Genomic DNA, 141,946 nt, shown 5'->3' with positions numbered 1-141,946 from the left:
AACGGCTCTAGGGTTTTAAGTTTGCGCTTTTACGTAGGAAGGATTGGATCTTTGCAGAGATGATCTATAAATGGATGATGATTTAGATTTGCATAGGGATGGGGATTTCGATCTGCACAGGAGATGAAGCTAGATTTGGATTGGATCTTCTAGAGACATCCATCTAGATTTCCTTCTTCCTCTTTTTATCTACACAGGATGAGGATCTGTACTACACAGGATGGTGTTGGCTTTTGAATGGTGTTCACTTCATACAAGAAACATGAATGTAAAGCTTATACTTGTAATGGGAAAGGAATGATATCTTGATCTTCATGGCATACTTGTCTTGTAGATCTTTGCACTTTAGTTTGAGCAGGCTGTAACATATATAAAGCAACAATACTATAATTCATTTGTCTTCTGGGTTATTTTTTTTTTTCATAAAAAACCAAAGCTATGCTCATTGCAATTACTTTGATCTGTGTGATCGAAATTAACCAACATGACACTTTGATAATTAAGAAATTCCATGAATTTGGGCTAATTTTCTTGGAAATATGCTATCAGCCCGGTCTATCTACACAAGTGCTCCATTCTCTTCTATGAGATTCATTTCATTGGACATCAAAAAAATTATAAGTTTGTTTTCCTAAAAAAAATTTAAGTTTGTCCATTGGACTTCTCTATCATATTTTCAGAGAATCCACCTTCAAACTATGTACCATGTCGGGGTCTAAGGCCTAAAAGATTTATAGTTTACTGGAAGGTTTCTGGTGTGTAATAGAGTCACAGCATGGCCACCACTGAGTTGCAATAGTGCTTTTCCATGGAAGGATTGCAAATACATAATCCATAAATCTAACCGTTGATTTTCAATGTACAGTCTTCAATCTCTTGCTATCATAGGTTTATAAGGTTAAAGTTATGAAATTTTACTTATCCCCTCTACTTCCTTGTGAACTTCTGCAGGTTGTCGTACCTCGAACATTTTCACTTGTTTGTTTTCGCCTTCTTTCTTCACCTGATGATCAAGATAATGGCAATAGACTGAACCATAACTTGTTGGAGGCCGTTAACTCGAGTGGAAAAATATTTATCTCACATACAGTAAGTCCAAACATTTAAAGCAATTGTAATCTTGTAATATTCTTCAATGAGATACTTTTTTTTGTATAGTTCTATTCATCTGTTTTGATCATGATTGATTTCTGCATGAAATTTGTGGGTGAATGGGTTAGGAAAGTTGATTTCGACTAATTTATACAGGTATTATCTGGGAAGTTCATTCTGCGTTTTGTGGTGGGAGCGCCTCTTACGGAGGAGAGGCATGTCAAGGCAGCATGGAAGGTATTGCAGGATCAAGCCACCATCCTCTTAGGGAGTCCTGGGTCCATAGAGTAATCTATTGTTTTGATCTCTTCTGTTGTGCTTATATTCCATGGCATATCTATAATTTCCTAGGGTATTAAATTGCAACACCATCCTTTTCATCTACTTTTTTAGCTAGCAGATGAACTTTTTTGATGCAAATATCTTTCTCACTAAGGAATACGTTTCTGTTTGAGAGAGGAGATGGATCAAACATTCTTTTGATCTTGATCCTTGTGGAGTGGAAAATAAATTAATCTTGAATTTACCATTTTATTCTTCCATGAAATACTCTATAGGAATTAAAATCTCATAATGAAATTGAGAAGCAACTGCAGATTATCCCCAATCAATTTGACATTGGGTTAGATTTAGGCTGTTAGTATAATAATATTGAGGAACTTCTAGATCATTGAAGCCTTATTTATTAGTTTGAGTAAAATGAGAAATCTCCCTCTTTTTAAAGAAAATTTGCATTTTAATTTAATCTATAGAACTTGCAGCAAGGTCAGTGGTTATTGTTGGTTAACTCGATTCTCTTAGCTCTTGTTGAACAATTGTGATATTTGATGGTGAAAATGAACATTAGAGAGAAATAGTAGTTCATGAAGAGTTCAGTCAAGAATATGCCTGTAAATAGGATGAGGTGAATCTGTAGTGAGTCTTACATCTAGAAACTCATCGAAAAACTTGACCCTTACCCGAAGTTGATGGAGCCCATCATGAGACTCCCAATGTCTTGTTCTTATGTAGGATGGACATCATACCTATAAATAGTAGTTCATGAAGAGTTCAGTCAAGAATATGCCTGTAAATAGGATGAGGTGAATCTGTAGTGAGTCTTGCATCTAGAAACTCATCGAAAAACTTGACCCTTACCCGAAGTTGATGGAGCCCATCATGAGACTCCCAATGTCTTGTTCTTATGCAGGATGGACATCATACCTATAAATAGTAGTTCATGAAGAGTTCAGTCAAGAATATGCCTGTAAGTAGGATGAGGTGAATCTTTAGTGAGTCTTACATCTAGAAACTCATCGAAAAACGTGAACCTTACCCGAAGTTGATGGAGCCCATCATGAGACTCCCAATGTCTTGTTCTTATGTAGGATGGACATCATACCTATAAAATGGGATCAAGAAAGGTAGCAACTGCAACTGATTCACAAAAACCAGGAGGATTTCCTGCTCCATTCCCTCCACTTCATCTTTGGTCGACAGAGGAGGATTTCAGTGCCCGATCATTCAGATCTTGCGCCACCTTCTCTTTTCTCTAGTTCAACCAAATAGAGTTTGTTTCCCAGTCAAAATGAGCTCACTAGGTGCCTCGGACACGGGCCAGAGGTTTAGGGTTTAGGTCATATTTTTAATCAGGGCTCGTCTGGGGGTAAGTGATCCGGAGGTGGAAGTTAAGAAGAAACCGCTAGTTCTGTTCCACCGAAGCAGCTTTAACTCAAAGTCAAGAGGGTCTACTAGCTCTTTGGATCGCATGCTACACTCGAAGGGGATAGGATCATCCGATCAAGGTGAAGCCAGCAGAGATGGGCCGAAAAGGTAATTGTCATTCTTATCTTTAGCATTTTTCTTTGTCAAAACTAAAATTGCTCCTTATTGTTAAAGTATAAAATATTAAAGACTGCCCCTCTCCGACTACTTTAGCTTTTGGGAAGGCGGTAAGTTTCCAACATGGTATCAGAGCCAAAGGTCTCGAGTTCAAACCTCCCCGATGTCAAAAAAAAATCCACATGCAATGGTCGGCCTAAGGTGAGACCACAAGTGTCACGTGTTTGCCAAGTGGGCTACACATGAGGGGGAGTGGTAAAAGTATAAGGCCACGTGTTTGAGATTGTGAAAACCAATTGTGTGCCCCCAGCCGATTATTGTACTCAAAAGATTAAAGACTGCCCTTCTCCAACAGCTTAAGCTTTTGGAGAAAGCGGTAAGTTTCCAACACTTATAAAACAATGAAACCAGAATTCTCTCTCATCCGATGATTCTAATTCCTTTGATTTTTGGTCTACAAATGGATGACTGAAACAGAAAAAATAAACATCTGGCAATGAATAGAAATCTAATCCAAGGGTTACATGTCCAATGCCCGACTATTTTGTCCCAGTTCTTCCATAAGAAGACTCATTAGATGAATTGAACAGGAGGTCCCAACCAATTTCCTCTATTTTATCACAATAGTTTTTTGTACTATTGTCATGCTTATTCACTCAAAGGAAAGGAAGCTCATCAAATTATTTGCTTACTTTGAATCTGGGAGATCATGTTTTACAATCTTACCTTCTGGGTTGGGCAGTTATCAATCATAGATTGGAGAGAGAGAGAGAGAGAGAGAGCAAATTTTTAAAAGATCAACACAGCCACAAGCATAACATGTAGTAGAAAATCTAAGCTCCCATGCGGATACAACTTAACTTAGCAGCATTTGGATGATTAAACTTGGACGTAACCGCTTTTTCTGATCACATACTCAACTCAACTCAACTAAGCATTTGTCCCAAACTAGTTGAGCTCGGCTCTGATCACATTTTCTACAAATAAAAATAGAAAAGGAGAAAATATCTTCTCTCAAACCAGGATCTTCACAATAGAGAAACACAATTCAAATTCAAAACCAAAAAAGATTTAACACCAGAGTTGAACTTTTTCATCTCTACAATTCAAATTTTCTGAACCCTGCACCAATACGGACCTTTTCCCGTTGCTCGATATCCAATGACTTCAAATCTAAGAAGATATAAAAACAACATTTTCAACATAAGCATTGTCGAAAGTGGTGTCCTTCCCAATTGTTTAGTGACACTGTGCTTCGCTGAAATCCCCTCTTTCCCTCCCTTTGGATCCTTGGAGAAGAGGCGTAAAGAAATGGAAAGTGAGGTACCGGGAGACACTATAGCTGTTGCCGAGTAAAAAAAACAAAACACAAAAAAGTGAGAGAAGATAGCTGTGGCAAAATGGAACGGCTCTAGCAGATGATTTTTCCATGGTTTAGGGTCTTATAGGAAAATAATCAGCCCTGGGTATGGATCCTTCATCCCCCTCAACCAAAGCATGCGTGAAGAGGGACTTTGTATTCTCACCATCTTCCCAATCTAATGCTTCAAACCATTTCTTTCTTTTCTCCTCTGAATGTTCGAATACTTGAGTGGAAAAGAGTCATGAAAAAGGAATAAAAATGCATGTATAAAACATGAAGACAGTACATAAACTACAATCATCATTTTTCAGTTCAGACTCCCAACTTCCCAAAAATTTTCTTGTTTTTGCCTTTTTAATTGTTTATTATTTTCAGGCCAGCAATTGGTTGTTTAGAATTTTTGCATAACGATCCACCCACAATGTAATTTGATGGACAGTCCAGATTGAATATCCAACTATCCTTGTGTCCAGTGGAAACAAGTCTGGCATGCAATTCACCTCACATGCTCTTTTCTAATAACATTATTCATGGAAGGTTAATTTGTTTCCATCACAAAGAAATTACAAGACACATTTGGCTATAGTTATCATTTTCTTGTTTCCATGACCTATTTAGATGGACGCCATTGTAAATGTGTAAAAAAAAAATCAACTACGGAAAAAGCAGGAAATTCTAAAAAAAAATCCTTTTTCAAACTTTTCCAGAAAATTCATGAAATTCAAACAGGGCCTAAATGTTTCGAGCCCCAGCCCGATAATCACACCAATCATTCAATCCTAAATTTTAGGAAAATGTATTTTTTATGGGGAAGCTGGGGTTAGGTATACTCCTGCCAGTATATTAAATAAATAAAGATTTAGCAGGAACAACACCTCTGCCCAATCCTTAAAACAATGTCTAAGGAAGAGGGTCAAACGATACCCTTGAAGACAAACTCACGACAAGCAAGAGAAAGGAAAATACACGATGGATTTGACTTTTGAGCAGTCGGTAGGGCTTGGGAGGCACTTGATCCCTAGGGCCGGCCCCCTTAGGTGAAGCCATGTTTATTGTGATCCAGGAGGTCTATCATCTTCTATTTAAATTTCCCTATTTTCTCTCTTCCTTAACTTCTGAACCTTTAGGGATTCTTTTGTTTTCTTGTGTTGGGGGCGCTCTTCTTCACCTTCTTCCTATTTCAACTCTTCTACGGAGGAGTACTTTTTTTGTACCTATACCTTTCGCTTTCCGCAGCTTTCTGGGGGTGTGCTTTGCATGGGTTTTTGAGACCTTAGCTTGTTTAGCTTTGCCTCCCATTCCCCATCCATCTATTTGAAAATGTATGTTTTGTTGTTCAAAGTAAAATGTTGCCAATGTGTAGTTTTTCGAGAAAAAGTACTTATTATTGGATGCTAGCACCATCGATTGGCATGATCGTTTTGCTATTGGAGATCCAAAGCAAGAGTTATCAAAGAGACTGTTCAGATCATTCAGAGGTGAGACCCACTATGCTACAGTGTGGTCGTGCTTCATTTTATTACAGTGAGTCGGGTCCTACTAAAGCCAAAGGAGCAGAATGGAAAAGATTATAAAAAATTAAAGAAATACTAACAAAAAAAATTAAAAGAGATGTGCACCTGTCTAAAGTTAATCAAGGGATAGGTCCACCATCGATCCAGGGCTCTTTGATTGCACGACTCCTTCTCCGCAAAAACACCTGTATTCTCGCCATCTTACCAATCTAATGCTTCAAACAGTTCATTTGCTCAAAATTTTTAAAAGCTAGGGCAGGAGGCGAGCTTCTTAAATTTTGGACATTTATCTATCCCAACCTCTTGCAAGGAAGTTAAAGATAATCTTGGATCACAAATGCTTCTGAATACCTTTAAATCATAAAGAAATAGGCTTTGTAATCTTGGGAGTGACAGCCAGATTATCCCCCTCTTCTACAATTCCTACAATTTTATCACATTTATTGATGCTAAGATACTCCAACTTATCCAGATGATGCCCCAAGTTAGAGGAGAAGAGAGTACCATTCAACTGATCACAGTAACTAATATCCAATGCTTTCAATTGTCGAAGGCTTAGGCTTCCATATTCCATGATTAGCTTATTCAGGTTCGGTAAATAAAAGAGACTTATCAGCTCAATATTGTGTCCAACCTCTCCATTGTCTATAATGCAATCCACTTCAGGACAGTCTATAATCTCAAGGTTTCTTAAGGTCATTGAATCACCTACTATTTGGGAAATTCCTCCAGCTGCCAGACCTTTACATCCTTGAATACCTAAGTCTTCTGCGTACTCTTGTATAATCTTACAGCAAGGAGGGAAATACTCACATCCATTGAAGAACACAATTTTTCTTTTTGATGGGTAAGCTGGGTGGGTCCCTATCACATATTCATCGCTTACCAGTTGAAAAGAAGAAGCTTCATGATCGGTGTTGCCAAACTCAAAAATGAATTTTCTCAAACTCGATAGCTGCCGCTGATGGAAAGAATCTTGAGCAAGACAATCAATGTCATTTACGCCGATATAAAGTGAGCGCATCTGCGTTAATGTTGCTACCTCCGCTAACGTACAACTAGTGCCTTCATTGACTTCTTCTAGCCCTCCTTCCTTTGCCCATTCTATAGGTGTCCCAGTCGTGATTAGCTCCTCTAGATTAGATAACCTACATATTGTTCCCCGTGGAATTGTTGTCACAAGACGCAAATTTGATAGATCCAATTTCTTAAGATTAACCAATTCTTCAATGCCTTGAGGTAGATCTCTAATGGCATAACAACTTTTGAGAACTAAATGCTGGAGTTGTTTTAGGTCTCCCAAGGGTGGTACCCCTATCAATCTGTCACAACTACTTAAAATCAATGCATGCAGATTAACCAATGAGGATAAAGACATTGGAAGCGATTCAATATCGGTTCCACTAAGATCAAGAACAGTAAGCCTTGGCATATGTTCAAAGAAGCTACTTGGAATGGTCCTTAAGAGAGAGTTGTTTTGGAGGAATAAGGACACCAAAGTAGGGCAGTTAGGCCTAATTGGAAGCCTCTCTATTTGGTTTCCCATCAATGAAACCCTCTCAACCCCTTCCCACATACTTTCATTGGGAGCCTCCTTTAGTCTCATCCCAGCTTTTACCAGAAATTTCGGGCGTTCATTTGATGATGATGACGTGATCCATATTGCCAAGTCACGGATTAAGTCGTGCATCTTTACATAGGGACGTAGCAGTTGATCTAGAATAACCAATCCAATCGTATCCTCCAAGAGACATGCGTCCTTTAATCTTTTAACGATATGGTGCCCTTTATTTGATGCATCCTCCAGGTTATCCACATTATTAACAAATCCTTCCATTGTCCAATATTCTACCAACTGAGTTACATCTATGGAATAATCTTCTGGAAATAGTGCACAATACAAGAAGCAGAGTTTGATGTTATCTTCTTCTAAGTGGTCATAACTGAGTTTCAAAGATCGAAAAACTTTAATTTCCATACCTTCGATATCTGGGACCATTGATTCCTTCAATGCCCTTCGTGCATCCAACCACACCTCTTTCTCCTCATTTCGTCGCATAGCTCTCCCAACCGTGATGATTGCAAGTGGCAAACCATCACACTCTTTCAAAACCTTCTCCGCCAGAGCTCGGATGTCCGGCGAAAGCACTACCTCCCCTGCTTTCTCATGGAACAAATTCCAAGCTTCCTCGCTCCCAAGGGTTTTGACTTTAAGTTGCACGTTGGCGTCCATGGCATTAGACACTCGAAGGAATCGAGTACTCAGCAAGATTTTGCATTTATTTTCTTTATTTGGCTTTGGAATTCGGACATCTTCTAAGTGAATTTCTTCCCAAAGATCATCCAACATCAACACGTACCTCGAGTTTTTCAATCTAGCAAAGATTTTCATGCTTCTCGACATTTTCTCATCATCATCACCAAAATATAAACCCTTGCTTCCAATGGCTATTTGGATCCTCTCTAGATTCAGATCCTTGGACACAGTTACCCAAATCACCACATCAAAGTCTTGGGTTCCGACGAGCTTATTGTTGATGCTTTTCATGAGAGTTGTTTTCCCAACTCCCCCCATGCCGTGCACGCATACCATTCTTATGTCCTCGTCGTGTAACGCCATAAGGTTTCTTCATATGTCTCCTGACCATGTGTTGATGTAGTGGGCATCTCCAACACCCTTGGTGGTGAAGGGCACACAGCAACCTCATCGAAATCGCCTCTGCCTTTGAGTTCGACAACAATGTTGATCATTCCAATGGCCTTCTTACCCAGTTCGTAGCGAGACTTGAAGTCGAAGCGCGACATCTTGTCGGACTCTGAGTTTATGGAATTGACGTCCACTTGGATGTTGGAAACCTCTGTGATCCAATTCATTACTTGATTCTTGGGTCTCAACAGTTGTCTTTCAGCTTTTCGTATCCGCGCTTTGATGTCAAGCCACTTGCTCTTTAATTCTTCCATTACTCTGTTGAGATTCTTAACATGGTCCTCGAAGTCCTTGACATAACGGACTTGTTGTGCAATAGTCTCACCAGCAACTTGAGCCACCCCCTCCATTACCACGGATGAATGGGCAGCTCCTCTTTGAACGTAGAAGAAGCAAATAAACAACCAAAACCAAAAAGTCAAGAGACTAGGATGGGGCCCTGATATTTCCCCCTCCCCCGGCTGGCTAACGTTAAACGTTAAGCTTTCACGTATATGTCGCGTTTCCCACCATTTGACCGGTCTCTCTCTCTCTCTCTCTCTCTCTCTCTCTCTCTCTCTCTCTCTCCACACACACAAATAAACCGTTGGTGGGCCCAACAGGAACCGTTGGTGGAATGGTGGGCCCATCTTTGAACAACGTAGGCCCCACCCATACCACACCATAGGATAATCCAAACCGTCCATTTGATGGGCCATAAACGCAAATAGGTTGCGTCCCAAAATATCATTTCCATAGGCTGATCCTAGCCCTCCGATCTAAATAGAAACTACATCTTATGCAACCTCTATAGATTGTAGGGTTGTGATCATCCTATGGAAATGATTTTTGGGGCACAACCTATTTACATTGTGGCCCATCAAATGAATGGTTTGGATCATCCTATGGAGTTGGTTGTAAAGTAACATTAAGGCCCGTCCACAACATAGGACGATCCAAGCCGTCCATGGTTTGGATCATCCTACGGTGTGGCTCGTACAGTAACATTAAGGCCCAATTTAGGCCCCACCCATATTTTTGAAAATGAAGTGTACCGTCCAAACCATAGGATGATCTGAGCCGTCCATTTGATGGGCCATAACATAAATGGGTTGTGCCCCCAAAATCATTTACATAGGAAGATCACAACCCTCCAATCTATAGAGGTTTTCATAACAAGCAATTTCTCTTTATATCTGAGGGCTAGGATCATCATATGGAAACTGTTTTTTGGGACACAACAACCTATTTGCGATGTGACCTATCAAATGGACCGCTTGGATCAGCGCCCTAGGAAGCTGGTATGGCGAATAAATTTGTTTGGGTCCGGACTTCCCTCTGAGGGAAGAGAACAAAAATCAGACAAGTCTGAAAACAAAAAGAGATTCCACGAAGCATTACTTGAGTAGAAAAGAAAATTGAATACACTCGGAATGCAGAGATAGTTTTGAATTGATCCACATATCAGGGGTGGGCCCAACCTAGAAATCCCATGATGTGACCCTAATGAATCCCGAAAGTGACATCTTACCAAACCGCAAGACTTTCCAAATCAATTTGATTGGTTTTTATTCTGAATCCTGACTTTAATGCTATCAATTTTTTTTCAATGAACTACTCAAAACCATAAACAACAATTCATTTTACCACTTTTAGTTTCAATGACTAATCTTCTCTCCCTCTCTTGAGAGTTTCCTCCCTCTTCCCTAGCCTTAAGCCTAATTGGATACAATGTAAGTAGGACCTATAACACTCCAAGGAACGGTCCGATTTGAAATGAACTGTGACCTACACTCAAAAAGTAAGATTTGAAATGAAATAACAATAATTTCTCATCTATGTAACATCCTTTGTTTCATTAGTTTACACAATGTATATCATACTGTGTTTGCTAAGATTTCAAATGAACAAGGATAAAGGAAAAAAAATTGACATTGATGGCTCATTCAACACCTTCAAACATAACCCAAAGTAAAAAATACTATATTGAGTGAAAATAAAATATTACTGATACATATCAATGAGGAGAGTAGCCTCGGATTAAAAAGCATCCCTCAATGCCCTGGATTTAGCTAGGCAATCAGCTAGATCATTGGCACTCCTGGAGAAGATTCAGATCTGTCATATTGTCTCTAATGAATTGAGCTAACTCATCATTAGATAATGGATTGCTAGACGTCATTGTGTGGACTCGTTTTTTTTTTACTCTAACACCCTTAAAGGTTTCCTAAAAAAAACTCTGGGCTCTGATACCAAGTTGATGCAGTACAATACCTAGAATAGGGAAGATCCTACACTCCTAATGGGATAAAGGTTTAGGAAATATTTAGGGCTAACATGGAATACTAGAAAACACTTAAAAGATTAATCTAGGGCTGAATTAACACGTAAGGAAACTGCTGTCCATATCATAGGTAAAAGAAAAGTAATTCTAGGGTTTAGGCTCTGATTTGATGGTAGGTCTAAGCTATGGATCTTAAAAAAGGGTTTTCGGGCTTGAAAATGGTGCAAATTTTCAATAAGGCTCAAAAGGGATTTAAAGCTTTGGTTCTTGGGTGTTTACACTAAGGTTTAATCATAAAAACAATCCTCAAAGTCTCGAAACGAGATCTTGAAGAACGAGAGAGATCTATGGATTTTGGGTTTTTGTATTTAGGGTCAAGAACAAAGAAAAAAAGAAAATTTGATTTACTAACCTTCTTTGTGCTGATTTGATTGAAGAAATAGAAGATAATAGAGGAGAGGAGATGACAGAAGATGGTTCCAGACCACCAAGAGGAGAAGAGAAGAAGAAGTCCAAGCCACAATAGCTCTCACAAAAGAAATTTTCAATTCAATTCAATATTCAAAAGTCAAAAGTCTATTTACATTGCTTTGATAAGATATATTTATAAGAAAAGAAACCCTAGAAGATAACCTAAAGCTAAGAACTAATCCCAACCATTCATCTAATATAAAGCAAATTTAAATAAAGATAAAAATTTACTAAAAATAGTAATCCCGGAATTGACCTATACCCCTTCCTAAAAACAGTCATAACTTGCTCAAAACACATCCAATTCATGTGATTTTGGGCCCATTAGATAGCTAATTGAAAAACCTTTCTAATAATACAAAAAAACACACCAAACGAGTGAGATTTGATGCCTAAAAAATAGGCTACAAATAAAATGACGAAAATAATAGTTAAAAAATAAAAACTTGTTCAACGCCAACGACTGGAACAATCTTTATGATTTTCATCCGCATCATGAAGCCTTTGTAAAATATTGCTTTGAGCGGGTGGAGGGGCAAGTAAATTAGAGCAACATTTTAAGACATAACTTCTTCGACAGAGAGAAAGGGCAGCTCGGTTTATGGAATTGTTGGACTCATGCTACATAAAGATGAATGGAAAGGACAAAAGAGTTTGGATCCGGTGTTTCTCAGGGGTATTTAGTGTAAATTCGATATACAACCACATCATTCCTTGCTGTCATTTATCTCATATAGCCACAGTATGGAGCACCCAAGCTCCTCCTAGAGTCAAGAGCATTTGGATTGGATGGATGGCTTTCCTTGATAAGATTCTTATGGTGAACCATCTGAGAAGCCATAGAAATTTAATAGCAGACCATTGCGGATTGTGCTCGGAGGCAGGAGGATCAGTAGATGACCCATTCATACATTGCAAGACAGTAAGGGAGATTTGGGGCCATATCTTATCGAGATTCGGCATTTTATAGGTTTTCTGACTGAAAGTGGAGAACCTCCTATAGTATCCGGTACCTTGAAAAGGGGAGAAAAGTCCCATGTTCGTGTATACCAAGGTGATCGCGCTGACTATATCCTGGGAGAAAATCCTTCCAAGCTTTAGATTCACATCACATTCTGATCTTTGGTGGCACTGGAGAGAGATCAGCATCACTAGGGAGCAGGTAGAGACATGAATTCCTAGGTGGGAGGCCCCAGACCCTAGGAAGTTACAGCTAGGGCTGCAACTCGGGTCGGGCGGGTCGGGTTTTGGAGAACCCAACCCTACTCGAGAAATATCTCGGGTCGGGTCGGGTAGGGTTTTTTTTCGGAAAACCCACGATTCCCAAACCCGGCCCTACCCATGATAAATCTCGGGTCGGTTCGGGTCGGGTCGGGTTTTTTCACGTTGACGCAAATTTTTAAGGAAAATTCTTGTTTGGCAAGGCAACTCAACTCATAGAAGCAGAAATTACACTCACATTACACTTGAATCAAACAATGATGTAATTACACTCACATCACACTTGAATCAAACAATGCTGTAATCAAACAATGTTGTAATTACAATCAAACAATGCTGAATCAAACACTTGAATCAACTCAACTCATAGAAGCAGAAATTACACTCACATACAGTAACAGTGGGTGCATGGGTTTTCACTTTTAACTTTGGGATAATTACATTTACACCCCCTCTAGTTTCTGACACATCCACTTCCACCCCTATAGTTTAAAACATGACAAATACACCCCTGTAGTTTCAATTTGTTTAAGGTTTGCCCCCTCAGCTGAAGGTTCGTCCATAGATTGAAGGGTTAGGATGATCCGATTGAGCTGATTTTTTGGGCACACCATATCTATGTCAGGACCCATCAAATGAATGCTTTGGATCATCCAAATAATGTGGGCCCCTACCCGAATCCAAACACTACCAAAAAATCATCCAAATAATGTGGGCCCACATTGTTTGGATGATCCAAAGCGTTCATTTGATGGGTCTTGACATAGATAGGGTGTGCCCAAAAAATCAGCTCCATCGGATCATCCTAACCCTTCAATCTATGGACGAACCTTCAGCTGAGGGGGCCCACCTTAAACAAATTGAAACTACAGGGGTGTATTTGTCATGTTTTAAACTATAGGGGTGGAAGTGGATGTGTCAGAAACTAGAGGGGGTGTAAATGTAATTATCCCTTTAACTTTTAACTAACAATAGAAAAAAATTTACATACTATAACTTATGTAACTCGGGTCGGGTCGGGTCGGGCCCCTTCAAACCCGGCTCGACCCGAGATTCATGCGGGCTTTTGAAAGCTGAACCCGGCTCGACCCGAAACCCATGAAACCTGAACCCGACCCAGGCTATTTTCGGGTCGGGTCGATGCGGGTCGGGTTTTACCCGGCTCGAGTTGCAGCCCTAGTTACAGCTAAACTTTGACGGATCTAGTTTTCAAAGGATCTAGTTTGGAAAATCCAGGACTGGTAGGTGTTGGAGGTTTATTAAGGGACGAACTGGAGTGACTTCTCAGGTCCAACAGGGTTCACCGACTCCAATGAAACAAAAGTGAGGGTGGTACTCCAGGGGCTCAGATTGAAAGAGAATAGTCGGATAGTCTAATCGTGGAAGGAGATTCTCTTAATGTCACAAGATGATTAGATGGCTCTCACTCTCATCTCTAGAGGTTCGCATAGATTATGGATCAAGTAGCAGATACGATACCTCCTTTCGTCATGTAAAGAGATCGGCAAATAGCAAGGCAGGTAGACTCGCTAGCGTGAGAGAACATAGAAAAGGCCTGAAAATTTTTTATTTTCTTTCTCCTCGATTGGATTCCCATATTGTAATTTGATCTCTTACTTTGCTCTTCTGTACCCTTACCACCTCGGTCGGCTTTTCTCCTATTCATAACATATTCATTTAACATTAAGAAAATGCCAACTACACCATATTTTCAAACACCTAAAGGAGAAAAGAAATTAATTCTCAACCAAACAATAGGGATCATGGGAGAACTTGTGGATTCAAACCGGAATGTCTAAAGCAGGAAAACAGCCTATTAATTAACAAAAATGATGTAACTTAAATAATTTGTGGAATCAGGCATTATCTTCAACATACTCAATGTGGCTGTTTCCAAATTCTATCATTGTGTGACCTAATTCTTCATGTATAAACTACCATACATCTCTAATCTTCAAAATATCCAAATACAGAACAGCTCAATTCTTCACAATATGATAAAAAAAAAAACCCCCCAAAAAAGCTCTATAATCAATTATATTATCTTCATCAATTCTGTATATCCCATACTTTCATACTCAAAAACACCCAAATGCAAAACTCGCCTTACATTTTTGACAAAACCCGTGTTTAGATAAAAGCATTATCTTGCCTCCCACATTAAACAATTTTTTTCAGAATTTCAAACAAAGACACAGAGCTATATTAACTTATACTTTCATGTAAAACTTAAATGAATAAAAAATATACATCCATTAAAACCCAAAATGTATGATTTTCACTACCTGCAGGTGGGCTTTGCTTATGGGGATTCTGAGAAACGGGAGAAGAGAATGTGTGAGAATGCATTGTCGCCATTGGAAGAGAGAGAGAGAGAGAGAGAGAGAGAGAGAGAGAGATTTGATGGGGGTATGGTGTGTGCTAAGGTCAGCCATTCGCCGATGCTACAAAAACTTTATAAAGGAAAGGGATCATAGAAACCAGTAATCTGGTTTGCATTGCTAGTCCGACTATGCGTACGGACACCGTTAGGATAAATTCTAACGGTCAAGATTAGGTCTTGTATGAAGATTGTGTGCATAATCTGGACCCTTGATCTGAGGAGAGGATCTACATAGTCTTGGTCCCATCATACTTAACGGACGAGATTTTATACTATGTGTGCGCATGAATTCCGTTATTTTTCAGAAAGTATGGCGGCGGGGCTCACTTCTTAGGATGATGCAAATTGCAAAACGTTCATTTTATGGAGCACAATGTAAAATTGTAAATAGGCAGTACCTTGTAAATCATCTTCCTGTAGAGACTGCACATTATAGAAGCCTCTGCAGATCGGAGGGTTAGGATCATCTCATGGAAATGATTTACCGGATGCATCCTATTTACGTTGTGGCCCATCAAATGAATGGTTTAGATCATCCTAACAGCTCAATCACCCCCATTCACTTTCCCATGAATAGCTGAGGTGAAAAAGAGGGTTTTACAGTTACACTCATCTCATCCATTCACGGGAAAGTGAATATGCTGATTTGGGGGATGCACTTAGTCGGTCTCGATCATGGTTTTATATTTTATAATCGTCCTATTCTCACCCACAAAATGTGGGTTAGAATTTGGATATTGATCTAGGCCCATCTATGCCAAGTCCAAACAAATAGACGGCTAGGATCGTTAAACAAGTGGGACCCAGTTGTACTGCTAGACAGAGCCATCCGTGCCAAGGCCTAACAAATAAATGGCTTCCATCATAAAAACAAGTGTGTTAGTTATGCAACAAGTGGTAGCAGAAGCGATTTGGTGTGTTCTTCAGCTCAGATAAAAATCTTGTGTTTTAGCAACAACAAGAATCTTAAATAGTGTAGGATCTGATCATACATTCAAGCGAATGATGCCGGAATCCTTGGATCAGCTGGTGAAAATAGCAATCTTGCAAGCTACAAGAAGTTGGAAGGAAGAAAAGGAACAATGATTAGGAAACTAATCTTCAGTTTCCCATTCCTAAGCAAGATATTGAAAGATACAAAAGGAGGAACAAAGTCCTCTTCCCTTCTCCCAAAAGGAATCTCTACAGTCTCAAATTCACATATCAAAAACCACTACAAAATGAAAGAAGAACATGTTTCATATAGGCAGCCTCTAATGCAACAAAAAATGCCTAAAACACCCATTAATATGATATTTAATGCCCAACCTACCACTCCTAACCTTAAAAAAAAATGAAGAAAACCTATGCTGAGGCTAATGAGCTGCAAGGGCTGATGTAGTGAATGCCAAAGAGGATGCTCCGGCATAAATCAGTCCTCATATAATAAAAGGCAAGACGAGTTAGTGCAATTGCTAAAACATGAAAGTGCATAGCCTTATATTAAGTACCTAATTTTCAAAAAGATAAAAAAAAAACAAAAATAAAGGCTACAATGTTTGCAATGTCATGTTTTGATAATGACACAAGCTCATCTTGTTCTTTATCTTTCAACCAGCTCTCGAAGGCTTAAAAATCCCAAAAATATCCAGCAGCCAATTAAAAGGAAAAAAACAAGGTGAATTTGTGTCAATATCAAAACATAGTAGTGCAAATATCAGTAGCCAAAACAAAATTCTGATATGACGCATTCCACTATAAAATAGCGTGGATCATAGACGGTAACCCGTCCTAATGTGGATTCAATCACCCTATAGGAATCGTCCAATACTGAAATTAGGATCCCTGACTTGAACATATATAATAAGTGGATCCTATCCTAATCCTGCTCTTGACAGTGAATTCGTGTCAATATCAAAAATATTGAAAATGATATGACAATGAACTCTTCCCAGATTATTTCCTACAACCAAGTTCAAAATACTTCACTTGAATTGGGTTGCCAAGTCAAACACAACATCAATTGTAGAATATTTAAAGGCATTGAAGATATGTATTTCAATGGTGGTTGGTTTTGAATCTAAGATATGTTTCTTTCATATTTGGATTGTGTTTTGGACTTTTCATTGACCTAATCTACCACTAAGCTCCATTATATATTATGAGCATCCCACCAGTAGTTGGCCAGTCACACCGACAATTTAAAAATAAAAAACAAGAAGGTAAAAGGAGAAAAAAAAAACGCAAAAGAAAAAGAAAAAAAAAAAAAAAAACTAGGAATCTGGACCAGATCATCGCATGTGCCAACTTGGGTTGGACCCACTCATTTACAAATTTTATACATAATGATTCAAGAATGGCATTCAAGTATATGAATATTTAGTGCTCGTTCCACAGAAGCGGCTCTACGTTGCTCCGAAAAAACTACATTTTTTAGTGCTCAAAGACGGGATTTGGGGAAGTATATGTCAAGGGTCGGATTTGAGCGTTGCCAAGAATGATTGTCCAATGTGTGAAACAACCGATTACTCTAAAAGCTTAAGCTGTTAGAGTTGGTGTTATTTAATAATTTATACTTCAATACTCCCCGTCATGTCTGGCCCTTCTTTTTTGGGTTGGCTGTACACACGGCACATGTGGCCCTTCTTTTGGGTTTGGTCGTACATGTGGAATTTTAATATCAGAGAGTTGTTGGGTTTTAAACCCAGGATGTGCTGTAAGGCAATAGCTTTGATACCATGTTAAACAACCGGTTACTCAAGCTTAAGCTGTTAGAGTTGATGTTATTTAATCATTGACACTTCAACACAATGTCACCCTAGCTAGTGCATCTGATATGGGAATTGATATATTCGACCCTTTTCTTACTTTGGCCACCGCCTTGTAGCGTAAAAGGGTAGTCATAAATATACTATATGGGTGGCTGGCCGAGGGAAGAAAAGGGGGCGATATATCACTTTCCATATGATATTCACCGCCGTGTGGAACCCACCACTTGCTCAAGAAAGAAAAACATGCTTGGTTGGCTTCAACTCATCTCAAGTGTAGTAGATGGTGGTGAGTACAAATGCAACAAATCTTCGGTGTATACACTGTACACTCAGATCAATCCACTTCTAATAGTATCATTGTCCATCCCACTAATCAAGACATGATTGTGACTAATCACGTGTTTTAGGTAAACTTTTTTACTAGAAAATTTTAAACAAATAGAAATGATGGAAAATGCGACATTGCATGTTCATCATCCTTATCCTAAACAACTATTTATTAATACTAAGTTTTATGTTAAGAAGTTTAGCACCATCGTCACACGCCCTAGGAATCTAAAACTTACAATGCAACTTAAATTATATTAAAAAAACAAGTGGACATTGAATGAACACTCTTTTACTTTAAAATTGATTGAAGATTCTTACCACGGAATCCAATAAAAACTAACATATTAATTTAATTGAAACCTTATCTTACAATTTAATTCTAAATTTGTTCCTATCTTAAGTTTTTTTTTTTTTTTGGTACAAATCCATCCAAATAATGTTGCACGGAAATCTTAGGTGCATCATGGAAAACAATATCAGGACATGCTTTTGCCAAGGTTGTCCCAAACAACCCTCTTAATTGTAACCTCTATACCAAGATAGAGGTATATATGTTGGTCATTTTACCACAGAATAGGACCATTCTTGTCATAAAATAATGATCCTTAATGTATCGTTGGGCGCCTCTCCTGATAGAGAGAGTTATATGGAGTTATATGAAGTTCCATGACAAGGGATCGATTCTTTTCATTTTCAACATGATAAGAAAAAAGAGTACACATTTTTTATATAAAATTCAAGTATACCATACAAAGTTGAAGAACTCTTCTCATTTTCAATGGAAGGGACAAAACGAGTTATGGTTCATACATTCTAACAGCTCACCAGCTCTGAAAAACATGTTGCTTTTGGTAGGAAAACACTAGAGAACCTTCCAAGGGTTCCATTATTGTTGAATCTTTATCAAGACAGAGAGATGTTTTCTTTTTTTTTTTAATGATGACGGGTTATTTACATTTCATTTGATGGTTAGGGGAGAATTGAAAGCTAAGTAGTTGTAATTCTAAATATCCCCCAGAGAAAAATAGAGATGTCTCTTACGTTATCCGTAATATGTGAAAGTATCGATGTAATTTCATAGTCATTCGATCTGAATGCTACATGAAGAATATAAGCCAGAAGACGGAACACAGAGATCTAGGATGCATAGGACTTATCTGTCTCATCCTATTGTAGATATGGGTGGTCCATCTCGGCCTCCTTAATTTGCTATATATTATTATTGCTATTTCAAAAAAAAAAAGGACTTATCTGTCTCTAGATTACAAAGAACATTCCTCCTACTTCTCTCGGTGTGGATAATTCATGAGAAATTACAACCATCTCGTGGTCATTGATTTAAGTCTATCTGAGCATTATATTTGTGAGTATCCAAAGAAATACCTCCTAATTTCCTTTCTTTGATGGCTAAGTTTATGCTTTAGCTAACCCAAATTGGGTTCAAGTTATATGAGATTATAGTCAGTTGTATTTATTTATTTTGGCAGATGGGGCAGAGATAGGAACTAATTTCCTTTCAATTTAGACCACAAATCGGGTATAACAACATTCAGCACCTCCAAAAGTAAAGTCTTTAGCCAATGTATTGATAACAACTCAAAAAGGGGTGAAAAACATCAAAACAAGACAAGGATAAAAATAAACACAAGCGAAGCCAAGTGTAGGACTTGCCTAGAGGTTCCATGATCACTCCATCAACACCAATTTCTTCTTCTTTCCCATCTTCTCATCCTCCTCTCTTTCCTTTTTCTCCTTCTTCCAATGGCACAAGAGCGTCATGCCTCTACAATATCTTGGTTCAGAGTTTCATCCACGCCATCCATGGAGGCGGTTTGATAGGCAGTTGATCAACGGCTGATATTGATGGAGGGGAGGTCTTGGGCAGAAGGAATTTGGTATCTTCCATGAGTCAATGGCCTCTCAATCTCTTTAGAGATAGTTAGAAAGAGGGGTACACAAGAAGAAGAAGCAAATGAAGAGGAGGATTAATGAAGAGGATTGGCTGAACAAATGGCTATTTATCATTTAAGGTTTCTAACTTTAAAGTTCCTATTGGAATAGAGAAATAGCCAAGGAGAAAAGACAGCCTTCATATTAAACTAGTAAAAATATTGTGCATTGCATGATCACTCGGCTACAATTGACGTTGGAAAGTGAGTTGGACACCTAAAAGACACGAGTCAATGATCTAGTGCTAAGCACCTGTAGAGAAATCTTGTTACAGGTGAGGTCGTGTCACCAATACATTAAGTAATGGAAATGTTCAAAATAAATAAGTGTTTTACTTTTGAAAATGGGTTTTCAAAGTATTTTGTAAAAAGCTTTTAATCCCGTGTTGGAAGCTTGGAAAGGTGGAAACGAATAAATAAAGTAGGGGTGCACCTTGGGCCAGGCTCAAGCCAATTTGGCGCGGGTTGGGTTGGGTGGCTTTATGGTTGGGAAAAGCCAACCTGATTTAATTTCGGACTTGAGGCCTTGGGCAACCCGATGTGACCCGAACCCAACATCCATCATTTAATTTACTTGATTTTCAAAATCTTAAGGTTATGTTTTTTTTTTTTTTTTTGGTATTTTCTTTGTTTTTGCTCTAGGTTTACCCGAACCAACCAGAGTCAACCCGACTTGATTTGGAAAAGGCGAGCTACATAGGTTTGGTTAGGATTGAGAGATTTAGAGGTGGGTTCGGTTAGGGTTGAACATCCTTGACCCAAGACTCGAGTTGGGTAATCTTCTGTTATTTTAGTGGATCTCTCTCGAATTTATCTCTATGGTTTTTTCCTTCACATTGAAGGATTTTCCACGTAAATTTGGTTTGTGGCTGCTCTTGTCATTATTCATGCTTTCTGATTCTGCATTCTACATCAGTGCTGACGTGGTGTGGTTTATTTTTCCCAGCATCTACTCAATCACGTTTGTTGGTTGCTTTAATTCTTTGATTCACACGGGAATTCCCCAACACTTTCCAACAATAAGATCATATAATGATGGGAAATGGGGCCCGCGTGATCAAAGAAAATTTGCTAGGTGAAGTAGGCCCACTTCACAACAATAAAGTTTGTCACTGGAAGCTTGTTTTCCTCCTTGCGTACGGTGAGGGGGACTTTCCACCTCCTAGTTTTCATCCGGAGCTGATCAATGATATATACACGACTTTAAAACATGAAGATAGTAGAAAGGGAATGGATATCTGCACATCTCCAATTTGATAATAACAACTCCCTTTATTTTTGCACATTTTGATCGGTTGCGTATGAATTTTTTTAGTGATTATAAATGCCTCTAGACAAATACGTACGTTGCCTCATCCAAATGTGTAAAAAATCATAGCATTGAGTTAGCAACTCCCGAAATATTTTCTGCAGGTACGATTGTAATTATTATATAGTAAAAATCAAGAGAGTGAGATTGGATTGCTCGACCAATGGACAGGATGGATCTGCAATTGAGATTAATTCCTTTGTTTACAAGCTTTATTTTACTTATTTTACGGATCAAATTCGAATCCGAATCCGAATTCGGATAGTGTATATTGTAATCGAATTCGGATATAGCCATATCCAATTCAAATTCGATCCGTTTACACCCCTACCCAATAGGTTCTAAGAATCCAAAACAAACAGGGCCTAAAAATGATGACTGATAAAGAATCTAGGGAATTGCTAGTTTGACGTGCTTTGTCTCCATTCACGAGGTGGCTGGTCTGACGTGCAACCGACCAGCCGCGAAAAGCCTTTTGCGATGGAGCTTAGCAAATCCCAAGAATCTAAATAGACATTGACCCAGACATTATAGAGAAAGATTGATTTCACAACAACAAAAAATCCTCTTCTCAAATAGTGAAACCAAAGTTTACACTAACCCAAGATCAATAACCCAAAGTAGAAGAAGAACAATGCCCAAAAGAGATGTGCTTCAATATATGAAAGAAGAGCACATCATACAAGACAAGAACACAATAAGAGAAGAAAGCTTCAATAGGAAATAGGCAAAATATGTGACAAGTTGGCCTTTGCTTCAAACACTAGCTTGCACACAAGAGGTCTTCGATGGATGTCTTGCTCGTGGAGAATCTCTATAAAAGCGAGTAAATGAGAATAGGCTTAGTCTAAGGAAAAGTAGAGAGGTAATGGCTTTGGTAAGTGGTACTGGGTATGAGAAAGTGGAATCTTTAATGCTTAGGGAATTGGTGGGTTTGGAGTTCCAAGTAGGGTTTGAATTTGAAATAGGAGGTAGTGGGAAAAGATGGAGCAAACATGTGTGACTCACACACGTGCAAGCTAGGAAAAATGACCAATATGCCCAGGGACACAAAAATACATATTTACCCTCACTGCATCTCTCAAATTAAAATAAAATAAACTAAGCTAAACAAAATGGGGTCCCAAAAAATACACTTTAAAATTTCCTTGTAAATTATTTATGGAGTGGATTCTTGTAGCAGAGATTATGCATGGACCCACAGGGGAAGGTTGACAGATAGGTATGGTGCTTTTCTAAAAGATAAAGACGTGGATCTAGATTTAGTGTAATTTTAGTGCAACAATGTGAAAGCTTTTGACAAAAATATAAGCGTAAAGAGAAGGAAAATAATTCTCATTAAGAAAGATTTATGAGTCGAAGGTTTTAAAGAAATCGTAAGTAGGCCATGGAAAGCGTGGCTCATGTTATCAAGTTGTGTCCCTTCACTAAAATACAAACAACTATGGAAGAACGATGCATCCACCACAGTACTATCTTAAAAACATAAAATAATTCAAATTGAGAGAGAGAGAGAGAGAGAGAGCAATTTTTGGGTCCTACAAAGGCGCATGGGTGGCATGTATATTAGATCAAGACCGTTGATCTTGTACAGCATCACAAGGCTAAGATAATCTTATTTGCAAATAAGGACATAAGTTTGGTGAGAGCCTCTCTGGATACCTCTAAAACATATTTGCATATAATAATCTTATATGCAAATGTTTTTTGAGGAAACTGACTTATGGTGAGCTAGCTTGCCCAATCACATGGGTCCCACATTTTGGGGAGTGATCCAAACCATTCATTTGCAAGGCCTTATCATAGATAGTCTGCCCCATCTATGTAAGGGACTTTCAAATGAATGCTTTGGATCATCCTAACAAGGTGGGCCTCCATGTGATTGGGCAAGCTAGCTCACCAACAGTTTCCTCATGTTTTTTAAACTTAAATATAATTAGGGAAATGATTTCAGAACAACTATGTTTTGATACATGAGCTCATGTATCTTGTCTTTTAGCATTTAATTATCAGGTAAGTGCTTTTTGAGGACAGTAAAAACCCATTTACAGCTCTTTAAATATAAAAGATAATGAACATGACCGTCTTGTATCAAAACATGTTTGTGTTGAAATCATTTCCCTATAATTATTTGCAAATAATGGCTGAAATAGTTTTTGTGAACACCCGAAATTTTGATACCCAAAATACCCCTACTTATAATTTCGTTCCCTTTTGAAAGGAGAGGGCGTTTTTGTCTTTTGGAAACCCATTAGGGTTAGAACTCTTAATAGAAAAACTATAAATACATTCTTTAGGGTTCTGCAGAACATATCTCCAACCCTAATCATTACTACAGCCATAGAAGAGAAAAGCGAATTGAAGGAGATGAAGATCGAGGCCAAGAAATCGGAGACGCGGATCAAGGTATGAAATTAAAACCCCGTTTATAATATGTAGATGTAATTAAAGAAAACTAAAACTAGAAACCGAAGGATTGGAAATAAGATTAAGATGCCGGAATGATATACGATAATCTAAGAGATGAATCTATAGGTTCCTAAGAGATTAAGAACGTGTTTAGAATCCTAAGAATTGAGTTTTGGGCTTATACTCTAAAAGCTTTGATTAATTTTTGGTAATTAAATATGAGGATTTTTAGCATGAAATTAGATTAGATGGATTACTTTCGTCGATATGAATCCAACGGATCCAGCCACACGCGAATCGGAGCTAAAACGAGGAAGATATAACCCATCGAAGTTTTAAAAAAATCGGGGACGAATCTGGAATTTTCGGAAAAACCTGGTCTGTGTAAGCGGGCATCCGAGGGAGGCATCTGAACGTGAAGCAAATCTGAACCCGAGAGTTGGTATTTCTAGAAAATTTCAGAGGCGTCCGAACGCAGGAATTTGTAAAAACTTTGGAAATTCATAACTAATTCGTTTCTTGTCCGTTTTTAACACTCATGCACTCTACGGACATGCCGGAAACGAGTTCTTTCTGTTAATAATAGTCTCAAGAAGTTTTGAAAACTTAAAAAAAAAACAATAATTCCAAAAATAGTCAAAATGAACCGTAGGACTGATATTAATAATGAAACGTATGGGGAATGTTCCTAATATTGATTGCAGGTAACCAAGGTGAACTTTGAAAAGGATTCGAACTACAATCGAGTTGAGTAATAAGGAACTATACTAATGGGTTATTCCAAACCCTTTTTGACAATATTCTTATTGTTCACATACTTTACTGTTTGAAAACCAATTTAGCTTATTGATTATTGCTCTCTATTGAACATTGAAATTCATGATACCTTATAGATTGAGACTGTACACCCATTATGAATCTTTTTGAACCACATGCTATTGAATACCTAACCCTTCTGAATATCGAATCGGTTTTCTTGAGATGCTAGTTTATTTTTGGACCCTTAGCCACTGGGGGAATGCATAATACCTTTGGCACTTAGATACCACTGGCCAGTGTAATTACTGTCATATAGTAGACAGATATCGAATCAATAAACATTGCACTATCGATGTCTCAAGAAACTCTGACCTATCGAATTTGACACCCATATCGAATATTGAAATTGAATGATGCCTTATTTCTGAAATTGATGCCCATCGAACTACTAATTATTGTTATCATTGAATGCATTATTGCCAATTGACTATTGTTGTCTTTGAAGCCATATCTGTTAGTGAAGTTTCTTATTATCTCACATGAGCGCATTTAGCTCACCCTTATTTAATAGTTTCAGATCATGCGGAGTGTTTCAAGCTTGAGGTTGGAGCGGAACGGTAGACTTCTGGATGTTCCAGTTATTTGCTTTATTTACATATTTAGTGAGTATTTGCTTTTAGTAAGCATTGGATAGACATAGATTTATTTTATTTCAGTATTTGGGTTGAGAGGAGACTGAATTTGATGTAATAGACTAGACATATGTTGGTTGGATAGTTTATGAATGATTAAGAATTATGGATTTTAATTTATTATGGATTGAGCATGGTTCTATTTTATCGTTAGCCTTGCATGCTTGTGAAGGCAACTTTACAGGTATGTGGCGATGTCGCACCTCTAAACCTTGTAATTGTAAATTAATATGTTTGTGAGTGGCTTAGAGCGTGACAGTTTTAGAGATGATATAGTTAATGGCTTCCAAAGAGGCCTTATGACACATTTGTCAATAGGATTAAATTACAATTGGGGGCATGTTTCGCTACCATGAATTTATTTTTTTCATGATAAATTAGTTTCTCAAATGGTGAGAGAGGGGCAGGAAGAGTTGAAGAAGAGAAACTCAAGAGGGCACGGATGAGTAGAAAGTGAGAAGTGACTAAAAAGCAAGGAAAAAATCAATCACATTTTGGGTGGAGTTTGTTTTTTGTTTCCTGGTTTTTCAGGCTTTTCTTACCCTCTCCTCACTCAATCCCTCTCGTGCCTATCCCTCTCCAACACTCCCTCACCATTGAGTAACCTAATATTCCAAGAAAAATAATTCACGGTAGCCACACATGCCCTTAGATTCTGTTTCTTTCAACGTGTAAAACAAATTTAACGCCACATAAAACAAATTTTATGCCCCCCATTCATAATACGAAAGAAACAGAGCCTTATTTGCAAATATGAAATAATTTTTGTGGCATCCAGTAGCTCCTTGATGCTGGCTTTACATTGGGCAAAATATCTGTTAATTCTTCAACACGCTATGCCATAGGGACATTGATATCCAAATAGGGTTTAGAAGAGCATTTGGTCCATCTCCTTGTTCACATGATTTAATTATTTCATGGTGGGTGTGTTTCTTCAGGATTTCTTCAAAGCGGCCATACCCATGTAAGAAGCTACTTGATTGCAGCACTCCATTGAAGATACTGTTTCAAATAGCTCTGAACCTTAAAAATAGGGACATGATTTTTTAGCCCCCCTGTGGGATTATGCGCCCCCCTTTTAACATGAATTGTGGGCCACTTTTAACTCTTTTTGACGTCAAATCACGTTACAAAAGAGGCGCATAATCCTACATGGGGGCGAAAAAATCATCTCCCTAAAAATAAGGTAAATATTTCAGGGTTTTATCACCCAGAGGATCATTGTTTTGAGCCCCATCCACATAAGCCAAGACCCATATTGCAAGACGATCTTGACCACCCAATTCTATCTCAAGTGAATCTCATCACCTCGATTGAAACTTTGATTATTGTAGTTCTTACACTAATCTCTACAGAAGCTCCAATAACTTAACAAACAATCCGACCATCCCTCTTGCCATTGAATAAAAATATGAAGGAACATACATATAATGCAAAGGTAATAGAGTGGGAGATGAGCTAGTCCATGAGAGCATAGAAACAGTAAATCTCCACAAAAGCATCCACAAAAGCCCTGCCTTCAGTTCAGTGAAGGCTGTGATGCCCTGTCAAAAGAAATGCAAAATAATAATAATAATAATAATAATAATAATAATAAAGATCCAATTAAATAACCTAGTATGAGGTGCACCTTTTTCTTCACTTTTATCGCTGTTTTTAATATGACATGCAACCGCAAGGTTGTGTGATACAGAGCACCATCTAACTGATTTGGACGTTCGAGCCCAAATTGTTTCAAAGATAACAAAAAATAATGGGCAGTAAAACCAAATCAAATGAATCATAATATACAGACCAAACCAACATCTCTGCTCCTCCAAAGGGTTGTTGAAGACTTAATGTGTACAGTCAAAAGCCCGATTCAACCGAATTGCGAACTAGATGTGATCCTTCATCTGGGTATGGATATAAGATTGGAGTTACAAATCCAAAAAGAGCAAAACAAATTCACTATGAAAAAGAAAAATAGAAATTAACCTTTGCCCATGTCCAAATTGATCAGCTTTTGGCATTCAATTTCTCTGAAAGGATCTTGTTTAGAAGTACTGGGTTTGCCTTACCTTTTGATTTTTTCATTACCTGAATGTACATAACAGCCACCTTTAATCATCATAAAAGTGTAACACATTGCAGAATAACTCGTCAAGGAATTAGAAAATGGCTTCTGATCATATAAATTTCGTACCTGGCCAGCAAAAAAACCTTGTAACTTAGTTTTGCCTCCGCGGTATTGTTGGAGCTGCTTTGGATTCTCTTCGAGCACTATGTTTACCATTTCTTCGATCACAAAGGGATCTAAAATCTGTTGCTTACCAATGATATGAAAATTCACTTTATCATCTAATTGCAGAAATATAATGTTCTATAAATATAATTAGGAATACAAAATTTATCAATTTTTTAGATTATAAAGAGCAACCGTATTCTTGTGGATAAGGAATTGATCCCTTATTCAAACGCATTTGAAGAACTTCCATTGAGATTGCCAAAGAGCGGGTGTTGATAAGGAATCTTTATGCATTGGAAATTCGAAGGGTTGCATATGCATGTGCATATATCCAGCGGCTTCTGATGACCACGGTATGTAATTTATTTATTTTTAAATGTGTAACTTTTGTTAATGTATATGCATAAAGCTTTTCAGTGCTTTGGGAAAATGTACAACACTAAGTGTAAATATGTTCATCTTTAATGAACACTATGTTGTATGTAGAATTATAGAGATCCAATATAACAGTTGTTGATGCTTACTTGATTCAAAATAAAAAATTGTCTGTAGAGATTCTTTCTATAATGTAAAATGACTTGCCTGAACCAAATCCTTTTCTTCTATCAATGCTTTAACAGTTCCTCCTTTTGATATAAGCTCGAAAAGTATCTGCAGATGTTAAGAGAAAAGGCTTAAAAATGACCATAAAGCCAAAACTTTATCCTCTGCAGTCAGACTTAAATTTACACTTCCTGCTTAAGAATTTCTGATTTCCTTTGGCATGATGCAATGGAGCAACAATTTTTAAAATTTTGGTGTCATAATTGGAACCTAGTAAATAATTTTCGCAGAGAACCTAGTCCCAAATTTCCTGGAATCACAAAACTTTACAGTAACTGTAAAACTTGGCTGAGGCAATAATCAACACAACAAGGTCAGTCGTCTAGTCAGTGATTTCATGGTAAAATTGGCACTTCGGCTTTAAGACCCTTAATTACCATAAGGAGTTATCTTGTTATCCTCTTCTCCTGTGTCTAAATTTTTTTATCTTCTTCCCTTGGTCTATTGTAAAATTTATTAACACATAAAGGTAATTAATAATTTTCTGAAGTCAGTTTATAAAAACATTCATCATGTTTTAGGATTTCCCATCAACTTATCTACACAGCCAGCTTCCAAAATAAGACAGGACAATTTCTGGCCCCTGGGTTGATTGTAAGTAGTGTTTAAAACTTGAACTCAAACAAGAACTCAACAAAAAAAAGAGGAGTCAACTCAGTGGAGTTAGTGATTGACACAGTCAGCTTTTCTTTAACTCGTGTAATTTAAAGGAGTTTTTGATTGACTTGGTAGGGAAAAACTCGGACTTGGATGAGAGCTAAGAAGGAAAACCCCACTCAACTTGGGCAATTCGACGATTGACTCGGGGATTTCAAAACAGTAATTGTAAGTTTTTGGACATTGTTGATGGATTTACTGCAATTATAAATACCACTAGAATTAGTGAAAATATAAAAAGAAAAAAATATTGCCACAATAAAATTGCATTAGAAAACAACCAAGTGGTAAAGATTAAGCCCAGTAAATCTGTAAAACAAAAAAAAAAACAAATGTAAAGATAAATCTTTGGCATTGATAAAAGGGTAAATTTTACATGAGAAAGAATAACTTAAGGAACATGAGTTTGATATTTTTATTTTTAAAGAACAAAAGTTTGACATAAATGAGAAAATACAAAAATAATGATGCTGCTGAAATCCAAACAAAATGTAACTTGTAAGTAGAAGTTCCATCAGCAAAGAATTTACCTCTTTACCAATCTTTCCACTAATCGTTCCATTTTTTATGGAAATTATTAGTGCAGCCAGTTCTTGAGGCGTAAGTTTAATCTCATTTATTGTTATTTTTTCATTTTTTAAATAGGCGGCAATATCACCCATAATCCAATTGGCTGCTAGCTTCACATCAGCGCCCTCTTCAACAGCCACATCAAAAAAAATTGCAACCTGATACATTTAATCGAGGTTAAAAACCAGCCATAATATTAAAAAAAGATTGGAGCTATTTTAAAGAAATAGCACTTACACTTATGTCGTTGGTAAGAAAGAGAACATCTTGCATGCTGAGGCCCATTTTCTCATAGCGTCTCCGCTTTCCTTCTGGAAGTTCTGGTAGGGAAGAACGGATAATGTCAACATATTCATTTGTGAAGACCACTTTAGGAAGGTCTGGTTCTGGAAAATATCGATAATCGGCAAGCCCTTCCTTTTTCCTCATAGTAACCGTTTTCTAGAGCAAACAAGCAGGTAAATTTTAAAAGTGATGAATATGGCAAGAACTAATGACCACGGAAACACAACCGAAAAAGTTATAAAGATAAAACCATGGTTTTAAATTTCCACCGACACCGACATGAAATGACCGAAATGTTTCTGTTTCCATCCCCACCGAAATGACTGAAATGCATAAACCAAAATTGTAAGTGTGATAGTTGTATACTATATTAGTATGTATCATAAAATTATATTTATACAAAGTGAATGCAAAATGTGGTGTGTGCATTATTTATAAATATTTATATGAATTACAAGTGAAATTTGTCAGGTACTAAATTGTTTGACATGCGTGACAGTGCATGCCATTCGGTGTTTGATGTTTTTAAACCATTATGGATGGTTGTCTTGCTTATATGATGATTCTAAGTGTGTATTTGTGTTTATTCTAGCCTTTCCTGAAGTTTCAACTTTTTTTCATCTTTAAATTCTATCATTTGCATATGTTTTCATACGTTTCCTTGATTTTATAGGATTTCCATCGAAATTTCCAAACGAAACAGAAACATTTCCATTTCCGTGGGTCCGAAATCGAAACCAAAACCGAAATTTAAAACCTTAGATAAAACATGCAGTCTATACCTGGGCACCTTCCTCCCAAAGCCGAGTTTCCTGAACAATTTGATCAACTTGGCCTTGACTATGGAGTAGAACCTGCCTTGAGATCTCAAAATCAATTGCCCTGTGCATTGCAGAAAATGAATTCATGTTCTTTATCTCAACCTGCCAGTAAGAAGGAGAAGAAATGAGCAAGTAAATAGGTTTCTCATAAATAATTATCTACTTCAATGAAGTTCAATAAATCCAAGTAGAGGAAACAGTGGAAAATGGCCATTTTTATTATGGAAAAAGAGTAGAAGGGTTTCACGAGACACCGTTTAATTTTTATCCTCCTTATGACGTTTTTTTCGGCATATGTTTGTTGAGCTTAACTGATTCAGTCTTATTCAGCAATTAACAACTCGGATCTTTACATACACCACATTTTTACAGGTAAAAACTCCCAAGTAGTAAATGGGTAGAAAAGGGGCATCTCGTCTAAAAGATTAAAACGGAAAAAGAGCACAGAAAAAAAAAAGTTATTGACTTCATGGATTTGAAGATGCAATATCATCATAAGTCAGATATCAGGTACTATGTTCCTCCATGCTTTTCCAAAGAGAAAAATAAGGGTACCTTTTTCTCTCAACATCTTACACAACCCTAATTGTTCTTACAACAACCCACCCATGCCACCTAAAATGTACGGTCTTAAATTTCCACCGAAAAGCGACGGGAAACAACCGAATGTTTCCATTTCCATCCCCACCAAAAAGCATACCAAAATCGAAATGCATATCGAAACCAAAATTGTAAGTGTATTAGCAGTATAATATGCTAGTATGTGTTACTTAATAATATTTATAAGAATTGCATGTGAATTGTGGTACATGTATTATGGATAAATAATTATATGAATTACATGTGAAACGTGGTATGTACTGAATTATCAGAAAAGCATGACGGCACATGTCACTAGGTGTTAGCTATTGTTAATTATGGGTAGTTTTTTGCTTATGTGATGTTTTTTGGATGTGCATTTGTGCTTATTCTAGCAGTTCCTGGAGTTTCATCTGAAGTATACATTATTTGTATATGTTTCCATGGGTTTCCACGATTATACAGGATTTCCACCAAAATTTCCATCCAAATGAAATGTTTCCATTTTCCATCCCAAGCGAAATGCATATCGAAATTGAAACCTGAAACCTTGTTAAAAGTTCATAAAATCAAAATATAATCCCCAAGATACTACAATTCAACATTAGATACACTTTGATTTGAAAACATACTTTACCAAGTACTTGTTTCGCAAAAGCATTCCAGTTAAGTAATCAAAATTAAGTTACCTTTGTCCCAAACTCTGACTGCCCCACTGGTCGAACTGAAACATTCACATCACAACGAAGTGAGCCCTCTTGCATGTTACCATTGCTCACTCCCAAATATCGAACCAACCTCTGTATCTCGGCTGCATATTCAGCAGCCTCAAGACCACTTCTCATATCGGGCTCAGAAACAATCTCAAGCAATGGAACCCCTGCTCGATTCAAGTCCACCTGCAAAAGTATACGCAAGTCAACAAGGACACGAAACATCAATGCTAGTTCCGAAAAAAATAACCATATTACAAAAAAAAGAAGAAAAATAACAAAAAAGTAACACTTAAAAAAACAAGTCTTAAACAAATCAGTGAAAGCAACAAAACCAAACATCCTCAACCAGAACGAGCCACTTTAAACCCATCATACAACATAAAGAAAAAAGAAGAAGAAAAAGATAGGAAAGGGAATGACCATACATCATGTGTCCTAATAACAAGTATTCTCGGCAAGGGAAAATCACGGGATATATTAATTTTTTTTATTTTTTCGGGTTTATCTCGGGAAAAACAATAAAAATAAAACTATATATATATATATATATATATATATATATATATATATATATAATTTAAGAAAAAAATATATAATTAAAATATCATAAAAATATTGGGATAATATCGTGATATTATCGCGATAATTATGATAAAAATGAAAATATATCTATTTTTTTAAAATGTCTGGATTATTTCGAGATTTTGTCGTTTTATCAAAATGTAGTGATAAAAATGCTATATTTTCAAAATATTGGAGATATTTATGACAGAGGTTTAAGTTACCACACTTAAATAATAAATTAGAAAAAGAGGCATATACATGAGCAATAAATAAAAGGGCAATAGGAATTACCTGGGAGTAACTCCCAGTTTCCGAGTGAAGCAACTTCCCTGCATCTTCTTCCATGTGAACCCTAGTTATCCCAAACCTCCTATGTCCACCACCAAACTCTGTTGGAAGATCGAAATCAATAAAACCAGCGGTTGCTATAGGGATATCAAATTGTGATATTTGGTAACCCTTCGGGAGGTCGGGATAAAAGTACTGCTTCCTATCAAATTTGGAGTTCATAGACAAGGTGCAATTGAGTGCAAGACCCAACTTCACAGCAAATTCAATCACTTTTGAGTTCAGAACAGGTAGTGCACCAGGGAGTCCCATACAGATAGGACAAATAGTTGTGTTGGGTTGCGACCCATAGAGGTAATGGCAGCCGCAAAAGGCCTTGGTGAGGGTGGATAGCTGGACATGTGTTTCTATACCAATGACTGTTTCGTATTCATCAAAGCTTTTTTCATGTCTTTTGGTTGGGTTTTGTAGGGTTGCTCCATGTGCTTTGATAGATGTTTGTGGTTTCTTGTCGGTTGCTAAGGATTTTGTAAATGGGGGTTTCATGGTGCAGAAAAAACCACATCTTTTGGTAAAAAGAGCAGATGGGTAGAGGAAAAGAGTGCTGGTTTTTATCCCTTTAAAGCATATGGAAGCCATGGTTGGTCCTATGTGGATGATGGATCATGAAAGAGCTTTGTCTACACAGGTTCAACAACTGTAACAGCAGATAAAAAATGATAAAATAAAAATCCACAAAATAAAAATATAAAGCTGAATTAAATCATAAACATGGAACTGTTCAGTAAGTAGAGAGCTCAACCATAAAAGCATTGAAGCACTACAAAAATAAATCATACAGAAATTTAAAATACAAAGGAAAAAGGCAAAAATAATGGTGTGTATTCAACTGAACTCTTCATCCACCATATACCCACTTCAACCAACCTGCTCTTATTCTATGGTTAACATTCTCTTCAATCTCTCCTTCCTTATGTAGAATTGAACCAAGATAGCGAAAGATATCCCTCTTAGGTACCTCATGTCCAGTCATATTTACTACACCCTCGTCTCGCCTCCTTACATTGCTAAAGTTGCATTCCATATATTCTGTCTTAGTCCTACTAAGTCTTAAAACCTTTGGATTCCAAAGTAGTTCTCCATAACTCTAACTTAGCATTTACTCCTGCTTTGGTTTCGTTGATTAATACTATGTCATCTGCAAATAACATACACCACGGCCCCTCATCCTAGATACCCTCCATAAGCTCATCCATAACCAGCGTAAAAAGATGAGGGCTTAGAGCTGATCCTTGGTGCAGTCCTATTGTAATTGGAAACTCACTAGACGTGCCATCCGTGGTTCTGACACTAGCTACTGCTCCATCGTACATATCCTTAATCACATCAACATATTTAGTAGGCACTTTTTTCCTTTCAAGGACCCACCACAGAACACTCCCGGGAACCCTATCATACGCTTTCTCCAAATCAATGAAAACCATATGAAAGTCCTTTTCATTTTCTCTAAATCTCTCCATTAACCGCCCAATCAAGAAGATAGCTTCCATAATCGATTGTCCAGGCATGAAGCCAAACTGATTTTCTGACACCTTAGTCTCTTGTCTTAGTCTATGCTCAATTACCCTCTCCCAAAGCTTCATGGTGTGACTCATTAGCTTAATTCCCCGGTAATTGGTGCAACTCTGAATGTCCCCTTTATTCTTATAAATAGGTACTAATGTACTCTTCCTCCACTCATCAAGCATCTAAATTTCATAGAAGAGTGGCAAAGTTTACAGACGGCTGCCAACCTGACGCCAACCCTCCTCCTTTATCCTGGCTTGTCCTTTATCCTAGCTTGGGATAGGCTGTGAATAACACAGGCGGAGTGTGGAAATAAGCAACCAAATTAACCAAATTTACCTATGGGAAATGATTTCTGCGCTCTAGTGTTTTGATAAACATGCACTCCACTTGTTTGTCGTGGAGTATTTAAAGGGATGTCAGAGGATATTACGGTTCTCAAAAAGCTCTTAAAACCCTTTAAATACTACACGACAAACAAGTGAGCGCATGTTTATCAAAACATTGGAGCGCTGAAATCATTTCCCTAACCTATATGTAAAATTTGAGCTTGGAAATAACTCAGAAGAGTCACTTCTTAACGTTGTTAAAGCAGAATGCTAAAGAAAATTAATAGGCAACAATATTAACCTATATATTTTTCAATTGATATGGAAAAATTGTTCCAATTCAGTAATCAGATAATTCTTTCTTCATAAAATGTAGGATTTATTATTATTTAATTTTTTGGAGAGAGGGGGGGTGTAAGCTGGGATTGAACCTCCGACTTCCAAGCTGAAGAACAAAGACTTGACCGTTGAGCTAGAGGCTCAATCCTTGGAATGTAGGATTTCGTCTAAAAATATTAAGTAGGAGTGTAGGACCTAATGAGTCTCAGAGAGACACCATGATATAACTTGTTCAAGCTTAGAATTTGAACAAAAAAATTAAGATCAGCATATATGAATCATCCACACCAGCGTCTATTATGTTTTCATAAACTTCGCACATATCTTGTCAGGCTAGTTAGCTTATGAGCATGAAATTCAGTTCATGGAAACTTAATTGTTTAGGAATTACAATATTCTTTAACTGTACTCAGGCACCTGCTAAGAATTTGTTCCCATGTTCAACTGTTTATAAATCCATATTGAGTCTACGATTTGATGTTTTCTACAGCAAATTGCTTGGCCATTGTTAAAATCTTATGTCCTGTTCTCAATACAGATATTCAGTTCTACTGAAATGGTGCTTCTCATCAATGGACTTTTAACATTGTGTATATGTAAGCAGCACATATACACGATGTTATGTGCTGCTCACCCAATGACAGAAAATCAATAGAAAGATTGTTGCATATAAAAGAATGGAATGTTATCAATAAATTAAAAAAATCAACAGAAAACCACCATAACATTAATGCAATACCAAACTTAAAATTAAAAATCCATTTAAATGATTCTAATCTTCTAAACCAAAGCCTTAAAACAACAAACCTATCACCCTCCTTAAAATTGCTGAAAAAAGCCCTCTTTTCATCGATAAAAGCATTGCAGCTCACCCACATCTAGTCATCTTGAAACGGAAATTTTGGTTTTGTGCTATGATTTTTCTTCTTTTTTTCAGGCATTTTTGGGAGGAGGGGTCGTTTTGGGTTTTTCTGGTTCTCAAGGAAGCTGTGATTTTCAATGGTTTTGCGCAGGGCTGGTGGGTTTTTGGTGACGAATGTCTTCTTTAGAGGAAAAGGTAGGGCTTTCAGCAGTTTTGGTAAGACAGGCGATTTTCGTTCGTGCAGTATTTAGGCAAAAGGTGGGATCTTTCAGTGGTATTTAATCGCGACTCGTGACTGCTTGTTTTAGAATTTAATTTTCAGGAAAAAAATTGTTTTTTTTTCCAGGGGAGATTTTGGGTGTGTGTTGCTTTTGTATGTAAAGCTTAAACTTTCAGCAGTAGTAAGTTGGATGGTAGTTTTCAGGTAATTGTGAGAGTTTTCAACAGTTCTAGATAAGATTGTGGATTTAAGATATTATACTAAGCAAGGGCGGTAATTTTTTTTTCAGCAGTAATAAGGAGAATTATTGGTTTGGAAATGTGATTCTTAGGCAAAGGTACGGTTTTTATAAGGTTTTGATGTGAGATGGTGGTTCTGGAATGTGATTTTGCAGACGAAGATGAAGTCACTGAGCTGTTTAGGAATTGGTGGCTGCCTCGTTTTAGCTCTTGTTGCAGAGCTGTAATACTTACTGTGGTAGTGGGGCGGATAGGGAAAATATTGGGGAAAAAATATCAGCGTATTAAAAAAAAAACCACTGAGAGAGAGCGCTTACCTGAGAGGAGAGGACAGGGGAGGATTTGGAAGAGGGGAGAGGGTAAGACAGAGTCGATGGGATATAGCCACGTAGGAATAAGGGAGAGGGAGGATTTGGGTTTGTAAGTGGGGTTTAGTCGTACGGGATTTTAATGTGCGGACTTTAATATGCGAACTTTGACAAAATGTCCCTGACTCTTTCGGGACTTGAACTTGAATGTGCGGACACTTAGGACTCTGGAGACTTCAACATGGACTGTTATGCATTTATAATAGAACTGACCGATTAGATTTCCACTATTCAAAAAGACAACTGATATTGGACAACTCGGCAACCATTGAAACTGAGAGTAAAGTCAAACTTGTCATAGAAATTTTGGAAACAAGTTGGCAGCAAATTTTAGAGATTTTTCAAGAGGCCTTATGTGCTATTCTCTGAAATTTATCAAGTAACCAAAACACAAACAGGCCTAGGGAGTTATGGCAGTATGTTAAGAGCGAAAAACACATATCCCAATCTAATTCCACCATAGCTATGGTTTTGACAATTATTCAAACATATTGCGTTCTCGGATTTAAATTTTAGCCTCTGCAATTGAAATCTAAATCCTTAGGACTCAATTCCCCAAACTAGTCAAGCTGAACCAAGTATTTAAATAGCCAACTGGATAGTATAACTTGGATTAGCCTTCTACTTAAAATCCTTAGGGCTCAATTCACAAGACTTTGAGCGAACATCTAAGATGTACTCCATTTCCATTAATGAAAAGGCCTGAAACACCAACTTGAACTAAAGCAGTCGTTTCTATGCACAGAACACCTAATTTAGGTCCTTCAATTGCTAGAAATGGTGAGAAAAATGACTTCGAGAGTACTAAGCAGATGGGAATCCAATTCAACCAGAGCATAGAAGTGGACTTTGCATAGGATTCTTTAAAGAAAAAGACAAGATGAATGAGAAAAGGCAATTTTGGAAGAGCATTGCTCAGAAAACCCTACCCCATCGTGGAAAACCGGAAAACAGGAGAAGGATGGGCTGGAACGGAGGTTTTGGGTTTCAGAGAGAGAGAGAGGAAAGGGGTTTGGTTGGGGTTTTATATACAAATACAGAAAAGGGGGTTTCGAGTTTAGAGGTAAGGGAAGAGAAAGGGATGGTGCTGGGTTTCAGAGAAGGAAAGAGAAAGGGATGGTGCTGGGTTTCAGAGAAGGAAAGAGAAAGGGTTTGGGGTTTCAGAAATGAAAGTTCGTCTTCTCTAGTGAGGCCATGAACGAAACCAATCTGATTGGTCTTTGATGAATGAAAAGGTAAAAATGAGAGATGGAGAAGGAAAAATGACAAGGATGGGGATGGAAAAAAATGAATGAGAGAGAGAGAGAGAGCAGCATACCTCATAATCCCTTTCTATGGTTCTTTTTCCGTGATACACGATGAGAAGGCATGGACTTCAAGTTTCACCTCGGTAGGCTGAACATTGAATGAGGTTTTTTTTCTTATAAGCGGGGTACTTCAAGTTCGCGCGCCCGGGGAAAGGTCGTGACATCACAAAATTTCTACTAAAGGTGCATTTCATAGTTCCCCAAAAAAAGCGCCTACGACTAACGGCGGATTTCAAGAATCCGCCAAATACCCCCTAAATCCGCCCCCAATAACCCCCCCTAAATAATCTGTTTTGAAACAGATTTCCAAATTTAAATCCCTCTTAGCATTTAGGGCCCGGTTGGATGCTGAGAAGATTTTGATTTGGAATTCTCACATTCACAGGGCGCTGATATCCTCTCCCCCCCCCCCAGGCTATTCCCTTACCCCCTTGACGGCTGGGTAACGTTAAACGTTAGGATTTAACGTACATGTCACTCCCCCCCGCCATTTGACCTCTCTCTCTCTCTCTCTCTCTCTCTCTCTCCACACACACACAAAGGGAACAGTTGGTGGGCCCAACAGAAACCGTTGGTGGAATGGTGGGCCCATCTTTGAACAACGTAGGCCCCGCCCATACCACACCATAGGATAATCCAAACCGACCATTTGATGGGCCATAAACGTAAATAGGTTGCGTCCCAAAATATCATTTCTATAGGTTGATCCTAGCCCTCCGATCTAAATAGAAACTACATCTTATGCAACCCCTATGATTGTAGGGTTGTGATCATCCTATGGAAATGATTTTTAGGGCACAACCTATTTACATTATGGCCCATCAAATGAATGGTTTGGATCATTCTATGGAGTTGGTCGTAAAGTAACAATAAGGCCCGTCCACAACATAGGACGATCCAAGCCGTCCATGGTTTGGATAATTCCATGGAGTTGGTCATACAGTAACATTAAGGCCCAATCGTAGGCCCCACCGATATTTTTTCAAATTGAAGCGTACCGTCCACAACATAGGATGATCCAAGCCGTCCATGGTTTGGATCATCCTACGGTGTGGTTCGTACAGTAACATTAAGGCCCAATTTAGGCCCCACCCATATTTTTGAAAATGGAGTGTACCGTCCAGACCATAAGGTGATCCAAGCCGTCCATTTGATGGGCCATAACATAAATGGGTTGTGCCCCCAGAAGGGTTGCCCCATCAAATGGATGGTTTGGATCATCCTGTGGTCGTACAGCAACATTAAGGCCCGTCCACAACATAGGATGATCCAAGCCGTCCATGGTTTGGATAATCCTATGGAGTTGGTCGTACACTAACATTAAGGCCTGATCGTAGGCCCCACCGATATTTTTCAAATTGAAGCGTACCGTCCACAACATAGGACGATCCAAGCCGTCCATGGTTTGGATCATCCTATGGTGTGGTTCGTACCAATTTAGGCCCCACCCATATTTTTTAAAATGAAGTGTACCGTCCAGACCATAGGATGATCCGAGCCGTCCATTTGATGGGCCACAATGTAAATAGGTTGTGCCCAAAAAATCATTTCTGTAGGATGATCACAACCCTACAATCTATAGAGGTTGCATAAGATGTAGTTTCTATTTAGATCGGAGGGCTAGGATCAGCCTATGAAAATAATATTTTGGGACGCACCCTATTTATGTTTATGGCCCATCAAATGGACGGTTTGGATTATCCTATGGTGTGGTATGGGCGGGTCCTACGTTGTTCAACGATGGGCCCACCATTCCACCAACGGTTTCAGTTGGGCCCACCAAATGTTCCTATTGTGTGTGTGTGGAGAGAGAGAGAGAGAGAGAGAGAGAGGTCAAGTGATGGGAAAACGTTAGCCAGCCGCGGGGGGGGGGGGGGGGATATCAGCGCCCCATTTGTAGCCGTTTTTGTGTTGACATTTGGATCCCCATCAAATCCTTGAATTTCCAATTCAGCTACTGACAGTAAAAAAAAATCAGATTTCTAAATAAGCCGTGGAAATAAGAAATTGGAAATCCACATATATGACAGTTTCCTTCACCCTCTTGGATCCTCAACCTCTCCCCTGCAGCACGAATTACCCCTTCCCTCTCAGTCTCCTTCAACATGAGCTGGTAGATGTATTTATTTTGTACTCAAAACTCAATTTCAAATCTAAATACAAAATTTGAGGTATCCAAACGGGCCCTTTAGGGTGCGTTTGGATTATCGGAATAAGGAATCGGTATCGATATCACATTCCAATCCTATTCCAATTCCTCCTGTAAACGGTATGAAAAATCCGATTCAAGTGTTTGGTTAAGCATTGGAATTTATGAGGGAATCACATCAACTTCATCTTCTTCCTCCAACTAGATTCTAATCGACTCCGCTTTGGCGATCTACGGTAACCCTCTGTCTGAGATCATTGCAGATCTTGATTAAAATTTAAAAATACACGAGTCACAAAAAACAAACAAGAAACAATCTCCATAAAATCAAGAAACAAGTAATACTCTTCATGCACTTTGAGATCTTCATACCTAGAAATAACAATACCCAAAATCATAATCCAATGCAAGAAATAAAAATCAATATGCATACCCAGAAATCAAATCCATCAGTTCCTGGAAAGAATAATGGCATCTTCCAAACCCAAACATCTCTCTCTCTCTCTCTCTCTCTCTCTCTAAGCAAGCAGGACAGATCATGGGGGAGTAATTGAGCAGAGCATATAGTTGGCCTGTAGTGGGAAGGATTGTGGGTGGAAGGGATTTCCGAGGGTGTTGGCACCCAATTTAGATTTATGGGCATATTCAACAATTGGGGCAGTGAAAATAGTGTTGACACCCACTTTTAGTATACATTCTTTACCTTGAGCAATCGGTCATTAGGGGGGCTTACCCTTTTTAACACTAGTCCTTTTCTTAAACAGCTTAGACCTAATTTATAAATTTTAGTTTCGAAATTCCCAAGACAGCACTTCAAATATTATAAAAACCACCGGGAGAGAGACAAAGAGAAGTGGATTTTTCTTTCAATGAAAGAGAAAGACCAAGCCATGCTCTTTAACTATCCTCCCCTTTGAAAAATCTGCATTTTTTTGCCACTCGCATCCGAGCAAGTCACGGTTGCCAAACGCAATTCTGCCATTATCATTCCCCATTGGAGCGAAAAGGTCGAGAATTCAACTCTGCGAACGTGGGAGAAAACAACCTCTTTCATTAGCTTCCTGAAATCAGATTTCGAAGATGGGGCTTTAATTCACTTAAGTAAACATGAACCTAAAATGAGTGGGGAGAAAGAAAGAAAAAGAAAAATTGGTGACAGATAAATTGACAAAATGTCCAAGTTTAAAACTGTAAATATAAAAAAGGACATAACATCATAGCTCTGGTAGGGTTGTTCAAAGATGGAAGAGCCAGAGACCAAATTACAAGCCAGTAAGTTTAAATTTCCCACCTGTCTAAAGCAAAGTTTCTAAACAGTCTATAAAAAAAAAAGGGAGGGCATAAACAAAATCAATCAAAAAGCAACCGTGTTACAGTCATCCATCCCCTATTATATCTGCTCCAACAACAACAAAAAATACAGTTGATTCATTGACTCGATTGAACTGAAGTGGCAAAGGAATGGGCATACTATGAAACTTTACATGTCGATCCAACCATTGAAAATTTACGGATGGACGGTCACTGATTACACGTCTACATAACTTAAAAACACATATATCTTCCCAATGACCATCATCCCCAAAATTGAGTAGCCATTAAAGAATTTCAATTACATATGAAATCTATTTAGACACAAATCCATACATCTCTCTCTCTCCGCTTCTTGGGCCATTTGCTGACTAAAACTGGCATCTCCCAAATCCTGAACCAGTAGAAAAAACACACAACCATCATCAAATAAGAAGCAAAACAGAAGAGAACAAAAGGGATGGAATAAGAGATTATAAATACCCCATTTCATACGCAGTTGCGACAAAATGCAGCATTTGCATATTCGCATGGCAGTCCTGTAGAAAAAAAAGGTAACAGCCAACCCCGGTGGCTCTTTATAAATCTTTTTTTTATCTCTGAAGGTGGCTCTTTGTAAAATTAAGCCACTATTGTAGTCTATATCGATATATCTATTATATGAATTCCCAGATTTGTTCTAAGCAAATTAAGGAAACAAGAGAAAGAACCCCATATCAAAGATAGGTCTATGGCCCCAAAATAAAGGCATGTATTTCGGCCCAACTAGAGACTGTGTAAAGAATGCCAGTCAGGCCTTTCCATTCAGAAGAGTTCCCTTCTATGAATTCCCTTTGTTTCTTCACCAAACCGGAGAACAGTGGAACAAAAGAGACACCAAATTGACTACCAACTCTCCTTAGGGTTGAACTTGATCCAACAACGATCCCTACATCCGCTTCAAGAAGGCAAAGCAAGTCACCAACAGAGTCTCCAATGTAAACAGATAAGTAGTGGTCAGTGTCGCTATAGCTCTTCAAAGTGTCCTTGAACGCTTGAACCTTGTCCATGGGAGATTCCACCTTCTTAACAATTTCCCCCGTGGAAACAGAATCTTCATAAATGAACTCATTTGAATGTACATTCAAAACATTTAGGCCACCTGGTCACCACAAAAAGTACATTGATCTTCATTATCTCTGCCAGCACGACAGCACAGTTGCAAAGAAAATGAAGTTTTTTATATATTCCTTATTTCTTTTTTTATTGGAATGGTTATATATTCCTTATTTCTTTACATAAATAACAATTATTACAAAGCAATAACATATCTAAAAAGCTGTTCAATGTGTGTTGATTATTGTAATAATTGTTACATAAATGTTATTTATTTACATAAATAACATTTTTACTAGTAAAGCTTTATTTACTTATTAGATATGCAAGACGGTCCCCAATGTGGCAGAATGGGACTAATAATCTCCACAATTTTAGTGGCGAATAAAAGATACCTGACGAAAAAGCTGATCTAATGAGATCCCCACACCAACAGTATGAAAGTATGTGAACATCTCCATTTGGCCTGTCCTTCTCCTTTACAATCTTTTGGAAGAACCCTGTACAACCATCTTGGAGTATTAGACGTTCTCCAGCGCGTTTTATGTCCTCTAAATTCAAGCCCTTCAGTACTCCTGACTCACTGACTCGAGAATTAGCTTGTTTTTCAAAGCTAGAAAGCTGTTCAAGAGCTTTGCAAAGACCTTCGTAGTTAAATGTTTTCCCTGAAAAGAGAAAGTAGGAAGAGTAATCAGAAATGCCCCCTTCTATGCTAGTGTCTACTGATTTCCCCCTTCTATGCTATTTTTTCTAACGATTTCCCTCCTGTAATTTGTCTTATCTATTGAGTGAAAGACCAAACCATAAATATAGTTAGTATGGTTTCTATGAAAATGTCTCTTAGGGCACATTTGGCTACCATGAATTTGTTTTCATGATAAATCGGTTTCTCCAAGCGGAGATGATGGTGAAGTCACTAAAAATCAGGAAACCAAATCCAGGAAACTAGTGTCTCTAGCGATTAGATGTGGCTAAAAATTGGTAAAGGTCGATCCGATTTTGAGCGGAGTTTTTTGTTTCCTGATTTTTAGTGATTTTACCCTCATCTCCACTTGGAGAAACTGATTTATCATGAAAACAAATTCATGGTAGCCAAATGTGCCCTCATTCGACATTCGGAGTTACCTTCTTCAGCAGGCATAATGCTTTCTATACACTGTTCATACTCCTCAGTATATAGCCTGGAAAGGGCATCCCAAGAGTTTCTCAAATCGGCTGATGACCTTCTAGCATTTAGATTTTCAGGTCCATTCTGATCAGATTTGGGTGCAGTTAGTATTGCAATCTCGGCTAGGATGGCAGAGGAATCAACAACAGTGCATGTCAAATCAAAATCAGAAAATATAATAAGACGTTGCCCTGCTACATCATGCACTCTTGACAAAGGGAGTACAGTTTGTTGGACAATCGGTTGAGTGGAAAAAAAAACAATTTCTAGTTTCATAGCTTGATGATAAAGCCTTTCTATGACTTCAAGCTCCTCTCCCGTCAGAGAGATACTAAGTTTGTCGAGCAAGTCCTCTACTTGGAGAGTTGATGCCTGTGAAAAAGGATAAAAATAAAATAGGAGTTCCATTTCAGTGAACATAGCCTTTTAAGCCAATAGAAGGAAACTATTGTGAGCAAGCATAGCGATTTATATATGAAATAGACCTCAAAACTTTCGGACGAATAAGTGTCAATCCACTTCTTGTAGGGGTGGCTGCTTTGAACAGAATCCAATAACGCTTGAAGTTCCTTACCCAAAAAGGCATAGAGCCTCATGCAAGGGGTCATGGCACCTATTGTGTATGCAGCAATTTTTGTCTTCTCAAAAGGAGTGGCAATTTTACCGGGCCCTTTTCCTCCTTCAACCTTCCCTGTGGCAGTTGCAAGGAGGAAATCAGTGTACTTAACTGTTGCGAAGTTGGGAGTGCTCTCTTTTGCGACATCAACACCCCATTCCTGCACAATTTGACATCCTTCAAAGAACTTTACTTGCACAAATAATCTCCTCAAATGATGCAAAATGTGTACATACGCAACCAAAGTTAACTCTTTCAAAGAAATATACTTGCTGGTTTTCTAGACCTTGAATTCCCTTCTCTTGTTTTAGTAGCATTTTATTGTTAAAAAAATGATCTACTCAGCAAAAAATCCTTTGTCTACAAAAGCTCATCAAGTTTAGTTTTTTTATTGATCTTTTTGGGTTTCGCAAAGATCTGAGTTGTAACTAAAAAATCTAATATGATCTCCTAATTCAATAACCAAGTTACCTAAATACATATGACAATTGTACCATCACACACAATTCGTAAGAATGTACAAATCAATCACCTTAATAATGCATCAAATGATTGACACTACTCAACTCAACTCAACTCAACAAAGCCTTTGTCCCAAACTAGTTGGGGTCGGCTAAATGAATCCTTTAGAAAAATTTCATGAAGGAAGGAATCTACCCGGCTCTAGTTGGGTTCTTCTACGTGGATCATTTTCTTACATTCTATCCTATCCAAGGTCATGTTCTCTGTTATGTTCCTAGCTATCAAGTCTTTCCTCACTGTTTCTACCCAAGTTGTTTTCGGTCTGCCCCTATCTCTTTTTACTCCATCAGTTTCGCATACCAAAAAAAAAAAAAAAATCAAAGAAGAAAAACAATAATACAAAACTTCAAAGTTCCAATTGAGACAGTTGGCCGACACAATGAGCATTTTTCTCTGAAGCCATAGTCCAAAGGAGTTAAATAAGAATATGGAACCCATCATTAGTGTTAAGGTATCTTTTTATTTTATTTATAGGCTTTTAATTGAGTCAATTAAGTCACTTTATGTCATTAGGGGCAAATATGTCTTTTCAAGTCATTGAGTTTTGAAATAAGATAAGGATCACTTATTTCCGATGAAATGCTTAAGTGGGGAGAGAGTTAAGCCATAGAATTTGAGGGTATTTCAGGATGTAAATCCTAAGGGGCTAAACAAGTTTTGATATTATGAATGAAAAAAAAAAAGATTTCCTTGGAAATTTCGTGGACAACTTCTCTTCGATGGGTTTGGGTGTGATGCTCTAATCCAATCTAAGGTGTGATGCCCTAGTATCCAAGATGTGATGCCATGGAACATCTATCTTTCTTTTTCTTCTTCTATCTTGAGAGTTGAGACTTGATGTAATATCTACTTCTCTCTACTTATTGCCGAATACTTGAAATTCCATAAGTACTGTGTTTTTAAGATTCAAAGTTCCAGTGGGGCATTGTCTTGCTTCAAAACAGGATAAGGAATCAAGGGTCAAACCTGAAGTTGGATCCCATGACCGAATTGACTAATCTCAACCAACGAAAGTTGTAAACTTTTCTGTACAAATCTTAAAGTTCTCATGGATGCTAAGGTTTTACTATTATCATTAAGATGATCGATTGGAGTGGATCTAATCTTTAATCTGACAGCTGGATTGAGTTGATCTCAATCATTATATTTATAGTTTAGGTTGATCTCAAGATCCAACAGTCGGATTGAATTGATTTCAACTAGAATGGATAAGAATAATCCTAATTGAAAATTTTGAGCAGTAATGGATTAGATCTAATCCATTTCTAGAAACTTCACCAAACCCTAATTCAGCCATACTTTGGTGGATTTTTATACAAGTTAAAGATTGATTTTGGTTTTCACGATAAGTTTTGCATCATATTTGGTATCAAATCAACAAAAATAGCATTGGATATTAATTCCACAAAAACTCGAGAACATCACCATAAAAACAGAGACTTCATTCCAATAATTTTGATCTTATTCACAGTCTTCAAACCATAAAATACTATCAAAATGGGCATTCAAATTTCCAACTACAACTCATTCTCAAATTCACACCAGTCCACTAACAATACGTACCCAAGAAAAAAGTGGAGGGGCTTAGAGTAGCCAAATCCCAACCAACCGCTTAATCCCACCATAAGGAAACCTTGAAGTGGACTATGGATTTTCTGAGTACAAATAAGGAAGCACCAAGCTTGGTAATATATTACATGCTATGGATAGACCTTTAATAATAACATTTGAGAAAATTTCCTAAAACTTGACCATATTAATCTAATCACCCTTCTAAAAATAGCAATTACGGTTAGGGGTACTCTGGCCATTTCATCTGTAACTTCTTAAAAGATGCCCCAACTATAAACTTCCTATGCCACTGGATCAATGGAACCTTTTCCTTTCAAGATCCCTCAACCAGTCACAACTTCCCTGTTTTCTTTTGGTAGGTGTTTGCAACTTCAGAAGTTTTAGCAGTTCACTCATTATTTCTACCTGAAGCTCCAATCATCTAATCTTGAAATTAGAAAGTATCATTATTTCTACCTGAAGCTCCAATCATCCAATCTTGAAACTAGAAAGTATCTATGCCATTGGACTTATGGAACTCTACGTTCCAAAACTTTCCAGACTTCCAAATACTCCTCTTTCAGTAGGTGCTTGCAACATCAGAGACACTTGAAAGATTAATTGGAAACGAGAGACACAACAGAACTGACTCAAATTTGACAATGCTCAAATCAGATAAAAGCTAGAAATTTTAGAACAATAAGCAAACAGCAAACAGCATCACCTAGCCAAAGATAATGAATGTATTTACACTAGAAAATAGATGGTCAACAAAAAAAGTAAAACTTAATTATAACCAACTGAAATAACGGCACCTCAACCAGCCAGTGAGAAGTGAAACCATGAAACCATCCCTATACGAGGGATTAAGCTCCGCTTTCCAACAGACTAAGCAATCCAATAAGATAGTTCATCAGGATTCACAAAACTGACAACATCTAATAACTGCCTCTCACATGCATAGGTCTTACAAATATAATCTAGCTGCACCATTTCAAATATATATATATGAGGAAAAGGATTGTACGCTCGACCGTACCTAAAGTTAGGTACGGTAGAGTGCCAAATCACATGGGTCCCACATTTTTGGTGGGCATCTAAACTATTCATTTGCAAGGCCCCATCATAGGTAGGGTGCATACCAAAAATCAGCTCCATAGGATGATCCTAACCCATCCATTTGTGGAGGCCAAAATGGACAGACAGTGTTTGTCCACAAATCTGCCCATTTTGGCCTCCAGTTTTGGAGGGGTTAGGATGATTCAATGCTGCTGATTTTTGGTATGCACCTTATCTATGATGGGGCCTTGCAAATGAATGGTTTAGATGCCCACCAAAAATGGGGGACCCATGTGATTTGGCACGCTACCGTACCTAACTTTAGGTACGGTCGAGCGTACAATCTTATTCCTCTATATATATATATATATATATATATATATATATACACACACACATATGAGGAAACTGTTGGTGAGCTTAAGCTCACCAAACTTATGGTGAGCTAGCTTGCCCAATCACATGGGGGCCCACTTTGTTAGGATGATCCAAATCATTCATTTGAAAGTCCCTTACATAGATGGGGGGTGTACCAAAAATCAGCTCCATAGGATCATCCTAACCCCTCCATTTGTGGAGGACAAAAATGGACAGACACAAATCTGCGCCATTTTTGTCCTCCACAAATGGAGGGGTTAGGATGATCCTATGGAGCTGATTTTTGGTACACCCCCTATCTATGATAAGGCCTTGCAAATGAATGGTTTGGATCACTCCCCAAAATGTGGGACCCATGTGATTGAGCAAGCTAGCTCACCATAAGTTTGGTGAGCTTAAGCTCACCAACAGTTTCCTCCATATGTGTATATATATATATATATATATAATCTAGCTGAATATAACTGGCTTTCTTTTTCTTTTTCAAAAATATTGTACTTTAGAACTTTTTCTAAACAAACAAAAAAAAATGGAACTTTCCCTTTTTTGAAAATATTGTGTTATTAGTTAATACTGACTTAAAATGAGATAACATAGTGAATAGTAAAAAAGAAAATTATTAGTTGAATTTGATCTTGTGAAATTTGATAGTGACTCTTCTAGTTTTTGTGTGACGTGTGATACTTGACAAAAAAAAAGGCTACACATTTTGTACAGTAAAATGATAAGACGAACCAAACTCTCCAAAAATGATTGCCCGGTCTACATCAGTCTATCCCAACAAATTTTGTTCATGTGCAAGTAGCAAAAACAAACCAAGACTACCAAAAGCAATGTAGATATAGCAAGTATCCTTGCCATGCAAGCAGCAGAAAGGGTTCCGTCATTTTAGTTTTCCCTATATCAAACTGCCCCAGGAGTATCACATGTTATTTCCCATGACATGCTAGTCTCCTCTATTAATCATTCTTATTTTCGCAGTATTTCTTCCAATTCTCACTCCGAGCCGATATCCTTTATGGGTTTCCACTCAGCTCACATTTTTAGCCAACTTTCATCCAGAAATATCTCATAGCATCAAATTAGTATATCATGACAAAAAGAGCTTTTAGAAAGCTTCATGTGACCATTGAATTTTTCACTCAACCCGTATGGGGTTCATCTTTTAATCTATATAGCGGAATACATCATCTTTGAAACCTAACCTCAACGTTTTGGATCCACAAAATGTTTTCTGGTTATCTAATGCTGTTTATAAACAGAATGAGACTTCAAACCTGAGATTCAACATGTTTCATAAATGGATGATTTCAGCCTTCCATAAATGTTCAAGTGTCCAACGATAAAATAATCATTCCGGGTCAAATTAGTTTCAAAACAATTTGCAACAGAAGCTGACTGAATAGAAGGATCAACTCTCCGTCTTTTTTTTTCGATGACATAGGTCCAATTTTTACTTGTCTGTAGTGTTGGTATTCCAACTTTTACCAATATCGACTTGTGCAAAGTAAAATGCTAAGAAGAAATTAGATGTTGGGCTCTCTCCCTAAGCAGCCTAATTTTGGGCCCGTGTGCAACAGTCTTGATCGAATCCGTGGATTGAACAACCAGCCTCAAGGATCAATTCTCCATCTTATGGATCAATACTTAAGATTTGATGGTGTTACAATTGTCTTTCCATATTTAGATTATTTCTATATTGTAGTAGGTTTCCCTATTTTCTTTTTCCTATTCGGCTGATTTCTACTTCCTATTTTACTCTCCTTGATTTCTATAAGATCCCATACGGTTATTCAGCAGTCAATAATCACACTTAGTGCTTTTAGCACATTGGATGCCGAATTTCCTCGAATTAACTCACTGGTTTCACCATTTTTCTCCTACTCTATTCTTCTTCTTTATTTTCTGTTTTGATAGAACTGTGCTCTATAAGATGGATTAGGCATCTCAAGAAAGCCAATGCCTTCAAAACCAAAAATAAGAAACAGAAAAAGGAAACTCAAAAAGCTTACTTCAACGATCGAATCATGCAATCTAAGCTCCTCCAGAACGGCCTTCCTCAAATCATAGATCGCAGCCTTCGCATCATCATCGTCCGCACATTCTTCTGCCATCTCATAACTAATGATCCACAAATAACCCAAAAAAAAACATAATTCAACAAAACTAAACCACCAAATTGAAGAAGGAAACAGAAACCCTAACCCTAGGAAATCAAAATTAAATAACTCACGCCTGAGCGAAAGCTTTAAGAAAGTGGACGTCCTGAGCGATGTAATGCCGGAAAGTCTCCAATTCCAAATTCCCCGACGCCAAACAAACGACGAAAGGAGAGTATTTAGCGAACACCGATTCTTTCTGGAATTTGATCCAGAATCGGCGAGCCACGCCTTCTTCGCCGGACAGGGCAGACATGCCGGAACAAGATGTGGCAGCTCCGGCGGAGAGATTTGGACCGGAGACCTTTCTCTCCGGCGTTTTAGCCGTCGATGAGAACGGCCGGAATCCGGCACGGAATGACGGGAAAATCGGTGGAGAAGGGAATGAAGGTTTTGGAGAATAGGGACGGATTATAGAGAGAGGGATTGGGTGCAAGAATTTGAGGATCGAGGAGATTTTAGGATTAGGGTTAGGGTTTCGGAGGAGGAAAGAGACGATCTGCATCAATGGAGAGAAGGGGGTTTTCTCTTCTGTTCTTTATTATTTTTTTCTTGATTTTTGCAGAGAGAGAGAGAGAGAGAGAGAGAGAGAGAGAGAGCACTGTTCTCGTGAGTGATTTGAAAGCGCGCGTAGGAAGACAGAGCCATGTCAGGGTTCTTGTGCAACCTAACAGTCTTCATGAAACCCTACATTGATCTCTGTTTTCTTATGACAATAGTACCCTCTGGGTTTAAATAAAATGACAGGTATACGCCTGTCTTATCACACGTGGCAAAATTACAATGACTGTTTCAGAAAAACCTCAGACGAGCGTGTTTTCGAAACATTTCCTATCTTTTATGAGATCGGCAAAAAGTTTAAATGGGGGGCCTTTTCTTATGGGCCCAAAACACTTTTGGGTGCACGATTAGGAAAGTTACGCCAGGTTTGGATTGCAAGAAAAACATTTCAGATGGAAAAAAAAAAATTTGTGGATTTTTTTTTCCCTTCCATGATGTAAATGGAAAATGATACAAGGTTGGTTCAATCATTACCATCTTCTTCCCTGTTTGAATTGCAGGAATTTTGTGGAAAAGTTTGAAAAGGAAAAATATTTCAAAAAATTCGACCTTTTTGTGGGATTTGCTAGGGACCATCACAGAAGGCATTTCCTGGACTGGCTGTTGCAGCCATGCTGGCTCAGATTTTGTCTTATTCATGTAATTTACCTGGAATGGCCGCTCTCATGCAGCAGCTGGTCAGAGTGCGATGGTCCCTAGCAAAATCCCATTTATTAAAAAAAAAAAATTTTAATGAACCGACCCTGTTCAATTTTTACTCAGAGGTCATTCAATCTATGATAATATCCTTTTAAATTAACAATAATCATATCTTTTTCCCTCTGCCTACTTTTATCAACACACGAACACTGTCTGGATTGCAAGAAAAATATTTCCCACGTTTGGATTGAAATTCTGTCATCGGAAATATTTTTCTTGCAGTCCAAACGGGTTTGTGTGTTATAAAAAGAGGAAAGTGTTTCTAGTCGGCCGACTAGAGATCATTCTCTAGTCCGCCGACCAAAAACACATGGGTCCCACTTTATTTGGGTGATGCAAAGCATTCATTTGATGGGACATAGAGAGGCTATAAACCGTCACAAATTTGTCCATTTTTTAACTCCACAAATTGAAGGGTTAAGAAGATCCTATGAAGCTGATTTTTTGTGGACAGTCTATCTATGATGAGGCCTATCAAATGAATGCTTTAGATCACCACAAAAAATGTGGGACCCATGTGTTTTTGGTCGGCGAATAGACCTGGCAAACGGGTGGGTCGGGCCGGGTCAACCCGCGGGTGATGCGGGTGCGGGTCCACGGGTCGGGTGAGAAAATGACCCGCATTTTGGCGGGTCAAAATTTACGTGACCCGCGCGGCCCGCGGGTGGGCCGGGTCAACCCGCGGTCACCCGCAAATATGCCGCAAAGGGATTGTAATAATTATTTTGATTTGACAGCGTCTATTTTTCCCGTAATCGTCATAACCTCATATGTGATTTGGTATTTTTTTGTAATTTTAAAATTTTATAACCCTTTCTAGGTAATTTTTCATTCAAAACTTTATAATTTAGCTAATTTACTTTTTGTGGTGTAATGATTACTTTCTTACATTTTCTAGGAACATTTTAGCAACATTTGGATGCGCGCATTTTGCATACACAAAGGCCACTTGCCAAGAAATTGCCAAAGGAGAAGCTTGATAGCAAATTCTAATAAAATAAAAACCACATTTAAATGTTATCAGGGCACTCTCACTTTGTGTATGGCCCACACCATAGGATGATCCAAACCGTCCATTAGTTGGGCCATAGCCTAAATAGGTTATGCTCCAAAAATCATTTTCATAGGATGATCCTATCCCTCCAATCTGAATGTTAGAGGGTTGATCCTAACCCTCTATAGATCGGAGGGTTAGAATCAACCGATGGAAATAATTTTGGGGCATAACCTATTTAGGGTATGGCCCATCTAATGGACGGTTTGGAACTTTGGATAATCCTACGGTGCAGGACATACCGTACTTTTTATAAAGTGAGGAGTTACTCATAAAAAACAAACAGCAGTGATGATAACATTCTCAAAAAGATTAAAAAATACTGTAAAAATGCGGGTGCCTGCGGGTTGACCTGACCCGACCCGTGTTTTTGCGGGTTGGGTCACCCGCGGGTTGGTTTTTGACGGGTCACGAAAACTTAGACCCGTGCCCGCAAATTTGCGGGTGGGCCGGGTCGACCCACGGGCACGGGTCACTTTTGCCAGGTCTATCGGCGAACTAGTGAATGATGACTAGAAACACTTTCACGTATTCAGAAAATTTTTTCCTCTCTAAACTTTTTTCACAAAATTCTTGCCATCCAAACCTACAAGGCACTTCTAGACTGTTTCATCTGTCTAGAACCCGCCCGCGCCCAATTTAAGCCTGTTCTCTTTCAGACCACTCTGTCCATGGAAGCCCACTCTCGTAAAATCCTAACCCACCTGTTATCTTTTCCCATTTTGTTCTTAAATTCCTAAAACCATATTCGTCTATCCATCATGTATCGCGTTGCAACAAGCCTTACTTCCAAAGCCAGGTAAGAAGTGTTAACTTACCAACTTCTCCAATAGCTCAAGCTGTTGGAGAAAGGCAGTATTTAATCTTTTATACTTTAACACTCCCCCTCACGTGTGGCCCCACTTTCTAGGGTTGGCCTACACGTGGCACATGTGGCCCCACTTTTGGGTTTAGCCATTGCATGTGGATTTTGCTATCAAGGAGGTTTGAACCCAGGCATTTGCTCTGATACCATGTTAACTTACCAACTTCTCCAATAGCTCAAGCTGTTGGAGAAAGGCAGTATTTAATCTTTTATACTTTAACAAGAAGAACAAAAAAAAAAATGACAAAATGATGTTTCATCCTTTCTAGTTTTCTTATGTTTTAATCTCCTTTCAATTTTCTTTTCTGGGTTCTCTCTCATTCATTGGTTTTTTTTCTATTTTGTAGGATTACTAGAAACAGCAGTCAGCAGGTAAGACTTGGGTTTTATTTTTCTTGGTATCTTTGATTCTTTGTAATTCATTATTTTGAGTGTTTTGGTGAACTGGGTTGTTAATTTAGTTTGTGCTTTTAATGTTATGTGCTACTTTTCTGTATAGATTGGTAGTCAGTTGAGTTGGAGCAGATACTATGCGGCGAAAGACATCAAATTCGGGGTTGAAGCTCGCACTTTGATGCTTAAGGGTGTTGAAGAGCTTGCTGATGCCGTGAAAGTCACTATGGGACCTAAGGTTATAATTGTTTTCCACTTTGTAATTGCAATTATTGTGTTGTTAATTATTTATTTATACTGATGATGTAGCCCCTTCAAATGTATTGATAGTGCTGCAGCATGCTTTAATTGTTTTACAAAGTGTTTTTTTTTTTTTTTTTTAAATTTTGAAGTCCCCAAATGTATGATTGAGAGACATGTTTGGGTTTAGCAAGCAAGCACGCACATGCACGCACACACACACACATATGTATATGTATATGTATATAAATTAGTGATCAGGTACACGTATCAAAAAGAAGTCTGCCCTTATGATTTCCATTTGATTAGACAGATGATCTTGGATTCAAGACTAATTCACATAAGAAGGTTTAGTCAAGAATGTGGATTCAAAACAAGATAAATGATTTACTCGATACTGTTATGAGTAAGCATATGTTCATAGATAAACTTATTTCAAAATTCAATTATACACCTGCTGTCTGATATGCTCATTGTATCGCATTCATCAATTTAATCTAGTTTTTTCGGTCTCCAAATATGCAGCGAGAAAGGAAGACCAATAGGATTCAATGGATAGAATATTGGAATAAGAGTTTGTTTAGGATTTTAGGTTTAGGAGAGGGGATATAACAACAAATATGAGTTAAATAAATACCATATTATACAAATTATGATGGTAATCAGTAATTTTATAAGTAAGTACATGGATGGCCGTATCACTATTTCTAGATTTTTAGGGATTGCCTTCTCAGACACCTTGTATCCCTGTTGAAATTTTGGGGGTTTGACATGTCCAACACTCGCGACACTTGTGTCCGTGTCCACAAAACATATGCTTAAACCTTGCTGGGAATTTTGCAGGAGGCCTATATATATGCTATCTACCAGTTAATTCATTTACAATATTTAAAAAACTTTTAATTCATTCACATTTTTCTTGGTTAATTTAAATGTCTAGAATGGAATTTCAAGTTTTGTACTATTTAGTGGTAACAATTATTTTGTTTTCTTCAAGAGGAGTGTAGGAATTTAAACCGGGTGTAACTCACCCCTAAAAGCTAGCCATTAGAAGGAGGGTGCCCATTCCCTTATAACCCATCCACATCCTCCACATGTTTTTACCGATTGGGGATAATTTCTTTTGCATGGAACCCCAGCAATATCCCCCTCCACGCGGAAGCAACATGGACAATCGCGCCCCTCCACGTGGCAGCAACGTGGGAACCACGAGATACTACACCGGGGTTTCTGAGATCTTCCCCGAGGGACTTTTCCGCCCTCGGAGGCAAATCGGGGTTACCACGCCTTGAGCTTTGATACCATTTGTAGGAATTTAAACCAGGTAGAACTCACCCCTAAAAGCTAGCCGTTAGAGGGAGGGTTCCCATTCCCTTATAAGTTATAACCCATCCACATTCACATGTTTTTACCGTTGTGGCCTATGGGATAATAGCTTTTGTGTGGAACCCCAACAAGGAGGACATTTGTTTTTCTTTATCTTCTATTTAGGGTCATATAATTGCATTCTGTTCTGTTTCATCCTCAATTTGTCCTTTGGTTTTGTTTTGTTTATTGCAAATGAACGTTGGGTGGGGGTTGTTGATTTTTCTTTCGTATGTATATTTTTCACCTTTCTTTTTTTAATTGTCTAGACGTTATTTTTTAAATACAAATACGTGTTGGCGTGTCAATGTGAATTCAGATTTTTTTCATTTTCTTTTGATTTGTTTATTGTTGAGGTCTCAAATTGTTGAATGTTTGGGTTTTGAAGGGTCGTAATGTGGTATTAGAGCAAAGCTTTGGTGCACCCAAAGTGACAAAAGATGGTGTGACTGTTGCGAGAAGTATTGAGTTCAAAGACAGAGTTAAGAATGTGGGGGCGAGTCTTGTAAAGCAGGTTGCTAATGAAACCAATGATGTTGCCGGGGATGGTAAGTTTTTATTGCTTCATATAAGGGTTTTGTCGTAGTTGTTTTTCCTCTTCGAGGCAATCTTATGTGTATACATATTAGTGTTTAAAATTGCATAGGTATGAGCCTATGAGGTGAGTTGTTACCCTCAAAGTTCTTTTGAGGTGTAAGCCTAAAAAAGCTTTTTTTTTTAAGTAAATAAAATTAGTAGTATAAGATTAGCAAGCAAACAATACAAGAGAAGTGTTGGCAGGATGCCGCAGGAGGACATCGTGGGCGGGACGGCCTCTACCTGTGCAGTCTTCTCACATGTAGGGTGTCCAAGAAGAGGCCATCCTCCTCCTCTGGTGTCCTCAAACTGTGGTTATAATTCCAGCATAGGTCTTAATTCAACTACGAATAAAAACAATATAAATATCTTTTAAGACATTGTTTTTTCGTTTAGGAAAATGACCAAGTATGACATGTACTCACTTCCACGTGTACTACAATAAGAAGTTTGGCCTATTTCCCTTTATCCGACCCCATTGAATAATTATAGACCTTCGATCAAGCATGATGAAAAAGACGTCTTAAGGATTCTATTAAGCCATTGATTTTTGCATGTTCCAATCTTGAAAATAAGATCTCCGTTAAGCATTTGACGTAGACCCCACTAGGTTGGCCTATTAGATTACCTATCCCGATCACCAACGCACATGCCATTTGTGCATTGGATTGTGGCTGTTTTTTGTTCATCAAGACGAGATTGTCTAATTAGTAGATCTCAAAAATAAAATAAAAGATAATGCAATTGTAAACCTATGTTACAATTCATTAATAATAGGGAAAAATACAGATACACCCCCTCAACTATGGCCAAATTCCACTTCTAACCCCGTGGTTTCGAAGTTACCATAGACACCCCCTAAACTATCCGTGGGCTTTTTTAACGTGACGGAGTGGACGGAGAGGATGAAATGACTATAATGCCCCCGTCTTCCCCAACTAAAAATTAGAGTTTCCATACCTGAAAACTGAAAATTAAGGTTTGATTCAAACCCTTGTTTATTTATCAGCACAAACCCTCGATGTAGGGGTTTTATTTGTCTTCATTCACATCATTGTCATGTTTTGCACAGAAACCCTAATATTTTAGATCTTTTTTTGTTTTTATCAGTGTTTTTTTCTTGAAATGTGGGGTTTGATGTAGCCATGGAGTGGGGTTTCATTGTTTGTGGTGGAGGCGACGGCGGCGGGAAATGACGTAACCCTAATCCCTCTGCAAATGGCTTAAAACCAGTGGCGAGGGTATTTATGTCCTCAAAATATTAACCATGGTTAGTTTTATTCATTCCGTCAGGTTAAACTAATGGACCGTCAACGGAGGGGGTCTACTTAAAAATGTCAGAAAGTTGAGGGGGTGTCTTTGGCACCTTCGATACCACGGGGTTAGAAGTGGAATTTGGCCATAGTTGAGGGGGTGTATCTGTATTTTTCCCTTAATAATATGTTAATAACAAGTGCCACAAAAAAAATGTGTCAAACTCTCAAGAAGTCAATGAATGGCTCAGTCCCATGAGTTTGCAAATAGCAAACCACATACAACTTATAAGATTGGCTCATCCCATCCCACGAATCAAAACTTATAATTCAAAGAAATATATCTAATAAAACCTTCACTTTCTCAAGAATCTAGGTCTTCAAGCACCACAAAAAGTTGTGTCAAACTTTCAAGAATTCGATGAATGGATTAATTCCGTGAGTTTGCAAATAGCCAACTAAATACAACTTAGAAGTTTGGCTCATTCCATCCCACAAATAAAAAATTAGGATTCAAAGAAATTTGTCTAATAAAACTGTCGTATCCTCGAGAATCTAGGCCTTCATAATCACCTCGTCATCGTTGTCCTCTTCACTCATGTATGGATGCCCTAATCATCTTCACCCTCTTCATCATGTTTCTTATCTATGAGAGTAACATTTGGTGCAACCTCCACCTTTGCCTCTAACCTACATAATATGCACATATTAAAACTTAAACTAGAGTCCGAGGGAAATGTTTGCAAAATTAGTAACTTAACATTTATAAATATGTAATTTTACATACTTAGCAGATTATTACTCTTTCTCTTTAGGCTGAGAATTAGAATTTAAAATAAACTTTCTATTGATTGTCAATAATAGTGAAGGTAGCAGTGGTACACCAGCTTGATCTAGAGGAAAACCTACATGCAATAGCATCAGAGACCCACTCTTTAGCATCACACCAATTGAGGTCAGAATGGAGAAGAGATTTTTTTTTTCTTTTGCGTCAATCTGTCCATTATCAGAATCAATGTAGCCCACCATGATTGGATCTATGTTTTGCCTTCTCCTTATACCTGCCTCAACTTTGTAAAAGAATGCCACTTATTCAAGATTCTTCTTAATCATATTTTTTCTTTGGAAAATGATATGGAGACACACTTGTGTCAAGGTTGTCCCAAACAGCCCTCCTAATATATACATGTGTACCTAATTATGGGCATGCCTGTCATTTTATCGAAGAGATTGTATTCTTTCCAAAAAAAAAGCTATTAATGTATTGTTGGGTAATTTGGGTAATTGGGAGGGCTGTTAGGAAGCTCCTTGTCATGCATGCGTCTTCATAGTAGCTCTCGTTTTCTTTTGTTAGATTCATTTAATTTTTGCACAAGGATGATAGTATTGGGTGGGTGAAAAACAATAGTATCAAGTGCTAATATAAAATAAGTTGTCAATACGGGGCATCTACACAAGTTTTTTTATTTCTGGGTCAACTACCCTTACGTGCACGTCATTTTACGCATCACTGATTAAAAACTACACGAATCAATGAAAAGATAACTACGCCAATCATTGACTTTCCTAAGTTGGCTCATTTTTTCCTTGGCCAAGTTCTCATCCGAGTCTGAGTTTTTAATTACCGGAACACATTCAATTTTGGCTGCTTTTGTGGAGTCATTCTATGTTTAGAAACTTGTGTCAAACATTGATTCGCCCAAATTGTCTTGGATTGATTATCCCCTATTAAGTCAACAAAAGGCTTGTATAATTCACCTGGGTTACTTGCCCTAGTTGATCCTGTTTTGCTTTAGACCAAGCATGGTTTTAAATTTCCATCGAAACTGGCACGAAACGACCGAAATGTTTCAATTTCCTTCCCCACTGGAACGATACCATAATCAAAACGCATATTAAAATCAAAATCGTAAGTGCATTAGTGGTATACTATAGTTGTATATCTTACATAGCACATTTTCGTGATTTTACAGGCTTTCCACTGAAAGTTCAAACCGTAACCAAAACGTTTCCATTTCCGTGGAGGCTGAAACCAAAATTTAAAACCTTGGGACTAAGTCCTTTACGAGTAGAAGTGTTGCACCTTCATCGTGAAACTATGTCTAGCCCGACCTGGATGTGATGAAAATGGCTGATTTTAGGGGTGATGATTTGTCTACAGGTACCACTTGCGCCACAATCCTCACTCGTGCAATATTTGCTGAAGGGTGCAAGTCAGTGGCAGCTGGAATGAATGCAATGGATCTCAGGCGTGGAATCACAATGGCCGTTGATTATGTCGTTACCTACTTGAAGAACAGAGCACACATGATTAGCACGTCAGAGGAGATAGCACAGGTTAATGTTCTCTTTTAATAAGATAATAGTTTGTCTTATGTGAAGCTACGTCTTTTTGCTATGTATTTCTTGCTTAATTGTGTGAAGAGGCATTTATGCTGTGGGCTGTGGACTTGTTGTTGGTGTTCATATCAGTGAATAAATTCTGATTTTTTTCCAGTAGTTTAGCTAAGTTTTCAACTGGTAATATGGTCTTGATTCTTGGGTTGCCAGACCCAATAAGAACCCCTATCATATGGGCCCTTTCTTAAGGGCCCAAAACACTTTTGGGTGCACGATTAAGAAAGCTATGCCCTGTTTGGGTTGAAAGAATAACATTTCCGATGAAAAAAAATTTCTTGAGAACTTTTATTTCTTTCCACGATGTAGATGGAAATGATATGGTTATAGTTAATTTGGATGGAATCAATCCAAAAAAAACAAACATAGGGCCTTGATTCTTAATTCTCTGAACTGCAACATTTATTTGTTTCAAAAAGGTTGCTACTATATCAGCAAATGGAGAAAGAGAGATTGGTGAGTTAATAGCAAAAGCTATGGAGAAAGTTGGCAAAGAGGGGGTCATCACTATCGCTGTAAGTTAAACAATTGGTATTTCAACTTATAGTAGTGTGTGGAAAATGTAGATTCATCTGGAGTTTGGATTTTTTTTTTTTTTTTGCATATTACTTTTCTTTGCCTGGTACCTACTTGTGTTGGCATGGCTTTTCCCCTTATGCTAATGTGAATAAAATGTTTTGTATTACCAGTAACTTGGACAGATTTGACTGGCATTTCTTTTTATTGGTTGGCCAAAAGAGGCAAAACTGGCTGATTTGGTTTTTTGTAACTTTGTCGGGGCAACATTATCCTAGACTGTTCAGTGCCGTGTCTTTAGACGTTTTATCTACTCTCTCCTAAATAAGGGATACCTTTGGTTTCAGGCCTTCGATCATGTAATTTGAGTTTTCTATTGCCCCCAAAGAATCCATTTTCATTCTGGATTGTTTGTCTCCATGCAAATATTAGAATTGCTGATACATGATCACTCTTGTAGAAAACTTTATTTTCATTCTGGATTGTTTTTCTCCATGCAAATATTAGAATTGTTGACACTTGACACATGATCACTCCTGTAGAAAACTTTGTGAAACTTCTTGTTTTCAGCAAATGATTTTTATTTAGTTATTAATTTGAGTTATCTAGTTATTAATTAGTCATAGTGATGTGTTCATCTGATATTGCTTGCTAAATTTTTGCAGGATGGGAAGACTCTGTACAATGAATTGGAAGTTGTCGAGGGAATGAAACTGGATAGGGGCTATATATCCCCCTATTTCATCACTAATCATAAGAACCAGAAATGTGTAAGCATTTTGGTTTCTCTGGATGAGTTTTTCGCCAAGGGTACAAATTCAAGTCTACCTTTGTTCTTATGGGATAGGAGGAAACATATTTTTTAGAGCTTGTTTTGGGGGCTGTATTTTCTGGATTTTTTTTCCATACAAACTTGACAGGTTTTTCATTATGGCGCCTTTATGCTGCCGCGACATTATAACATTATTGATTTTCCGTGTTGACAGGAGCTTGATGACCCTTTAATTTTAACATATGAGAAGAAGATCTCAAGCATAAATGCAGTTGTGAAACTATTAGAATTGGCACTAAAGGTATCTGTTCTTTAGGAGTTATGTTCAAATTTACCCAACCAAGCATAGTTTTAAATTTCGGCCGAAATAAAATTTTGGATTTTGGCCAGGACCGAAATTTAATACCGAGGCCGAAATTTTAAGATTTTCACCGAAATTTCAATCCTTGCAACCAAGTGGCCTAACAGCTTCTGTTAGATCAACTGTAATTTATTGCATATTTGCAGACACAAAGACCTTTATTGATCATTGCTGAAGATATAGAAAGTGATGCATTGGCAACTCTCATTCTGAATAAGCTTCGTGCTGGAATTAAGGTCACATCTGCTTTCCATGTGCTTTAGAAGAATTAGTTTCTTGGTAAAATAATATTTCTATCTGTTTGCAATTGTGTTCTTTTAACGCCTAGTGATCTAATTGGGGTGAATGGTGTATTGATAGGTCTGTGCTATTAAAGCACCCGGTTTTGGAGAAAATAGGAAGGCCTATTTGCAGGACCTGGCTATTCTCACGGGAGGACAGGTGGATTCATTCTTCTAATTTTATATTTTCTAAATATCTGAACTCCGGTCAATTTCTTGTTTATTAATTAAATATTACTTATTTCTTCCATTGGTCATAGGTCATAACTGAAGATCTCGGTATGAACCTTGAAAAGGTGGAGCCAGATATGCTAGGCTCATGTAAAAAGGTGAGTTATCTCCGGTGTGTTTTTCTTTTAAACTCTGGTTATTTTTATGAATGTTTCTGAATGATTATTAAATTGCATCTTATCTGAAGTTTAATTATCTTCAAAACTTAAATGATCAAAATCGATGTCTTATTTCCCAAATTGAAATATAATGGGGAGAATCGTCCCATTTTTTCTTGTTCTCTTTATTTGTTGCACTTATTTTACTTCGAGTTGTCTTTCACTCTTGCTTACCTGCTTAGTTTCTAGTCACAGAGCCTTGATAAAGATGTCTCAGCAACCTGTGGATTTAGTGACCTCTCTTTGTTTTGGTTATCAAGGCTTTTTTCCAACATTAAAGGCGCTCAATCAAGAGTCAGAATGACCTTTTATATTTCAATTAGTAGCAACAGCATTGGTCTTTATATGTGGCTAACTATGTGACTTATAAAATTGTAGGCAATTACCTCTAAAGATGACACAGTCATTCTTGACGGGGCTGGGGATAAGAAGGCTATTGAGGAGAGGCGTGAGCAGGTTTGTGTTCTTCATGTGTCTGGTCACCTTTGCTTGGTAGTCAATGAACAAATCATCTCTACCAAGTTTTGTGTAACTGTACAATTTGGAGTTATTTCTATTGTTGTTTGAATTGGATGATTGCATTGAGGCTAATGTGTTTATTGTCTGACAGCTGAGGTCGTTAATTGAAGCGAGCACTTCAGATTATGATAAGGAGAAGCTGAGAGAAAGGTTGGCAAAGCTTTCTGGTGGTGTTGCTGTTCTAAAGGTTGACTTTCCCTTCATTAAATTTTCATACTTGTGCATCCTTAGTAACTTGATTAGAGAAATGCCCTATGATTTTCTAAGTTTATTGATACAAGAAAAAGGTGTCCTATGTGCAAACATTATTTGCACTAATAATACGTGCTTTTATTACTAATTTTTTATGATGTAAAAATAGGGCTAGAGCTTAAAAATGCAAGGTTTTAGTAGTTGTAAAGAAACCGACATCCGTAAGGTATAGAATAGATATTGAGAAATTTACATGTATACTAAGGTATTTAATGGTAAAGGAATTTCACATTTACAAGGCTTTACATAACCTTTGGGCCATCCAAGTTTTCCCATTATATAAGTACATATTTGCAGCCTTTTCGTTTAAACTTGTGCCTCGGTAATCTGACTTATTCCGAATGTTGAAACAAAATGCATTTATGCTCTCGTTAGTTGATATAACTTTATTTGCACCATCCCCAAAGGTTACAGTTTAAATAAGTGAATTTTTTGAAGATATTTATTGCTAGATGTATTCATTTTTGCAGATTGGAGGAGCTAGTGAAACCGAGGTTGCAGAAAAAAAGGATAGGGTGACTGATGCTCTCAATGCAACCAAGGCCGCTGTTGAAGAGGGCATTGTACCAGGTACCCTCATTGTCCTTGGTCTTTTGTAGTATGAGGTCATTGTTGTTGCCTAAAGACTTCAAAGTCAACAAGGTGACTTTCTTTACAGGTGGTGGTGTTGCTCTTCTTTATGCATCAAAGGAGCTGTCAAAGCTGGATACTGCTAACTTTGATCAGAAGGTTGGAGTCCAAATCATTCAGAATGCTCTCAAGGTTCAAACTTTACTGCGCACTCATTTATCTAGATTTTAGGGAATTTTCTAGTAGTTGTATTTAATTTGATTTTGAAATTAAAGAGGATCTTGTGTATCGAACTTCAGACACCAGTGTACACAATTGCTTCCAATGCGGGAGTTGAAGGGGCTGTAGTTGTTGGCAAACTATTGGAGCAGGATGACCCTGATCTTGGATATGATGCAGCCAAAGGTGGACTTTCCTGTGACAATTCTTTCTTTTAATTGTTTATTTTTTAGAGTTTCTTGTAAGTTTTTGTGCATGGGTTTGTAACCTCTATTTTCTTTTGGACCTATTGATAATCAGGTGAATACGTGGACATGAATAAGGCAGGGATCATTGACCCGGTGAAAGTAATTAGAACTGCTTTGGTGGATGCTGCAAGGTAATCAATTCTATTTTACGCATTTATTTCAATATCAAACTAGATGTTTGCAACATGCATTGGTTGGGTTTGGGATGAAAGGGACATTCTTGCGGAAGAACACTATAGTAGTGCTGTAATAAACCCAATATTTAATAACTCGGACTTGGGCGAGAACTTGGGCAAGGTAAAAACAAGTCATCTTGGGTGAGTCAGTGGTTGATGCTGTCAATTTTTCATTTACTCAAGTGAGTCAGAACAGTTTTGTTGTTTGACTCGGCAAGCCAAAATTATTTCTCAGACGAGCTTTGCAAAAGGTAAAACCAAAGTTTTAAATGTCGGTTTTGGTGGAAATTTCGGGCAAAATCATGTAAAATTTAAAATGTCGGCTATTTCGGTGGAAATTTCGGTCATTTCAGTAGAAATTTTGTAAATAAGGGTGAAAACGGGAAATCTTGTAACATTTTGATTCAATGTACGTGACACCGGTCAAAATCCGAAACCATGGGTAAAACCTAGTCGACTCGGGCAACTTGGGCATGTTGATGAATGGTTTGAAGAGTTTTTAAACTGTGATTTAAACAATGGAGAAGAGGGTCATTAAACCCTCACCATGAATTGTTATGTTACTACTCGTTCCCTCATTGAGCTTCTGATGTTTATGAAACTCGGATGTAGGCATGTAGCAAACCCCTTGTACTTTAATATTCTCTTTGATAGATTTCTGTGTGATCTTTCCAAATCTGATCTTTTATGGGTAGCAGTAAACTAGTAACCACACCTCCATCAGGCTTTTAACATTTAGCCTCCATTTCATTTTGTTGCAGTGTCTCTTCATTGATGACTACAACTGAGGCTGTTGTTGTTGAACTCCCAAAAGATGAGAAGGAAGTTCCATCAATGGGTGGTGGCATGGGCGGCATGGATTATTAGAATCCTCACAGCAGAAATGGCAGTGATTCAAACTCGGTGATGTATATATAATCAATTGAACAGAAAATAAAAGTTTAGAATTTTGAGAGGTTGGTTCCTCTCCAGTGTATCAGTTTTCCTAATGGGTGTAAATATGTGTTCTGAGTTTTTTTGTTTTTTGTTTTTAGGAGGCCAACCGTTGATGTAAATATAGTGAGGTGGGTAGAAAATTTTGTTTTTGCCCTCAGCAGACTACGACTGTAACAATCCTTATGAATTTTACTCTTTGGGTAAGAAAATCTGACGTGGGTGTCAATTTTTCAATAAAATTTTCACCATGTTTGCTTTGGAGGGGATATGAGAAATGGTATATGAAATTATCAATTTACTTCTCTTTGTTGTTGTTGGATCTTGTAGCCATCAGCCTTGTATCGTATATCTGAGATGGTGATGATCATCATGTGATAAACCCCATACACGTATTCAAGTATACATGCGTTGATTAATAAATTATATTATGTCTAGTATTTTGTAATAAAAACTGATTTCTATCTGGGTGTCTTTACCAATCTCATGGCATGTGCATATTGAAAACATTGAGAGAGGATGGGCTTGTCACATTAGTTGGTGAACCAGAACCAACTTGGTGTGGGTGGCTCATAAAGTGGTCCACAATATACCACCTAGTGCGAGTTTAGTTGTCTTAGGTTGGTGTGAATGATTGGTGGTGGTGGCCACAATGAGGATGCAAAGCCTGCGGGTCTGACGATGAGAATTTTCTCCATTGGCCCTTGATTGATTAGGAATGGATCTAATATACAGGTTATGACTGGAAGTGAAATAGTCTCCCGGTTGAGGAGATGGAAAAACTTTTCAAGAGAAGCTGTTGGCAAATAAAGCAACTGTCACCACATGTGATAGAAATATCTTGGGAATAAGAAAAGTCATCCAGTCACATATGTGCTAAAAAGGAAGGGTTGATGAGTCCGCCCTCTCTGATAGAGAGGAAGAGTGTCAATTGGGAGACCATCACCCTAACTCTCTCCTATGGTCATGAGTTCCCTTCTGCTCATCTATCGGATTGGACTTGCCATCCACCATCCATATTCAGTCGCAATCATTTTCTTGGCTCTAGAAATTCAACTCCAATAAATCAGTTGTGGGCTACAAGAGACGTATGTAATCTAGACAGTGGATCTTGTAGATTATCTTGAATTGGTGGCCTTGGGAAGAGGGGGTGATTATATTATATTCCTCCAAACAAGGCTACTGATTTTGGCACTGTCACGTTTTAATAATTGAACAAACTCAGCTTGACTTTCCTTTTTTAATTGGTTTCTAATTTCTAAGAGTTTTTTCTGAATTGTAGAACCTTTGGCAGCTGTTTAAATAATAAAAGGACAAGATGAGTTAGTGCAACTATCAAAACATAGTGGTGCCATTATCAAACTTGATGCATGCAAGTCATCAAGTCTGATGAAATAGAGATCTTAGAATCTTAGATCATCTAATAAGTGGAGTATGGGCCCAAAAGTGGCTTTTTAAGAAAGAGCCCATAAAAACAGTGGTCCGTATGGGCCAAAAAGAGTCCCATAAAAACTGTAGCGCGTGGATGGTGACGATCAATTCTAGAGCCCCAAACGGAGACGAAAGCGCAATTAAGGCCGTTGATCTTGCAGGCCATCATGAAGCGACCCCACGTGACCTTGACCCTTTTCTTCAGTCAGCAGTGGGGGCCGCGGAGTAGCTAATTAGGTACTCCCGCTTGAGTGACGGAAATGCCCCCTGCATCATCTAGTTATCTCAGGACAAAACCGTCATTTTCTATCCGTTTCGCGCCCAACTAAAACGACTCCGAATCTTTCTGTTTCTCTTCAACTGCAATCTACGAATTGGGTACAGAAGAAAGAGCTTTCTTTTTACGATTTAGGGTTTTTTTTTTGTTCATTCGATGATCCCCGGATCGTAAATTAGTGGAGATGATGAAGAAGAATTCAGGAGTTTTTTCTATTAAAGATCATTCTCAGATCCGGCGATCGTCACAGAGAGGCTTCGAACAAGTTCGGAGCTCAAAAAACTTGATGAATTCTAGGGTTTTTCGAGATTCCCCAGGTTATCTCTTTAAATTTTTCCCTTTTTTCCCCTCATTTCCTGCTGATTTAGAAGCATATGTTTGTTAGGTTTGGAATTAAGAACCTGGAATATTTTTTCTATTAGATTTCGGTGCGATAGTGTGATGCATGATCTTTTGCTTGTAATCTTCATGTACTTTAGATTGGTGTAACTTTGATATCTTTCTGGCTTTTTAGAATGTACCTTTTGATACATGTATTTTTTTTTTCTTGGACGATCCTAGGTGTATTGCAATAACCAAGAAATTCATGTGTCTAGTTTGGTATGCTAGTGCTTTTAAGTTAATTGCTAGTTGATAGGTTGTGAATTTGGGCTTGGGAAAGGTAACCATTTGTCTGAGAAATTGATGTTGCAACTTACTGATAGGATAGCTTTTAACTCAGCTAGTTAAGGACTTAAGGGTGCGAGTTTTGTTTTGTGGAACGTGGTCCTGAAATTTACTTGAGTATAGATATGGAGAGGTTGAGAATGACCCCGAACTAGGCACGGGGCCAGAGTTTTTTTTTTTTTGTTTCTTCAATGCTCTACTATTTCTACTGATAAGTTTTCTGGGCATACTTGTGTTGTGGATTGTTTCTTCAATGCTCTGCTATTTCAGTTGATAAACTTTCCACACAATTGCTATTGTATTATCCATCAGCACGAAATGCCAAATGCCCTTTTCACTTTGTTAATTACTGGTGTTCTATACGGCCTATAGCGAATTTGATAGAGAAACCACATGGAAAGTATAGACAGTTGTCAGAGGTAAATTAGGCTTCCTCTAGGCTGCGTTTATCAATGCTTAATTTCTGCTATTCAGAGCGGGCTAAATGGGCAGAAGGGAATCATGCGGAGCGAGTCCGAGGGCCACAGTTTGACGGAGACAGGCGGATGGGCCGGGCTTGGGGAACACCATTGTTTAAAAAATTTCAATTTTTTCGGTCTCCACAATGGAAAAAGTGCAGGAGATGTTAAAGAGCACAGCCTTAGTGATCCTTGGTATGCCGTCGAAGACTTTAATGCAGCCCAGATGGGAGGATGGTTAAAGCGATATTACTGGTTTTAACATTGAGAATTATTCTTACACATTCAAGCAATATTTCAATAAGTCAGAAATCTAATGTGGTACATATGGAATTATACATCTTACTGGCATCCATTGCATGTCTTAACCTTTTCAAGAATGTTGACGCCTCATCTCTTCTTGTCCTTTCTGTAGCGTGACTTTTTTGCTCATTATCTAGATAGCTTAAATTTTTTTGCAATTATGGCTGCATGTGTGAAGATGTAAATCATTTGTCTATTGTGTTTTGGTAGATTAATAATCAAGCTACTGCATCTGCAACATCATGGTCGCAGATAATAAAAACTGAATTAGTTATTTTTTGCAGCTAATTATATGTATGCAGTCTGAGATTGTTTTTTTTCTTCATAGGTATTAGCAGAATAAAAAGAGTAAGGTTTGCAGACCTTGATACCATTCATGCAATTAGTCGAAAACCAGATGTGTCTTCAATTCCGGCTGAAAGCAATCTTGCTCAAACCTGTAGGTTTCCTACTTCTCTCTGTATCTGGTTGTTGTTAGGTGTCCATGAGCCACAATGCATGTGTTATTGCCATCTTTTTTACTGTCCCATTTTCCGTTTCTTTTCATAAATTGGGACATCTACTTGAACTTCTTGTTTTTCTTGTAATTAATGGGTGAAAGAATGTGATACATATGATTGTCCTCTTTGAATTGTAAATCTCTATAAAAAATTTGTTTGTAGTTGATGAACCAAAAACTTCTGAGTTCAAATATTATAAGAAATTGCGGGGAGATACTAGCGCCACTTTTCATTCTTCTCTGCCACTTAAACAAGCCAACAATTCAAAGAAGTTTGGAGCAAGCAACTCTCCGGGAGGTAGGCTGTCACTCTGGAGGTAGCCTCTTGGTATTCATCTTATAAGATCACCAAACTTTCATGCAATTATGTTCTTTGAATTATTCAATGCTTTCATTTCTGATGCATCCAACCAATGGTTTTGTAATTTGTCACCTAAAAGATTAATTTTATTCAACTGTGTTACTTCTTGACCATAATCTGCAAAATATGCAGAACTGAATGACATGATCAGATGCGAGCCCTTTCCTCCCATTGAAAAGAGTACACCTATTGACATGAAATCACCTCTTTTACCAGTTGGATCCTCAAGGAACTCAGGTGTAACAATCAATTTATTTTCCATAAGTAATTTCAACACTTTCATGCATGTATTTACTACATATTTTAAGCATGCAACTTTGTTACTTCTTGACCATAATCTGCAAAATATGCAGAACGGAATGGCATGATCAGATGCGAGCCCTTTCCTCCCATTGAAAAGAGTACACCTATTGACATGAAATCACCTCTTTTACCAGTTGGATCCTCAAGGAACTCAGGTGTAACAATCAATTTAGTTTCCATAAGTAATTTCAACACTTTCATGCATGTATTTTCACCATATTTTAAAGCTTAGAACATGCAAAGAGAAATTCCTAAGAAATTGTTGCCAATTTTCAGAGCTGCAATACGAGCACGGAGACATCTTTTCCAGAAAGCGAATCAAACTACTTCAGTTAGCTGCAGGAGTCTTGTCTCTTGAAATTGATGAATTATATTCGAAGGGGTTAGACACATTTTCATCGATAAGATCTTTTACTTTCTCTTGGATTTTTGTTCTTATGAAACCTGACAAGAAATTTGTTCAGTTCTGACTTGGTTTCAGAATTACTTCAACGGCTGGGCATAGAACGCAATGCAAACAATGTAAGCTCTTCACATTTTATTAAAATATATTTAAACTTTAGGTGCCCACCACTTAATCTGGCATTTTAGAAGTTCCTAAAATTTTAGGGCAGTGATAAATTGACCCCCTATGTGTCTTTCTCTGTCCTCTGGGTTAGAGAGAGAAAGACACATAGGTGGTCGATTTATCACTCCCCAAATTTTAACCTGACCTGTTCTTATTTTTAAATTGATTGTATGGTTAAATTCCCCATTGTAGCTTCCTTGAATTGCTGATATTTGAAAGAATGGATCTTGTGGCAGAGTTTAGCATTTTCAAGGTCAATGGGGGTGAAATTAAACATCAATTCTCAGTTACATTCTTCTCCTGACTTGGATTTTCACTCCGAGGAATTGCTTCAAACTCAAAGAAGTAACCTTATGGCATCTAGTGGCAGACATCACGTAGAAGAAAGTTTTCCAGAGCTCTGGTGTAAGGAGGCAGACAAGCCAAACCTCTCATCATTATTGTGCAGTGAGGATCTGCTCTCTCTTTCAACCTGGCATGCTCATGAAAAAGGTCTTGAGTACGAAGACAGGCAATTTGATTATGTTCGAGACTGTGGAAGAACTACTTTTGATATCAATTCGGGCACAGAGTTCTCATTTAATAAATATGGGTATTTTACATTGGGAAACACACTGGCCAAATTGGATTGCTTAGCCCACAAAAACTTGCCTTCTTGTTGGCACTCCCCAGAGCACTCACTTATCCCACATAACAATTCAGAGCTGGGTGATATCTACCATCCAAATGCAATTGAACTTGCAAGAGAGCAATGCAATCTTCAATTACTAGGTTGGAATGATAACATGGAGAATGCGCATGAGTTGCCTATTGCAAATGATAGTACGGTAAATCCTGCAATTGCGGGACCAATTTCCTTGGAAGATGATTATTGGAGGAATTTTAACAGAAGGGTTGGTGCAATCGCTTTGTGCTCTCCAGTTGGAAGATATATCCTTGACAAAGGGCATTATCCATCTGAGAAATCTGATAATTTTCCGCCAATCTTGTCTTGTACTCAAAACTACCTTTCCCTTACCAAAGATACTGTATTAAGCAACAATTATGATGTGAACAATCTCTTCCCCTCACTGCCTTGCAGTAGTTTCATAAGTGGAGTCTTTCAGGAGAAACTCCATCCAAGTTTTGACCCTATCTTACTATCTAGTGGGTTCGATTTCCAATTCAGAAGGAAGAGCTTGTCATCACCTGATTTCTATAGCAAGCAAGATTCACCAACTCATCTCAATCTCCAATTTCATGAAAACAAGATAAGAGACATCACCAGTTTCGGGCGTAGTGGACTCATGTTTGACGGTTGCACAGAAAAATCAAGCAATACCGAACTCCAAAGTCAGTTTGACGCCGGAATACTTAACACACACAATATTTCTCCCTTCGGCTTCAATTTTTCTTCGAATAAGGATAGCGTTTGGCCATTGCTGCTTGATCGATCTAACTGGTGTGAGTTTGAAGGTGAAATATCTTCCGACCAAAGTGATAAGGATAGCGTTTGGCCATTGCTGCTTGATCGATCTAACTGGTGTGAGTTTGAAGGTGAAATATCTTCCGACCAAAGTGAGAACAAATACAACTGATGGTTCCAATGTTTCAGTTGAAGGATTTTTCAAGATGGGTTATAGTAATGAAGAAAACTTCTCATTGATGTTGAGATCATGTTTAGGTTGACAGTAGAGTCAGGTACATCTAATCATCTTTCAGTTGTTTGTTTTTGTAAGCAACAAGATTCCTAATGATACTTGTATTACAGAAGCTTTAGAAGCTTTGAGCTACTAACTGTAGTTTAAAACGTTGGTACATGTGTATCGCATGGGTAACCCATCAAAATGCTTTGTACTATACCAATTAGCTTAGGAAGCAGACTGTACATAGAATCTTTCTCCAGGAAATTTTGAAATACTAATACGAGGTAATATGCTATTTTACTGTAGCACGCGCATCTTATATATTGACAGATACCTACATGCTGCCCAGCTTATTAAAATTTTGTTGTGATTCTCCTTCACATAGTGATGTAGGGAATGGTTTGTTGAAAGTTGAGATGGCTGCGTCACTCAAGCATTGCTAGCAAAATGGGATTTCGTTAAAGATGATATTCCATGCTGTTACACATGCGCAAAAGACAAAGGAAGTGAGCTCGTATCCCCACGAAAAAAGAAAAAAAAAACTCAGTGAAAATTTCCTAATCGATAGGCCATTTTCACCCCTTCTATATTTTCGGCATGGGATCCTGTTTTAGTAGTGTTCTCCTTTTTTTGGTAAGTATGCTGGGGATCGAACCTGCGACCTCATGGTTGAGATACAAAAGCCCCAACCCTTGAGCTACAGGCCCAACCCCAGGAATTGCTTTCCTATCAGAGAAGAAATGAAAATTTTGAAATTTCATTGTGGAAAATAATATATCAAATGTTCAATATCAGGGATCCATTGATATGGATTAACAAAACAGCATGTTGGCATGGCCACGTGATAAAATGTGTAAAATGTTCCTTTGTTCACTTTGGTACTCCAGACATGTTCAAATGTTAAAGCAGTAGTACCAATACATGAGAAGGATGAAGAAAAGCTCAATGACATGAACCATGATGAAACTGGATGCCACCCTTGGCTTCAGCAGGGCTTACATGGAGAAGATAAGGAATCTTAAGGTCGTTCTGAGATGATACAAAGCGGTGACGGGATAGAGAATTAACTTCCCTAAGTCTTCCATCATGGGGGTAAGAACCAATTATGAGGTGGTAGACGGTTTTATGCCCGGAAGTTGGTGTTCAGAGTTGGCTGGCGGACAAGGGCCTTGGTATCAGGAACCTTGGACTGATGACCAAAGCCCTTCTTGGTAAATGGATCTGGAGATTTGAGGAGGAAGACTCACTTTCGGAATGAGGTGATTGTGGAGAAGTATGGCATCAGATGGGGCAGCTGGGTTCCCAATGACTCTTATCTTGTCACTGTTGTCACGGTCTGGAGAGATATCATGTGTGGCTTCAAATCAATTTAGAGTTGTTACAGATTTCGCGTAAGCGACTCTAACCGCGGTTGACAAGATCTCACCTTTCGTTGGACCCATGTTGTTGGTTGTTTCACCTCCATTGCAACGAAGTGCCAAGAAATTAGTTTATCATGGAATTTTTTTCCATGGACAATGAGTTTTCCAACTTTTGGCCAATTCATTGTCCTCGGAAATTTTTTCCAATGTTGAAATTTTCTACTTCCTAAGAAAATTGCAATCCTTCTCTACTAGACCCTGGATTTTTTTTCCTATGGAATATATTTTCATTAGATCCTCACAGACCCTACACAATTTCGGATGTTAGGAAAATTGCAATCCTTCTTTACTAGACCCTGGGTTTTCCTAACACTATGAAGATTAATAATTTTAGATCATTTTTTTGTTATCGATTAGCAAATCTACTTGCTACTGAGAAACCATTCAACCATCAAATGAAATAAATTCATTTTTAACCATCATGGCCTCAGTAGTAAAACTGTACAAGCTCAAGCTCTGTCGTATTCTTGAGTAGAGCTTGCTGAGGCCATGATGTACAACCATCATGTACAAGCTCAAGTCTGATCCTCATGATCCAGAGATTCAATGTAGAGGATGCTACTTGAGTACTATGTTTCGAAACCCCGTTGAACTTCTTTTGTACTAGAATGGCAATCTTGATTATCATTAGCTTAAATCAAAATGTTAGACAACCATCATTAACCCAATTGCTTGCATTTAAGGAAAAAGCAAAGTGATACATAAAAAAAGCATATATTGCCGTCTGCTTAAATTGTACTCGTTAAAGTCATAACCATCATCAATCTCAAAATGTCATACAGCATCCAAGACAAACAAATTGCTTGAGAAAAGCACTTCAGGACAGCACTAGGTGTGTTGTAGGTGAAAATTAGTCATGATTCAGAGAGAGGCTTTATTCAGATCATCGAAGTATGGGTGCTCCATGGCTTTCTTTGCAGAGATCCGTTTCAAAGGGTTATACAGCAACATCTTCTGCAAAAAATTAATCATTCACATGCCAGTAAGTATGACATTATGCTAATGTACTTCAATTGAAAATAAAGAATAATGGTAACCCAAGGATTTTTTTAATTAAGGGGCATAAGAACAGTGAGAATCAAGAGTTTATAAAGGGGTGTATGTTCTTAAAGTATTATAGCTACTATTTGTTTACCAAAGAGAAAGAACATGAACAGTACAAACCCAACTCATTATTAGAAGTACATATATTGGTGAAAATTAGCCAGCAAGTATAGCTGCTATAACACATGCAAAGAGACAATCAACATTACAAGGAAGGGGTGTTAATGATTTATAGTAATGACGTTATTTGCTTATAGTAGTGTATTTCACATTTTCTTGTAATCTGTATCCTTCTAGATGGCAGTAAGTATAACAGCTATGTCAGTGTATAACATTAACCACAAGCAATGGATGCTAATAATTTATCTTAGTCCATCCTAGTTTTAACTTTTAACAGCTAAACTAGATTCTTCTAAGAATTCCATTTATTCATCTATTGTTGTATGTAGTTTCTCCATTTATGTTCTTGATCTTTTACAATGTTTAGACGAAGATATGCATATTTCGATCATTATATATCAAGCGGACCCAACTCACCGAAAGCAGATCCAGCCCATCGGCATCGAGCCCAGGGACCATTGATGACAAATTCTGTGGGCTCCATTGTGGGTACTCATGCCAGTTTCTTAATTCGCTCACTCCTGGCCACACTTCTTCATTTGGAGTACCCAATAACCTGCATGATTAGCCAGAGTAGATGAATAGCAAGAACAAAAGATAAAAGTAAAATTGAGTATGCAGATTGCAGAATTTAACTGAACCTAAAGATATGGAGGAGCTGTTGCAATTCAGAGTCCCCTTGGAAGAGTGCTCGAGTTGTAACCAGTTCGGCTGGTATTTAGCAGAAATAATAAGGTAAAATTAGAATAGAAGTCTCTCCAGTTAAATTCTTGGTATTTTTAATTGAAGGGGAAGGGGGGGTGGGTTTCATACCAAATATGCAGCCGACAGACCACACATCCACTGGCGTTGAGTAATGGGTAGCTCCCAGAAGCACTTCAGGAGCTCTATACCACAGTGTCAGGATCTGGAATAATGATTATACAGTATACTTCATAAGCCAAACCAAAATATGGTGTTTAACGGGTTGAGTGACACTTTTTATTGTTAGTTGGGATGATTGGATGAGTTTTTGTAACAAACATTAATATGTACCTCATGAGTATACTTCTTGAGTGGAATAGTAAATGCCCGACTTAGTCCGAGATCTGCTATTTTAAGCATCATTGTCTTTCGATCCATTAGAAGGTTGTGAGGTTTCAGATCCCTGTGTAGATGAAAGCGGAGGTAGATGAAGATTATGTGAAACCCATTTAAAACAAATGAAGATTATGTGAAAGCGTATGACAATCATTTAAATATAATTCTGTAAAGCTTAACTACCTGTGCAATACTCCATGACCATGGCAGAATGCAACACCCTTGCATAGTTGATACATCAAACCCTGAATAAAGAAACACCAACTTCTATGAATCTCAATTTAACTGATAATTAAAAATTACCAATTAATTCAGGAAAAGAAAACAAGTAGAGTGTATTAGATGCTGAAGAAAAAAGGTAATCGGGTTATAAATTTAAGGCCGATCAACCCTCACTAGGTAATCTTCTTCCACCGTACGTTCAGACATGAGTTGTTAAATCAAGATATGAAAATCCATGGTTGGCTTGAATATTTTTGTCACGATTTGATACTTTCGAAAGCATGGATATAGAAGAAATTCCACGTAACTAAATGCCTACCTTGACAGTTTTAGCAGGAATCATCTGACCAGTTGCGCGAACGTTTCTGATATACTTCTTAAGATCAGTATCCATATATTCAAAAACCAGATATAAGACTGTCTTCCCTTCTTTATTCTGACCTTGTTTGAGATCCAACAGTCTGCATAAGATCGTGCAAGAAAATGCATATGAAAACACAGTAAAAGGACCCTTACAAATGCAACATTCCTGTTCATGGATGTGATTTTAAATCTACCTAAAACCTCATCAAACCCACTGAACAACGAAGCAAATTGGAGCAAGCAAAACCTAATCCAATATAGTCAAAACAAAATGCAGTCCAAGACAAAGGCACTACACTTCTAATAAATTCTCTTGAAAAGATGTCATAATCAGAACCAAAACCAAGAAATTCCCCAGATACCTTCATAGGAAAGAGAATACCCAACCCATTAAGAAAAACATGAAATCAAACAGAAAGAAACCCTACCCATATAAACAAACCTTAAAATTAGAAATGAAACCCTAAAATCCCACCAAAGCCTAGAAATTCCCCAAATATCTTCATAGGAAAGAGAACATCCAGCCCATTAAGAAAGATATGAAATCAAAAAAAGAAAGGAAAAGAACCCAACCCATATAAATAAACCCTAAAAATATAAATGAAACCCCGAAATCCTCGCTTAGAACGCATAGCATTTTGTTAAAGAAAGATCAAGAAACCATTGAAACAGACATCAAATCACACACAAAAAAATATAACAGCACAAATAAAACACCCTAAAATTAAAAATGAAAACAAATACCCGTCACAGAAAAATGGGGAAGAGTAAAAGAAGATAAAAAACTAGAAAGATAAAGGGAAAGAAGTCGAAGAGCAAAAAGAAAAGTGGAATAAAAATACCTGACAATGTGAGGATCAATGGAGAGCATTCTCAGGAGAGAGACCTCTCGAAGGGTAGTTGGGGGAACTCCTTCATCGTCCTCGTGAAGACGTGTCTTCTTGAGAGCAACGATTTTCCCTGTAGCTTTTTCCTTTGCTCTGTAAACCTTCCCATATGTTCCTTCACCCACCTTCTCTAACTTTTCGTATGCATCCATGGATTTGTTTTCTGGTTTTGTGTTCTCTCTCTCTCTCTCTCTCTCTCTCTCTCTCTCTCTCTCTCTCTCTCTCTCCGTAAAAAGAATATCGATCCGAACGAAGGACAAGGAGGAGCGTTTTATAGCGGTTTCTGCTTTCTTTTCTCGTCGCCAACGTTCTTATTTTTGAAATTCAAAATCTACAGATTGTTACAGGAGTGTGACGCCTCCTTTAAAGGAACTTTACAAGTGGGGCGCATAATCAAACAGGGGGTGAAAAAATAATCTCCCTTTGGAAATTATATATATGGTTGACGGCTGGGCATGCGTGTGCCGCCTATCGGCCTATGAATTGAAATCCTGTCTCCATTTTATATATTGAGCGAGAAACTATGCATTTGAGTTGGGTTAGGGTCGAGCCTTGGCAACCCAACCCGATTTCGGGTAAGATGGGTTGGGTTAGAGTTGAGAGATTTAGAGGTGGGTTGGGTAAGGGTTGACCATCCTCAACCCGAGGCTCGGGTTAGGGTTGAGGGAATACTAACTCGGATTGGGTTAGGCTTGGCCTCAACCCGATCCAACCTAACCCGAGTTGCACGCCAACCCCCCCTCTGTCCCTTTCTAAGATAAATATTCAGAAATCAGTTCCTTATATGTATATTCAGCAAGAAATTATATGGTTGACAGCCACGCATGCATGTGCAGCCAACAAATACAATGGGGCCACGTTGCGTTCATTTGTTGGGCCCTGATGTAGACACCCTCTGATTTGTGGAGTTTTAAAATTGACGGCACAGTATAGAAACCTCCACATATCAGAGGGTTAGGATCATCCCATGGAGAAGATTTTTCAAGGTACACCCAATCTACATTAGGTCCAAACAAATGAATGGTTTGGATCACCCAAACAACGTGGGCCCCACAGTGCATGTGCATGCACATGCACGGCCAACCATCATATATAAATAGCGAGGAAGAATCCCAATGGACGGTTCAGAAAATAGGGAGCCCACAGTAGAAAAATCTCCACAAATTTGAGGGTTATACTGTACTAGGCCTATTCATCTATCAGATCAGATGCATGGTTTGGATCACCAAACGACTCTACCTCCCGTATGTTTTTGCCACATGGAGACCATATCTCAAATGATTTTCCAAACAACCCAAAGCCCATCTTCCTATTTCTTTTTCCTAGAACTTCTGTAGAACTGAGAGCCCATCTTCGTAAAGCTGAGAGCCCATCTTCGTAAAGATTGGATTGTAGGAAAAACTTTGCTCGTAGTACAAAATTTCCTTTCCTAGGAAATTTTTTTCATCTCCACGATATGTATGAAAATAATATAGTTATGGCTTATTTAGGGGATATCATTATAAATTGAAGGTCCCTCTAAGTAAATTTTGAACTGCTTTGGCTAAAATTACATACAATCAAACAATGAAAAAGTAAGAAACTTTAGAAAAAGTTTTATTTTCCTAACTTTTTCAGAAAATACCTGCAACCCAAACAAGGCCTAAGGGAGATAGCATTATCCACAGCAAATGGATATGATGTCCACGTGGCACAATCCTAATGGCCAAAATCCTACCTTTTCTTCAATGTGTGTAGATAATTTACCTAGGAAAACTAGTTTGTTTGAGGTCTAAGTTTTTAACTATTTTCTCATTCATTTCATCTCTACAATCACTTGTTGTACTACACATATCTAAGACAGGAGATATGGCCACCTCTAACATGGCTTCTATAACCTCTAACTGTGTTCTCACCTCTAACATTCCCACCACCACCTCTCACGCCTCCATATTCTTCTTCTCCAATAATAACTCCACTTCTAGCTAGAAGGTTTGTTATACGTGCACTAGAAGCCCGATCGGACCCAAGAGAGGTGCAAAGGTAAATGACACTCCATCTTCATCATTTTCATTATCCTAATGTACGTTTGAATTGCCGGAATCAGGCACTGGAATCAGCATCCTATTCCGATTCCTCTCTAATTCAACGTTTGATTCAAAATGTGAAAAAATTAACGAAATAAGGCGAGGGGGGTGGAATTGAAGAGGTAAAATGACGGGGGTATTCTAATTTCACCAAGGTGGGATGCACTTTTTAAATTTTAAAAAAATTAATTTTTTACATTCCATATAGGGGGGAATCTAAATAGGATGCCGATTCCGATTCCGATTCCGATTCTTGATACCGGCAATGTAAATGTTGCTCTACAAGGCATTCATCTGGACCACCATTACTAACTGGTTTTTATTTGTAAATAAGATTATATTAGTTCAAAATATCAATGGAACATTAGCCTCTTTAGATGCCTCTAAAACTTATTTGCATCCAATTTGAATGGAAATGGTTTTGAAGTTATATAGTAAATGACCCCAAAGAGACCTTAATTAATCTCCCCTTTACAGATAAGATTAGATTAAAATAATTTTATTTGCAATAAGGGCTCTTTTGGATGACATTAATTATATTATGTCTTCAACAATTATGACCATTGTCTGAAAATGATCATATTTATCTTCTAAACCATTTGCATATAAATAATTCTTAGAAATCTTTAAAATGGCCCATCATCATCTTCGCCATCTCGCGTTTTTTCTTTTTTTCTTTATAATTATCATGTAGGAATTACATGGTTCTCGACTTATTTTAGAAGAAAAATTACCACAATTTTTCCGCGGGTTTAATTTTACTACTAATTTTGCTATGTTTCATCCATATATGTTTTCAGGTGAAAATCTTGAGGAGAGAATCTTACTGGTTCAATGGTGTCGGGTCCGTTGTAGCCGTCGATCAGGTTTGCACGCCTTCTTACAATCTTCATTGTAGAAAAAAAGTAGAACTTTAGTAATTCCTTGGTATACAATTAGAAGCTTTTTAAAAAAAAACGTATAAACTTTATCAGGGCTTTTCATTTATTTTTATAATTTTTATTTGTATATTCAAGTTTATTTGTAAATTTTCATTAGTAGAAAGATAATCTGCAATTAGATGTACTCAAGATGTTAGTGTATAACTCTAAACTCTTTTACCCATATTGTTTTCTTTTCTATTTTGTTTCATTTACAGGATCCAGCTACTCGCTATTCAGTCGTGGTTCGGTTTAACAAAGTGAATTATGCCAATGTTTCTACAAACAACTACTCATTAGATGAGATTCTGGAGCTGAAATGAGTCTCAAACTCTCAACAACTGTGCCATTAGAAGACAAAAATGTATTTTGTAGTTGCTATTGTCTTTCCAATTTGTAATATACTTGGCTTCTATGTAATCTCTTTCAATTCATCAACCAGTATTTTATTCTTGAGCATCATATGGACTTACCCAACCTTTCTCTAATGGTTAAAACGTTGAGTAACATGTGATTAGGTAAGTAGAAATTGGGCTTTTCCACTATTTAATGTGCCTCCTTTTTTTTTTTACCATCAACACTCCTTTAATCTGTTGACCTGTGATTAAGCTCATAGTCACTGGAATCTTCCTAGTTGGATAGAAAGCTTACTTTTCCAAAAGCTTGCTTCCCAATAAGCTCATTTCGGAAGCTAAGTTCTTGTTTTCCAAATTTAGAAAGTGTCCTTACGTTTCCTCCATACTATAACCCTACTCTTTCTACACTTCTTTTTTGCTTCCAACTAGGCTAATTAAATATTTCATATTGATTTTCAATGACGCTTCCATTCTTTGTTACTTTCTTTAGAGCTTTTCGCTTTGTTACTTTCTTTGGAGCTTTCGCTTCTTGCATTTTCTCTTTCTCACATTCGCTTCCCACTCTGACAACAATATTAGATCCGCACACAGGAACATGTGAAATGTAGACCTGCTGACCTTGCAGAACTAGAAATCAACCGGCAAAGATAGCATTTTTTTTCCATAGTACTCCAAACCAATAACAGAGGAGTTTGTTTCAGTCATCAAATGAGGGTTTTCATCAAAGCACACCCATCTCACGTCAAAAGAAAATTTTGTCACAAACACTGCCTATATCAACAAATATATACAACAGTAACAAGTTCTTTATACCATTTTTCACAACAAAATATTTACACAAACCATTCAGGATGCCATATACACAGCCAAATTCAGATCCATCAAAGGCATTATGGCGCAATTATCTACACTGAAAACTAGTCAAGCAGTATATATGGTCATGACATACTTACCATACCGGAAATATCGGCCCTGTGCCACCCTCTTTCTCAGGATCAGGGATGCTTGAGTAACAGTACAGATGGTTTTCCAGCTCCCAACTCCAATCCTTATTCCTTGAGATGGTCATTCGAGGCCACCGATTTATCCTCACATAGTGCTCTCTGATTCTTCCATTGTCTATGAAGCTGGTAACGATCGAATAAGCGCATTCATGGCCACCCCAGACTTTGTCCTCGGGGTCCGCAGTTTGGGAGCCATCAGGATGAAAGTAGCGGCGCATGGGTGGACCCGTGTCCTTCCAAGAAGGATCCAGATCCCGCCAATATGCTGGAGCTGTCTGTAAGACAGATTGATGCATTCAAAAAGACTAATTTGGAATTGGTGAGCGAGAGCCAACTTATTTTGTAAAACCCAGTTGAAATAACAAACTTTCCAGAGTAAAAATAACAAAGGAATTCAAGAAGTCTATACAGGACAGCAAGTTTTACCAATATATGGAGACTGTTAATGGGAAATCCAACAAAAAGAAATTTATACAACTACACAAAGTTATTTCAAACTTCTCCCAGTTGCATCACCATACACGCCCTGACCCCACTACTTGATGGGGTCCCATCACGGATGGCCCATGGTATAAAATTCAACCTCCCCACCCTTACCCCAGTTTGAACAAAGCTCGATACATAGAGGAGTGAATAGAGCAAACCTTTTTAAAGCGAAATTCCCACATGTGATCGCAGAGGTCCTCCTTCATGATCCGGGTCTGAGAACAAGATACGTTTCGATACATTAAAAAATTTCTCTCCATGCAAGCTCAAACAAAAATAAGTTATCAGAACATGTTTCATAGTATCGATTTGAGAAATGACATTGGAAACAGTGCCAGCACTAGTACCTATCTTGTTCAAGTGCAATTTTATCATCCAAATATCAAAGGTAACTCTCACATTTGACAAAAAACTATAACTTTAATCAAACTTCCTCAGGAGACCCCCCTGTCAGTAACATAACAAGAGGGTCAATGAGGCAGTGCAATACCAGTAACTTAGGCATAGGTGGACATGCAGTTGTTCAATCAAACTACATGTGGCTCAATCAAAGCACTGGCGAAAGCCACGCGAGTTGACAGTTTTTTTTTTTTTTGAAAGGTAACAATTGATGGAGAAAAGAAGAGGTATTCATTTCAAGTGCCCAAAATGGATATTCTGATGACTCCTACTTCCCATCCAAGTGATGTAGCTGATTGGTACTAGAAGTGATTTTAGTTCTTGTAGGAATACTACTACACTAGACTTTTCAAGCGATGCAAATCCATCCATATAACAGTGACATAAATGTTGTGCTCCTAATTTTGTGGATTTTTATAGAATAATTTGGGGAAACTACCCATTCTCTCCTATTGATTACTCAATACAACTCTTAAGGCAACATCTAAGACATCAGATATAACTCTTATCTATGGATGCTACGAAATCTGGATTCTACAAAGGTAGGCCTAGTTTTCACTATACCAAATGTTTTTATTTAAAAAAAAATGTTTCTACACAATACACGAGAGGGATGAGGCATCACAAAGAGTATATACAGAAGAAACTCCCAAAATACTTACCCACTGCCCCACTAAGACTCCAACCTCACTTCTTCTGATAAATTTGAGTTAACAATCTCCACCTCTTCCTTGTCCGCAGCTTTAGCCAATCTGCTTGTTCATTTGCTGATCTCACTATATGTTGAAAATCTGGAGATATTTTAAGTATAGGTATCTAATTTCCGATATAATGGCTGATAATTTACAAGGACCTATCGCTTTGGTTTTTGCCCAGGCTACGACGTTTGCTGAATCGCTTTCAATGATTAAAGGACCCTTCACATAATTTCCAAACCATCTCAACCCCAGAAAAGTACTCTTGCCTCCGCTTCATTGGAGTCATAAACTCCTACTGGACCTGAGAAAGATAGAAGTGTGTGGCCGTCTGAATCATGAAATAATCCGCCAATACCCGTATGTCCAGGATTACCTATTGAACTTCCATCAAAATTCAGATAACCCATGGAGCCGAATTTAGGCAAGAGGTCTTGGACTTTCTCCTTATCTTCTCGTCAATTCTCCTCATGGTTGGCAAGGATCTGAACATCTTGCATCCCCTCGCAAGATTCTACACCATTTCATTATAGAAAATCAAGAAAACATCAAGATGACATCATGGGAGATTCAGATTTGCTACCATTTGTTCTTCTCTGCCGTGACATCGGAAATCCTCAATGATTTGGCCTAATTTTCTTCTTTAATTACATCTCTATAAGTGACATCTTCTCAGCTTTATTAATATTTCAGATTTGCTCAAAATTTTTTGCAAGTACTGATTGGATTTTACAAGAGTTTTAAGGGATTATCATTATCGGCTGATATCATTGTAAATGTGTGAAATTGAGAATCGGATCTGAGTGTTCTATAATCAAACTCCAGATCTGATCTTATAAACGTGAGATCCGAATTCACTTAGCTCACAGATCATTTGCTGCTAATATATGTTGCTGTCTTTCATTAAGGTCGTTGGTAACTGGTTCTTAAATTTAGCTGAATCTGAAATGGTGAGAACCTGTTTTATTTAAACCCGTCATTCAGATCTGTGTTCATTTCTGATCTGAAATAATTCAGAACTGGAACGCCTTCTACCTGAGAACCGAGAGCTGCAGTTTGAAGTTTTGTTAGTTTCAAGAGTCTTTTGTTGTTGAAATTTATGGAAGAGAGAGCTAGTGACCGAATGGATGCAGATTTCTGATGAAGATTTGTATAAGTTCTTTGGCTGTTGGATCTGCTTTGAAAGATCGGATCCAGACTTGTCCAGATTTGAACTTGTAGAGTGAAGAATTCCAATCTGCAAGGAATCTGAATTGAAAATACATCTAAGAGTGATCGTCCATCTTAAGTTTTTCCTGAAATTGAGCTCAGCTGAAACAAGTGAATTCGTGCCATAAATATAGCAGAATTCTGTTTAGTGAATGTGTGCAATTCTACTTTTCCATTGCTGCTTTCAGATCTACTTGATGCATCTGTTGTTTAATTTTGTTGATACACTCAATTATATCTGATATTCCTGTGAATAATCATAAAGAACAACTCAACTATTGTGTTGAATATTGCATGCTGAATGACAACAAGGGCTGAGCATGAATTGAATTCGATTGGGGATGTAGAATTGTGCTTGCTATTATGAATTTACATTTGGATCTGAAATGATACAGCTTGGATATGCTATAATTCTTAGTGGAATATCACCCTACTGTCAGTGAAGTCTCAAACCTGAGATAGAATTTTCCCAATCAACGGCATCAAATTGGTATCAGAGCAGGCTTGTAAAGTTTCTATTGGGTTGCCTTACCTGGGCCAGCATCAACTTTACAGATCTTTGTAGAACAGTTTGTGGGGCCTTATAAAGAAAATTGGATTGTTATTGCTGCCATACTTTGTTATTGACTGTTGGGGTTTAATTCTTTGTGGTTATTGAAGTTTCTTTGAAGGTTAACTTCCCATGGCTCCTAAAGGTGGTGAGGCAGATTGTATGACATCCATGCCAGAAAATACCTCAGAGACTGTTGATTGTGCAAGATTGATGGAAATCCTAGTGCAAAGTGCAAAGAGACAGGAAGAGTTGATGGTCAAAATCCAGAATTTAAATAATAAGGTAGATAGATTGAATTTTCAGCCACAAAGCCCTCGCCCTAGAACGGAACCAGACTTCCAAGAAGGGGAGTCAAGTGAGTCGGATGAGGAGTGGCTGCCAAGAAGATCAGCCCGAAGGTACAATTTCAAGACATGTGATGATCAAGATTGGAATCCAGCATCTAAATAGATATCCAGGAGTTCCACAGATGTTGAACTCTTGGATTGGTTAAATGTGGTTGAATAAGTGTTTGACCACAAGGATGTGTCTCGAGACAAACAAGTGCAGCTGTTCCTGGTACTACTACATATCCTAATCGGCCCAAAGACAAAATTCAGCACCTAGAACACTGGTTTCAATATATAACAATAGTGCAACCTTTCAGGCACGTGGGTCCCTGAAACGGACTAAGAAGCAGATAAACTTGAGGGATCCTTCTTTGAAGGAAATTTATCAAGGGAAGAGAACAATTTGAGTACAAAGACCAACAGTGTAAATAAAATGAAAGATCCATCGGGTGAAATTTCATTTTTAAAAATAAGGACAATCCATCCAATATGTTAGCAGAATAGACAAGACAAATTATGTTTTGGGTATAAAAAAGAATGCAATAAATGCAAAAGAATTGAAGTACCCATAAGATCTGATGCAATGATGCAGTGGCCCAACATTCACTAATTTGATTGACTTCCCTGATTTAGTCTTATGGAGCTGCAGATTCTTTCCATTTCTTATGATCCACGAGGTTTTTATAATCTACAAGCATAATTCCTTTTCTTCATTGGAAGTTTCTGATTCACCAGCTGTAGATACTGCTGATTTAGCAGAACTGATTTTGCTAAGCAAAGTTCCACATGCTCAAATATTACAATCATTGATTTAATAACATATCAACCGCATTAAGTATTACAGAATAAACTACCATCATTTTATTCTATCAAGAAATGGATCCAGAATAAACTACCATCATTTTATTCTATCAAGAAATGGATCTTTATGCAAAACATGGAATTATTTACTCCAGAAGGATTTATACAATCTTGGAAGGAAATCATGCAAGAGTCATCATAAGCCAGGTACAGTTCAACATTTACTTACACGTTTGCCATCCATTACGGAAAAGGAATATGCTGCCAACTTTGAGAGTCCCCGCACCATAGACAATCGAGGAATGTGTGCTTTGCCCACCAACAATTCCTCCAACTGCGGAAGAACGCAATGTTCAATTCTGTAGTTTAACAATGTTACCAGAGCACCTACTTATGGAGCTAAAAAAGAACAGGAAGAAATGCAACATTGCATGGTTCAAATACCTACTTCGAAATTAATATTTCACCGAGAATATACAAAACCAATATGAAGAGACATCCAAACAAAGTCCCGCAAAAGAATCTGCATTCATTCTCAACATTATCAATGTAGCAGCAGCATCTTTGGAACAGGATCACGCTATTCTCACAGTCAACATTAACCCATTAGCCCAATATCTTGATTTTAACCTAAACTATCTGATGGTTGATGAAACTAGTCAGAACTATCAGTTGTCAAATTTTAATCATCCAATATCGGTTGTATTTAAATGACAATGTTGAGAACTCCAAAGTCCAAACCACTTCTCAAGAGTCACGATCAAACAGCATTCATAGCATATATTAAAAGTATTATTATAGTTTAATTCAACTGAAGCTTCATTGGTTGTAATAGCTTCCAAAACAAAGCTGAGTTGCTAAACCAAAAGCTGAACGGTGGCACAACTTGAGCACTAAATGAAAGGGAGTACCATGCTCATACTCACTAGTCAAACAAGTTGCAGAGAAAATGGATAGCATGGTTGTATAGAACTGTATGCTAGTAAACAATCACAAATATTTGCCTCAGGAATTTCACGGGGACTGTATATCTCGGGAGATTTTAAATTCTGGATTTATATTGAGAAAAAACTGGAAAAATAGAATAATTAAAAAATATAAAAATATATAAGTTAAGAAAAATATAAAATAAAAATATCGTAAAATTATCGCTATGTTTTCATCATAAATAATAAAAATGAAAATATCGTGACATTTTTTAAATCTCGGGATTATTTCGGGATTTCGACGTTTTATCAAAATGTAGCAATAAAATCATGATATTTTGAAAAAGTCAGAAATGTCTGACTATGCTAGTAACATATTAACGAATAGGGGTTATAGATATGGAAGTTATGCCAGGCAAGCAGGAAAAATCTGCAAGTACAGACCAACAAGAAATATTTATGGCATACGGTGAGAGGTCTAATTTATCAAGATGAGGCATGACCATAAGATAGATGAGTCTCATGGTTTCAAAGAAGTGGACCACAGTTACAATTTACAAGCTATGATGCCTGGATACCTGTATAGGTTCGTTCCGACATGCTGCGATATCGATTCTCATACTCATATACTTAATTGCTATTTTTGTTAATCAAAATAACTACGATGTTTGAAACATATGACACTCTTTTCAAATTGCCAAATCATATTGAAATGTGCTCTTGAGTTGGGTGTCTTGAATTCAACCCAGTTGGGGTCCGAAATATTGTGTGCGAGCCGGATGCAGCCTGTTTACAGTTTGGCCCAGCCCGTTTTTAAGTGATTTTGGCCCGATAAGAGTAAGTTTTGGCCGGCCTTATATAAAAAGGTTTTAGGGATTATTTTCGTGTCTCATCTTTGAAGAGGGTTGAGAGCTCCAAAAGGGGGAAAAGAGTGTACTGGGGTTTCATGTGGGATTGGTGAGAGATATTGATCTTCTCTTGTTATCTCTTGATCTTATAGTGGATTTTCTCGTTGCCTCTGCCGTGGATGCAGGCTTTGCCGAACCACGTAAATCTGTGTCTTTGTGCGATTGCTTGTGTTTGTTCTTTCATTATGCTTTGCCATTGAAATCGTTGATCGCTATTTTAGAGGGGGTTTTCACAACATGTGCCTATAGGAGGCATAACTATATTTTGCAATTTTTTAATTTTTATTAATATAAAAGTATTTACTCGGGGAGTCGAGCTAATTCTCCCTATTCCCTCAAAACTTATTTCTCTTCTGTTCTCTTCTCCTCTTCATTTCTACATTTTTTTTTTTTTTTTTTTTGAATGGTAAGGCATTTTATTAAATGAGAGAAGTTAATAGCCATGCGACCGAGGTGGTCAGTACAAGAAGAAAATAGCTAGAAAAAGAAGGTGAGAAAAGGATGCCCTCAAGGGGGAAGAAAATCGAAAAACTCAAGACTCTCCCTGGCTACATCATCCCTTGCTAACCAATCGGCCCAAAAGTTAGCCGATCTTCTGACGTGGAGAAAAGTGATAATCCTGAATCTCTTCCATCCAATGAGAAAATCTCCACGGGTGGAGTCTCCCTCCACTTTCGTAAAATCGAGGTGGCTGCTATCAATTAACCTTTCCCCATGAGCACCACTCTAACCTCCACCCCATTTGAGTATGTGACCCATATAGGACCCCCGAGAAAGCCCGTCTCATTGCTCCACCCTCATATCTGAGGAGGCCTCCTACTCCTCCAAGCCCAAGGTTTCCCAAGATGGACTCATCAAAATTAAGTTTTAACTGATCCGAGCCATGAGGCTCCCATTCCAGCAAGGGGACCGAGGCCTGCTCGCTGCTAGCACATATTTCCTAAGAATTTATTCTTGGATACAGGTATGATTCATCCTAGTTTTCATATATGTCCACATTCTCGGTTGACGTGTCTCCTACTAACCTTGATTTTCTCATTGTTGTTTGCAAAGGTAAGTGTACTTGTACGCAACATCTTATATCTAATTTTGTTTGATATATGTCCATATCTCCTAATTACCGCTTTTTTTCTATCTTCTTTGTCTTCTGTATCTGTGCCTTCCAGTGTTGCATATGTTTTACCTCGTTTTAAATGGATGGATGCTGTGTACAAGGAGATGAGAACTCTAGAAAAAAAATGACACTTGGGAATTAGTGGACTTTCTTAGAGGATAGAAAATAGTGGGATGTAAATGGGTGTATACCGTAAAATGTAAGCAGAATGGATCGATCGACATGTTCAATGCTCGACTTGTGTCCAAAGGATATACACTGACTCATGGCATTGATTACCAGGAGACTTGCCCTGGTTGCCAAAATGAATTCCATCCGAGTAATATTTTCTGTTGCAGCAAACCTGGATTGATTTGTTCATCAACTAGACATCACAAATGCCTTTCTTCATTGGGATCTAGATGAAGAGGTCTATATTCAGTCTCCGCCAAAATTTCAATTTCCAGGTGCACAAGAAAAGGTATACAGGTTAAAGAAAGCACTTTATGGTCTCAAACAATCCCAACGGGCATGATTTGAGATGTTTAGTAGCATGGTAAAAAAGGCTAGATCCACCAAAGTTAAACTACAGCAACCCTGGACCAGGTGAGTCCCATGTTAGAATAAGAACCATCTAAGTGCCACCAATCCATTGCTTACAATTACACTCTCCGATGCAGATTGGGCAAGTGATCCAACCACTCGAATATCGACTACTGGATATTGCAAAATTTTCAGACAGCATTTAGTGTCGTGGAGTACTTGAAAACACCGTTTAAGAACTCCCTAGGTCAATCATAACTTGCCCGAGTCGACTGCATTTTATCTTGGTTGAATCCTCGCCCAAGTTTTGCCCTACCAAGTCAATCAAAACTCCTCTGACTCACTCAAGTTAATAAAATTTTGACCTTGTCAATCATTGACTCGCCCAATCTGCATTTACAACTTCTTCTTGTATAGCTTACCCATGACAATTAAGTTTTCAGCAAAGCTATCTTTTATCACTAGGATGTTCCTATGGTTATTGGCATGATGGCGACCTGGATTACTTAGGATTTAAACTTGACAAATCAGTGAATTTGAGTTAAAAAAAACCGTTGAACTGTTTCCCAATCAAAGCCACCAAGATAACCAATAAGGTCATAGTTCGTATGAAGGAAGATCTTTTCAGAAGCATTAGAGGCAACAATAGTACTAGAGAAGTAAGTTCCCATACTCAATCAATAATCACCACTAGGCTTCAAAGTAACAAAAGGGAAGGGACAACTGAATACATGATGTGATCCTCAGTCGAACCAGAACCTGTTGACTAGTATGGAAATAGGTGAGTTCATTTTGAGTGCGATTAAAATCAATTAGAGTAATGAATGTAGGTGTTCCTATGGTATACACTTTTGAAAATTCAATGGTACTGGCAAATTTCCTTGATGTGCACATAGAAAGGGAAAATCCATCTGAAGCCATTCGATATAATAGATTTGTATTGATGTTTCCCTCTTAGTAACCAAGATAAAGGCATTGCCCTTTTCAAGGGAGCATTATCAATCAAGTGATGTAGTTGGAAGGATAATCAATACAATAAACTCAACATTTGAACCAATACAATATAATTCTTACTGAAGCAATGAGTCCCCCAACTTCCACAAAAATATATTTAACTATTAAGAGACTATCAAGGAAAAAAATGGAGTAAAAGAGTGGCCATAGAGAAAGGTAATATAGACATATGGATCCCAATCAAACGAAATGAAATTAGCAAATAGCTACATAACCAAAAACTACATAATAGCAGGGTACAATTTCAGTGCCATCGTACGAAGGAATATAGGGAAAGGAATCTTAAACCAAAAGATAGAGGAGAAAGCCCACACTAAGAACAAAGAACTGAGACCAATAAATTAGCATGAAAAAGAACTTTCATAGAAAGCAAAGACAAATGACAAAACAATGGTACTTAAAACTAATATCACAAAATACACAAGGTCACTTAGTAAGAGATCAATCAGAACAATTGAAAGAGAACAGAAAAAAAGCATATGGGAATCAACCCAAACTCCAAAAATATGCAGAAAAGTAAACCTCCGTGTAATAAAAAATACAAGATTTTAAAAGGCCAAGAAAACAATAAAAAAATTTCATGGATCAGCAATTAAAGGCATAACAAGCGAATAAAAATGAAAACCTGAATGAGTATGAAACCAAACCAACGAAAATGCACGAAAATTCAACACCAGAACACCAAAACAAACGAAATATTAAGAAGGACCATAATCCAAAACCCAAAGATCACAAAACATTAAAAAACGGATAACTGAATAAATACAAACCGAGCAATACAAATACGAAACCCAAACTTTGTTATCAACCCAAATTCAGAACATACACAAAAAATAATATTCCTTTCCCAGGAAAATAAATAATAAAATAACATAAAACAAAAAGGAGCACCAATCCAGACCTACAAAAAAAAATCAAATATACTAGTCAATTACAAAGCAAGCAATACAAAAAAAAAGAAGCCAAATGGGTACAAAACAAAACTCAGAAAATGCACGAAATTTCAATTCCAAAACTACCAAAACAAAATAATAGAACAATAAAAGAGCATATGCACAAACCCTAGACCCAAACGAAAGAAAACGAACAAATAAAAGAGTAGTCCAATTCAAAGCTAGCAATACAATTAGCAGAACCAAATGGGTACCAAGCCAGATTCATAAAAATGCACGATAAAACTCAATTGTAAATCCACCGCTACAAAATAACAAAAGAAAAACTGCATAAAACCAAAGCCCAAGAACCCAACATTTTCTTCGAGAAAGAAGTACCACAGTACAAAGACAGGAATATCAACAGAAAACCAATTGATTATCAAACATACATGAAAATTTCAATCAGAACATTGCAGCTATATTTTTTCATTTCAAAAAAAAAATAAAAAATTCAATCAGAATTCCAACAAAAAAAGCACCACAATCATAACAAGAAAACGAACAAAAGAAGCAATAAAACCAAGTGGGCATCAGAGCGGTCGATCCTGCATCATAGTGCATCATAGCCTTCTACAATGACAATTTGTGGAGGACTTTATCAAAATTAGCATAGCGATCGAAGAAATGCGCAAAAGACGAGGAAAATTAAATCTCGAAAATTTTGTTATTTACAGAAGAGCAATAACAATTTGTGGAAGGCTTGAACAAAATCCGCATAGGGATCAAAGAAATGGGCAGAGACGAAGGAAAGTTAAATCTTAAAAATTTTGACACTCGGTAGAAAAAAATACAAAAATTAATGGTGACAAAGATGGTTTATTTATTTGAACACACTACCGAAGGGCATATTGATTTTGTTCAGTCATTCGATCATTCTGTCATTTCGATGTGGCTGCTGAAATATAAATGATTAAATAACACCAACCGCTTAAGCTTTTGGAGTAATAGGTTGTTTCACATGGAATCAGAGCTATTGTCTCACGATAGGTCCCGGGTTCAAACCCCAACAACTCCTTAATATTAAAAATTCATGTGTAGGCCAACCCAAAAAAGAGAGACCACACTCTTGTAAGAGCATAAATGATTAAATAAAACCAACTCAGACATGAAAAATCGTATTTCTTTCCAAGTAGCTGTTGGAATAAAATTGATGTAAGTGGTTGAACATAAATGAGAAGAATATAAGAAATGAAAAATCCAACACCAGCAATTCAAAAAAAAAAAAAAAAAAATTTACCTTGGTGCTCCAGAGCCTATCACTAGAAGCGACCTCGTGCCATCCACGAGAGACTAGAAGTGACTGTGCCACGCTGCGTGCCCCTAGGTGGCTCAAAATCATCATAAAAATGTCTGAACCAAACACTACAAGAGGATCCCTCACTTGAGAATCCTCTCCACCTTCTCTTTCACTTTCTCTTTCTCTTTCTTCCCCTTTCAATTTCTTTCTCTTTCTCTCCTTTTTCCTCATCATACCAAACACACTTCCTCCTTTGTCTTTGATTCCTGATTCCGGTGACAAAAAGAGAGAGCTCCGGACCATTTCCGACTCAATTCACCGGTTTTTCATAGCCCGGAATGTGAACATGGTTGAGGTTCCTGTTTTTTAATATATATATATGGTTTCTTTTCAAGACTGAGTGAATGTGACTGATTTACAGTTGGGTCTCAATAAGGAAAGTATTACAGTTATGCCACTTTGTCTTTTGTGGATTTGGTAATTACACAGTTCGATCCGGGAATAACTCTGCCAGAATCGTTAACTGAAATGAACAGGGGCATTTTTTTGTTAATGATATTCCCACTACCATGTTTTGATAATGAGACGAATTCACCTGGTCATTTATTATTTAACCAGCTGTCAAGAGCTTCTATAATTCAGCAAGTGACTTCTTCTCATCATCAAAACTTTGCAGTGCAGATATCATTGACCTTTTATTGTTATGAAATATTTATTAGAGGAATGCTAAAGTCAGGGGCGCATTTGTAAAAATAAGATGAAAGGGCGACCCTACTGGTTGCACATCACCAAAGTGCATTTAGTGTTCTTTGACTTTGTGCCATTAAAAAAATGTTATTTGATTTTGTGCAATTATAAATGCACTCTGGCGACGTGCAACTATATAGTTAACAAAATGTGATTCGGCAATAAAACGGGACGGCAAAAAATCAGAAAAAAAAAAAAATAGTAAAAAATGGGAACACAAAAACATTTATTTAAAATTTTGTAATTTACAAAATATAGTAGGGGTAAAGTTGGAAAGTTGGCCAAAAAAATCTTGTTTAATAGGTTTAAAACGCATTTCAAACATGTTTAAAATGTTTTCCTAAAAAAAATGGAGTGTTTTACTGTAAAAGTTTAAATGGAGTTTTAAACGGCAAACCATTAAAACGAGTTTTAAACATCATTATTTTGAAGAAAAAAAAAGTCTTTTTTGCTAACTATGCGTGCCGCCAATGGGGGGCGTCGTTCCATCTGTTTTTGTAAGGGCGCTCTTGAGTTTAGCATTCTTCTATTTATTAATATATTACAACAGCGTAGGCATATTGAAATGATATTTTCACCCCCACTCTAGCGTTTCCACGATCTCTTGTTTATCTGTAGGGCGATGATATTTTCACCTCCCCGCATTACGCATGCCCCCCTTATTATGCGGTTTGACGTTAAAAAGCGTTAAAGTTGCCCACTTTTCATGTCGAATCGCGTTAAGGGGAGCGTGCGTGTAATGCAAGGGGAGTGAAAATATCATCTTCCTATCTTTATTTTTTAGGAAATCAAAATAAAGGGGGTGGAAGTTTTATGAATTTATCTTTTGGACAGAGCTATCCCCACCCTCTTCTTTTAAATTTTAATACCGGTACTCCTTTTTTATTTACATTTCCTAATAGGAAAGTGATATATTTGCCCCCTTTTCTCTGAGAAACACCCTTTAGTGTATTTATGAATTATGACTAGACTACTCCTTTTACACTATAATGTGGTCTCCCGGGAAGAAAGGGATATATCATTTCCCTTCCCTTTGGTGTATTTATGACTAATAATACTTGCACTACCATATTTTACTAATTGCACAAATTCAGCTTGTCTTTTTAATTTTTAATTGGCTTGTTGAAATCTTTTTAGAAAATGTAATAGGGTTTTGCTAACCTTAAACAGATGTTTAAATAATAAAAGACAAGATACCTTAGTGCAATTATCAAAACATGATAAAAGACCTTTACTAATTCCCAAATATAAGCTGCCGACGAAAAAGCCCATGTGTCTTTCTCTCTCCTCTGGGTTAGAGAGAGAAAGAGGAGAGAGATAGACACATGGGGAGTGGATTTATCATTTTGGGGGTCGATTTATCACTGCCCACAAAAAATAATTTAAAATTTTATGAGGACACGGTTTGTTTAGGATTGTCACAAATACCGACCTCTAGTTGCCACGTGTAACAAAAAAAGGACCTCCTTGACTCGAGCGTGTCTTTTTTCCCATGACTCTTTATTAATTAATAATAAAATCTTAAAAAACCGACCAATTCGTAAAGTAAAAATATTTTTACATGAAAAATAAAAAAAGTAAAAAGTTAATCGAATAAGACAAGCCGACACGTTTGTGAAATGCCGAAATTAATGTCGTTTAGCAATTCCCGAGTAAAGCAAGGAATGCGTCGGCATGGTCCGACCTCATTGTGATTTGATGCGACGTCCTGACTGTTGTGGGTCCCACTCCTGATTGATCTTAACCGTCCACTTGATAGGCCTTTGATTTGGATTTCTTCTGGCCCAAACATTAAGCTAATCGTCCATTTAAAGTGTTTTTGTCCTTGAATATGGACGGCCAGAAACCACTTACAAGTCAACGGTTCATATTGATTGACAAAAATGCACATTATTCTATGTTAAATTGTACAGTTGGCTTGATTTTTGGGGCATGGGAGATCCAAAACAAGGACTCTCAAATGAACGGTTTGGATAAATCAAAGGCCCAAACCTCTAATCTGAGTTCTATGCTCAATTTATCGCGAGATTTTTCTTGATATATGGACGATAATTTAATTAAGTTCTTAAAAGGCTAGAAATTGCTGAAAGGCTGTTGATAAGGTTGCGAAAACTGTCTCACTTGGTAGAAAGGCGATCCGCGAATGATGGACTGAACAAATTTCGTATGACCAAAATACCCTTTGTCTTTTTCTAATACAAAACATCAATTTCTCTCTTTCTACTGGTGGCAAGAAAGTAGAGAAATATCTGTTTTGGTAAATACAGCTCAGCCCCTTTATTTAAGGGAGGTAATATTTAGGGAAGTAAATAGGGTGCTACTTAAGTACTTACACCCTTTTAACTACTAGAGAAATGGGTGTATGCATCAAACTAGGAGGGTGTAAAGTATCATAAGGTTCTTATAAATTCGATTTTGGAATTGATATTGACACCCATAAATGCATCCCGTCAGCTTCTTATATTTGGTGGCTCTTACTTTTCGATCGTATAGAACAAACGGACGAACAAAACTTGGCTCCAGTCCCGTCTCAAGGGACGTCCTCCAACCCCTCTAATAGCAAGAGGTGTGGAAGTAGCAATTCCATGCTCCACAGTTAGAAGATCAAGACCCTCCATAAGACTGGTGGGCCGCATGATAAGTAAGTGAAGAATACAGAAATGATATATGGGAGATGATATTTTCACTCCCCCTGCGTTACTCATGTGCTCCCTGATAATGTGATTTGATGTGAAAAGTGGGGAACTTTAACACTTTTTGACATCAGAATCACGTTATAAGGGGGGTGCATACGTAATGCAGGGAGGTGAAAATATCATCACCCATGATATATTCATCCTTTCTTTTAACTGGGACAGCCCCCTCTAGGGTAATAGAGTAGTAAAAAAAACATTAAAGGGGGGCTGTCCCAAGTAAGAAAATGGGCCAAATATATCACATCCCCGAAGAATATGAACAAATCGTGAGAAGGACCATCCCCACCATCCAATTTTAGATTTACGAAAATAAAACAACGCCTTGGGAAATGATATTCGCACTCTTACTTTACAAATTGCACTACTCTGAGCTTTACGCTAGGCAAAACTTTAATGGAGCCGCACAACAACGGTACAGATGATGCCAAAACTTTATTCTCTTTCCCGAGTAAACTCTATCCCTTATCCCATCATTGAAATGGTTGATTTTAAACGGTATAGACTGATGGCACGTGTGTGTTTATTTTGTTCTCTGTAAAAGGCTCTCACCCAAACAAATATGATGCCTCCTGGAAGGCTCCTACTTCCTCTTACATGTCCACTTTCCAACGTGGGATTAAATTTTTTGAAAGGTAAGAGAGAAAACTTCAAAATTTTGAAGTTGGGTGAGAAAACTCCAAATAGGAGGAATCTTTTTGAACAAAATAAAAAGCTACTTTTATATTAAAATACTAACAGATTGAACAAAGACTCTTTTAAGAGTCCAGGTTGGGGACATTATTAAAGCATTGTTAATATGATTTTATTCCCTATTCTATTCTAACTCACTACCATTAGGGCCCGTTTGGATGCCGAGAAGATTTTGATTTGGATTTCTCACATTTTGTGCCCTTTTTGCATTGTAATTTGGATCGGATCAAATTCTTGGATTTCTAATTCATCAGATGATAATGAAAAAAATCAGATTTCTAAGTTTGCTGTGGAAATAAGAAATTGGAAATCCACAAATCAGGGAGTTTCCTTCACCCTCTTTGCTCCTCAACCTCTTCCCTCTACTAGGAAGTACCCCCTTCCCTCTCTGTCTCCCTCTACATGAGCTGCTGGATCTATTCAATTTGTATTCAAAACTCAATTCCAAATCCAAATACAAAATGGAAGGTATCCAAACGGGCCCTTACTTTTTCTTCCTGTACAATGGTGTTTTGATATTTTCACTCCGCCAAGGTCACCAATACTCAAGTCCGAATTAGCGTAACAACTTCTCTACCTATGTCATCATGGAGATGGCGTTCCTATCTAATTTGTTCCCATTTAATTTTAGCTATATGCCTATATCTGTTTTGTTTTCATCTATTTTTGGTTACATGTACTTTCAATCTTATTCATCTTCATTATCACGTCTATCGTTCAGGATAGGAAAACGCCAAAATTTGCTTAGATTGGTGGTAAGGTCTAATGGGGCTCGGCTATGCAACAAAATCGATCTTGTTTTTGTTTTCCAGTTCGTGAATAGTATTATTTGCCCAAAAACACCCTATATTAAGGGAGATGATTTCACCACAAACATATTTTGACACATGACGCTCATGTTTCTTGTCTCTTATATAGTTATATTTAAAGAGCTGTAAAAGGGTTTTTACTGTCCCCAAAAAGCGCTTACCTGACAGTTAAATGCTAAAAGACAAGATACATGTGCGTCATGTTTCAAAACTTAGCTGTGCTGAAATCATTAATTAACGAGAAATTAATGGGAAAAGTTGATCAAAAGGTCTTTTGGTAAGAATCCAGTCTCAAAGGTGTCCCATTTGATCCACGTCACCCAACCACATTGAGGGGAATGATAGAATGAAGGGCCCTCTTGCAACAATCAGTTCCAAGGGAGCCCTTATTGGTTGATTTGTGCAAAGTCAACGAGATTTCCACCTTTTTAGGTGCATTCTACATTTTTCGTGCTGCACTTACAATAAAGAATACAATCCTTAAGAAATTGGCTTTCCTAGCATACAATCCAAAGATCAGTTTCACTGGGTTTTCCAAGCATACAATCCAAAAATTAGAAGCAGTATGAGAGTTTTGCTCAAGCGCTTACAGGCTCCAAGTCCAACCAAAGAACATAGGTGTCAGGCCAATAGGAGTGCAAGTCAGAACTTTGAGTCCTTAGCTCCAATACCTTACCAATATGGGTCCAAGTCAGAACTTTGAAACACATCCAATTAACAACTAGCAGGTCACGGTTTGAAAATGCACTCAGAATAATTAAATATGTATTTCAGGTTTTATTAGCATTAAAAGTGCATAAGAGAGTTCAGAAAATACTCCAACATCCAGAGGTTTCAAACCAGCAAGATAAGATTTCATTAACAATTCGAAGGTGATTAAGGATCTTGGTGGATTCGAACCAGCATACCCTCGAGAAACATAGGTTAGGCCATGTTTCACAAGTGCTCTACCATTTGAGCTAAAGATACAGAAGATCATTGAAACTAGGTAAACTTTTGAATATGAAATGCTCTCAGCGATGAGTCGAACAAATACTTTGTAGAGTTCAGATGGATTGTTGAGTGATCTAGCATTGAGTAAATATTGCTCGAGATTTCATGTTCCTATATTCAACTAAAAATAGTGGACCCATCATAACAAAGGGCATCTTCGTTCCTTCGTACGGGTGATTTTTCTTAATCGTTCTAAGAAAGAAAACGTAATATCCAATCTCATATAAACCCGTAACGAATAAAAATCTCTCAAGTCCGCAGAAAATAGAAAGAGGGAGATGATTTTTTTCGCTCCCCCTGTAGGATTATGCGGCCCCCCTGTCACGTGAAGTGGGGGTGAAAAAATCAGCGTCTAGAAAGAAAACGACTTTTTGTTTTTTTCCTGTGCGGTTAGAAAGGAAAAAGGCTCCACGAACATCTGATCGTGTCTGAAATCCCGGGAATATCCGTCCGAAATTCCCATTTTTTGTGGAGATCGGCTAACAAAAAGGTAGAAATCTGCTCTCTCTCTCTCTCTCTCTCTCTCTCTCTCTCTCTCTATATATATATATATATATATATATATATATATATATATATATATGATGAAATCAAGCAATTAACTGTTTTTTAGTCTGATTATGACCTGCACTTCACTGTAGTTAGTTTTTTTTCCCAATCAATCTTGTTTTTTTCTATGAATTGAACGCTTTTTAGGTACTGAACTCGCTTAGATTTCGTTTTCTTCTTTGATCTAGGGTTTTTTCTGTTGATTGATTGATGTTTTTTTGCAATTGGAAGGAATGAGGTGTTCGTAACGGAAATAAACAAACAGAAAAAAAAAAAAAAAGAGGGGGAGAGGTTGATTGGAGGCAACCGGACCTCCTAATAGCTCAATTCGAGAGGAAACATGACTCCTAAAATAAAGTTTCCATCTTTCATTGAAATACATAAATTTAAATGCAAGCACAATGAGAATGCCACATTATCAGCCCACTTACCACTAACATGACACGTAATAAAAACTAACAACACAACCTTAGCATAAGTAACTGTCTGATAACTAATTTGTAACTACAACACATACACAAAATAAGTACGTATCATGAGGTGATTTTTTTCCCTAAACATTTCAGACTCTCTCTCTCTCTCTCTCTCTCTCTCTTGTTTTTTAGTCCGTTTATGACCTGCATTTCACTGTAGTTAGTTTGTTTTCTGTTCAGTCCCTCTCTCTCTCTTTTTGAATTGTAGCCTTTTTCAGTCGTAGAGTTCGTTTTCTTCTTTGATCTAGGGTTTTTCTGTTGAATGAGGTGATTTTGTTCTCTTCCGTCATTTTTTTTTCCGTGGATTTACGGTTTTTAGTGAATGATTTTAACGTATGTTTTGCTAATTTTCTTGAATTTCAGATTCTAGTGTTGATCGATTTGTTCTCTTTTTTTTTTCTTTTTTTCTTTTGGTTTGATTGATTTGTTCTTGCTTTCATTTTACTGAAGTTTGATATTTTCCAACGTTCTGTCTCTTTCTTTTGGGAATTTGCAGCTTTTTTAGGTATGTTCTGACCTAGATTCTTTCTTATACTTGAAACTAGGGTTTCGTGTTGATTGATTTTATTCTTTGACTGTTGGTTGTAACTTTGTAAGCAGCTTTTGCTATTCTTTGGCTGAATTTAGAATTTGGAGTTGATTGATTGAGTCATTGATTGCATTTTTACTCTGTTAAGGATTTGTTGCCATTGATGTGGTTTCTTTCCTGCCAATTTGCAGCCTTTTTACTGAAATGTTTGACCTAGATTCTTTTCTTCTTCTTTTTTATTCTTTGGAATCTACAGTTTTACTGCTGATAGAATTAAGTTTTATTATTATTTCATTTATCATTTTCTTTTGCTGCTTGGTTCCGAATTTCTGGATTCAAATTTCACCCTTTTTCTTAATAGACAACTTTTGGCCGTGATGATTCGTTCTCCTTTCTTCCTTTTGCATTGCTTTTGGGTTTAGGGAGACATTTTTCTTGGAATTCGGTTACTTTAAGCTCAAACCTTGGGTTTTATAAGCTGGCTTTGCTCTGGTCTTCTAATTCAACTTGAAATTTCACTTGGACTTGTAGTTTTTGCTAAGAAAGCTTGAACCTTGCCTTATGTTGGTGCATGAATTTTATAGTACATCAATTTAGGGGTCTTAGGTTTAAACTTAGGGTCTTAGGTAACAGTGGTTTTTTTTTTTTTATGTTCTCTGTAAGGGGAAATCTAGATTTCAATGCAAGTTATTCTCTCTTATTTTAAGAAGGTATAGTGTTTTACTCTTTTATAATTTTCTTCTTTGTCAAATGAAAAGGGCCTTTTTATATAAAGAAATACCTGTTTTGATATTTCTCACGTTTGATTTCAGTTTCCTTGAATCTAGCTGTTTTTTTTTCGTGTTGTTAGAAGCCTCTTATCAGTTCTATGTTACTTTTCTTTATACAGGTTTACGGCTAGACACCCATGCCACATATGAAGTCTTCTTTCGTATATCCATGAAGATGTTTTGCTGAGAAATCCTGGTGAGTTATTTTTTCATTTGAAAGCCAGTCCTTTTCATAATTCCATTGGGAAAATGGAGGAAAGGGGATTTTGAGATAATTTTATTCCTTTCAGGTGCCAAAGATGAATGGGTTTCAGAACAGGAGTGGGGGCAATTTTGAGAAGCCGTTTCCAGGATGTACGGGTAGAATGGTTAATCTTTTTGACTTGAGTCCAAGCATGGGTTCAAACAGGCTGCTCACAGAGAAAGCAAACGGAGATGGTGATTTTCTTTGCATGCCTTCCCTCTTTTGACATTTTGAAACTATTCAATCCCACTAACCGTTTGCGAGAAGGGATTTGCTACCGTCCATCGCGGAAGGCATTTCCCGGATGGTCTGTTGCAGGTGAGAGCCGCCATGTCAGATAAATATATGAATGAAGACAAAATCTGTTGAAAAGTGAGCCTGTGTGGCGGCTCTTACCTGCAACAGACCATCCGCGAAATGCCTTCCGCGATGGATGCTAGCAAATCCCTTGTGAGCAAGTTTTTCTTTTTACCATCCTCTCTCTTTTACTTGTAAGAGATCCAGTGCATTACAAACACAATTTTGTCATTTGACTGTAATTTGTTCTTCATTTTGTGGGATGATTACCTGCCCTCTGGAATCTGCATGTTCAAACTGTTTTGATCCTTTCAGTTGTTTGTAATTTTTGTTTCTCTATAATATTAATGTCTCAGTTTTACAAGATACTTGGCAAGTTTTTCTCGTCACGGATATCCAAGTTTTTTTACCTTCCGAATGCCCTGATTTCCCACAAATTGATGTTTGTGATATTATGAACTTGACCCTAATGTCTGTCAGTAATCTGTCATCCTTATGTGATACAATTTGGCATGATGTCTCTGATTGTTCAGTGTACTCTTGGATTATCTATTGCCCATTTTATTTTTTCTTAAAGTTTTTCTTCTCAATTGTTGAAATTTCATAGGGTTTCTTTGTTCTTTTCCCCTTGAATGTTTGTACAAATATAATCCTGAAAGTGCTCTTGGGTCTCTTCAGTTGCTGTCCCAGCTTTTCTTCGTGTCATACTTTTAACTGTGTACCCCTCTCTAGTGATTGAACATGACACCCTCATTGGCGAGATGATAGAATTTCAACCTTGTTGATTTGGCAACAATCAAAGCAACAAGTTGATAAAAAGAAGATATTTTAGAGAGAACAATAAACCTGCATATACGAAACCAGACTAGTTGCTTTGTCTGTTCTGTCATTGAGTTTTAAATTTGCTTGCCGTTGATGTTCTTGTAAGATTGCATCCATCAAACTATGCAGAATCTATTCATGATTTTCTATTCATGACACACAATTCTTCTGACTGTGTTTTGTTCTTAAATCTTAACCGATAACTATCAGCGAGCTGTTATTTACATGAAATGAGTTGATTAGCAGGTTCTGTAGTTTCCAGAGTCCGGCGGCCAGATGTGACAAATAAAGTGGTGGGTCTAATTGGAGATCAGATAGAGGATAAACCAGTAAGTTCTGTAAAACTGCTTCTCTTGGATATTATAAGCCTTAAAATCAGGTTAATTATTTATTGGCAGAGAATCCAAGTTTACCTAGAATATATCAAGTGCTCAATATGATATGGAAAACACTTGCATTCTGATGAAGATTTTGTGTGGGACCTGCAGATAGCAAATGAGATGAAGAGGATTTTTTCAAACAGGAAATCAAATGGAACACCCATGAAGATGCTTATAGCCCAACAAATGCTAAAAGAGACGGAGTCTAAAAGTAAGCCCAGTGTTGTTGCCAGGTTGATGGGGCTTGACACCCTGCCAGCTCAGCAACCAGTTTCGACATTGGAAAGCAGCTTTCCAGAACGTTATTTACGAAATTCTTCTGCTAAATGGGGGTCAATGCTGAATTATCGGCAGCAAGAAAATGCCTTCCTGGACAAGCAAATACCTCGTGAGATTCATCCGTCTCAGGCTTATGCTCCGGAGCAACTTGCATATAAAGATGTGTACGAAGTCTGGCAGCAATCTTCGAGTATCAATTATAATAAAAATCAACCCCGACAGAAGGGACATTACAATGAGAATTCAAATGAGAGAAAGATGGACCTTGTTCGTCAGAAGTTTACTGAGGCAAAACGTCTAGCCACAGATGAAAAGCTCCGTCACTCCAAGGAATTCCAAGATGCTCTGGAGGTTCTTAGTTCAAACAGGGATTTATTTCTCAAGTTTCTCCAAGAACCAAATTCTGTATTTTCAAAACATGGCTACGAACATGATTCAATTCCTCCTTCACCTCAGACTAAACGCATCACAGTATTGAAGCCTTCGAAGATGGAGGACAGTTACAGGTGTACTGGATCAGAAAAAAAGAGTGAAAAACAGATGAAGAAACAACATCAGGTAGTAGAAGCAAACGGATGGGACAAAAATAAGCCTAATTGGAGTTCTGATTTTGCTCATCAGAAGGCAGATGATTCCTCTCCGCCGACGAGGATAGTGGTTTTAAAGCCCAGCCCACGAAAGACCCATGACATAAAAGTTTTGGGTTCCTCCCACACATCATCACCAAGGCTTCAAAGTCTGAGCAGTAACGAGAGGGATGAAGCTTTTCTATCTTCAGTATTATTGAATGGATACGTAGGGGATGAGAGCTCATTCAGTATGTCAAAAAACGGGTACATAGAAGAAGGGAGTCTAAGTGATCCGGAGATTATGACACCAACTTCAAGACATTCGTGGGACTACATCAATAGAGTCAGTAGTCCCTGCTCATCCTCTTCCTTCGGCCAGGTGTCCTATTTGCCAAAGTCTTCTGTGAACAGAGAAGCCAAGAAGCAGCTTTCAGAGAGGTTGGAAATGATGGCATCAAATGGAAGTAGTCAAAAGCAACGACATGTAGGGAGAAACTCAAGTACACTGTGTGAGAGGCTTGATCTTCCTGAGGCAAAGAAGACAGTGAAATCTTACGAAGAGGGCAACAGTGGTGACCCTAATATCTCCAGCAGTAGGTCGTGTGGTGGCGACCAAGAACTGAGAGAACCATCAACCTCCTTTTCAAGTGGTGGAGACATGAACGTAGGTGGGGAGGATTCTCCTAGGAATCTATTAAGGTCGAGATCTATCCCCGTATCTTCTACTGCCTATGAAAAGGTTGGGTTGAAAGTTGGAGTTCCTGATCCCAAAGTCAGCGAAACTGTTGTTCCGAAGGAGGTGGCAAAGCCGAAGAGTGGGAAGTCATCATTGAAGGGGAAATTTTCAAGTTTATTTTTCTCTAGGAATAAGAAACAAAGAAAAGAAAAATCTGGTCCATCATCCTATATTGACACTCAGGATGAATCTCAGCTGTCTCCTGGGAATCGAAGTGATGATATTTCGCAATGTGTTACCAATGGCAGTCTCGAAGAGGAACAGTTACCCAATCCAGGACTATCATCATGCAAGATTTCCTCTCCTATTTGGGTGGGGCCAAGACATGGCACTTCCTCCTCTGAGGTACCACTGTTTTGCCTTTTTTTTGTTTTGTTTATTCTTTATACATGGGTAGAGGACGAGCCTTGGCGCAACGGGAAGGTTGCTCCATTGTGACCTGGTGGTCACGGGTTCGAGTCACTGAAACAGCCTCTCTGCAAAGCAGGGGTAAGGCTGCGTACATCTGGCCCTCCCCAGACCCCACAATGGTGGAAGCCTCGTGCACTGGGCCGCCCTTTTTTCTGATACTTTATACATGGGTGTACAACACTGCAAATGCTTAGTGCCTATTGAATATGTTATATATCATTCACATGTGATCTAGATGCTTTGAATTGATATTTGTTATTAGTTCTTATATGTGAAAGATTAAATGATTTTCTGTATGTTATTGCTGAGATTATCAGAATCCACATGTATTCAGCTCTGTATAGTAAGATGCTGTTCATATGTACAGAACGATTAGCTTGTATGTCAATGTGTAACTTTTCAAAAATAAGTTGTCTGTGTGTTTGCATCGAGGTGTTTTGAGAAATTGCTTATTTGAAGACCCTTTTACATTATCGTAGGAGGGGTTTTCTCTTGTGAAACCTGCGGCTCCTGAAAACTCAAGTGAGAACGTGGACCAGCCAAGTCCAATTTCAGTCTTAGAAGCACCATTTGAAGATGATGTTGATACTCCGGAGTCCACTGGAAACATTCATACAGAACATCAGGGTAAGTCTACTCACATTTGCTGTGGCAAATCCTCATTCCCTTAATACCTAATTCTGTTGTCTTCTTTGTGACAGAATCCCCATCCCATCTTCGACACCTTAAATCCGAGTCAACTTCAAAATCTAATATAGAATCCGTTAGCCGTTCCTTGTCATGGGATGATGCCAGCTTGGAAACTTCAACACCAAACCCATTGGAACCTTCAACTTGTTCACCTGAGGCAGATAAAGAAGAACAGGAACAGTTTTTATTCGTCCAAACACTACTCTCATCTGCTGGATTAGATCAAGAGAAATCTGATACAGTCTTTACCAGATGGAATTCATCACAAAGTCCATTGAACCCATCATTGTTAGACAAGTACATAGATCGGAAAGAAGAGGAGCAACCTCCGAATGAGGCGAAAAGAAGGCAGAGGAGATCTGATCAGAGGCTTTTATATGACTCTGTCCAGGCAGACCTTATAGACATGTCAGGATCTGGTTTGGATACAAACCCGTGTACGAGCAATTACGGCAAGAAGGTGGTATTATCGCCAGGTGTGTCCTTAACAGAGGAAATGTGGGCTAGAGTGAGAGAGTGGTTTTCCGTGGGGGCGAAACAGTTCCATGGAGAAAGTAACAATGGGCAGCTGGTGGAGAGGGTGGTGAGGAAGGAGGCGGTGGGAGGGGGTTGGGTGGAGCTGATGGGGTTGGAGTTAGATGGAATAGGGAGAGAGATAGAGAGGGAGGTACTGAAGGAGCTAATAGAAGAGGCTTTGACTGAATTAACTTGTGGGTTGTATTGATGTTTTCATTTTTTTTTTCTGTATTGTTTAGTTATTATGATGATGATTTGTGTTCAACAACAATTGAGGTATATGTGTATTTGTTTGATAGTGATTTTTGTAGATTATTATTTGTTATTTTAATGTCCCTTTCTCAACTCTTTCTCTTTCTCTGTACATACGTATACATCTTTCATTCCATCTCTTTCTCATTCTTCAACTGAAAAATTGCATACCCACAAAGAGAATAACAAAAACAACCTCATTTGAAGATCATCCATGTCTGTAAACCTTCCTTCCACTGTTAAAATCAACGGCATCTGAAACTATCATATCTAGTAATGTTCTCTCTAACTTTTGAACCTCCAAATCACTCTTGTAATATTTGAAACTTCTGTTACAACCGGTAAGAAAACCAACCCTATTAATTCAATTCTCTAGAAGATCAATGTTCACTTAAAATCTCATGGTTAACTATTATTTTTAATAAAATGAGGAATTTAGCTAGAGAAAATAGACACATTCGCTTCGGTAAGGTCTATTTAAATCTCATTGGTAACTCTCGATTTTAAGAAATTGACGAATTTTCATACATAAAATAGTTTTTTGGGGGCTCTGTTTGGATGCAAAGATTTTTTATTTTTTTCTCAAGAAAATTTTTTTCTGTGGAAAATGAATTCTCTAGCATTTGGTAAACTTATTTTCCATTAAAACATTTTCCAAAATAATTTCCCCCATATTTTCAAGTAAAATTGCAGACTTACACCCCTGGAATTTTTTCCACAGAATATTATTTCCATGGAATTTTTTTGTCTAGCCAGCCAACCGCTTGTTTTGGGCACATCCACCCATGTATTTTGTTTGGAATGTTTTCATTGGTAACATTACTCTATTTTGTTTTGGGCATATCCATTGGAATGTTTTCATCTATTTTGACTAGTCAAGAAAATCTCCATTCTGAAAGGGAAAAACTACAAAGTTGTCAAATAACTTAGGCAAACCTACATTTAAAAGAAGCTCTCAACAGTCTAGGTCTTCCCTTCTTTTTGCTTTATTGTAAGGGCTTTCTTTTTAAGGATCAGAAAAATACAGGAAAACCCCTAAAAATTGGATGAGGATTTGAGGAGCCAAAAAAACTAAAAAACCATAAAATATCAGCCAGGCAGAAGAAAAAAAAGGGAATAAAGCCAGAAACAATTTAAGAACTGAGGAAAAAAGAAAAAAAATACAAAAATGAAATAAACCTTAAAAAACATGCCTTAAAACATGTTAGAGAATATGCGCCGTCGTGAGATTTTTTTTTTTTTTGGATTTATTGTCAATTTTTTCCATTTTGGGGATTTTTTTGTTTTTTTTCTAATTTTCTTCTTATTCCCCATCACATAAAGGCTGTCACTAAGAAAAGAGACCCATTCTTGTGTTAAATAAAGGGACCCCACAACATTCATCCTGAGATCATTGATCTCAGGATCTAATTGATCTAAGTTTTATTCTTATAAGATGTAAGTTCACTTGGAATTTAGAATGACACTGCTGCTGCTCAAAGATGGTCGATGGAACATGAAACATGTTCCCAGACAATCTCATTTATATTTACTGCCCACAAAACTTTGAAACATTTCACAACTATAGACATCAATGCTTGTTCTTTGGAAGCAGGAAGTGAAAGAATAAAAGATATATACTAACAAAAGCTCACAAACACTTAGCTGCTTCCGTCTCATAAGATGGAACATCGTCTTTGATCTTCGCTGCTGGTATCTGTGACATTCGATGCTTTTGGGTCCATCAAATGATTATATGTATAGTCGGCCGGGCTCAGTCCATACTGCAATAAGAATACAAAAGCATTAGAGAAGATAAAGACACACATACATAAATTGGAAGACCCACATTTTTATGGTTGACATAGGCACAAATGAAATATTAAACTACTCTTACAAGATTTAAAACCAGGATTAGAGATTAACAAATACCACAATCATCTTTCAGCTACAGTAATAACATGGTGGGGGTGAAGATGCACAGTGAAAATCTGAAACCTAGTTGGAAATTTGAAGGGAAACAACAAAAAAGCTATCTTCTTTTTTTTTCCCTTTTTTTTCAAAATGGCAATCAAAGTTTATTCGGAAAGAACCAGTAAACAGAGGATAGAAATAACAGAAAAAAAGAAGAAGAAACAAAACAATAGAACCGGTTTCCATAAAGGAGCTGGATGTACAAAAGCATCTTGAAATGGAACAAGTGGTCAAATTTTATACATTACCAAAAGTCTATGGATATCAGCCAAGTCTACCAAACTAGGAATACTGAGACAAGAGGACCAAAAACCATTCAAGAAAAAAAAAAAGACAGGAACAAAGATATGACTCGGCATCTTTCGAAATCTAGGAAATGGACACAGATATGCAGTTCAAAAACCAGACTACTATTTACAACCAAAAACCATTTGCAATTACAGTGATTTAACAACTAAAGTTATGAATGGAAATCTTGGTTGCACAAAGTGGAGAAGGAAGTGGTTTCTCATTTGGGAGAAAGGAAAAGTGTGTTCTTTCCGAACAAAGCTTGCAGGAACGCTTAGGATCATGCAACTATAAAAACTAATTAGTAAAAAAGAAAATTGAATATGCATTTATAATTTTATATAAAGGGGATTTGCTAGGGAGAATCGCAAAAGTCATTTCGCGGGCCGGCTGTTGCATGAGAGAGCTTGCATCTCAGATGACTTGAATGAATCAGAAAAGATCTGTTGAAAAGTGAATCTATGTGGCTGCTCTCTCACACAACAGCTGGCCCGCAGAAGGAGCCTTCTGCGATGGTCCGTAGCAAATCCCTTGATAAAGTATAAAAACAAGGAGGCCTAATGGAGTCATGGTATAAGTAATCAGTCGTGGGTGCAAGAGGTTTGGAAGTAGAAGTCGGACTGAACCTTGGTACAAAATTCATCCTACTAAGACTCCGACAATCCAATGAATTGATAGCTGGAATTTAATGGTCTAATTAATGAATAATAATCTAAATGCAAATAGTACTGTGCAGAAAATACAGATCAATTAACATTTTCTCTGTTGATTGTGCACAACTACTATGCTCTAAAAAGAAAAATACCTTCTCCCTCATCCTAGTGCTCCAAGTATCAGAGCGTATCCCCTTGCTGTCCAGTGAGGTTGAAGAGGAGGCTTGACCTCCTTGTGGATTTAGCAGAGGCTGCCTAATTGGACCCCTAATAACAGCATTATCATCATCACTTTCGTACTCCACCTTTTGTGTTGGGACCATGGCTCGGAGGATCATTGACAGTAGCAGAGACAATGCCTGCATACATATAAAAAATGACGCGCTACATACTTTTTACAGAAATGCTGACCGAAAGTTCAGTTTAATGCCCCATGAAATCCCTAATATGCTTCTGAATGTTATATTTCTTTCAATAAAATGGCATATTTGTGAAGACAATTAAACACAGCAACACTTTAATTTACCTACTCTGGTTTCTCAAGCAGTTTTATTAATGCAAGTCACCTAGAACTAGGAAAATTTAGAGCTTCTGTTCAAGAATTTAGGGATTCTGTTCAACAATAGAAAATTGCAGATATTTTATGTTCATACAGTAAAATTAAAATAATCACAAGAGGGAGCTCATGCAGCATAAGTCGAGATGGAATGCTCACTCCGCAAACAGCCAAACACTTACCAAGTTTTGTTATCTATATTTTTTTTGAGTGATGAAGAAAACAATTTCTTAATAGAGGAAAAAATTACAGTTGGGGCAGAGATTGCCCCAAAGCCAAAACACCTCTCAACGTCTGCTCTAAGTCAAAACACCTCTCGAAACACCCACTTTAGCAAGGGCTACATCATTAGCCTCTACGCACATGAAGAAAGGAAAAGTCCTTTCGCATTTTTTTTGAATGATAAAAAGCCCTTTCTCTACACATCACAATATCATCGATAACGTGCTCCATGGACATTGACTACAACCAGCCACACAACCAACTGCCTTCGAAGAGTCGTCTTCAATCCATAACTTGCCTCCTAACTATTTAAGGAAGACATGCAATCCAATCCAACAAGGAGGGTTGGCCCAAGCTTCCACTTCATTGGAATCCTTAACGCCGATAGGAGTCAAAAATTTCAAAACAATCAACCACTTGGGCCCTGTTCATTTAAGATTATGACAACCTATTGTGAGTGCCAAACCTAGTATTGGATTTGAGTCCAATAATAGGTTGGCACTCACAATCTGTTGTCATATCTTAAACAAACAGGGAGTTAGCAAGAATCCTAATGAGCATCCCCTTTATAAATTTCTTAAACATTCACTCTACACTCCCATCAGCCCCGGATTTGCTAAGGAACACTCATCCAAATCTAACTTGAATATAATGATGCAGCTTGGCACTCTTCTTCTCATCAATAATCCCGTCTTCCAAAATCTCATTCTATTTCCCAAGCAAGTTTTGTAATGTAACCCCCAAAACTCTTCCTCTAAAAAGCACCTATCTAACAATCAAGCACTTAAATCCTACCAATCGAAGAGAACTTGTCCTCAAAAACTTCTTTGTCCCTTTCCATATAGTCCACATCACTGCGAATGGAAACATCAACCAAAGGACTTCACCCCTACCCAAGATGTGCACCTCCAACCTTCCAAAAGAGCAAGACGTGTGTCAAGAAAAACCCATTTCAAACCAAACTTCCAACATGCAATGAATGAAAATATTTCAAACCAAACTTCCAACATGCAATGAATGAAAATATTTCAAACCAAACATCCAACATGCAATGAATGAAAATATGGTTTCCCAACTAGTACACTTGCACAATTAAACAACATGCATATGTTAGCTGAAGGATTCTATTTTTTTTTATTTTAGTAAATTCAAGGTATTAATCCTCATCAACACAATCTCATAGCAATTCAAAATACTCAAACCCTTATTCCCAGTTGGAATGAAAAAGAAGAAGAAATCCTTGGAGACCACTTAAGTCATCTGAGATGAGGTAGAAAAAAACTAAAGATGGAGATTGTGAGGGTTGAAATCCATCCCCATACAAGAATATATATTATTCAATTATGCTCTGAATTATAAAAATGCCATTAGGACCATCCAACTAAAGATGGAGATTGTGAGGGTTGAAATCCATCCCCATACAAGAATATATATTATTCAATTATGCTCTGAATTATAAAAATGCCATTAGGACCATCCATGATGGCCCCTCCAAATTAGGCATGAATAATAAAAGGAAATAGGTAGAAAGAGTAGTCTTGAAGGCTACTACCTGAACATCAATCTTCCCAAAACCTAATGCTCGACATAGAATTCACTTTTTTAATTGATGAATATACCACTATGGCCCTGAGACTCTTTCTCTACATACTTCTTTAACCTCGCCCATGCCCCCACCCTACCCCATAGTTGCATAAGTAACCTTTCTCCACAAATCTTCCCTCTGTTCATTTGCATGTAACTCAAATAAATATAAAACCATATAATGTTTTATATAAAGTACATACTAAACGTACCATAAAACAGAAATGCATTTACGTAATATTTAAGTGAACATAATATACCCTAGTAATACTACAATCTCCGCAAATGTGGAGGCTGGCAAGCTTGCTAGAGTTGAGAAGGAAGATTTGGAGCTTTTCGTTTTTTACCTCCTCTTTTTTTGGGTGGGTAAGCTGGGATCGAACCCCCGACCTCATGGTGAAAGAGCATGGTCTTTACCAGCTGAGCTAGAGGCTTAACCCCTGTTTTTTACCTCCTAGAGGCTCTTTCTTTTATTTTTTTGTTATTTTCGTTTTGTTTTCTATTCTTCTTTGTATTTGACCATCTCGGTCCCCTTTTCTAATACAATCAGCTGCCATTAAAAAACAAAAAACAAAAACAAAAACAAAATACTTCAATCTCTTAACTCTTAACATAATATAAAAATAGAAGTTTATCATGTGCAATCATAAGTAATGAATATCTATTGCTATACCAACCACATGCACTCTAGCGTTCCTCCAAACTACTTAATTTAGCTGAGTCATCACGTTTCCATGATAAACCAAGAAAAGACAGAATAACGGGTCAAACTTGAGAAGGTCCTAGACTTAGCTTTCATGCTGTTTTTTGGAATAGTAAAATAATAATTTACAGACAGTTAAACAAAAATAACTTGCAGATCCGCAAACCTCAGAATATATGAACACAGAATGTGAATGTAATGTGTATATGTATATAAGTATTCACTAATGCTACAATAACATAAGACACAATTCACCAATCAACATGTTAAGACTCTGAAAATAATGTGATACCTTATGAAACTAGGGTTCAAAATGAATTGCAAAAAGTAATTTTGTAATAAAATATTATGTAATAAAATTGTTTGCACATGTTTATAAGAAAGACAAATTTGTCAAGACCATAGTCATCCAAGTGAGAGAAACAGGAATAGGAAATTCCAAGGAGAAAAATTAGGAGAAGTGGGAAACAAGAAAGAAATAGGGAAACCGTTAAGAAATGAATATTTTTTAATGATGTACAGTTAAGGAATGAATAATAAATGTTGTGAAAATGTTGAGGAGTCCAGGAAGTGACAAGGAAGCATGTGAGAAATGTGCAAGAAACATTTCTAAAGTTTTAGACACAAGGGACATTCATATGCTACGATACATCTTCATCATTTTTGGAGAGAAGATATATCTTCATGCCTATAAGTAAATTATGCAGCTAAATTATATTATAAAAAATTAAATTAAGATACTTCAATGTTATATTAACTTTCATCTATACTAGCAAATGTAAATATAATTGAATCCTGCACATACAGATGGACACCAGAATGTTAACTAGTGTTTCACAGCGGTCCTTTACAAATGTTCACTTATGCTCTGGAAGAGTTTCACGAAAGCTTCCCTAAATTACTAAAAATGAAGTGTTCCTACTTCTAGAACCTGTTTCCCCCAAAATATGTTTCCCAAGGCCTCATAGTGTTTTTGGAAACTATGGTCAAGACCAAATAGAGTCAAGTTCAATCATCAAAATTTTCAAAGATAAAATTTCCAAATCTGCCAAAATGGGAGAAAAAATTTGTCAACTCAATAGTGCTAGTCACACAAGATCCAACTCCTGGAGTGTGGATTCGTCAATTAGGCATGTGGGTGAACCTTATTCACTTAACACCTTCTAAAGCAAAAATGATATAGTGTCATTAATATTATAAAGAGATACACAGACTAATTTAAATTAAAAGGAGTAAAAGCTAAGAGAAATATCATACCTGAATAATAACCACAGTTAGACCAACCCACTTACATAAATCAATATTGTCTTCAACAAATGATTGAAGTCTTTCGATTTCTCCAGTAGGGTCATATGGAAGGTCCTGTGAAGCAAGGTATGATGACATATAATTAATCTACCAAGAAGATACATAGACGACACAAATCCTTTCAAACAAGTAGAATAAATTGAGTGGCCTTCACCAAAAAAATAAATAATAATAATAACTCACCTCTTTCCAGTGCTTGTCGACTACCATAAAACCCACTAAAGCTGCTTCTAGTAAAATGAGTACAGTTGTAAGTAGCGTATACTGTAGTCGATCGAAAGTTAAGTGGTCAAAGTATAGCATTGAGTAAGAAGAACTAACCAATAGCATCACATCAACAACTGAATTAGCATGACAGGCAAAATAAAACCACATAATCCGCACATTTATAGGATGAATAGAACAATAAAAAGGGCAACACTAAATGTATCAAATAACATGATTCTTTAAAAAAAATTATTAAATGTAACATCATAAACAATTGCAAAGCAGTAGCAACAAAAAAGTGCATACATCTATTAATTATTAATTTTCAAATGAATTAAACTATAGAAACTATTGATGGTGTGTTTTATATTGTTAGCTTATAATTGGTGAAACTTAGTAAGCATAGAAAGAACAAAATTTAGCCCCACTTAGGATGCACGGCACCAAGCTGTTACTGTAAATGTGAGAAAGCAATACCATTTCAACAACAGAGAGAGAGTGTGTGGCGCTTAAAAGGAAATTGTGATAACAAATTCTTTCAACACGATCATCTATGACATGGCCAAGCATGAATTACCCAAATTTTAAATTTTTTTATAATTAGGCTTTAGCTGATTGAAAAGAAAGCTCCTTGGAGGAGTCTGAATCGAAGCTAGCAAATGAATTCAAACCCCATTGCAATAACAACACGTCACTACCATGCCATAGACACCCTTCCAATTGATCAACCAGACTGTCCACCACCAACACCAGTAAGGAGAACGGAACTTCAGATATATTTCCTCAAGGTAGATGCCGGTAATTGATGAGCCGAGGTGTCCGCTATCAATATTCACTACATATGCCCACTCAATCCCTCCTCATTATCTCCTGCCTTCTACAACCTCTAACCTCCACTCATAACACTAACAAATAATTTTGCTTTTCCACAGAACAGTTGTTTGTCCTACCCAGATCTTATTGGATGACCAATTGGTGGGGGACCATTCGAGAGAAAAAAACAGTTACTCCAAAAATAAAAAAAAATAAAGGTTCCCCAGCTCTTATTGAATGACCATTTGGTGGGGGACCATGTCATGAAGAATCAAGGAGTTAAGAAGATGGGTCTCCGTTGATGTTAAAAGAGTTCTATTCAGTTTTTAGGGTGTTATTTAAGTCCTTTTAAGTCGCGGGGGGGGGGGGGGGGGGATCTCGTCCGTTCGAACGCCAGATGATCTAGATCCATGATCAGATTGATCGGATCATGCAGATAAATGGCCGAGAGCTTCAAATTCATGATCAGATCAATTCAGACCCTCAGATCAACTGTCAAACCATCGAATCCAGAGTCAAATGTCACTGATCGACGATCTAGTCCGAGATATTGTGGGCTATGTTGATCACATAGCTTCAAGAGTGATCAGATCAACGGCCACGAAGAAAGGAAAAGTGGATTGATCCAAGATCGCCAGGAGATCATAACAGTGATCAAATCAATGGCCCATGTTGACAACATAGCTTCAAGAGTCTAGATTTATTAGAAGTTTTTTTTTTCATATTATTGAAGTTTGTGTTTTATTAGGAATTTATATTGAAAGGATTTTAGTGTGACACAAATTTTACGCAAGTTGTTCGTCACAAAGAAGCAGCCCAACTTCCCTGCTTCAAAGTTTGATCATCTTTGCATCATTGATCAACCGAACGCACGCAACAGTAAGTTTCTGCGTGACAAAAACTTCCCTTGCTGGTAAGCATTTTATGCCACCCCATAATCCCTGCACTTGACCATCCAATCAGCCACCCTAATTCTCAGCCTTTCACGCAAAACAACAACCTTGCAAAGCCTAAGAATTGCCGCAAATTCCAGCCCTTCATTCAATCGTAAGCCGCTCTTGTTTCCTTAACATTAGGTGCAGTAAACCAGCCCCCTCTCTCACCTATCTTCAGCCGAACCGAACACTTTATCTCAGCCAATCAAACCAACCTTCAAACCCTCCTTAGTCTTGTATTTTCAGCCATTCTTTGCTACGATTTAGGAGCCCAAGATCCAAACTGTTAGCAGTTGGAAACCTCCAACCTTCCTCTCTGTTTCAGCCACCCAAACAACCCCTATCCTTCTAAGCATGAACACGTCTTTTTTCAGTCCATCAAACAGCCACCCCTTTTTTCCGTGTTAGCTGATTGAAACCTCAACCTTTTTTTGTGTTAGCTGATCGAAACCTCAGCCTTTTCCCTTAGTTTTAGGCATTCAAAACCCAAGCTAAAACAAAGCCGTCAACATTCGCAAAATTCCTTCACAAAGACACCTTGAATATCAGCCCATTAACAGCCTTTAAAGAATGCAAAACCTCCTCTTAATTAGCCACATAATCATCCAACTACTTGCAAAACCTTCCCAAAACATCCTAATCATTGATGTCCTTTAACAACCTAACTTTCTTGATTCTTTTTAATCAAACAAACCCCTTTATTGATTAACCAAAACCCCACTTTCTTAATCTTCTATAACAATCTTCTTGTTTAACTTTAACCTTTAAGACAACTCTCAATTCCGCTTCAATGGAATCTGTGATCCCAATGAGGCTAGAGAAAGCCCACAATTAATGTTATTGAAAATGAAAATATTCTCAACCCCTGGTCATCTCTAAGAAGGGCCTCCTATGCCCGCTGGACTCGGATTGCTGCCCAAGCTCGAACCATCAAAGTTTAACTTCATGAACCTTCAATAAAGAGGGGACTGCCGAGGTTCATGATCTTCCTTATTTTCCCAGAATTGCATATCTCCCTCCAACACCTCCATAAGTCTGAAGTTGGGATGAAACTAAAGCACAGGAGAACTTTCACCCAAGCGATTGTGAGCGAAATGATTTTCATGTCCAGGAAATAGGAGCTCTTGACTAGGCCTCTGAAAAATCAGTCATTTCTTTCCTTCCAAATAGTCCATAATGTAGCCATCATCACCACGGTCCATAGAATCCTCCCCCTACTCCTCTATAGGTCAATAAGCCAGCAGTTAAGGAGATCCATCAGACGCTCTGGGAAGACCCACAATAACCCAAATCTACCAAGGATACAACACCAGATCTCTCTGGCAAACCTTCACTGTAAAAAGATAAGGTTCCTGTCTCTACGGCCTCAACACATAAGGCACAATGGTCAATAATATTGCTTCCCTCATATTGCTACTCATATTTAATTTTATGCCCTTAATAATGTCTAGTTTCATCGAATGGTTTTAAGCACATAATCCGTCAAATTTAATTATATAATCCTAATGTGTTCCAACCCACTTGAGAGTGGATTGTTATTATTTTATACTTGAGACTTGATTAAATTGTGTTTATTTGCATTTTTATTTGGGAGTTATTATTGTTTTACCATGGCTATTGTCCTAGAGGGGGGAGTTGTCCACATCATCTTAGGCATATACCTTATTCCCTTTCTTATTTCCCTTTTACCCTAGCCACGCCATACCTTGGATAGGAAAGAATGGAAGAAAATTATCCTAGACGAACCCAACTAGTGTTAGGATTAGACATAGTCAATTTGAGCCGGGTAGACTCTTTCACCTTCTTCATGAAAATTTTCTAAAGGATTCATTAGCCAACCCCAACTAGTTTGGGACAAAGGCTTAGTTGAGTTGAGTTGAGTTGAGTACACGAGCCATGCCATGACCCACACATCACTAATTCCAAATACGGACTAACCAATTTTAGTAAGTGCAAACTTTCTATTTTAGTAGACATGAACCTTGGCAAAGAAAACCATATAAAAGACCTAAAGGGGGAAGTCCTAGAAGGTTTTGGATGTTTTGGAGCTTGTCTTTTTCTTCTCATTGGCAGCAGCAGGTGAGTAGCCATCTATCCTTCTCGGCTCTTCTTCTCCTCCTTCCATCTTCCTTCCCTTCTTCTCCCTCCTCCTTTCTCTCGTCCCTTCTCCTCTTTCCTTCGTTTTCTTTCTTCTCCTCCTTTCCCTCTTTCTTTTACTCCTATATTTTTCCCTTTTTTTCTCTCCCTCTCTTCCCCAGCCAGCCTGCAGCCCCTCTTTTCCCCATCTCCCTCCCTACTTTCCCTCTACTCTCGACTCATAATGTTGTTGGCTTGCAAAGAATCTTTGCTGCAGCAGTCCAGATTTTCTTCCCTGCACCCATGATAAGCCAATGTTGATCTGATGTTTCCCACTCTCTTCTTGTGGCAGCCAGTCATCGTGTCTGCTATTCCCTTTATTTCTGCTGTCTTTCAGCTGCTTACAACTGAACCAATCCATATCTCCTCACTTCTTTTCATTCTCCTTGTTGTCCTACTTGATTACTCCAGTAGAAACTGCAGTTAAAACAGTTACTTCCCTTCCACATCACCTTGTGGTTACTGCCTTGCTATCCTGGTTGATTTCCTTGTACCTCCACCCATTTCCTCACCTTTCTCTTCATTATCGGTGGCTACTGGCTAGTATAATGCTTGGGATGGATCGTGGCTGCTGCTCTTGCTCTCGTCTTCTTGGGACTTCCTACACGGGATTCGAGGCCGAGGCATACACGATCCGGTAAGATCACTCCATTTACTTTTTAGCAACTTATTGAGACACCTCTTGCCACCTTTTCACCCTTGATTCTACTACCATACTTCTTACCTTGATCCCCATACCTTTGCCATATTTTCTCCTGGGCCCTAGTTCGCTTATATTTGCATTATTTGACATTGCAGACAGATTGACATTATTATTTCATCTTATATATACATACCTGATTTCTTTGGCATGTCCATGTGTTTGTAAATTAAACCTGGGCCAAGTTAACGTATTAGTGAAATAACTCAAAACAATTAGTCTTACTGAACCCCAGTTGCTAATTGATTATCTTTTGGATGTGTTAATCTGTCCATGGGTTGAATGTGCTGTTTAAATTAGAAGTCTAGACTTCAGATAATTTATGCTCCTAAAAGTTCTCTAAAGAATCCACGAACCTTGGGTTTGCATGAAATCCCAAAAATGGACCAAAAAGGATTATATTGAGTTCTCTATAAGAGACTACTAATTTATCATAACAATCAACTAAACAAAGAATAATAATGAGGCATAACAATCTAGAGAGACAGAGAGAGCTAAAAGGAACCAGATCAAGAGTTCAAAGTATGAACTTAAGCTAACTCCACATCACAGGTCCAATGCGACTTTAAAACAAAAAAGGGGAACTGGGAGCTGATAACATCTTGTGACACTCATGCAGCAAATAGAGGCTGGTGGGGAAATCAAAAGGCTAAAAGAAATGACAAGGAAAACCCTTGCTGTCACATTTTCAATATCACCACAGCAAAGGGGTGAAGAATTTAAACTATAAACCCTATTCATAAGAGAGCCTACAAGCTTGAAACACTAATTTACCATTTGTTTGCAGTTCAAAACATCCAATTCATACAACAGATCATTCACAATTACTATTGCACTATAAATTAATAAATCACTATCACCATGCAACTTCAGTGCTTTCTCTCCAGGGTTTGGACAGAGGTGTGATTGAAGCAATGTTCCATATTCTAAGTGAGCCATGGAAGCAAAATCATGGACATATCATTTAGCATATATAAACACAGAAAAGTGTGATGGTAATTATTTGCACTCATATGAATCCCTGCCTCAGAGTAGACATATTCCAAACATTTAGCAAGAGATATAGTTGACAAAATTTGGCCAAAGAACCCCAAAAGTAGGATACGAAACACAGGCAGCATCCGTTGATCGCTTCAGTGGCAATGTGACCTATGCAAGTAACCGAACACAATAAAATGCCAATCCCCATAAAAGAGTAGATGAACCTGTCAAGTCACAACAGAAAAAAGAAATTCATAAAGAATTTCAAATACCCAATGCAACATCAAAGAAACATAATAACATATCTGCAGACTGCAGCTACACCACCGAAGTTCCAAAACTAAAATAAAAATAAAGCAAATGAATGAAATAAAACAAGGAAAAAAACTAGGGAAAAAATGCAATGATTCATGTACAAGAAAACAAAAAGAAAAACTAGGATAAACCATAACAGCATTACATAAAAGCAGAATAACAAAAAATTCAAACCGTACAAAGAAAATTAAGGGGAAAAAAACAAGGAAATAGAAGGTGATCAAATACCAACTGAAGCATGATAACAAGATTCTAACCTAGAAATGAAATTCTAAAAGCAGAATAACTAAAAATTTAAACCATATAAAGAAAATAAAGTGAAAAAAAAAAAACAAGGAAATAGAATGTGATCAAATACCAACTTAACCATGATAACAAGATTCTAACTTAGAAATGAAATTCTAAAAGCAGAATAACTAAAAATTTAAACCATATAAAGAAAATAAAGTGAAAAAAAAAAACAAGGAAATAGAATGTGATCAAATACCAACTTAACCATGATAACAAGATTCTAACCTAGAAATGAAATTTCAAAAGCAGAATGACAAAAATTCAAACCATATAAAGAAAATTAATCGAAAAACACGGAAATACAATGTGATCAAACACTAACTGAACCATAGCAACAAAATTCTAACATTATCACATAAAATTGAGAGGAAAAATGAAACCCTACCATGGAGTAGGAAGCTTGTGAAGATTAAAATCAAGTCCATCCTCTAATCCAGAAGAGATCTCGACGCCGAGTTCAAGAGCAGAAAGATCTTGAGGAACCCTAACCCTAAAGGAATTAGAATCGGAGCTCAGAATAGGTTGATTTTGGGAATTGAGCAAAAGATGGAATGAATTTTCGGGCGAGGGAGAGGATGGTGGAGGAGGAAGAGGAGTTGGAATGTGTTTGTTCCATTGATTGAGCATCCATATAGAATAGATTATGATTGTAATACCGATGAAGGTCTGGAGAAAGTTTAAGAATTTCAAAATGAATGCGATAAAGCTCCGACAAAATGAAGAACAAGAAGCAGAATTAGAAGCAGAACGACGACTCATCTCTCTCTCTCGTTCAGAAACCCTAATTCTTCTTATTTCTCTAACACTCTCTCGTTCAGAAACCCTAATTCTCTCTCTTTCAGAAACCCTGACTCTTCGTATTTCTCACAAACAAGAATCAATCATCTGCATGTTATTTAAAATAGAGAGAGAGAGAGAGAGAGAGAGGCCTAATTCTTAAGCCCTAATAAATCTAATTATTTTCCCTAATCTTTATCTCTATAGACAAGGCACCAATTGCAATCCAATGGGAGAATATGAACGGTTCAGATGTACAGGATCGCTAATTTAGATGGTGTTGATTAGATGGTTAGCATTTGTTCAACGGGTCAGATATTTGGATCATGGTTGATTTGTGGAAGCTTAAATTAATTTCCCTTGGTGGGTTTGAAGTTAGGTGCACTTGGGCTAACTTTGGATTGTTGGAACTAGGACTTGGAATCGGTATGTTATTCCAATTACCTTGGAAACAGAATGGAAATTTTTTAAATTAAATTGAAAAAAAAATTCAATAAAAATCATTCCATGGCCGGGCGAGAAATAGATTCGAGCATCCCCCACTTTTATTCTTCCACGGTGTCATTTCTTCCCCTTGATTCCATACATTTTTTTTAAAACAAACGATGGAATCGGAATAGCGTATTGATTCCGACGATAGCCTAATTAGTTCAAACAATTATTTGTACATAATCTTAGAAGAAGCTAAACTTGAGGGCACAGTTGCAGAACAATTATTTGGAAATGATACAATTATTGGATTCCAAAGAGGCCTAATTGCCCTATTTGCAAATAATATTAAATTAAAGTAATCTTAGTTGCACATAAGAAACAATTTTTTAAAAGACACCCTGAGAGAGAGAGAATAAGACTCTGGAAAAATACCCACCGAGGCGTTGGCTTGTTCGGCATAAAGTCATGGGTTTGCTCCCCGTTGACGAGTGTTCGAATCCCGGCCCCGACTTACCTAGCTGATACACGTGGTGAGTGGGTCGTTGCGTGTATCTGGGACTAGTCCTACTCCCGAAGGGGGTGGGGACATCCTACGTCATAAAAAAAAAAAAAAAAAAAAGACGCTGGAAAAATCATGGGAATCACGGGAATTGTGATTAAGACTCTGGAAAAGTGACCAAAACCTACTTAATTTTTAAATAAATATTAAATTATGCATAAAACTTGCATAATGTTTAAAATAGATTTATTTAAAATACTTACCAATTACCAAACCTATTCAAATCAGTCATCGTCTCTTTATCCGAATATCTACATTGCACATATATATAGTACGAAACAATTTTAACCTTCCAACTAAATAACCCAGTACTTGTTAATAGGGCTCTTACAAAAAAGCCTAAAATTTGTTTGACATCCATCTTACGTCCAAATAAATGGAGCCTAAGTAGAATAAAATATTATCCTAACAAACCCAGCTTATCTTAAAAGTTGCAACCATAGTGCTGCACCCTCTGATTTTAAATCATTTTGCAACCATTCGCTCGAACCCCAAACCATTTTATGGTAAATGTTCAACCCGAATTTTACACCCCACGCAACCATTGCATTTCACGTGACACATGCCTACATTGCATGCATGCATTTCACGTGGCACATGCGTTGCTTCTTCTTTTTTTTGAATTATTAAGTAGCAACATGATTATTAGCTAGGTAGTATATTAGTTGTTGGGACTTGGGAAATATCTTCTAATGGGATTCTTCTTTCTTGTTTTTAGATATTGAATACACTTATATTGTTTTCTACTTCTTTTTTAGTTCTCGACCGGGATATAAAATTATTTTAGGAATAAAATATTGGAAGAGGAAGTTGCTCTCCCACTAACTCTTGTGCTACTTGTTTTTTTGTTGAAATATTGGAAGAGGAATAAAATACAGACATCACGGGGGTAAGAAATCAAATATTTGGATGGATGGGGTACTCTTGTGCTTATACTTGTTTTAGATTTTGAGAATCGATTTTGAGTCCAAAAGTGATCATTGTACTCAAAATTATGTTTAATTTTCAGTCCGATAATCAGTTCTGGACTCAAGGAAAAAGTTTGGACATAATAGACCAAGGAACTCTCATCTCATCGAAAACAGCACGTGCAAACGAGATGAGTCGTTCAGTTCGGTAAGGCTACTTATTTTGGCACTATCATGGTTTAATAATTGCACAAGATCAGCTTGTCTTTTATTTTTAACGACTTGATTTGAGAGTTTTTTTTTGGGCCGGCAATACCCTTAAGAGGGATGCTAGACTGAAAGTTCACTTTATCATACACTACGGGGATGGTGAGAAGAGATATATTTTACATCCCAGAGGGGCTATAACTGGAGATACCATTGTTTCTGGTACAAAAGTTCCTATAGCAATGGAGAATGCTCTACCTTTGAGTGCGGTTTGAACTAAATAAATTAGATAGACCTTTCTCTTCGTCTCAAGTCGATGGATCTTCTCAATTGGAAGATCTCCTATGTGAAGAATACACATTCCAGTTGACCGAGCCTTGCAACCAATGGGGCGCCTTTTCCTCCTATTTCTGCAATGGCACCCTTCAATCTAGCAGCCCTCTAACCTTTGATAGATGTTTATGGAATGGTCAGTTAGTGCAATTATCAAAATATGGTAGTGCCAATATCAGTAGCCCATGAAAAATACCTGTTAAAGAATGTGCCTACCAGTAAAGTGAGTTGACAGCATCCTTATAAAGTTGCCATCGTTTTCTCATGTGGGTTTTACAGTCGCCATCGTTTTTTGTCTTCTGGGTTTTTAAGACTGTGGACATACTCTTGAACTTTTAATTTTTTTTTTGGGTGCAAGTCTGTTATCAACTCACAATTGTGGTGTTCTTTCTGTAGATTTTTCATTTTTCATCGTTTCATCTCCTGGGTTAGTGAAGTTTATGTATATCCCATACAATTTCGTTTTTTTCTTTTTACTGTAGTTAGGTTGTAGAGTTACCATAAAGGTTTTTTATCCATGTGGATGTTTCCATTTTCCATCTTTTTTCATTCATTTCATCATTTATGAATCATGAAAGCAAAAATAAATAAAAAATCTTGGATATGTTTAACACAGTAGCTCAAGTTGAACTATTCGGATTCTGATTTAAACCATAACCATTCAAATCGTGAATGATAATCTTTCAAGTACTGTAAGGACAAGCTAAAATAATCAACCGAGCATCCATCCAAATGACCACTTAATCATACATTTGGAATGCATGAAGCTGAATAATGCATATAAGGCCGTCCATCGAAAGCTTAAATGTCGTGATACTTAAGGTCTAAATAACACCAGTGTTCAAAAAGGTTAAATACACAAAAAATCTCACGATCAAAATATTTTTTTTTCTTTCAAGGATTGGATTTTGGTCAATTGAAGCATTAGAGATGGGCTCTAATATAGTTGCTATGGACGGGAAGCATATCTAATCCTTATGGTCTGCATAACTCAGGCAAAAAGAAATAGTGAATGGCATTTAAAATTAAAAAATAAGATTCGCCGTAGAACTCTCATATTCAGCGTACGTGACTATCTTCTTGGCAAGGCGTATCAATTTTTTTTTTTTTTTTTGAGAAAGCATTTCTGGGAGAAACACAACTATTTGCTTATTCTTGTTTCTTATTTGATTTTGAAAAATGGAAATGGAATGGTTGGGCTCATATGAATCATTTGTTGTAGAAGTCAGAAGCATAGAGCGAGTTTTTCATAACATTGGCAAAAACCCTTCCTTTAAGAATTTAAATATGTTAAAGTCATATATTTGATTGCATAACATGATGTACTTTCTTTGAGCTAGATATTTGAATGCTTTCTACATCCATGTAAAGATACTTTAGAGTCAAAATCATTGTCTGTCTAAATCGGTGTTTAAAAACTCCTGCCACTCTCATTCAAGGTAAAAAGGAGTCAACTTGGGTGTGTCAGTGAATGCCACAGTCAATTTTGCATTAACTCGGCGAGTTAAAGGAGTTTTTTATTAACTTGGTCGGGCAAAACACGGACTCATATGAGAACTTAGCCAAGGTAAAACTGAGTTGTCCTGGGCGAGTCAATGATTGACTTGGGGAGTTTTTAAACAGTTACTTCAATGTATAACTTATACTTTTGATTATTCTTCACATAATGAAGGCATTACATCTCATGGTGCAATTTACATAGCAAATCCTATATTTTTTTTTTTCTCGCTAGGTGTGCATCATATTAACCACTGTGTGAAATGAGTCTAATGCTTGGTAAGTAAATTAAAAAAGTAGGAAACGTTGGTTTTTAATGGCAGCAATTTATTAAAAAGTGGGAAATGCTCAGGGGACTGAGAAGGACAAAATGCAATCCATATCAAAAAGAAGATCCAAAAACATCACAACCTCAAGGTGGAAGTAAATCAAAAGGCTCCAAAATGAGCCTATCTAGCCCATTATGGGCGACCCAGTCAGCTTCACCATTGGCCGACTGCCTAACTTGGTGAAAAATCACATGGTGAACCGCCATTCGATCTAAAACCCCGTTGATCGTGTCAACAAATCTGCAGAGATAATACCCAATGTCCATCCACCTGATAATATTAAGCGAGTCGCCTTCCAAGATAAGGTTGTCGAGGTCCCTAGAATCCATCACGCGGACCCAAGGCAGTAAAGTTGCAATTCAACCTCGTTAGCATCTTTTTTGCTAAGAGGCCCAGAGAAGGCCCACTTACTATCCCCATTTTCATCTCAGAGAAGATCCTCCGCTCCAGCTGGGCACTAGTTCCCTATCACAATATTACTCGCTCAGACCTCAACCCAGGATTGTCTTATGGTAGAAGTGGAGATTCCTCTAAAGCTCGAGAGAACTCTTGCCCAAAGAACTAACATTGATAAAACCTACAGGCTGCTGAAATAAGAATGTCTGGTCACACCTTTGAAGGCGCACCTGTTCATTTCTTTCCAAATCGCCCAAATTACGGCAAGAAGGGCCATTCTCCACAAAATCTTACCCCTTATTGGCCAAGGGGCAAAGTTCCATTGTTCAAAAAGATCTGCAATTTTATTTGGTAAATGCCAAGCGATGCCGAACAAATTCAGAATATAGGTCTGAACCTCTCTAGCCACCTATAATGAATGAAGATATACTCGATGGTCTCCCCCGCCTGAAGGCCAAAAACGCAAAGATCAACTATAATAACATCGTGACTACACAAGTGGTCAACCATCAATATTTTTATTGAGGTACAAAGACCAACCAAACATGCAAATTCTCGGCGGAGCAGGAGTCCTTCAAATCCTGTTTGTTGGCGAGGAAGGCGCAACCAACATGAGACGTTGGTAGAAAGAATGGACAGCGAACACCCCATGTCGAGCCAAGTCCAAATCTTTTTATCCTAGCCCTCCTGAATGATAAAATTCGAGTCCAAGGATTTCGTTAACGACATCACCCTTTTTATCTCCTTATAAAAAAGTTCCGGCAAAACTCGACCTTCCAATCCACCCTTCTGTTTACAGGGTTGAACAAATCTTTGCTAGTGATTGCTCTCTTCTGCGCTATAACAAAAATATCTGGGACCAAGTCTTTTAGGGGTACCTCATTGCACCGAGGATCAAGCTAGAACTGCACTCCATCCTCTTTTAAAACCCTAAGACAAATCCCCATAAGAAAAGAAGACTTTATTTTGAAGATGCCTCTCCAAATTATGACATATAGGTTCCTGTAGTTTTCTAACGAATTCCAACTTCCAAAGCTTGCCCCATACTTCTCCTCGATCACCTTCGACCCAAGTCCAGTCGTTAGGAAAAAACAGTTATGTTGGTGAAGGCAGGATTCTGAAAAAAAAAAATATTCTGGCCATTTTAGCCAAAAAAGTTGCATGCTTCAAGGAGTCTTTGAAGTACTTCACATGTCCCAGTCGAATGGGATGGTTAAAATGCACCAAAAACCTTTTACCAATATCTATGTAGTGCTCTCAAGAGATTATTATTTATTTTTATTCTTTTGAAATGGCAATAATTATATATAGCAAATTTAGGAGGCCGAGATGGACCCCCCATATCTACAATAGGAAGCAAGAATAAAACAGGAACGAAGAAAAAACAAAATACAGAGAAAACCCCTTCTCAAGGAGGAAGGTGGTCGAACCACATAATAGAACCACCGGAGACACCACGCTTAGCTAGCGCATCCGCCTTATCATTTGCCGATCTTCTAACACGTTGAAAGCTGATAGCGGACCCCGCAGTTAAGTCCTCAATCTCATAAAAAATGGAAAGAAATCTCCACGGAGGAGCCACCCCACCTTTCAGCCAACGAATCACATTTAATGAATCTCCCTCAACAATTGTCTGATCCATCAACCTTCTATCAATATTCAAAAGGCCAAAATGTGCCGCCCTCACTTCCACATCTGAGGAATTAGACACACCAAGAGATTATTATTTAATGCTTTTCTGATCGTGATCAAATGGACAATTCTACAGGTCTACAACCAGTGGTTGTTACATTTAAATGTGTTCGCATGAGAATGCTAATTTTAAGTTCCATGCAGGGAGAACTGGATTGACCCATGTATGCAGTTAATGCACATTGCACCATCTTATTGGAAAGGTGAGAGATATGACTATACTATCTCTTGTTTTCATTCCTCTCAGCCTATATCCTATTTAAAGACTTCAACTGTATCTGCTTATCATGTATATATAATGAATCATTAAGTATACTGGCTGGGTAACTGAGAATGTATATGTACTTTAAATTGATTAGGATAATAGGTAACTGTGGTATGTATCTTATGTTGTGGGTGGATAAATATATTTTTTTAAAATCTGAAATGTTAGCATTTTAATAGGCTGCTGCCAGCATGATTGAACACGCATATCAGAACGTATGTGTTCATGTATATGTACATAAATGAATGTACGTATCTAGTTATTTGCACATTGTATTTCTCTCTGGTGTTATCGCAATAATTGATAATTTTCCCTTTTTCTTCCCCTCGTTAGAGCGATTTAGTGTTTCCATCCAAGGTTTTAAATTTCGGTTTCGGTTTCGGTTTCGGTCGCCATGGAAATGGAAACATTTCAGTTTCAGTTGAAAATTTTGGTATAAAGCCTGTAAAATCACGGAAATGTATGGAAACATATGTAAATACTAGAATTTTAAGATGAAACTTTAGAAAATGCTATGATCAACACAGATACACACTTAGAAACCCTCACATAAGCAAAGCAGCCATCCATAATAGCTTAATAACATCGAATAGCTAGCAACATGTATTGCCGTGCATGTCAGAATTCAGTACATCCACGTTTCACCTGTAATTCATATAAATATTTATACATAACACATAGACCACATTTTATATGCAATTTATATAAATATAATTATGTAACATATATTGATATAATATACTACTAATGCACATATGATTTTTGTTTTGGTGTAAGTTTCGATTTCGTTTTCATTTCGGCGGGGATGGAAACTGAAACATTTCAGTTGTTTCGCGTCAGATTCGGTGAAAATTTAAAACCATGATTCCATCAAGAATACATATATTAGTTCATGGAAAACACTTTGAGAACAGGATGTCGTGTGGGAAATAAAAACGGGAGTGATGTGACCATTGATTTGACTTTTTCAAGATGTATTTATTGCTTTTATGGGGGTTTGAGCTCCCTTCCTTCGTCTTTTAGTAGACGTGGCTCCAATTAATCACACTTTTTTTTTTTCACAAAACGGATTCCCATTTTGCTTTTAGTTCATTGTTAGACTTTTTTAGTGGGTTCAAATTGCGGTCATTGGTTATGTTAATTTTTATCAGAATTGCAAGTCACGGTACATCTGTTCAATTGCTCCCTTTTATTTACTTATGGTGTTATATGCTTGAAGATGCATAGTAAATTAGTAATTAAGAATATTAGCAGTACTATTTATTGTTAATTCTTGGCTTCTTACTGCTTTCTAATTTGTTACTTTGATGCTTCAATTAGAAATTCCTCTTGGAAACAATTAATTGGTTCAGAGTCTGCTCTATTGTGTCATATTTCTACTCATTTTCACAATATTTAAGCTGTTATTTTACTTCCCTGCAGATCCAGTTCAGTTCAGTGTATGATCGTACATTTTGTCTCCATTTAATTATCCTTTTAAGCCATTTTCATCCAGATCTGGCTCAAATTTTGCTGATAATTTTTTTTTGACCTCCAAAATATTCAACGGTTTTATTTTTGTTTATCTATTGCAACTGATTTGATTCATTTCAGCTTAGGCCAACATTTCATCTCTGTCTGTTTCAGTTCTTTCAGAACACCCAGATGCAATAAATTGTGAAAACTAAGCATTCTTTTGGGAGAAAATTGCAATTTCCCTTGGAAGGAAACATACCACTCTCTACTTGTTTCTCTTTAGAAACCCACAAATGCACACCCTTCTACCATTTCTTACAAATGCACACCCTTCTACCATTTCTTTGCTGTAGTCACCAGACCATCGGTTTTATCCATCTCTTTTGCTTCTGCTGCTGAGAACTCAACATCGAATTCAAAGCCCTTTATCATCAATTACCTCATTGAGATTTGCGGTTTCTCTGAAACTCTCGCCATTTCGGTTTCAAAAAAACGCCTTCGACGTGTAAAATCTCGCGAAAAACCTGATTCTGTCCTCTCCCTATTACAACAGTTCGGAGTCACCAAAAACCACATCCGAGATGCCATACGAGTCTCCCCTCAGATCCTAGTCGCCGATGTTGAGAAAATCCTAAAACCTAAGCTCATATTTCTGCAAGAACTGGGTCTTACGGGACCCGATCTGGGTCAATTGGTTTCAAAGAATTCGACACTCCTGGCAACTAGCTTGGACCACAAACTGATCCCCTGCATTGAAATCCTCAACAAAATCCTTTGCGGCGACAAAAAACGTGTCATTCAAGCCTTGCGAAGATGCAAATGGGTTCTCTGCAAAGACCCAAACGGAGGCTGCTGCCTAACATCTCTTTCTTGCAAAGCTGTGGTATCGTTGGGTCTTCTTGCAATGCTTTTGAAGCGGCGGCCACCTCTGTTCGTCACGAGTGAATCCGCACTCCGAGATCTTGTCACCAAGGTCATAGAGATGGGTTTCTCTGTCAATTCACGGATGTTCGTCTATGCTCTATATACAGTCAGTTGCATGAAGCCCAAGACCCTGCAATGAAAACTCAAGCTGTTTAAGAGCTTTGGTCTTTCAGAGCAGGAAACATTGACAATGGTTAGGAAGACACCAAACTTATTGCTGAACTCTGAGAAGAATCTGAGTCTAAAGATGGGAGTTCTTCATGAACACTGTTAGATCCGATCATTCAGCCCTGATCGATTACCCAACATGTTTAACATATAGCATTGGAAAGAGGGTTCTTCCTCGTTAGAGAATCATTCAGATTCTGAAATCAAAGATGTTGTTGAAGACGGAACCCAACTTCCACTCTCTGTTGCCCATGACTGAGGCAGTATTTTTGGAGAAGTACATTTTGAGGTTCAAAGACGATGCAGAGGAGTTGTTGGCAGCTTACAAGGGGGATAACTTGGAATCTTCAGACAAACGGCTATCTGCACTGTAAGCTTCAAACCCATCTTAACTGAAAACTTAAAACTGATTTTTTTTTTGGTTATATGCAACGGGTTAGCTCCATTGTTACATGACCTTTCTACAGGTTTCCCATTACTATTTTCATTTCGAAATTCTTGGGCTTATATTGCTTCCTGTGATTGGATAAATGAGGATTATGCAGATACTGAAGATGGTGTGTTTTGTTTTTATGATTGGGGGGAATATATGTAGAAGGATGTGCTAGGGTGGCTTGCCTATTTTCATTTCTAAATTTAAACTGCTCATCTGGTTGACTAAACATTTGATGTCCCATTGCCAAAAAAAATCCAGTTGGTTGAATTATCTTCAGTATTTGATCAAATGCAACTTTGGCCATTGAATGTATTCAATAGCCTATGTTAGGGGTAAAATCTGACATGCGATGAGGGGCTGACACGTCACCCAAGGGCGACTAAGGGCAGGGAGGTCTTTTGCACCTCTTCTAGAAAACCTAGAGACTTATCCCTAAAGCAAATCTCGTTGGCAGCGAGATAAATTTAGAAACCGACTTCTTCGAAAGCCCGGCCAATCACAAGAGACTCCGACAATGGAAAGTTTCCTAAACTGCCACGGAATCTAAGTCTATAGAAGGGGGACTAAGCTCCAAGGTATGCACTTCGTTTGACACATCTACCATTTGTTCTCCCTACTTTTACTCATCATAGCTCAGTTCATACTGTTGGTGCATATTCTGACTTTAGCATTGGAGGGTCCCCCTTTGGAGGAACTAGCCACATTTTGCATCGTCTTTATCATAAGGCCAAGTTTCCAAATGAACAGAAGTCTTCAAAAGATTTGCCGCCTACAGGCAAGACGAGACCCTATAAAATGTGTACCTCAAACACTTACCTTATGCCACCACAGTATCTTACCAAGTAGCGACCCAGCTACGGGCAAAAGCCACTATCTGTACTAATACTTGATGCGATTGCAATCCATATTCTATGGAGAAAAACTTGACCTTTTAGATCCCCATAAACCATCGTGATTGACAACCTACGAGCAATGACCATTCACTTAGAATTAATGGAATCCAAATGGTCTGAATTGCTATAAATAGTGCCCCTTAGTTACAGTCCTTATAACCACTACTTAGTAGAGGGTTTTATTTAAAACCTTATCCCACATTAATACATTATCACCTTCCTCACGACTATGCCGTCCAAAATAACAACGATATAAAGAGGGAAGGGAACTTATATACATTTGATGTTCTGCAAGACAAGGAACCTCGGGCGGTCTTGTACTCTCTCCATGACCTTATGTGTATTCTAATGGGAGAAATAACAACCTTATGTGTGAAAGTACAGACCAATCCTGTATTTATAATAACTAAGGAAACCCTAAAGTCCACCCATTAGATACTCTCATTGTGAGATCCCACATCGGAAATGGAGAAAAAGTTCCTGGGCTATATATGTGGATTCCTCCTCCCTGTGTAAACGCGCTTTCTGCAGAAAAACAAAACCGAGGAGGGTTGCGACGCAGAATCAGACAATATCTACACAGCGGGGCAGGGGTGTGACACTCATTCCTCAAATAAGGCCATTAAACTTATTGGGCTTACAACAAGCCCACACATTATTAAACTCATTACCATACCCTTTCCAACATGAACACACACGTGGCAAGGTGTTCATGGCTCAAAACCTTATTGATCACAAACATATATCAGCCAATCTGGATTATTCTTTACCATAATTAAACATTCTCTACAATCTGGTTTTACAAAAGCCCCAACATGTTCTGTGCAAGTCCATAAAAGTCTTACATGGTATGAAATCTTTAGTATAGGCTCATCTTAAACGGTTTCCCTAGCCATTCAAATGCCCCATGTTCGATGGTTGAAATCCCGTATTTTTAGAAGCCACATAAAAATTTAATTTTATAACAGAGGAATGATGGAATGAAGTGCGCCCTTCCAAGAACCAGTTTCAAGGCTGCCCACCAGTGTGGGCACCCTTCATTCAATCACTCTTCTTTTATTGTTGGGTATTACTTGGGACATGTATTTGTAATCGTTGATCCTGAAGAACATCGTGAGGCCGATCTACAAGGTCCATGCCAAATTAGCACAAGATAAATGCCCATAAAAATCAACGGCCTGGCTTTTCTGAAAGAGCCCTAAATGAAGTTTTGTGGATCAGGATCATCCAATCAGGGTGCTTTAAGTGTCATTTGATTAGAAATTATCAACGGATCCGATCATATCCACGAGTCACAAGGGAGCCCCAAAAGTGACTGTTATAGTCTATTTTAGGATTTGAACCTACTCAAAAGGTCAAAAAAAAAGAAGGAAATCCGACCTGCCGGATTCGAACCAGCGACCTAAGGATCATCTGACGGGTAATCCCACTACAGTCCTCCGCTCTACCAACTGAGCTAAGGTCGGATATGTGTTCGTCAAACAGTTTATTATTTACTAAATAATAAACTGTTGAGATTTCAGCCGTTCTAAGAGTCCTGCTGAAACTCTAGTGTGTTGTTCACAATCAAAAGGTTTATTAGAATCGATTATGATCCTTTCAAATCTGTGTGATTTTGATTTATAATTTCCAACAATCACCACTGTTGGCTGCAACAATCTCAGAATCTCCCACTCGGAGCCCACTCTAGACTCTAGAGTTGTACGCATGACCATGGTTTGAAATTTCGGATTTCCGTCAACACCGAAATGACCGAAATGTCGAGCATCTTTATCCAATTGCAACCGAAATTTCAGGATTTCGGCTAGGTCCAAAATATATGCCGAAACCGAAATTTCAAACCATGCGCATGACATTATGGGAGGAAGTAGTCCTACAGCTAGGCATATAACTGGCAAGCTAGGGAACATCTACAATGGTTAAGTTCCCTTCGCTTGGCTACTCGGATTTATGCATCTTTTAAACGTGGGGCCCTCTTCCCAACCCAATCGTCAATGTCATGATCCCTACTGTTAACAGAAACAACGGTCCCCTTAGGTACTGGCACACCATTCACCCATAAACCTAACGGTCCCACCACTAACACTCAGACTCAGTTGGGACCTGATAGTCTCAGATTGGGATTCGGTACAATTATGGTTATTGATGAAGTTGGTACTACGGGCCCAACACGGGTCTCAGTCAGGCAAGCCCAAGGGGTTTACACGGCGAGTTCTAATTAAGGGTGCAACTTGGGTCGGGCTCAACCCGAACCCAACGGGTTCAACCCGATTTTGGCTCTGGTTGGGTTGGCATTTTCTCGGGTTGGGTTGGGTTGGGTTAGGGTTGGGAAAAGCCAACCCGATTTAATTTCAGGTTGGGTTAGGGTTGAGGCTTTGGCAACCCGATCTGATCCGAACCCTACCTCTATCCTCTAGTTTTCTCATGTTTTATGGGATTATGCCTTTTTCCTCGTATTTTTCTATTTGGCTCGAACCCAACCCGACCCAATTTGGAGGCGGGTTGGGTTAGGGTTGAGAGAATGCTATCTCGGGTTGGGTTAGGGTTGGCCTCAACCCGACCCAAGTTGCCCCTTAGTTCTAATGATGGAACTACCGAGGAGACCTGGACTTTAGATCTCTTCTCTAAAGTTGGAGGTTTCTTTCGAATCAAGAATGTTTGGGATCTCTAGGGACTTTTTTCATCAAAGGTGATAGGGTCCGGACTCAGCACTGAGGGAATCCGGACTCAGCAATCCGGATTCAGCACTGATGGGTCCGAACTCAGCATCCAATTAGCTTCTGGCACGTGGCCCTCACAAGGACCGTTGGAAGGCCAACACCTGTCTCCACTAGGTGTGACACCTGGACCAATCAGGGACCTCCACCTGCCCTCCTTAGGTATGAAACCTGGTCCATGCAGAGGCCACCACCTGGCTCAGAACTACCACCTGTCCTAGACAGGTGGCTCAGAACCACTATAAATAGCCTTCACTTGTGCTAAGGTGAGGGTCCTGGAAATCTGAGAACCAAAACTCTAAGCTTTTTGATCTGACATTGCTCTGCACTCCTGCTCATACTGACTTGAGTGTCGAAGCGCCCGTCCGGAGTATCACTCCGGGTTGGTCCTCTGACCCTTTTCTTTCTTGTCTGTACTCTGTGCAGCGCAGGACTCAACCAGCCATTCAGCCGTGGCTCGTTAGCCCGGACTACCCAGCCCTACCATAACCTGTTACCGATTTTAGGCCTAACAGATTTGGCGCCATCCGTGGGACCACGCAACAAAAAGCTGTTCGAAATCTCACCCAGATAAAAATGGTAGGACAGACCGGCAAGCGAGCACCTCCGACTTCTCGGGCTACCCGGGCTACGGCCCCCCGTGAAGGACGAAGTGAGCGTCTGGCCTCACAGGTGGAGGTCGGGGCGGCCGTGGAGCGGACTTCGCCCCACTCGGACCGTTCAGACCCCACCCCGACCCCGAGGGAGATGAGGGCCCTTTTTCAGGAAATGACCGCTGTAGTTGCGCAGTTCAGGAATGCGGCTCCCGCACTCCAGCAACACCCCGTCGAGGTTTCTCGACCTGTTCAGAGGGGAGAAAGCTCCCGCAGAGAACGCGCGTCTCCACCCCGCGACCAAACTCGTCACTCCACTCGAAGAGACCACCACTCGCGGGACAGGAGCGTGCGTCCTGAGCCTCGTCGACAGCATCACCGGTCACGATCTCCCTCCGTGCAGAAGCGGGGCAGCAAGAGAGACCCTATGCACGGAGAGGGATCGCGGCACCGGCGAAGGAGTCCCCTCAGCCAGTCCGGATCCGCAAGGAGCCCATCAGCCGTAAGGAGTAGACCTGCCCGTCTGGCCGAACAGAGGGATGATCCGATGTTACTAAGAATCCAGAAGATCGATAACAGAATCGAGGAGCTGGCTAGAGATCATGGCCGCCCTGCTTCAAGGATCTTCAGTAGCAATCCCCCTTTCACAGACAGGGTACTCGGTGCGGCAGTCCCCTTGGGCTTCAAGATGCCGCAGATCCCGCAGTATGATGGGACCACCGATCCCGTGGATCACCTGCAGACCTTCAGGACCACGATGCTTCTCCACGGGGCGTCGGACGGGTTCCTTTGCAGGGCACTCCCCACCACATTAACCGGAGCCGCAAGAGATTGGTACTCACGGCTGAAGCCCAAGTCCGTTGACAATTTCGACGACTTCGGAGACGACCTGGCCCGGCATTTCATGAGCAGCAGAAGGCCTCGAAAGACGACGGCTTCACTGATGGCCCTGAGGCAGGAAGACGGTGAGGCCTTAAAAGCGTTCGTTGGCCGGTTCAACCGAGAGGCCCTTCAGGTACCTAATCTGGATCCCTCCGCGGCAACGAATGCTCTTCTGGCCGGAGCCCGGTCCACCGACTTCCGAAGAGCAGTCGCCCGGCGAAATCCGCAGTCCTTAGCAGATCTGATGACCGGGGCGGAAGAGTACATCTCCGTCGAGGAGACTCTCGCTGCCCTGGATTCCGTCAGCAAGAGAAGACCAGAGGAGAAGAACCCCGCCAAGCAGCGTAGGGATGACAGACCCCAGAGGAAGGAGAGCAGCCCGTCCCGGAAGGAAAGGAGCTCCCCCCGGCCTCGAAAGGAGAGGAGCCCCCCGACGAGGGAGCGCTACACGCCCCTCACCGCATCTAGGGCTCAAATTTTGGCAGCCATCCGGAAAGAAGACTTCATCCGGTGGCCGAAGAAGCAGACGCCGGAGGCAGGCACCCAAGACATGTCCAGGTATTGCCGGTTCCATAAGAGCCACGGCCACAACACCAACGCCTGCATTCATCTCAAGGAGGAGATCGAGCAGCTGATAAGCAGAGGGTACCTCGGGAGGTACTTAAAAAATAACGACAACAGAAGGGAGCGCCAGGACAACCCGAGACCCAGAGACAGAAGTCCTCGAGACGCCCAACCCCTGGGCGACCGCATCCAGGCTCCTGCCCCGGCCGTTCTCCCTCCTCAGGTACCTCAACCTCAACTCCAACCTCATGGCGTTATTGGTACCATTTCAGGAGGGCCGACCGCGGGAGGGACCTCTTCATCGGCCCGCAGGACTTATGCCCGGCAGGTCAACGCCGTCCACGCCTGCAGTAAGAGGGCCGAGCCAGAAAATGAGATATCCTTTTCGGAGGCAGATCTTGACGGTCTGATCCTCCCGCACGATGATGCCCTGGTCGTCACAATGCTAGTGGCGAACTGGGAAATGAAGAAGATCCTGGTCGACAACGGGAGCTCCGCCGACATCCTCTACTATCACGCCTTCGAACAGATGATGATCGGAGCTGACCGTCTGAAGCCGGCCAACTCAGATCTGTTCGGGTTCTCAGGAGAAGTTGTCAAGGTCGAAGGGCAGATTGAGCTTCCAGTTCTTATCGGGGAGCCGCCCCGCCAGTCCTTCGCAATGGTGACCTTCCTGGTGGTTAAGGCCAAGTCGGCCTATAACGCCATTCTAGGGCGCCCCGGCCAGAACCTCCTCCGAGCGATTCCCTCCACTTATCATCAGAAGATGAAGTTCATTACGCCAGGAGGCGTAGGTGAAGTCAGAGGGGATCAGCCCTAATCAAGACAATGCTATGCGGCAGCGCTGAGAGGGAAGAATGCGTCTGAGTCCCTCCCAATCGAGCTGTACGATCTGAGAGACGAAGCGCAGGTCACAGTCAACGAGCCCGTAGAGGACCTCATCTCTATTCAATTGAACATCGATGATGAACAGAGGGTTGTCCAGATTGGCTCTGCCCTGCCAGAGGCCGCGCAGCAGGATCTCGCTCAGTTCCTCAGGGCCAATGCAGATGTCTTTGCCTGGACTCCTTCAGACATGCCCGGCATTGACCCGTCGATTAGCACCCACGAGCTCGGTGTCGATCAGACCTGCAAGCCCGTGAAGCAGAAGCGTAGACACTTTGCACCGGAGAGGCGGAAAGCCATCAGAGAAGAGGTGGAGAGGCTTTTGAAGGCCGATTTCATTCGTGAGATCCAGTATCCGGACTGGCTCGCGAATGTCGTAATGGTAAAAAAGTCCAACGGAAAGTGGAGGACCTGTATAGACTTCACAGACCTGAACAAGGCCTGCCCAAAGGACAGCTACCCACTCCCAAAAATAGACCAGCTCATTGACGCCACAGCAGGTCACGAGCTGCTCAGTTTCATGGATGCTTTCTCAGGATACAATCAAATCAGAATGTACGAGTCTGACATCCCGAAGACATCATTCGTTACCGACCAAGGGACTTATTGCTATCGGGTGATGCCTTTCGGACTGAAGAATGCAGGAGCCACTTACCAGCGTCTCGTCAACAAGCTGTTCAGAAATCAGATCGGCCGGAACATGGAGGTCTACGTTGACGATATGCTAGTGAAGAGCAGAAGTGCTTCCAACCATATCTCCGACCTCGAAGAAGCCTTCCAAGTCTTGAGGGAACACAACATGAAGCTTAATCCTACCAAATGTACGTTTGGCGTCGGAGCAGGCAAGTTCCTGGGCTTCATGGTAAGCCAGAGAGGAATAGAGGCGAATCCGGAGAAGATCAAGGCAGTAATGGAGCTGACTCCTCCCAACACTATCAGAGAAGTGCAGCGGCTGACCGGACTGGTGGCAGCTCTGGGGCGGTTTATTTCTAAATCCGCCGAGAGATGCCTCCCGTTCTTCAATGCGATCAAAGGTATAAAAACCGCGCCCTGGACTCCGGAATGTCAAGCAGCGTTCGAGGAGCTGAAGCAGTACCTGTCCTCCCCTCCCTTGTTGTCCACGCCGGAGCCAGGAGAAGAGCTGATTCTGTACCTCTCAGCGGGACCCTTAGCAGTTGCAGCAGTACTGATTAAAGAAGAGTCTAACCAGCAAAAGCCGATCTACTATGTGAGTAAGGTCCTCCACGATGCAGAGACCAGATATCAACGAGTAGAGAAGCTCGTGTGCGCCCTCATTATGGCGGCCCGAAAGCTAAGGCCGTACTTCCAGGCGCACACAATCAAGGTCTTGACAGGGCAGCCTCTCAGACAGATCCTCCACCGGCCAGACACTTCGGGCCGACTTGTCAAGTGGGCCGTGGAGCTCAGTGAGTTTGATATCAAGTACCTACCCAGGCCGGCGATCAAAGCTCAGATTCTCGCTGACTTCATAGCCGAGTGCACAGCTCCGGACCCAGACCCCGGACTGGTAGCAGTTCCATCTCCAGAAGCAGAGCTGGCCGTACCAGAGCCTCGAGTCGTTTCCAGAGCATCACCGCCTCCCGGGACTGAGTCCGTCATCGCGCACCCAGTTTTTGATGAAGAGCCGCTCTGGGAAGTTTATGTGGACGGGTCATCGAACAAGACAGGGTGTGGTGCAGGACTAGTTCTCACCGGACCAGAGGACTTCGTCCTGAACTACGCCCTGAGGTTTGGTTTCCGTGCGTCCAACAATGAAGCAGAATATGAAGCGCTCATAGCCGGGATGAATCTTGCTGCGCAGACCCGTGCTCAGAGGCTAAAGGCGTACTGCGATTCACAGCTGGTCGTCTGTCAGATCCAGGGAGTATATGAAGCCCGTGAAGAGCGAATGATCAAGTACCTGGGGAGGGTTCGCGGTCTGGCCGTTCATTTCAAGAGCTTTGAGGTCGTCAGAATCCCCCGAGCAGAGAATGTAAAGGCAGATGTGCTATCAAAGCTTGCAGCCTCAGGTTACACCGCCCTCAGAGAAATTCGCATGGAGTTTCTGAAGAGGTCCAGTATCGATGCCCAGTCCGTCGTGGTAATGCAGATTGACGATGAGCCGTGCTGGATGGATGAGATAATCAGGTATCTGCGCAGCGGAAAGCTCCCTGGAGAGAGAAAGGAGGCCCGTAAGGTCACGCAGAGGGCAGCGAGGTTTTCACTGGATGGCGAGACGCTATACAAGAGGTCGTATACCCTCCCGTATCTGAAGTGTCTTCGCCCCAGTGATGCCTTGTTAGCCCTGCAGGAAACCCATGAAGGAATCTGCGGAGAGCACCTCGGGGGCAAGGCCCTGGCCATTAAAATCCTCCTGAGAGGTCTGTACTGGCCTACACTGAGGAAGGACGCGCCGACCCTTGTGAAAAAGTGTGAGAAGTGCCAGAAGTTCTCTCCAACCGTCCACCAGCCACCCGTTCCGATGGCCCCGATCATCAGTCCTCTTCCCTTCGCAGTATGGGGAATGGATATTCTGGGCCCCTTTCCGCCGGCCTCGGGAGGCCGTGAGTTCGTCGTTGTCACCATTGATTATTTCACCAAATGGGTAGAAGCAGAGCCTCTGGCCAAGATCACTGAGCAGAATGTACAAAACTTCTTCTGGAAATCAGTGGTGTGCAGGTTCGGAATCCCCCGGGTCCTCATAACGGACAATGGCAAGCAGTTCGACTCGAGGAACTTCCGAAAGTTTTGTTCTGACCTGCACATAGAGCAGAGATTCACATCTGTGGCACATCCCCAGACGAATGGGCAAACAGAGGTGACGAACAGGACCCTCTTGCAGGGGATGAAGAAGAGACTGGATGGCAAGGCAGGGCGTTGGGCAGACGAACTGTATCATGTGCTCTGGGCGTATCGGACTACTCCGCGTACGGCCACAGGCGAGTCACCCTTCAATCTCTCCTTCGGAACAGAAGCAGTGATCCCGGTCGACATCGGCGTCCCCTCCCCAAGGATCGTCCATTTCAGTGAGCAGCTCAACGGGGACGGACTCCGTGCCAACCTTGACTTGCTTGAGGAAGTCCGAGAGGAATCTCAGATCAGGGCGGCGGCCTATAAACAGAAAATATCCAGATATCATGACGTCAAGATCCGACCAAGAGAATTCCGTGCAGGCCACCTAGTCCTGAGGAAAGCCTCCGTTTCCCAGCCAAGAAGCGTGGGCAAGCTCTCTCCGACCTGGGAAGGACCGTACCGAGTCAAGGAAGTCATCCGCCCAGGAAGCTATCGGTTAGAGTCCCTCGACGAACAGATGCTGCCACATGCTTGGAATTCTAGAAATCTTCGGATCTACTATCAGTAATTTTGTTTGCCTTCATAGGCTTGTAAAGAACTGTTGTAATCATCCAAATTCTGTAATGAATAAAATAAGTTTCCCAAATAATTGTCCCTCTTTGAGTAACTCATTTAGCCATCAGTATATAGCAGCAGTGGTGCACTCCGGCTCATCCTAGTGGCTTGGAGATCAGTTCCAGCCAGGACGCCCGCAGTGGAAACCACCTTCAAATATTTCCTAAGTGTTTGAGTACCAAGCATCCAGCTCGGTTCTCGCAGACTTAGGACGAGCAGCAGTGGTGCACTCCGGCTCATCCTAGTGGCTTGGAGATCAGTTCCAGCCAGGACGCCCGCAGTGGAAACCACCTTCAAATATTTCCTAAGTGTTTGAGTACCAAGCTTCCAGCTCGGTTCTCGCAGACTTAGGACGAGCAGCAGTGGTGCACTCCGGCTCATCCTAGTGGCTTGGAGATCAGTTCCAGCCAGGACGCCCGCAGTGGAAACCACCTTCAAATATTTCCTAAGTGTTTGAGTACCAAGCATCCAGCTCGGTTCTCGCAGACTTAGGACGAGCAGCAGTGGTGCACTCCGGCTCATCCTAGTGGCTTGGAGATCAGTTCCAGCCAGGACGCCCGCAGTGGAAACCACCTTCAAATATTTCCTAAGTGTTTGAGTACCAAGCATCCAGCTCGGTTCTCGCAGACTTAGGACGAGCAGCAGTGGTGCACTCCGGCTCATCCTAGTGGCTTGGAGATCAGTTCCAGCCAGGACGCCCGCAGTGGAAACCACCTTCCAATATTTCCTAAGTGTTTGAGTACCAAGCATCCAGCTCGGTTCTCGCAGACTTAGGACGAGCAGCAGTGGTGCACTCCGGCTCATCCTAGTGGCTTGGAGATCAGTTCCAGCCAGGACGCCCGCAGTGGAAACCACCTTCAAATATTTCCTAAATGTTTGAGTACCAAGCATCCAGCTCGGTTCTCGCAGACTTAGGACGAGCAGCAGTGGTGCACTCCGGCTCATCCTAGTGGCTTGGAGATCAGTTCCAGCCAGGACGCCCGCAGTGGAAACCACCTTCAAATATTTCCTAAGTGTTTGAGTACCAAGCTTCCAGCTTGGTTCTCGCAGACTTAGGACGAGCAGCAGTGGTGCACTCCGGCTCATCCTAGTGGCTTGGAGATCAGTTCCAGCCAGGAAGCCCGCAGTGGAAACCAACTTCAAATATTCCCAGCTCGGTTCCCGATGCAGCACAGAAATAATACGTACAAAAATGAGAATGCTGTACAGATAGTTGAACAAAAATGTATTTGTATTCAGTATTCGTATTCGTATTACAAAATTGCTCTCTTCGCCGAGCTGGCTTACAAAGAATAGGCGTTACCAACTGTGCAAACAAAAAACGTATCATCAAAAAAGAAAGAAGGCTGCTGCTCAGGCCTCCTCGTCGGCCACCACCTCGGTGACGACCTCTGCGGGAGTGAGGGCTGCAAGCTCGCCACCCTCCGCCGAGGAGACGGCGGCCACAGTCACCTCCGCATCCACCTCAATAGGCCGGGAGGAGTCCGGTTCGTCTTCCTCCTCATCTTCCTCATCCTCTGGAGGTGCATACGGGACGGTTAGCCCGTCCAAGGAGATGTCGGGGTGAATCTTCTTCACCTGCTCGGAGCAGAGAAGGAAACCCGCCCTGTAGGCCTGGAGGCCTAAGTCGAAGTGCTGGGCCTCCTTCCTCTCCTCAGTTTCCTTCACGGCCTTCTCCACGGCCGCCTTCTCCTTCCTTCCGGCCCTCTCAGCCGCACTTAGGAGATCCTGCACGGCCTGGTTTTTGACCCTCTGCAGTTCGTCCTGTAAGCTGTTGAGCTCGGCCTCTTTGATCTGGACGGCTTCATTGAGCTCGCCGTTCTCCTTCTGGAGCTGGGCCTTTTCGGACTCGATCCTTGTGATCGTCTCCGAGAAGAGATATCGCTTCTTGGCCATATCCCTTGAGTAGACCTGGAGTTGATAGAGGGCGGAGCTGATTGCCGCTTCACAGGTCTCCGGCACCTCTTTTTCGACTGCTAACCGGTCGCGGGCGAGGACACCCTTGTACATCAACTCTGTGGCCACCCGGGTATCCCCCAGGCCGGTGTCCGTTTTCTGCACGGCCCAGTTCGGGCGGAAGACGTTGTCGCCTCCAACCGATGCAGTAGCCGGCATACCCAGTACTGCCCCGCCGTGCTTTGACCCCGTCGCCGCTCCGGACTTGGAGCTCTGACCCGTGGTGTCTGCCCGGCTCGATAGGGCAAGCTTATGCGTCGCCCGGCTGCTTTTAAGAGGCTTAGCCAGCGCGACCATCGGCGGGGTCGACTCCGGCACCTTCCTCTTCTTGCCCTTTGTTTGGGGCTGCTCCTGCGCTGGGGACGCGCCCGAAGACTGCTTGATTCTGTCCAAAAGGGACATCTGCTTCACCATTTCTGCAAAAGAGAACGGAGCGCAGTCAGCAATATGAAAGTTGAAAAATACTTCAGAAAAATAAATGTTATCCTATAGTATCTACGTACGTGCCGGCGTCGCACGACTGACCCCGAGTGCGACCAGCTCGGCCTCTTCTTCGAACTCTGAGCAGTGTACTGGACCTCGCTTGAGCTCTTCTTTGATCAGAGCGAAGGTCATATGGTCATAGTCCTCGAGAGCTGGTTTTTTACTAAGGCGGCGAGTGTCCGGCGTTCTCCATTGTAATGAGAACGGCCACTGCGAGCCCGGCGCGGTGTCCTTTACATAGAAGAACCTGTTCTTCCATGTGTGAATGGAAGAAGGTATCCCAGTGATCATTTTCATTTCAGGCCTCTGGCTAATGTAGATCCAGCCGCCGTCCTTATGCCTCTTCAGGTGCGCACACATCCTGAAGACGGGCACGGTGGGGTTCCTACGGAGCCGGACTTCAAGAAGGTACAAGAAGCCGATCAGTGTTCTCCAAGAGTTCGGGACGACCTGTGTAACTGCCAGCCCGTAGTAATTCAGTGCATCCGCAAAGAAGGGGTGGAAGGGGAGCCTAAGCCCGGCCCGGAAGGCCTCCTCATACACGCAGAGGTCTGCGCTATCGTTGCTGGCCCGATCCCCTTCGACAGCCGCCCTCAGAATGTACCGGCTAGGAATACAGTATTTGTCCCTGACGATCTGAAGCCTGTTCGGCCACAGATGGTTCACCTCGTATAGGGCCCCGATGTTATACTGCGGGTTGGCTTCCATCTGTGCCTCCGCTATCACCTCGACTGGCATGCGCGACGATTGAGGGACTGCCGCTTCGAC

The 141,946-nt window shown here is 39.0% G+C and overlaps 9 protein-coding genes, 1 long non-coding RNA gene, 1 other non-coding gene and 3 pseudogenes across 21 annotated transcripts in view; 6 read left to right on the top strand and 8 right to left on the bottom strand.

Moving 5' to 3' along the window:
• AAS (Pyridoxal phosphate (PLP)-dependent transferases superfamily protein) overlaps positions 1–1,621 on the top strand; it is a 26,518-nt gene extending 24,897 nt beyond the window's left edge. The window contains exons 12-13 of the mRNA XM_077396640.1: positions 952–1,089; positions 1,249–1,621. Of these exons, the coding sequence (XP_077252755.1) occupies positions 952–1,089; positions 1,249–1,383 (273 nt within the window). The 3' untranslated portion in view covers positions 1,384–1,621. The remainder of the gene's footprint in view (positions 1–951; positions 1,090–1,248) is intronic.
• A 2,142-nt stretch (positions 1,622–3,763) lies between these two features.
• On the bottom strand, positions 3,764–14,891 carry LOC143892186 (uncharacterized). The gene is made up of 2 exons (XR_013255448.1): positions 14,738–14,891; positions 3,764–4,255 (listed from the first exon to the last, which is right to left on the bottom strand). It is a non-coding gene; the product is annotated as an uncharacterized LOC143892186 (long non-coding RNA).
• On the bottom strand, positions 4,274–8,847 carry LOC143845883 (putative disease resistance protein At1g12290; annotated as a pseudogene).
• Positions 14,892–26,304: 11,413 nt separating the features above from the next.
• On the bottom strand, positions 26,305–36,347 carry GATB (GLU-ADT subunit B). 4 transcript variants are annotated; one of them, XR_013255447.1, is made up of 11 exons: positions 36,216–36,347; positions 32,347–33,040; positions 31,465–31,674; positions 30,158–30,298; positions 29,328–29,531; positions 29,051–29,248; positions 27,843–27,911; positions 27,219–27,335; positions 27,011–27,112; positions 26,664–26,928; positions 26,305–26,577 (listed from the first exon to the last, which is right to left on the bottom strand). XR_013255447.1 is itself a non-coding variant. In XM_077396636.1 (10 exons), exons 2-9 carry the CDS (start codon positions 32,980–32,982, stop codon positions 27,032–27,034), a joined length of 1,656 nt encoding a protein of 551 aa, XP_077252751.1. In that variant the 5' UTR covers positions 32,983–33,040; positions 36,216–36,347; the 3' UTR covers positions 26,596–26,928; positions 27,011–27,031. The 4 variants fall into 4 exon arrangements, 3 of the variants coding, with proteins under 3 accessions (XP_077252751.1, XP_077252753.1, XP_077252752.1); XM_077396636.1 differs by lacking the exon at positions 26,305–26,577 and having other exon boundaries at positions 26,596–26,928; XM_077396638.1 differs by lacking the exon at positions 26,305–26,577 and having other exon boundaries at positions 26,596–26,922.
• A 4,716-nt stretch (positions 36,348–41,063) lies between these two features.
• Positions 41,064–50,188, bottom strand: LOC143892183 (bifunctional TH2 protein, mitochondrial-like). Its single transcript, XM_077396635.1, has 7 exons — positions 49,656–50,188; positions 49,435–49,543; positions 43,782–44,072; positions 43,254–43,668; positions 42,524–42,793; positions 41,517–42,174; positions 41,064–41,427 (listed from the first exon to the last, which is right to left on the bottom strand). The coding sequence occupies exons 1-6, from the start codon at positions 50,084–50,086 to the stop codon at positions 41,762–41,764; spliced, it is 1,929 nt and encodes a 642-aa protein (XP_077252750.1). The 5' UTR covers positions 50,087–50,188; the 3' UTR covers positions 41,064–41,427; positions 41,517–41,761.
• Positions 50,189–52,401: 2,213 nt separating this feature from the next.
• Positions 52,402–64,484, top strand: LOC143892181 (chaperonin CPN60-2, mitochondrial-like). Of its 4 annotated transcripts, none has more exons than XR_013255445.1 (19): positions 52,403–52,694; positions 53,108–53,132; positions 53,260–53,391; positions 55,147–55,306; positions 58,749–58,924; positions 59,404–59,499; positions 60,166–60,270; positions 60,487–60,573; positions 60,780–60,869; positions 60,994–61,074; positions 61,175–61,243; positions 61,682–61,759; positions 61,914–62,009; positions 62,545–62,644; positions 62,733–62,836; positions 62,944–63,049; positions 63,164–63,242; positions 64,049–64,243; positions 64,322–64,484. XR_013255445.1 is itself a non-coding variant. In XM_077396633.1 (19 exons), exons 1-18 carry the CDS (start codon positions 52,657–52,659, stop codon positions 64,152–64,154), a joined length of 1,728 nt encoding a protein of 575 aa, XP_077252748.1. In that variant the 5' UTR covers positions 52,403–52,656; the 3' UTR covers positions 64,155–64,195; positions 64,322–64,484. The 4 variants fall into 4 exon arrangements, 3 of the variants coding, with proteins under 3 accessions (XP_077252749.1, XP_077252748.1, XP_077252747.1); XM_077396633.1 differs by having other exon boundaries at positions 64,049–64,195; XM_077396632.1 differs by having other exon boundaries at positions 64,049–64,484.
• Positions 64,485–65,980: 1,496 nt separating this feature from the next.
• Positions 65,981–71,006, top strand: LOC143892180 (uncharacterized). Of its 3 annotated transcripts, none has more exons than XM_077396629.1 (8): positions 65,981–66,245; positions 67,684–67,794; positions 68,018–68,152; positions 68,348–68,452; positions 68,569–68,673; positions 68,795–68,900; positions 68,983–69,040; positions 69,323–71,006. In XM_077396629.1, exons 1-8 carry the CDS (start codon positions 66,113–66,115, stop codon positions 70,661–70,663), a joined length of 2,094 nt encoding a protein of 697 aa, XP_077252744.1. In that variant the 5' UTR covers positions 65,981–66,112; the 3' UTR covers positions 70,664–71,006. The 3 variants fall into 3 exon arrangements, with proteins under 3 accessions (XP_077252744.1, XP_077252745.1, XP_077252746.1); XM_077396630.1 differs by having other exon boundaries at positions 66,108–66,245; positions 68,018–68,171; XM_077396631.1 differs by lacking the exons at positions 65,981–66,245; positions 67,684–67,794 and having other exon boundaries at positions 68,033–68,182.
• Positions 71,007–72,827: 1,821 nt separating this feature from the next.
• Positions 72,828–76,092, bottom strand: LOC143845840 (cell division control protein 2 homolog D-like). Its single transcript, XM_077354244.1, has 8 exons — positions 75,804–76,092; positions 74,918–75,059; positions 74,560–74,621; positions 74,332–74,443; positions 74,110–74,203; positions 73,938–74,007; positions 73,714–73,852; positions 72,828–73,086 (listed from the first exon to the last, which is right to left on the bottom strand). The coding sequence occupies exons 1-8, from the start codon at positions 75,998–76,000 to the stop codon at positions 72,994–72,996; spliced, it is 909 nt and encodes a 302-aa protein (XP_077210359.1). The 5' UTR covers positions 76,001–76,092; the 3' UTR covers positions 72,828–72,993.
• Positions 76,093–77,623: 1,531 nt separating this feature from the next.
• LOC143846277 (photosystem I reaction center subunit IV-like) lies at positions 77,624–79,293 on the top strand (annotated as a pseudogene). The gene is made up of 3 exons (XR_013234734.1): positions 77,624–77,870; positions 78,715–78,780; positions 79,053–79,293. The product of XR_013234734.1 is annotated as a photosystem I reaction center subunit IV-like (transcript).
• Positions 79,294–79,943: 650 nt separating this feature from the next.
• On the bottom strand, positions 79,944–91,687 carry LOC143892179 (uncharacterized). Its single transcript, XM_077396627.1, has 4 exons — positions 91,323–91,687; positions 84,896–85,000; positions 80,839–80,895; positions 79,944–80,469 (listed from the first exon to the last, which is right to left on the bottom strand). Exons 1-4 carry the CDS (start codon positions 91,623–91,625, stop codon positions 80,140–80,142), a joined length of 795 nt encoding a protein of 264 aa, XP_077252742.1. The 5' UTR covers positions 91,626–91,687; the 3' UTR covers positions 79,944–80,139.
• Positions 91,688–97,586: 5,899 nt separating this feature from the next.
• LOC143892178 (uncharacterized) lies at positions 97,587–104,845 on the top strand. 2 transcript variants are annotated; one of them, XM_077396625.1, is made up of 7 exons: positions 97,587–97,747; positions 99,698–99,774; positions 99,869–100,016; positions 101,188–101,270; positions 101,430–103,250; positions 103,796–103,943; positions 104,018–104,845. In XM_077396625.1, the coding sequence occupies exons 3-7, from the start codon at positions 99,878–99,880 to the stop codon at positions 104,728–104,730; spliced, it is 2,904 nt and encodes a 967-aa protein (XP_077252740.1). In that variant the 5' UTR covers positions 97,587–97,747; positions 99,698–99,774; positions 99,869–99,877; the 3' UTR covers positions 104,731–104,845. The 2 variants fall into 2 exon arrangements, with proteins under 2 accessions (XP_077252740.1, XP_077252741.1); XM_077396626.1 differs by lacking the exon at positions 97,587–97,747 and adding an exon at positions 98,581–98,784.
• A 1,401-nt stretch (positions 104,846–106,246) lies between these two features.
• LOC143892177 (tetraspanin-20-like) lies at positions 106,247–119,351 on the bottom strand. The gene is made up of 6 exons (XM_077396624.1): positions 118,805–119,351; positions 117,938–118,037; positions 112,225–112,305; positions 111,991–112,095; positions 107,821–108,027; positions 106,247–106,537 (listed from the first exon to the last, which is right to left on the bottom strand). Exons 1-6 carry the CDS (start codon positions 119,176–119,178, stop codon positions 106,430–106,432), a joined length of 975 nt encoding a protein of 324 aa, XP_077252739.1. The 5' UTR covers positions 119,179–119,351; the 3' UTR covers positions 106,247–106,429.
• Positions 119,352–125,724: 6,373 nt separating this feature from the next.
• LOC143892048 (transcription termination factor MTEF1, chloroplastic-like) lies at positions 125,725–128,735 on the top strand (annotated as a pseudogene).
• Positions 128,736–131,064: 2,329 nt separating this feature from the next.
• TRNAY-GUA (transfer RNA tyrosine (anticodon GUA)) lies at positions 131,065–131,156 on the bottom strand. Its single transcript is given in 2 exon segments — positions 131,065–131,100; positions 131,120–131,156. It is a non-coding gene; the product is annotated as a tRNA-Tyr (tRNA).
• Between the last annotated feature and the right edge of the window lie 10,790 nt (positions 131,157–141,946).

This window comes from Tasmannia lanceolata, unplaced genomic scaffold (assembly GCF_043159265.1).
Source record: "Tasmannia lanceolata isolate RefF3 unplaced genomic scaffold, GAP_Taslan_0.1 ptg000015l, whole genome shotgun sequence".
NCBI classification, from domain to species: domain Eukaryota; kingdom Viridiplantae; phylum Streptophyta; class Magnoliopsida; order Canellales; family Winteraceae; genus Tasmannia; species Tasmannia lanceolata.
The sequence above is the reverse complement of the archived record's forward strand: the minus strand, read 5'-3'. Positions and strand labels throughout refer to the sequence as shown.

Bases quoted from the DNA above. Each gene is read 5' to 3' on its own strand.
- LOC143892177 (XM_077396624.1), bottom strand. From the start codon at position 119,178: ATGAGTCGTCGTTCTGCTTCTAATTCTGCTTCTTGTTCTTCATTTTGT. The intron at 112,306-117,937 runs GTATCCTACTTT...GATCGACTACAG, and splicing joins ACGGATGCTGCCTGTGTTTC to TATACGCTACTTACAACTGT. The intron at 112,096-112,224 runs GTGAGTTATTAT...CTTGCTTCACAG, and splicing joins TCGACAAGCACTGGAAAGAG to GACCTTCCATATGACCCTAC.
- LOC143892180 (XM_077396629.1), top strand. From the start codon at position 66,113: ATGATGAAGAAGAATTCAGGAGTTTTTTCTATTAAAGATCATTCTCAG. The intron at 67,795-68,017 runs GTAGGTTTCCTA...ATTTGTTTGTAG, and splicing joins AAGCAATCTTGCTCAAACCT to TTGATGAACCAAAAACTTCT. The intron at 68,153-68,347 runs GTAGGCTGTCAC...CAAAATATGCAG, and splicing joins AGCAAGCAACTCTCCGGGAG to AACTGAATGACATGATCAGA.
- LOC143892181 (XM_077396633.1), top strand. From the start codon at position 52,657: ATGTATCGCGTTGCAACAAGCCTTACTTCCAAAGCCAG. The intron at 60,870-60,993 runs GTCACATCTGCT...GTGTATTGATAG, and splicing joins AGCTTCGTGCTGGAATTAAG to GTCTGTGCTATTAAAGCACC. The intron at 62,645-62,732 runs GTACCCTCATTG...CTTTCTTTACAG, and splicing joins TGAAGAGGGCATTGTACCAG to GTGGTGGTGTTGCTCTTCTT.
- LOC143892179 (XM_077396627.1), bottom strand. From the start codon at position 91,625: ATGGTCCGGAGCTCTCTCTTTTTGTCACCGGAATCAGGAATCAAAGAC. The intron at 85,001-91,322 runs GTAAATTTTTTT...GTTCTTCCGCAG, and splicing joins ATAGGCTCTGGAGCACCAAG to TTGGAGGAATTGTTGGTGGG. The intron at 80,896-84,895 runs GTAAGTAAATGT...TCTTGTTCTCAG, and splicing joins CCGTAATGGATGGCAAACGT to ACCCGGATCATGAAGGAGGA.
- LOC143845840 (XM_077354244.1), bottom strand. From the start codon at position 76,000: ATGGATGCATACGAAAAGTTAGAGAAGGTGGGTGAAGGAACATATGGG. The intron at 74,622-74,917 runs GTAGGCATTTAG...TTCTTTATTCAG, and splicing joins TTCCTGCTAAAACTGTCAAG to GGTTTGATGTATCAACTATG. The intron at 73,853-73,937 runs GTTCAGTTAAAT...CTAATCATGCAG, and splicing joins CAGCTCCTCCATATCTTTAG to GTTATTGGGTACTCCAAATG.
- LOC143892178 (XM_077396625.1), top strand. From the start codon at position 99,878: ATGAATGGGTTTCAGAACAGGAGTGGGGGCAATTTTGAGAAGCCGTTT. The intron at 100,017-101,187 runs GTGATTTTCTTT...GTTGATTAGCAG, and splicing joins AGAGAAAGCAAACGGAGATG to GTTCTGTAGTTTCCAGAGTC. The intron at 103,251-103,795 runs GTACCACTGTTT...ACATTATCGTAG, and splicing joins ATGGCACTTCCTCCTCTGAG to GAGGGGTTTTCTCTTGTGAA.
- GATB (XM_077396636.1), bottom strand. From the start codon at position 32,982: ATGGCTTCCATATGCTTTAAAGGGATAAAAACCAGCACTCTTTTCCTC. The intron at 30,299-31,464 runs GTAACTTAATTT...TCTTACTGGCAG, and splicing joins AGTCAGAGTTTGGGACAAAG to GTTGAGATAAAGAACATGAA. The intron at 29,532-30,157 runs GTATAGACTGCA...TGTTTGCTCTAG, and splicing joins TTTGGGAGGAAGGTGCCCAG to AAAACGGTTACTATGAGGAA.
- LOC143892183 (XM_077396635.1), bottom strand. From the start codon at position 50,086: ATGCAGATCGTCTCTTTCCTCCTCCGAAACCCTAACCCTAATCCTAAA. The intron at 49,544-49,655 runs GTGAGTTATTTA...GTGGATCATTAG, and splicing joins CTTAAAGCTTTCGCTCAGGC to TTATGAGATGGCAGAAGAAT. The intron at 42,175-42,523 runs GTATCTTTTATT...TGTGGTGACCAG, and splicing joins TAGATCAGCTTTTTCGTCAG to GTGGCCTAAATGTTTTGAAT.